General features: G+C 43.9%; 1 protein-coding gene across 1 annotated transcript; it reads left to right on the top strand.

The window, feature by feature from the left end:
* The first annotated feature begins 61,538 nt into the window (after positions 1–61,538).
* On the top strand, positions 61,539–122,703 carry LOC124619005 (caspase-1-like). Its single transcript, XM_047145392.1, has 4 exons — positions 61,539–62,098; positions 74,381–74,559; positions 107,310–107,427; positions 120,710–122,703. The coding sequence occupies exons 1-4, from the start codon at positions 61,888–61,890 to the stop codon at positions 120,937–120,939; spliced, it is 738 nt and encodes a 245-aa protein (XP_047001348.1). The 5' UTR covers positions 61,539–61,887; the 3' UTR covers positions 120,940–122,703.
* The last annotated feature ends 21,476 nt before the right edge of the window (positions 122,704–144,179 follow it).

The raw sequence follows: 144,179 nt of genomic DNA, 5'->3' as shown, positions 1-144,179 counted from the left end.
ATTTCTCCTCCTTACACGAGGCATCACAACAACGTTTCACCCGGCAATGCCGGGCAACTGCTGTTTGTGTATGAGAAATCGGTTGGAAACTTTCCTCATGTCAGCGCGTTGTATGTGTCGCCACCGGCGCCAACCTTGTGTGAATGCTCTGAAAAGCAAATCATTTGCATATGACAGCATCTTCTTCCTGTCGGTTAAATTTCGCGTCTGGAGCTCGTCATCTTCGTGGTGTAGCAATTTTAATGGCCAGTAGTGTAAAAAACTCGGAGTCATTACTTTTCAGCACGTTCACGTAGTAGTGCTAATGCAGAGTATCCCAGGAGGAGTGGCCAGTATTTAGATATACGACATGAATTTCAATTGAACCAAAAAAAGTGTACAAAACATGGGCTCCAAAGGACGTATCTCAAGAGCTGTGAACGCTTGTTCAGCAGAAGAGTCGTGTTTGACAGTACGAAGATGATAAGGTGCTCACAGCTTTTAAGGTATGCACTTGAGAGCCCATGTTTACAGGATATTTTTTTCTTGATTTGGTCCGTATTATCACCTCTCAAATACGAAAAGCAAGGAGATTGCAGTAGAAGAGATTTATTTCACATTGTCGAAGACGGAGAAGTGCTCATAATTCATCAGGTATGGACTTTAGAGCCCCTGTTTCTAAACTTCTTTACTCCGAATTATTGTTCATGTCATACTCCTGCATACTGACCAGTTCTCCTGGGACACATTGTATAGGAGCAGTCATCTACTTCGCTAGTTTCGCCAGCTGGAGTGGCCGAGCGGTTTTAGGCGCTACAGTCTGAAACCGCGCGACCGCTACGGTCGCAGGTTCGAATCCTGCCTCTGGCATGGATGTGTGTGATGTCCTTAGGTTAGTTAGGTTTATGTAGTTCTAAGTTCTAGGGGACTGATGACCTCAGCAGTTAAGTCCCATAGTGCTCAGAGCCATTTTTTTAGCTAGTTTCCTACTACGAATAACAAAAAAAAAGACAGAAATGTTATATTAAGCGAAACTTCAAAATTGTTTCGGTATAAATTACTACTTTTGCAGTTTTAAGTTTCTTTCTAACAAGAGAAAATATAATTCTTCAAAATCATTTTTATCACTCAATTTCTATTATTCCTCAACGCTTTATTATCAGAGGTCACGGTAAAAGAAATTACATCTTTCCGAACTTCTATGGGCTCTGACGATGGCAGGGCAAATATGATATTTGAAAATGTCCTTCCCGCCTCCAACTTCAGGTGCTCAGGCAGCGAACATAGGCAGTAGTTTAATGTTATTTTTGAAAATATGCCAAATGCTTCTTATACAGGGTGGTCCATTGATAGTGACAGGGCCAAATATCTCACGAAATAAGCATCAAACGAAAAAACTGCAAAGAACGAAACTCGTCTAGCTTGAAGGGAGAAACCAGATGGCGCTATGATTGGCCCGCTAGATGGCGCTGCCATAGATCAGACGGATATCAACTGCGTTTTTTAAAAATAGGAACCCCCATTTTTTATTACATATTCGTGTAGAACGTAAAGAAATATGTACGTTTTAGTTGGACCACTTTTTCGCTTTGTGATAGATGGCGCTGTAATAGTCACAAACGGATAAGAATGTTTTACCACGTAACATTCGGCCAGTGCGGACGGTATCTGCTTCGTGATACATTATCCGTGTTAAAATAAACCGCTTATCAGTTGCGGAAAAGGTCGATATCGTGTTGATGTATGGCTACTGTGATCAAAATGCCCAACGGGCGTGTACTATGTATGCTGCTCGGTATCCTGGATGACATCATCCAAGTGTCCGGACCGTTCGCCGGATAGTTACGTTATTTAAGGGAACAGGAAGTGTTCAGCCCCATGTGAAACGTCAACCACGGCCTGCAACAAATGACGTAGCCAAAGTAGGTGTTTTGGCTGCCGTCGTGGCTAATCCGCACATCAGTAGCAGACAAACTGCGCGTGAATCGGGAATCTCAAAAACGTCGGTCTTGAGAATGCTACATCAACATCGATTGCACCCGTACCATATTTCTATGCACCAGGAATTTGAATGTCGTGTACAGATCTGCCACTGGGCACAAGAGAAATTACGGGACGATGACAGATTATTTGCACGCGTTCTATTTAGCGACGAAGCGTCATTCACCAACAGCGGTAACGTAAACCGGCATAATATGCACTATTGGGAAACGGAAAATCCACGATGGCTGCGACAAGTGGAACATCAGCGACCTTGGCGTGTTAATGTATGGTGCGGCATTATGGGAGGAAGGATAATTGGCCCCCATTTTATCGATGGCAATCTAAATGGTGAAATGTATGCTGATTTCCTAAGTAATGCTCTACTGATGTTACTACAAGATGTTTCAGTGCATGACAGAATGGCGATGTACTTCCATCATGATGGATGTCCGGCACATAGCTCGCGTGCGGTTGAAGCGGTATTGGATAGCATATTCCGTGACAAGTGGATTGGTCGTTGAAGCACCATACCATGGCCCGCACGTTCACCGGATCTGACGTCCCCGGATTTCTTTATGTGGGAAAGGTTGAAGGATATTTGCTATCGTGAACGCCTGACAACGTGCGTTAGCGCATTGTCAATGCATGTGCGAACATTACGGAAGGCGAACTACTCGCTGTTGATAGGAATGTCGTTACACGTATTGCCAAATGCATTGAGGTTGTTGGACATAATTTTGAGCATTTATTTCATTAATGTGGTATTTACAGGTAATCACGCTGTAACAGCATACGTTCTCAGAAATGATAAGTTCACAAAGGTACATGTATCACATTGGAACAACCGAAATAAAATGTTCAAACATACCTACGTTCTGTATTTTAATTTAAAAAACCTACCTGTTACCAATTGTTCGTCTAAAATTGTGAGCCATATGTTTGTGACTATTATAGCGCCATCTATCACAAAGCGAAAAACGTGGTCCAACTAAAACATTCATATTTCTTTACGTACTACACGAATATGTAATAAAAAATGGGGGTTCCTATTTTAAAAAACGCAGTTGATATCCGCTTGATCTATGGCAGAGCCATCTAGCGGGCCAACCATAGCGCAATCTGGTTTCCCCCTTCAAGCTAGACAAGTTTAGTTGTTTGTAGTTTTTTCGTTTGACGCTTATTTCGTGAGATATTTGGCCCGGTCACGATCAATGGACCACCCTGTGTAATGGAGCTGGATCGTATGTTCATCATATACATACATGTCTGAAATTTTTAAAAAATTTACACCTGCCGAAGCACGAAATTTGAACTGTCTAGAACTTGAAATTGGCTGATGACGGAAACAGTGTTACTGGTTTTTATAGACTCATAATTTTAACAAAGGCGACAATGGTGGCCTTGAATGATCACCACTTAGGCAACCTATTAGTAGTCACTAAAGCGCGTCACAACAAACTAGGAAAAAAAAACCCTAACGTTCTGCAAAGTTTGCTGTGAGTTAGCCCTTTCATCTGGTTGCACAGCCCGGTTTCTTCTTTTGTCACTTTCATGTCACATTCGTTGTGTATGAAAAAGAAGTTTTCTTGTTTTTCTCTTCGTACAATACACTAACAGATCTTGCTTCTGCCCCCGGTTTCCTCTAATTCTTCGTCTTTGTCCTATGTGGTGTCTTCTTCCTCCAGTTCATTTGCTATCTTAAATTTTCTGACATTATCGTTGTTGTCTCTCCTACATTTTTCCTCATGTCTTCTCTTTGCTGTGGTGTTATGTATGAAGAATGGTTTGGTTCAGCTCCCCACTCTAGTCTATTCTTTGAAAGCCTTTCCATCTCTGAATAACTACTGCAGTTTGCGCCCATTTGAAACTTTTTATTCTATCCAGGCCTTGGTCTCACTCTACAAATTTTTCAAACCAAGTAACTCCATTCCCAAACTTATAATTCGTTGATGCATCAGTATGTGTCCCACCAATAAATACTTTATTTTACTCAAATTGTAATATAAACTCCTTTTTTCTCCAACTGAGTTCGGTACCTCTACATTAGTTGTTTGATCCACCCATCTAATCTTCATCATTCTACTGCAGCACCACGTTTGAAAACTTCTATTCTCTTCGGCTCTAATTTATTTATGGGCGACTTTTCACTTCCATACGAGGCTACATTCCAGACAAATATCTTCAGAAAAGACCCACTAACAATTACAGCTATATTTAATGTTAACAAATTCGTCTTTTTCGGAAATGGTTGCTTTTCTTGCTATAGCTGTCTTGCATTTTATATCCTCTCTAGTTCGACCATGATCAGTTATTTTTTTATCCCAACAACAATAATACACGTCATCCACTTTTAAAATGGTTCAAATGGCTCTGAGCACTAAGCGACTCAACTGCTGAGGTCATCAGTCACCTAGAACTTAGAACTAATTAAACCTACCTAACCTAAGGACAGCACACAACACCCAGCCATCACGAGGCAGAGAAAATCCCTGACCCCGTCGGGAATCGAACCCGGGAACCCGGGCGTGGGAAGCGAGAACGCTACCGCACGACCACGAGATGCGGGCACACTTTTAATATCTTGTCTTCTAATTTAATATCCTGAGCATCACTCGATTTATTTCGACTACATTTCATTTTGGATGGTTTTTATCTTATAACCGCTATACTAACCACTGTCCATTCCGTTCAGTTCTTCTTTCAATTCCTTTGCCGTTTCTGACAGAAATATAGTGTTAACGGTTAACCTCAATAGTGTTATATTTTGTTCCTAAACTTTGATTTCCTTTCTAAATTTCTCCTTGGTTTCCTGCACAGTTTCCTCATCATCAAGACTGAAAGACTGAATAGAATCGAGGGGGGAGGGGGGGGGGTAGACTACAACTCTGTCTCATTCCCATCTCACTACTGCTTCTCTTTCGTGTTCTTCGACTGTTATCGCGGCTCTACATTTTGCTCCCTCTCTGCTGTCTTGTAAGATAAGTCGCAGTCACTATTATATTGCGTGCTCCAACATTTTTCCAGAAGCCAAACTGATCTTCCCCCGTCCGCTTCTACTAGTTTTCTTGTAAATAATTCGTGTCACTATTTTGCAGCCATGGCTTTTTAAACTGATGATTCAATAGTATTCATAACTGATAGCGCATTCTTCCATTGGAATCGTAATTATTGAGTTGTTCTTCAAGCCTGACGGTATTCCGCATTTCTCATTTACATTCCTTACCTGACGGAATAATTTCGTCGTGGTTGTCTCCCCCGAGGATCGCAGTAATGTCGTCTACTCCAAACGGCATGTTCTGACACGTCTTCAGGGCTCTATTAAATTCTCCTCATAGTATCGTACCTCTCATTTTCATCTAGTTCCTCTTCTTTTCATACAATGTTATCTCGCATATCTTATACCATTCAGTTCCTGCGTATTTGAGTGCTTGGGCTCTTACGGGTTCTTTCTTACCTCACTGTCACATTTCCTGGACTCTACGCGCATCTTGAGCAGAAGAGATTTCTGATTTCTTACAGTATCGGGTGCCCTAAGTAACTGAACTGCACGTTTTCAGTATCTGCCTTCCTGGTTAACACTTGCACCATGTTATTTATCTTTTCCACCCTTGTTTTGTTTCCATTGCGAGTATTTTTTCTGATTTGTTTCTTAAGATTGCCGGCCGGTGTGGCCGAGAGGTTCTAGGCGCTTCAGTCTGGAACCACGCGACCGCTACGGTCGCAGGTTCGAATCCCGCCTGGGGCATGGATGTGTGTGATGTCCTTAGGTTAGTTAGGTTTAAGTAGCTCTAAGTTCTAGGGGACTGATGACCTCAGATGTTAAGTCTCATAGTGCTCACAGCCATTTGAACCATTTTTCTTAAGATTGCCTCGTTCTCAATGAAATGAAATTTCTACGGCTGTAGACCTATTAGAATCATATGGAATTTTATTTAGTATGCATTTGAATGGGCTTGCTAAGTGTCTCCATCTACCTTGCCTATTGATACTAATATGACAGGTTTCGAGGCTGGTGGATGATTTTACACGTAATGTGCCTCCCAGTGTCGTTGATGGAGCCTAACGGAGAAAATTTATTTACCAAATAATCTTTTCCCGACCTATCTCTCATTTTGCTACCTGTGGATCTCTTTAGTAGGTAAACGCTTACGCATTTCGAGAAACGTTTGGACACTACTAGGACTTGGGTCACTCGACTTATAGATCTTGCTAACAATTCTAGTAGATGAATTCAGGAACCAGGCTTTAAATTGTAAGACATTTCCAGGGGCAGATGTGGACTCTGACCACAGTTATTGGTTATGAACTGTAGATTAAAACTGAAGAAACTGCGAAAAGGTGGGAGTTTGAGAAGATGGGACCTGGATAAATTGAAAGAACCAGAGGTTGTACAGAGCTTCAGGGAGAGCATTAAGGAACGATTGGCAAGAATAGGGGAAAGAAATACAGTAGAAGAAGAATGGGTAGCTTTGAGAGATGAAATAGTGAAGGTAGCACAGGATCATCATCATCATCATCATCATCATCATTTAAGACTGGTTATGCCTTTCAGCGTTCAGTCTGGAGCATAGTCCCCGTTATAAAATTCCTCCATGATCCCCTATTCAGTGCTAACATTGGTGCCACCTCTGATGTTAAGCCTATTACTTCAAAATCATTCTTAACCGAATCCAGGTACCTTCTCGTTGGTCTACCCCGACTCCTCCTACCCTCTACTGCTGAACCCATGACTCTCTTGGGTAACCTTGCTTCTCCCATGCATGTAACATGACCCCGCCATCTAAGCCTGTTCGCCCTGACTGCAACATTTATAGAGTTCATTCCCAGTTTTTCTTTGATTTCCTCATTGTGGACACCCTCCTGCCATTGTTCCCATCTACTAGTACCTGCAATCATCCTAGCTGCTTTCATATCCGTAACCTCAACCTTATTGATACGGTGAGCTGAATCCACCCAGCTTTCGCTCCCATACAACAAAGTTGGTCGAAAGATTGAACGGTGCACAGATAACTTAGTCTTGGTACTGACTTCCTTCTTTCAGAAGAGAGTGGATCGTAGCTGAGCGTTCACTGCATTAGCTTTGCTACACCTCGCTTCCAGTTCTTTCACTACGCTGCCATCCTGTGAGAATATGCATCCTAAGTACTTGAAACCGTCCACCTGTTCTAACTTTGTTCCTCCTATTTGGCACTCAGTCCGTTTATATCTCTTTCCCACTCACATTACTTTCGTTTTGAAGATGCTAATCTTCATACCATAGTCCTTACATTTCTGATCTAGCTCTGAAATATTACTTTGCAAACTTTCAATCGAATCTGCCATCACAACTAAGTCATCCGCATATGTGAGACTGCTTATTTTGTGGTCACATATCTTAATCTCACCCAGCCAGTCTATTGTTTTCAACATATGATCCATAAATAATATGAACAACAGTGGAGACAGGTTGCAGCCTTGTATTACCCCTGAAACTACTCTGAAACATGAACTCAATCTACCATCAACTCTAACTGCTGCCTGACTATCTATGTAAAGACTTTTAATTGCTTGTAAAAGTTTGCCTCCTATTCCATAATCTCATAGAACAGACAATAACTTCCTCCTAGGAACACGGTCATATGCCTTTTCTAGATCTATAAAGCATGGATACAATTCCCTGTTCCACTCGTAACACTTCTCCATTATTTGCCGTAAGCTAAAGATCTGATCCTGACAACCTCTAAGAGGCCTAAACCCACACTGATTTTCATCCAATTTGTCCTCAACTAATACTCGCACTTTCCTTTCAACAATACCTCAGAAGATTTTACCCACAACGCTGATGAAAGAGATACCTCTGTAGGTGTTACAAACTTTTCTGTTTCCATGTTTAAAGATTGGTGTGATTACTGCTTTCGTCCAGTCTGATGGAACCTGTCCCGACTCCCACGCCATTTCAATTATCCTGTGTAACCACTTAAGACCTGACATTCCACTGTATTTGATGAGTTCCGACTTAATTTCATCCACCCCAGCCGCTGTATTGCACTGCAATCTGTTGACCATTTTCTCCACTTCCTCAAATGTGATCCTAATTCCATCATCATTCCTATCCCAGTGTACATCGAAATCTGAAATATTACTGATCATATTTTCACCTACATTGAGCAACTCTTCAAAATATTCCCTCCATCTGTCCAAGGCATCAACAGGATTCACCAGTAGTTTTCCTGACCAGTCCAAAATACTTGTCATTTCCTTCTTACCTCCCTTTCGAAGACTGCTAATCACACTCCAGAATGGTTTTGCAGCAGCTTGACCCAAAGTCTCCAACCTGTTTCCTAAGTCTTCCCAAGATTTCTTCTTGGATGCTGCAATTATCTGTTTGGCTTTGTTTCTTTCTTCAACATAACTTTTTCTGTGTACCTGAGTTTTAGTATGTAGCCATTTTTGATACGCCCTCTTTTTCCTTTTACAGGCTGCCTTGACTGTGTCATTCCACCAAGCTGTTTGCTTCATCCTACCTTTATGCACTACTGTTCCAAGACATTCTTTAGCCATTTCTAGTACTGTGTCCCTGTACCTTGTCCATTCCTTTTCCAATGACTATAATTGACTACATTCAACTAACTGGTACCTTTCTGAGATCACTGTTATGTACTTGTGCCTGATATCCTTATCCTGAAGTTTCTCCACTCTTATCCTCCTACATATGGACCTGGCCTCCTGCACTTTCGGCCTCACAATACCAATTTCACTGCAGATTAAATAGTGATCAGTGTCATCAAAGAATCCCCTGAATACACGTGCGCCCCTCACAGCCTTCCTGAATTCCTGATCTGTTATTATATAGTCAATGACAGATCTGGTTCCCCTGCCTTCCCAAGTATTCCGGTGAATGATCTTATGTTTAAAAAGGAGTTTGTGATTACTAAGCCCATACTGGCACAGAAATCCAAGAGTTGTTTCCCGTTCCTATTGGCCTCCATATCCTCTCCAAATTTACCCATAACCTTTTCATACCATTCTGTTTGATTTCCAATCCTGGCATTAAAATCACCCATGAGCAGAATACTGTCCTTGTCCTTTACTCTAACAACTACATCACTGAGTGCGTCATAAAAACTATCTATCTTATCTTGATCTGTCCCTTCACAATGCGAATATACTGACACAACCCTAATTTTCTTGCTAGACACTGTCAAATCTATCCACATCAGTCGTTCGTTTACATACCTTATTGCAACTACGCTGGGTTCCATTTCTTTCCTGATGTAAAGCCCTACACCGCATTGTGCTATTCCTGCTTTGACTCCTGACAGGTAGACCTTGTATTCTACTACTTCCTCTTCTTTCTCACCTCTTGCCCGAATGTCACTAACAGCTAAAACGTCCAACCCCATCTTACTTGCAGCCTCTGCCAGCTCTACCTTCTTCCCAGAGTAGCCCCCATTGATATTAATAGCTCCCCATCTCGTTACCATTCGTTTGCCGAGTCGTATCTTAGGAGTCCCTGGTTTGTCACTTAGAGGTGGGACTCCGTCACCTCCAAAGGTCCGAGGCATTTTTCTCTGATTGTTGCCAGCATCATATTTAAAGTACCAGGGAAGCAGGTTGCTAGCCTTACTTGCCCCGGGTCCCATTGAGTTTTACCCCTAACGGATGAGGGACTAATCGGTGGGTTTGGTAGTCTTTGCCGTCTGCCCACAAAGGTGACCACGACTCAGAATATGTCCGAGATGCCCAGGCTTATTCCAAAGTAACCGGCATCCCGACTGTCAGGACCACTTACTTGGCCAGTCATGGTTCATGAACTAGGACATGACAACAGGAATCCACACCAAGAACCACCAGCAGAGGATCAAGTACGTAAAAAGATGAGGGCTAATAGAAATCCTTGGGTAACAGAAGAGATATTGAATTTAATTTATGAAAGTAGAAAATATAAAAATGCAGTAAATGAAGCAGGCAAAAAGGAATACAAACGTCTCAAAAATGAGATCGACAGGAAGTGCAAAATGGCTAAGCAGGGATGGCTAGAGGACAAATGTAGAGGCACATATCACTAGGGGTAAGCTTTTGACAATGTTGACTGGAATAATCTCTTTCAAATTCTGAAAGTGGCAGGGGTGAAATGCAGGGAGCGAAAAGCTATTTACAATTTGTACAGAAACCAGATGGCAGTTATAAGAGTCGAGAGGCATGAAAGGGAAGCAGTGCTTGGGAAGGGAGTGAGACAGGGTTGTAGCCTATCCCCGATGTTATTCAATCTGTATATTGAACAAGCAGTAAAGCAAACAAAAGAAAATTTCGGAGTTGGAATTAAAACCCATGGAGAAGAAATAAAAACTTTGAGGTTCGCCGATGACATTGTAATTCTGTCAGAGACAGCAAAGGACCTGGAAGAGCAGCTGAACGGAATGGACAGTGTCTTGAAAGGAGGATATAAGATGAACATCAACAAAAGCAAAACGAGGATAATGGAATGTAGTCGAATTAAATCAGGTGATGCTGCGGGAATTAGATTACGAAATGAGACTCTTAAAGTAATAAATGAGTTTTGCTATTTGGCAGCAAAATAATTGATGATGGCCGAAGTAGAGAGGATATAAAATGTAGACTGGCAATGGCAAGGAAAACGTTTCTGAAGAAGAGAAATTTGTTAACATCGAGCATAGAGTTGGGTGTCAGGAAGTCTTTTCTGAAAGTATTTGTATGGAGTGTATGGAAGTGAAACACGGACGATAAATAGTTTAGACAAGAAGTGAATAGAAGCTTTCGAAATGTGGTGCTACAGAAGAATGCTGAAGATTAGATGGGTAGATCACATAACTAATGAGGCTATATTGAATAGAATTGGAACGAAGAGAAATTTGTGACACAACTTGAGTAGAAGAAGGGATCGGTTGGTAGGGCACATTCTGAGGCATCAAGGGATCACAAATTTAGTATTGGAAGGCAGCGTGGAGGGTAAAAATCGTAGAGAGAGACAAAGAGATGAATACACTAAACAGATTCAGAAGGCTGTAGGTCGCAGTAGGTACCGGGAGATGAAGAACCTTGCACAGGATAGAGTAGCATGGAGAGCTGCATCAAACCAGTCTCTGGACTGAAGACAACAACAACAACAACATTTATGTAAACCATGCAACATGGGTGATCCTCTTAAGCAATGCAGAGGGGCTGCAATAAGTAAAATTTTGCACCCACCAACTCGGTGGATTAATTTATAACTGTCTGTCTTGTCCAAATAACTGTCCATTTTACTGAGTATTAATGACTCCAGTAACTCCTCTTATCTTAGTGTATAAGTGACATTTAATTAACACATATAAACAAATCATTCAGTCCCGAGGATCCCTCCCTGAACTTATTCTAATGCTAGAGTGAGTGCTTAAGGCATATCCTTGAGAACTGGGAAATGAATCAACAATAAGAATGAATTAGGACTTATATTCCTTCAAATCAAATGCAAACAACTCTTCTCCCATAGATCAGAGGAAACATTACATAAAACATAATAAATTCCGCACTCGATGCAACATTTAATAAGCGTCCTTGCCCATACAATCATTTTAAGAAAAACACTCTGTCTGAAGGCCCATTCATTTTCTATACCCCAATTAATGCTTCATGTTCAGTGGTGGGTGCTCTAGAATAACAATGTACATATGAAAATCAAAGTTTGTAAGTAATATCTCCGTTAGGTGCAACTGAAATACGGTTAACATTGTCCGTAATGTGCAGAGAGTCTGAACATTACCAACTCATACATTTGTCAAATAGACAAAACACCACACATTAACATATCATCAGAGAACATTTTCTTACGCCTACCCATGTTTTGAGATCTCTTCTCGGCTAAGTGCATGCTGCATAAAGTGCTACCTATGAGATAGGCTGGTGTATGTACTTATTGAACTGTTGTCTGTGAAACATGGTTAGTGTTCATGATGAAGACAAAGAAATATAGAAATGATCATACGTCTACTGGTAAATGCTTGGTTCCTAATATGTGTAATTTGGTATACTCTCACACTGAAAACATATAAACTATGAAAAAAACAGACTAATAACATTATATATAATAGACATTACGTAAGACATTGGCATTAAATATTTACAAAATCATCGAAACTAAAATGAGTTTGGTCCTTTAGATACATTCTTTGTTTGCAACACACGAACAGTGGGTTTACAACCATCACACGAGTGCAGTGAGGTTCACTTAAGGTACAATGTACTATGGGAGGGCAGGTAGCCATCTCGTCATCGCTAGCAGCTGGTTCAGAAAGAGGTGACTGTGTTGCTGTGCGGCATCATTACGGTTCAGGTTTTGTGGCTATCATTATTTCAGCTTAGCAGTTCCTTGCCCACTGGTGCATGACCAGGAACAAGCAGCCAGCAGTGTTGGAAAAATTCTTACAGATGTAACAGGTGCTGATTATCATTGTTAACTCTACTGTAACGCTCCTTCGTGGTGGACTGGTTGGACAAACATTTTGCTGTCCAAAGTAGTTTCAAATTCACACAGGTTATGATGATCTGGGGCGCTTGCCAAGGCAGATGGCAGGAGGAAGACCTCGTGGTGAGAGCAGAAATATTTGTTAACTGTTGCTACCTATCACAGAACTGCTTGATGGGACAGTCTGGTTAATGTACACTGCTTTACATCAGGAGAATAGGACCACGTGTGACATGGCGAAACTTACACTTTCGTTCAAGAAGTGCCTGTGTCAGGAATCTGTTAGACGTTGCGCAACACGACCTTAACCAGTTCATAATACTCTCTTAGATTATGAGAATCCCATGTCGTCATCGTTCCACTGAAGCAGAGTGGTAATTACCCTGGCTGCCGCGCCAGTCACCTGTGTGTCCTCCACTTGTGTCTTTCCACAGTGCTCCACTGAGCTCTGCAACTGCCAGCGGAGTCCAGTACCCTGCTGAAAGCTCCCCATCAGCTGGGGCCGGCGCCCTTGAGTGCTGTCAGTGACAGCTGGGACCAGCCTGCTATCTGACTGTGACTCGCCCGTTATGTCACTGCCTTGCCTCTGCATGTCTCTTGCTGCTCGGGTCTACTGTTCCGTCATGCATTATTCTTAAAGTCCATGCTAGTAACACTCATGCAGAATGGATAAAATTTAAGTATTGGCCTGTACCAACAGTTGCCATTATCCCGTAGGCCTTGCCTTAGACGCTGTGTACTCTCACAGTCTCCCGCAGACAAAAATGTCACAAACACACAAATATTTCTGCCACTAATTCTTCCCTCCCCCCCATGAACCATGGACCTTGCCGTTGGTGGGGAGGCTTGCGTGCCTCAGCGATACAGATGGCCGTATCGTAGGTGCAACCACAACGGAGGGGTATCTGTTGAGAGGCCAGACAAACATGTGGTTCCTGAAGAGGGGCAGCAGCCTTTTCAGTAGTTGCAGGGGCAACAGTCTGGATGATTGACTGATCTGGCCTTGTAACATTAACCAAAACGGCCTTGCTGTGCTGGTACTGCGAACGGCTGAAAGCAAGGGGAAACTACAGCCGTAATTTTTCCCGAGGACATGCAGCTTTACTGTATGATTAAATGATGATGGCGTCCTCTTGGGTAAAATATTCCGGAGGTAAAATAGTCCCCCATTCGGATCTCCGGGAGGGGACTACTCAAGAGGACGTCGTTATCAGGAGAAAGAAAACTGGCATTCTGCGGATCGGAGCGTGGAATGTCAGATCCCTTAATCGGGCAGGTAGGTTAGAAAATTTAAAAAGGGAAATGGATAGGTTAAAGTTAGATATAGTGGGAATTAGTGAAGTTCGGTGGCAGGAGGAACAAGACTTTTGGTCAGGTGATTACAGGGTTATAAATACAAAATCAAATAGGGGTAATGCAGGAGTAGGTTTAATAATGAATAAAAAAATAGGAGTGCGGGTAAGCTACTACAAACAGCATAGTGAACGAATTATTGTGGCCAAGATAGACACAAAGCCCATGCCTACTACAGTAGTACAAGGTTATATGCCAACTAGCTCTGCAGATGATGAAGAAATTGATGAAATGTATGACGAGATAAAAGAAATTATTCAGGTAGTGAAGGGAGACGAAAATTTAATAGTCATGGGTGACTGGAATTCGTCAGTAGGAAAATGGAGAGAAGGAAACATAGTAGGTGAATATGGATTGGGGGGAAGAAATGAAATAGGAAGCCGCCTTGTAGAATTTTGCACAGAGCATAACTTAATCACAGCTAACACTTGGCTCAAAAATCATAAAAGAAGGTTGTATACCTGGAAGAATCCTGGAGATACTAAAAGGTATCAGATAGATTATATAATGGTAAGACAGAGATTTAGGAACCAGGTTTTAAATTGTAAGACATTTCTAGGGGCAGATGTGGATTCTGACCACAATCTATTGGTTATGAACTGCAGATTGAAACTGAAGAAACTGCAAAAAGGTGGGAATTTAAGGAGATGGGACCTGGATAAACTGACTAAACCAGAGGTTGTACAGAGTTTCAGGGAGAGCATAAGGGAACAATTGACAGGAATGGGGGAAAGAAATACAGTAGAAGACGAATGGGTAGCTCTGAGGGATGAAGTAGTGAAGGCAGCAGAGGATCAAGTAGGTAAAAAGACGAGGGCTAATAGAAATCCTTGGGTAACAGAAGAAAAATTGAATTTAATTGATGAAAGGAGAAAATATAAAAATGCAGTAAATGAAGCAGGCAAAAAAGAATACAAACGTCTCAAAAATGTGATCGACAGGAAGTGCAAAATGGCTAAGCAGGGATGGCTAGAGGACAAATATAAGGATGTAGAGGCTTGTCTCACTAGGGGTAAGATAGATACTGCCTACAGGAAAATTAAAGAGACCTTTGGAGAGAAGAGAACCACTTGTATGAATATCAAGAGCTCAGATGGCAACCCAGTTCTAAGCAAAGAAGGGAAGGCAGAAAGGTGGAAGGAGTATATAGAAGGTTTATACAAGGGCGATGTACTTGAGGACAATATTATGGAAATGGAAGAGGATGTCGATGAAGATGAAATGGGAGATAAGATACTGCGTGAAGAGTTAGACAGAGCACTGAAAGACCTGAGTCGAAACAAGGCCCCGGGAGTAGACAACATTCCATTAGAACTACTGATGGCCTTGGGAGAGCCAGTCATGACAAAACTCTACCATCTGGTGAGCAAGATGTATGAGACAGGCGAAATACCCACAGACTTCAAGAAGAATATAATAATTCCAATCCCAAAGAAAGCAGGTGTTGACAGATGTGAAAATTACCGAACTATCAGTTTAATAAGTCACAGCTGCAAAATACTAACGCTAATTCTTTACAGGCGAATGGAGAACTGGTAGAAGCGGACCTCGGGGAAGATCAGTTTGGATTCCGTAGAAATGTTGGAACACGTGAGGCAATACTAACCGTACGTCTTATCTTAGAAGAAAGATTAAGAAAAGGCAAACCTACGTTTCTAGCATTTGTAGACTTAGAGAAAGCTTTTGACAATTAACTGGAATACTCTCTTTGAAATTCTGAAGGTGGCAGGGGTGAAATACAGGGAGCGAAAGGCTATTTACAATTTGTACAGAAACCAGATGGCAGTTATAAGAGTCGAGGGGCATGAAAGGGAAGCAGTGGTTGGGAAAGGAGTGAGACAGGGTTGTAGCCTCTCCCCGATGTTATTCAATCTGTATATTGAGCAAGCAGTAAAGGAAACAAAAGAAAAATTCGGAGTAGGTATTAAAATTCATGGAGAAGAAGTAAAAACTTTGAGGTTCGCCGATGACATTGTAATTCTGTCAGAGACAGCAAAGGACTTGGAAGAGCAGTTGAACGGAATGGACAGTGTCTTGAAAGGAGGATATAAGATGAACATCAACAAAAGCGAAACGAGGATAATGGAATGTAGTCAAATTAAATCTGGTGATGCTGAGGGAATTAGATTGGGAAATGAGACACTTAAAGTAGTAAAGGAGTTTTGCTATTTAGGGAGCAAAATAACTGATGATGGTCGAAGTAGAGAGGATATAAAATGTAGACTGGCAATGGCAAAGAAATCGTTTCTGAAGAAGAGAAATTTGTTAACATCGAGTATAGATTTAAGTGTCAGGAAGTCGTTTCTGAAAGTATTTGTATGGAGTGTAGCCATGTATGGAAGTGAAACATGGACGATAACCAGTTTGGACAAGAAGAGAATAGAAGCTTTCGAAATGTGGTGCTACAGAAGAATGCTGAAGATAAGGTGGGTAGATCACGTAACTATGAGGAGGTATTGAATAGGATTGGGGAGAAGAGAAGTTTGTGGCACAACTTGACTAGAAGAAGGGATCGGTTGGTAGGACATGTTTTGAGGCATCAAGGGATCACAAATTTAGCATTGGAGGGCAGCGTGGAGGGTAAAAATCGTAGAGGGAGACCAAGAGATGAATACACTAAGCAGATTCAGAGGGATGTAGGTGGCAGTAGGTACTGGGATATGAAGAAGCTTGCACAGGATAGAGTAGCATGGAGAGCTGCATCAAACCAGTCTCAGGACTGAAGACCACAACAACAATTCTTCCTTCCGATAAATTACTGCACAAAGCCAAGCTGGGATAGTTATCATGTTACCTTCAACGTCAACTTTATGTACCTTTATGCAAAACATTGGATATTGCTTTCTCTTCCGTTACTATTAGATATGTCCTGCCTTTTCGTAACCTCCTCTTTACTCTTATTGGTTATATTTTCCACTGTAGTGCTTCTCTGGTACTCTAATAAACATAAAAGCACATACTTTATATCACAATGTAACTGTAACACTAATCCTTCATTTCACCTCCATCAAATTCTTAATATCCCCATATGTCAAGCAATACATCGTTCCTCTTACCTCGTGTCAAATATTACCAAAGATACTTTCGCTACAATCATACAAGTGAACAGAAAGAAAGATTCCTGGGAATGGAGAAAGAAACATTCAAGATAAATGAGACACAGTCTACCAGTTAACATTAACTTATGATCATACACTATTCATAGCAAAAGACAAATCACCTAACATAATTTCTAATATACACGGTATCCTCAGAAATAAACCTCTTAATTTTACTCTCTATGCAGTAAATTCAATGCAGAATTCAAAAGTCACTTCCTTCTACAGTACCAATGATTAGACGAATAGTTTCTAGACCAGGCCCATAACCTCTATGTTAGCTGCTTTTCATCCTGTTCCGATTAGACTGCAGAACGTTGTGCTCATTATTACCATAATGCAATCACATAATAGCCTCGGTTATTTGTCCATTTGAGTGGTCCAACTTGCAGCTCATTTACATGCCTTCGCCTTCTCTCCTTTCTCTCTACGCATTCGATCCACCACGTATCTTCGTTGTATGTCCTACATTAATTAAAATTTTCTTTTCTTTGCCCAATCAAAGACCACCGAAGTTCCTTGTGCAGTTTGTCCTGAAACAACCAAAGGAATTGAGTAACGGAGAAGGGTTCGTCGCGGTATAAATTTTGTTTCTCTCCAATGCGGTAAGTACTCGGACCGGGTTCTCGAATCCCGTCTGGTGCAGTGCCAATAATTTTATCATCTCGTCTTTAGTACACTGACGGAAACAAAATCGCAACACAAAAATTAAATTAGAGTAATGAAATTTCGGGAATGGTTCAAATGGCTCTGAGCACTATGGGACTTAACATCTATTGTCATGAGTCCCCTAGAACTTAGAACTACTTAAACCTAACTAACTTAAGGACAACACACAACACCCAGCCATCACGAGGCAGAGAAAATCCCTGACCCCGCCGGGAATCGAAACCGGGAACCCGGGCGTGGGAAGCGAGAACGCTACCGCACGACCACGAGATACGGGCGAATTTCGGGAATACACTCCTGGAAATTGAAATAAGAACACCGTGAATTCATTGTCCCAGGAAGGGGAAACTTTATTGACACATTCCTGGGGTCAGATACATCACATGATCACACTGACAGAACCACAGGCACATAGACACAGGCAACAGAGCATGCACAATGTCGGCACTAGTACAGTGTATATCCACCTTTCGCAGCAATGCAGGCTGCTATTCTCCCAGGGAGACGATCGTAGAGATGCTGGATGTAGTCCTGTGGAACGGCTTGCCATGCCATTTCCACCTGGCGCCTCAGTTGGACCAGCGTTCGTGCTGGACGTGCAGATCGCGTGAGACGACGCTTCATCCAGTCCCAAACATGCTCAATGGGGGACAGATCCGGAGATCTTGCTGGCCAGGGTAGTTGACTTACACCTTCTAGAGCACGTTGGGTGGCACGGGATACATGCGGACGTGCATTGTACTGTTGGAACAGCAAGTTCCCTTGCCGGTCTAGGAATGGTAGAACGATGGGTTCGATGACGGTTTGGATGTACCGTGCACTATTCAGTGTCCCCTCGACGATCACCAGTGGTGTACGGCCAGTGTAGGAGATCGCTCCCCACACCATGATGCCGGGTGTTGGCCCTGTGTGCCTCGGTCGTATGCAGTCCTGATTGTGGCGCTCACCTGCACGGCGCCAAACACGCATACGACCATCATTGGCACCAAGGCAGAAGCGACTCTCATCGCTGAAGACGACACGTCTCCATTCGTCCCTCCATTCACGCCTGTCGCGACACCACTGGAGGCGGGCTGCACGATGTTGGGGCGTGAGCGGAAGACGGCCTAACGGTGTGCGGGACCGTAGCCCAACTTCATGGAGACGGTTGCGAATGGTCCTCGCTGATACCCCAGGAGCAACAGTGTCCCTAATTTGCTGGGAAGTGGCGGTGCGGTCCCCTACGGCACTGCATAGGATCCTACGGTTTTGGCGTGCATCCGTGCGTCGCTGCGGTCCGGTCCCAGGTCGACGGGCACGTGCACCTTCCGCCGACCACTGGCGACAACATCGATGTACTGTGGAGACCTCACGCCCCACGTGTTGAGCAATTCGGCGGTACGTCCACCCGGCCTCCCGCATGCCCACTATACGCCCTCGCTCAAAGTCCGTCAACTGCACATACGGTTCACGTCCACGCTGTCGCGGCATGCTACCAGTGTTAAAGACTGCGATGGAGCTCCGTATGCCACGGCAAACTGGCTGACACTGACGGCGGCGGTGCACAAATGCTGCGCAGCTAGCGCCATTCGACGGCCAACACCGCGGTTCCTGGTGTGTCCGCTGTGCCGTGCGTGTGATCATTGCTTGTACAGCCCTCTCGTAGTGTCCGGAGCAAGTATGGTGGATCTGACACACCGGTGTCAATGTGTTCTTTTTTCCATTTCCAGGAGTGTACATTTTTCTAGGTAACATATGAAACCGATTAACATTGCAAGATCAGAGGATAATGTAAGCGCGAGGTGAGCGATTGAAAACGTGAAATCCTGATACATTAGTAACCAGTGTAGCCGCCCCATTGTTGAATGCAAAAGTTCATGCATTGCGTTGCACAATTGCTGGATGTCAGTTTGTGGGATAGAGTTCAGTGCGTGTTGCACTTCGCCGGTCAATAACAGGGCCGTTTAATGGTGTCTGAGAATGACACTGGAGTTACCATCCGATGCAGATCCATATGTACTTGACTAGAGACACATCTGGTGATCGAGCGGGCCACGGTGACATGTCGACATCCTGGAGAGCATACTGTGTTACAACAACGGTATGTGGGCGAGCGTTATCCTGTTGAAAGACATTCCCTGGAATATCGTTCATAAATGACAACACAGCGGGTCTAATCATCAGATTGTTTCACAGAGCAAGACTGCACTGTAGTTCCTTCTCTAGATTGTGGCAAAGATGACAAAATGGTAGATATCGAAATAGACGACAGAGGGATAGAGAAACAATTAAAATCGCTCAAAAGAGGAAAGGCCGATGGACCTGATGGGATACTTGTTCGATTTCACACACAGTACGCGAAGGAACTCGCCCCCCGTCTTGCAGCGGTGTACCGTAGGTCTCTAGAAGAACGTAGCGTTCTAAAGGATTGGAAAAGGGCACAGGTCATCCCCGTTTTCAAGAAGGGACGTCGAACAGACGTGCAGAACTATAGACCTATATCTCTAACGTCGAATTATGTTCGAGTATAATGACTTTTCTGGAAACTAGAAATCTACTCTGTAGGAATCAGCATGGGTTTCGAAAAAGACGATCGTCCGAAACCCAGCTCGCGCTATTCGTCCATGAGACTCAGAGGGCCATAGACACGGGTTCACAGGTAGATGCCGTGTTTCTTGACTTCCGCAAGGCGTTCGATACAGTTCCCCACAGTCGTTTAATGAAGAAAGTAAGAGCATATGGACTATCAGACCAATTGTGTGATTGGATTGAAGAGTTCCTAGATAACAGAACGCAGCATGTCATTCTCAATGGAGGGAAGTCTTCCGAAGTAAGAGTGATTTCAGGTGTGCCACAGGGGAGCGTCGTAGGACCGTTGCTATTCACAATATACATAAATGACCTTGTTGATGACATCGGAAGTTCACTGAGGCTTTTTGTGGACGATGCTGTGGTATATCGAGAGGTTGTAACATTGGAAAATTGTACTGAAATGCAGGAGGATCTGCAGCGAATTGACGCATGCTGCAGGGAATGGCAATTGAATCTCAATGTAGACAAGAGTAATGTGCTGCGAATACATAGAAAGATAGAGCCCTTATCATTTACCTACAATATAGCAGGTCAGCAACTGGAAGCAGTTACTTCCATAAATTATCTGAGAGTAGGCATTAGGATTGATTTAAAATGGAATGATCATGTAAAGTTGATCGTTGGTAAAGCAGATGCTAGACTGAGATTCATTGGAAGAATCCTAAGGAAATGCAATCCGAAAACAAAAGAAGTAGTTTACAGTACGCTTGTTCGCTCACTGCCTGAATACTGCTCAGCAGTGTGGGATCCATACCAGATAGGGATGATAGAAGAGATAGAGAAGATCCAACGGAGAGCAGCGCGCTTCGTTACAGGATCATTTAGTAATCGCGAAAGCGTTACTGAGATGATAGATAAACTCCAGTGGAAGACTCTGCAAGAGAGACGCTCAGTAGCTCGGTACGGGCTTTTGTTGAAGTTTCGAGAACATACCTTCACCGAAGAGTCAAGCAGTATATTGCTCCCTCCTACGTATATCTCGCGAAGAGACATGAGGATAAAATCAGAGAGATTACAGCCCACACAGAAGCATACCGATAATCCTTCTTTCCACGAACAATACGAGACTGGAATAGAAGGGAGAACCGATAGAGGGACTCAAGGTACCCTCCGCCACACACCGTCAGGTGGCTTGCGGAGTATGGATGTAGATGTAGTAGATGTAGATTGAAGCACAGATCTGTAGTTAGGGTGTGGGATAACCACGATACTGCTTCTGCTCTCATACGAAATCGCAACCCATACCACAACTTCGGTGAGGTTCAGTGTGTCTAGCATGCAGACAGGTTGGTTGCAGGCCCTAAACTGGCCTCCTTCCAACCAAGATACTGCCGTCACTGCATCGAGGCAGAACCAGCTTTCATCAGAAAACGCAACAGGCCTCCACCCTGACGTCCAATGAGCTCTCACTTGACACCAATGAAGTCACAAATGCCTATGGTCTGGGTCCAATGGAACGTTCACTATAGGGCTTTTGTCTCTGAGCTGTCCTTGAGGTAATCAATTTATAACATTCCGTTGGGTAGGTGTGGTTCCAACTGCTGCTCAAATGGCTGCTGCAGATGCTGCTACGTTACGCCAGAGCCTTACGCCCAACACGATGGTCTCACCTCTCGGTAGTGCCATGTCGTCGACTGGAGACCAGTCTTCTTGTGAGCGTACATTTCCGTGAATCATGCACAGCGGCTGCATTCCTACCAAGTCTTTCTGCAGTATCGCAGAAAAACATCCGCTTCTCGTAACCCTGTTAGACGAACTCGATAAAACGCAGTGAAGAGTTGATAATGGTGACTTTATCGTCTTAAAGACATTACTGACTAACATCAACTCACCACGTCGAATCTCAAAAGCATGTAACGGACGCTATCATTACAGCAACAAGCCGCGAGATTGGAATAGAGTTTTGGTGTTGCGATTTTTTTCCATCAATATAGTAATCGTGTTTCGTTTGTGGCCAGAAAATCTTCAGAAATTTTTCTCGGAATCCCATAAATGACGAGCACTTCTTTATGGCTCCTAGCAGCCCATTCAGTGTGTCCAGGTCGAGGTATGTCATTATGTGCTCGAGGCATTCCCATTCTATTTTCTTGAGAAGCATTTATTAAACTGCCGTACCCGAGACACCGGATGAATTGAAGTCCCATCGACCTTAAACATTTACGGTAACGTCTACTGCACGCAGTTTTACACTTCTAGCTCTTTCGCCGTCAGTACACCACCTGCTCAGCCACGGATTGAACCAGCAAAAGCATCACATAAGTGTTCTCGATTTGATTTGCCCAAATTTAGAGATAACACTAATCAAGTCATTGCTGAGAAAATAACATTCTGTGTTCATTAAGGTGAGGTTGATCAGACGTTCTTGTCCCATTTTTAATACGCTTTGCCGCGCGGAGTGGCCGCGCGGTTTGAGGCGCCATGTCACGGATTGCGCGGTCCCTCCTGCCTGAGGTTCGAGTCCTCCCTCGAGCACGGGTGTGTGTGTTGTTCTTAGCTAAGTTAGTTTAAGTAGTGTGTAAGTATAGGGACCGATGACCTCAGGAGTTGGGTGCCTTAGGAATTCACACACATCTGAGCATCTAATACGCTTTAATGTAAAAAAAAAAAAAAAAAGTTCTACAATGCAACTGTCAATCATAAAAGATGGATAGAAGATTGTTGCTACATTTGAGAAACACGATTATAATGAATTCTCAATTAAAAGTTTGTAAAATTGCAGTTCAGTGGCTCGTGCTTTTGCTGTCAATAGCAGCAGTCACATTTATTTAGAGCAGCTCAGCTAACTACACCAGTTCGTCATCTAGGTTTTCTTCCAAATCGTCTGGGTAAGCCCTGATGTTAACTGGAGTTCTTTCAGTATCTCCTCCGCTGTTGTTGTTGTGGTCTTCAGTCCAAAGACTTGTTTGACGCAGCTCTCCATGCTGCTCTATTCTGTGCAAGCCTCTTCATCTCCGAATAACTACTGCAACTTATATCCTTCCGAATCTGCTTACTGTACCCATCTCTTGGTCTTACTCTACGATTTTTACCTGCCATACTTCCTTCCAGTAGTACTACAGTAGCGCAAGTTTATATGCCAACTAGCTCTGCAGATGACGAAGAGATTGATGAAATGTATGATGAGATAAAAGAAATTATTCAGGTAGTGAAGGGAGACGAATATTTAATAGTCATGGGTGACTGCAATTCGAGAGTAGGAAAAGGGAGAGAAGGATACATAGTAGGTGAATATGGATTGGGGCTAAGAAATGAAAGAGGAAGCCGCCTGGTAGAAGTTTGCGCAGAGCATAACTTAATCATAGCTAACACTTGGTTCAAGAATCATGAAAGAAGGTTGTATACATGGAAGAACCCTGGAGATACTAGAAGGTATCAGATAGGTCATATAATGGTAAAACAGAGATTTAGGAACCAGGTTTTAAATTGTAAGCCGGCTACGGTGGTCTAGCAGTGCTAGGCATGCAGTCCGGAACCGCGCGACTGCTACGGTCGCAGGTTCGAATCCTGCCTCGGGCATGGATGTGTGTGATGTCCTTAGGTTAGTTAGGTTTAAGCAGTTCTAAGTTCTAGGGGACTGATGACCACTGACGTTGAGTCCCATAGTGCTCAGAACCATTTGAACCATTTAAATTGTAAGACATTTCCAGGGGCAGATGTGGACTCTGACCACAATCTCTTGGTTATGAACTGTAGATTAAAACTGAAGAAACTGCAAAAAGGTGGGAATTTAAGGAGATGGGACCGGGATAAACTGAAAGAACCAGAGGTTGTACAGAGTTTCAGGGAGAGCATAAGGGAACAATTGACAGGAATGGGGGAAAGAAATACAGTTGAAGAAGAATGGGTAGCTTTGAAGGATGAAATAGTGAAGGCAGCAGAGGATCAAATAGGTAAAAAGACGAGGGCTAGTAGAAACCCTTGGGTAACAGAAGAAATATTGAATTTAACTGATGAAAGGAGAAAATATAAAAATGCAGTAAATGAAGCAGGCAAAAAGGAATACAAACGTCTCAAAAATGATATTGACAGGAAGTGCAAAATGGCTAAGCAGGGACGGCTAGAGGACAAATGTAAGGCTGTAGAGGCTTATCTCACTAGGGGTAAGATAGATACTGCCTAAAGGAAAATTAAAGAGACATTTGGAGAAAGGAGAACCACTTGCATGAATATCAAGAGCTCAGATGGAAACCCAATTCTAAGCAAAGAAGGGAAAGCAGAAAGGTGGAAGGAGTACATAGAGGGTCTACACAAGGTCGATGTACTTGAGGACAATATTATGGAAATGGAAGAGGATGTAGATGAGGATGAAATGGGAGATATGATACTGCGTGAAGAGTTTGACAGAGCACTGAAAGACCTGAGTCGAAACAAGGCCCCTGGAGTAGACAACATTCCATTAGAACTACTGATGGCCTTAGGAGAACCAGTCCTGACAAAACTCTACCATCTGGTGAGTAAGATGTATGAGACAGACGAAATACTCTCACACTTCAAGAAGAATGTAATAATTCCAATCCCAAAGAAAACAGGTGTCGACAGATGTGAAAATTAGCGAACTATCAGTTTAATGAGTCACAGCTGCAAAATACTAACGCGAATTCCTTACAGACGAATGGAAAAGCTGAAAGAAGCTGACCTCGGGGAAGATCAGTTTGGTTCCGTACAAATGCTGGAACACGTGAGGCAATACTGACCCTACGACTTATCTTAGAAGAAAGAATAAGGATAGGCAAACCTACGTTTCTAGCATTTGTAGACTTAGAGAAAGCTTTTGACAATATTGATTGGAATACTCTCTTTCAAATTCTGAAGGCGGCAGGGGTCAAATACAGGGAGCGGAAGGCTATTTACAATTTGTACAGAAAGCAGATGGCAGTTATAAGAGTCGAGGGACATGAAAGGGAAGCAGTGGTTGGGAAGGGAGTGAGACAGTGAGTTCTAAGGCCTCCGATTTTTTTCTAATTAACTACTCGCCCGAAATCGATGAAACTGGCGTTACTTCTCGACGTAATCGCCCTGCAGACGTACACATTTTTCACAACGCTGACGCCATGATTCCATGGCAGCGGCGAAGGCTTCTTTAGGAGTCTGTTTTGACCACTGGAAAATCGCTGAGGCAATAGCAGCACGTCTGGTGAATGTGCGGCCACGGAGAGTGTCTTTCATTGTTGCAAAAAGCCAAAAGTCACTAGGAGCCAGGTCAGGTGAGTAGGGAGCATGACGAATAACTTCAAAGTTGTTATCACGAAGAAACTATTGCGTAACGTTAGCTCGATGTGCGGGTGCGTTGTCTTGGTGAAACAGCACACGCGCAGCCCTACCCGGACGTTTTTGTTGCAGTGCAGGAAGGAATTTGTTCTTCAAAACATTTTCGTAGGATGCACCTGTTACCGTAGTGCCCTTTGGAACGCAATGGGTAAGGATTACGCCCTCGCTGTCGCAGAACATGGACACCATCATTTTTTCAGCACTGGCGGTTACCCGAAATGTTTTTGGTGGCGGTGAATCTGTGTGCTTCCATTGAGCTGACTGGCGCTTTGTTTCTGGATTGAAAAATGGCATCCACGTCTCATCCATTGTCACAACCGACGAAAAGAAAGTCCCATTCAAGCTGTCGTTGTGTGTCAACATTGCTTGGCAACATGCCACATGGGCAGCCATGTGGTCGTCCGTCAGCATTCGTAGCACCCACCTGGATGACACTTTTCGCATTTTCAGGTCGTCATGCAGGATTGTGTCCACAAAATCCACAGAAATGCCAACTCTGGAGGCGATCTGTTCAACAGTCATTCGGCGATCCCACAAAACAATTCTCTCCACTTTCTCGATCATGTCGTCAGACCAGCTTGTGCGAGCCCGAGGTTGTTTCGGTTTGTTGTCACACAATGTTCTGCCTTCATTAAACTGTCGCACTGACGAACGCACTTTCGACACATCCATAACTCCATCACCTCATGTCTCCTTCAACTGTCGATGTATTTCAGTTGGTTTCACACCAGGCAAATTCAGAAAACGAATGATTGCACGCTGTTCAAGTAAGGAAAACGTCGCCATTTTAAGTATTTAAAACAGTTCTCATTCTCGCCGCTGGCGGTAAAATTCCATCTGCCGTACGGTGCTACCATCTCTGGGATGTATTGCCAATGAACGCGGCCTCCTTCTAAAGCAATGCGCATGTTTCTATCTCTTTCCAGTCCGGAGAAAAAAAATCGGAGGCCTTAGAACTTGAATGCACCTCATATTGAGCAAGCAATAAAGGAAACAAAAGAAAAGTTCGGAGTAAGTATTGAAATCCATGGAGAAGAAATAAAAACTTTGAGGTTCGCCGGTGACATTGTAATTCTGTCAGAGACAGCAAAGGACTTGGAAGAGCAGTTGAACGGAATGGACAGTATCTTGAAAGGAGGGTATAAGATGAACATCAACAAAAGCAAAACGAGGGTAATGGAATGTAGTCGAATTAAGTCGGATGATGCTGAGGGAATTAGATTAGGAAATGAGATACTTAAAGTAGTAAAGAAGTTTTGCTATTTGGGGAGCAAAATAACTGATGATGGTCGAAGTATAGAGGATATAAAATGTAGAGTGGCAATGGCAAAGAAAGAGTTTCTGAAGAAGAAAAATTTGTTAACATCGAGTATAGATTTAAATGTCAGGAAGTCGTTTCTGAAAGTATTTGTATGGAGTGTAGCCATGTATGGAAGTGAAACGTGGACGATAAATAGTTTAGACAAGAAGAGAATAGAAGCTTTCGAAATGTGGTGCTACAGAAGAGTGCTGAAGATTAGATGGGTAGATCATATAACTAATGAGGAGGTATTGAATAGAATTGGTGAGAAGAGGAGCTTGTGGCACAACTTGACTAGAAGAAGGGATAGGTTGGTAGGACATGTTCTGAGACATCGAGGGATCATCAATTTAGTATTTGAGGGTAGTGTGGAGGGTAAAAATCGTATAGGGAGACCAGGAGATGAATACACTAAGCAGATTCAGAAGGATGTAGGCTGCAGTAGGTACTGGGAGATGAAGAAGCTTGCACAGGATAGAGTAGCATGGAGAGCTGCATCCAACCAGTCTCTGGACTGAAGACCACAACAACAACAAGTTCCCTCTAGTACTAAATTGGTGATTCATTGGAGTCTCAGAATGTATCCTACAAACCGATACCTTCTTTTAGTAAAGTTGTGCCACAAATTTCTTGTATCTCCAGCTCTCCTCTTTACCTCCTCATTATTTACATGATCAACCCACTTGATCTTCAACATTCTTCCATAGTACCACATTTGGAAAGCTTCTATCCTATTGTTGTGTAAACTGTTTATTGTCCATGTTTCATTTCCATTCATGGCTACACTGCGGATTTCCTAACACTTAAGTCTATATTCGATGTTAACAAATTTCTCTTCTTCAAAAACTCTCTTCTTCTGCTGTTGATTACTTAAATTGCCGAAGTATTCCAAATACATTAGTTACCTGATAATACACTTCTAAGTGTGTTGCTAATAAGAACTTCACGTTTCAGTTATGACAATAAACATTTGAGTTTCAGAATTTGGTTCAGTTGTTTGAGTTTCTCCAACTCCATAGAGTGTAGTAGAGCCGCCGAAATGGTAGAACTTTGTAAATTGTGTGCATCGTCTTGAAGTCTCTTGCTTATAGTCATCACAGCTGGTCAGCACTTTGACTCATGCTTCAACAACTGAAAATATAGACTCCACTGCTTGGACGTGCCCGTGTTGTGATTTATAAAACGAATAAGCTTACCTTATTCTTCAGGGCTTCTCGCTTTCTTATCGGCATATTTCCCAAAAAATAGATAAAATTACATAGTAACGGAAAAAATCGTAATACCAACAAGGAGTTGTACGGCATAAATGGAAATTGGTAGGCGTGATTTACCTCTGACGGATGATGTCTATTCCATTTTCACGCCATTCGCTAAGAGCGCCACTGCTAGGACGCTAATCAGGTTTGCTTTAAATACGCGTATTAATGGTCGTGAACGTTAGTTGCCTTTGAGATTGGGCTTGGCAAGTTGACGTTAGTCAAGAATGCCTCTAAGGCGTCAAGATGTGACGAAATAAATCTCGGGTGAACAGCCTGGTATGAGTGTGCATACGACACAATATTTCGGCAATCGACCACGTTGCCGTCATCAGGTGCGCTGCTGTACTGACCGGCGGACTAGATGGTCTGATGGGTACGGATACCCCCGTGGTCAAAGGTTCAGATCTACTTCTGTCATCCCTGCCTTTTGTCTGATGATAGTGGTAACGGACTGATGGGATTAAAGGGTCGTGAATGTGTGTATAACTTGGATTTCTAAGGTATGGATTGGTCTGGGAATGGGATGTAGACGGATGTCGGCGTCTTCTTGGCTTCCTGCGACCCAACGTGCCGACGACGTTGTGGCTCGGTGAACTCGCATGACCACTGGCAGAGGCCAGTGTCGTCGTTCCCGGCGTCTTGTGGTGAGAATCGGATGGCTGTTGGTTGCTGTGTAGCAGCCTTCTTCCGATTTTCATCGGAAGTCGGGGCTGCCTTCGGCTTGGTGGCTGCCTCAACCTTTTGGGAGGTGGCCAATTCAAGCAACCCTTCCAGGTCCTTGGAGATCCTCACCGCCAGCTTCTTCTTGGGTGGCGGCGGGGCTGGATCTGGCTCCTATTCCGTAGTGTGCATGTTCTCTGTGGTCTCCCGCCCCGAGGGGGGGGGGGGGGGAGCAGGTGGGGTGGGCCGCAAGGCTTTCGTGGCAGAAGCCAGTTCAGCCCGCAGCCGCTGGATTTCCCTGTGCGCCGCGGCCAGTTCGTCAAGCAGGGCGGTCCTCTCTACCGCGAATGCAGCTTTGAGGTCCGCTATTGCGTCATGTGTGGCCGCACGGAGCTTGTTGTGCGGCACAGCGTCGTCATGGCGGCGTCTATCGAGGGGCGGAGGAGCCCCCTGGTGCTGCTGCTCTGTTCCTGCCGCAGACGCTAGACCTTGGTCGGAACGGTTGCGTCGTCTCTTCTTCCTCTTCTTGTTGCCTCCGTGACCCCAGCTAGCGATGAAACTGCAGCCACGAAAACTCGCGACGTGCTTTCCTCCGCAATTTGCGCACTTTGGCGCTGCGTCACGCGGCTTTGTGCAGTCGCGTGTGTCGTGCGGCTCCGCGCACTTCATGCACACCGCTTGGTTGCGCCGGCAGTATTTAGCCACATGGCCAATCTCCTGGCGGCGGAAGCACTGTACATCTCGGCGTGGTTTGCTGCCGCCGAAACCGAGCCCCTCAGTGACGAGACGCTCTATTAAGGCGGCCACAATGCGGCGGCCCGGCCTCCCTTCTCTTCTGGGCGACATCTAGGCAGCAACAGCGACAGCAGCAACAGCAGCAAGCGCTCCGCTCTTGGCCTGGCCTGACCGGGGGTGGGCCGGCGCCTGGTATATATAGGTCAATCCCCCTCCCGCTCCGCCCTCAGGCGCTTCCTATGAGTCAGTGCGGTCCGCGCCCCGCGGGCGGTCCAGGTAAAGCGTCTGTTCTCCCCCTGTCTGGGGGCTGCGTCCTAGGTCTTCTCGTTCAGGAGGGTCTTCCGGCACCGCTCTCGTTATTCTTCCCTCCTCCCCCAAAGTCGGTACACTCTGGGAAATATCCTTTTTCTTCTTAATCCGGGTGATCCTGGGTTCCCACGCCTTGCTAAGGATGTAACCGCTGTCACGATTTAGTTGTGGCTCCCTTACTCTGATCTTTATAGCTTCTTTGATGACACAGTTCCAGTACTTGGATGTCTGTGTCAGGACTTTGGTTGGGTCATAATCCATGCTGTGGAGTTACGACAGGCAATGCTCAGCGACTGCTGACTTACTGGGCTGTTGCAGTCTACTGTGCCGTTGATGTTCTCGGCATCGGTCCTCAATGGTACGAATGGTCTGCCTTATGTATACACTACCGCTTTGGCAAGGTATCTGATAAACCCCTCATTTACCTAGACCAAGGTTATCCTTGACACTACCAAGAAGGCTCTTGGTTTTGCTTGGAGAATGGAAGATGGTTTTTGTTGTGTTGGCAGAAGAGCCAACACCGTGTTACTAGAGGAGGCCGAAATGCACGCATTTTAGCTCACGCAGGCTGGCGTGAGGAGGGAAGAACTATGCTGACGTGAGATCTGGAACATGACAAGGAATTAGAATTCAGAAAGCGGACGTAATTAGTTCGATACTTAACTTTAATCCATTAATGATGAACGTCGCTCTTGACAGTACATGATTCACAATATTAACTGTTCAGATTATAGTAACTGAATATGGCGCCTTGCTAAGTCGTAGCAAATGACGTAGCTGAAGGCTATGCTGAACTGTCGTCTCTGCAAATGAGAGCGTATGTAGTCAGTGAACCATCGCTAGCGAAGTCGGCTGTACCACTGGACGAGTGCTAGGCAGTCTCTCTATACTAGACCTGCCGTGTGGCGGCGCTCGGTCTGTAATCACTGATAGTGGCGACACGTGGGTCCACGTATACTAGCGGACCGCGGCCGATTTAAAGGCTACCACCTAGCAAGTGTGGTGTCTGGCGATGACACCACAGTTTTCACTTGGTGGTTACGCAAAATACGTCCAATTTTTCCGTGTAAGGCCCCACAAAACGGAATAATAGCCAAGGCCGCCTCCTCCTGAGGTTCATCCTCAGTTTCCGCCGGTGCTGCAGGTGTGGGATGTAGAGCCTTCCGAATTTGCCCTTCCTTGTAACCGTGGTCGATTGCCGAAATATTGTGTCCTATGCACACTCATACCAGGCTGTTCACCCGAGATTTATTTCGTCATAAAATACGCCTGGAGAAATTGAAGAATCAGGCCAAGATGTCATTATCAACACCTCACTGAGTTTGAACGAGGTCTTGTAATACGGCTACGGGAAGTTGGATGTTCCTTCTGCGATTCTGCAGAAAGGCTTGGCAGGAATGTAGCCACTGTCCATAGTTGCTTGCAGCAGTGGTCACGGTAATGTACGGTCGCAAGAAGACCAAGGTCCGGAAGGCGACGTGACACTACCGAGAGGGAAGACAATCCTGTTTCTCGTACGACTCTGACACATCATACTGTATCTGCGTCAGCAATCTGAGCAGCAGTTGGCGCCACAGCGACACAACGAACTGTTACAAATCGGTTACTTCAAGGGCAGCTCCGAGCCAGACGCCCTGTAGCGTGCATTTCACTGATCCCAAACCACCGACATTCGCGACTTCAATGGTGTCAGGCGAGAGCTTATTGGACGGCAGGGTGGAGGCCTGCTGCATTTTCTGGTGAAAGCTGTTCTGCCTCGGTGCAGGTGATGGCCATGTGATGGTTAGAATGAGGTCGGTTAAAGCCTGCTACCAACCTCCAATGTATCTGCGTGCTAGAAACACTGCACCTATACCTGGACTTACGGTGTGGGGTGGAATTTCATACGACAGCAGGAGCATTCTCATGATAATTCAACGCTCCCTGAGTGCAAATTTGTACGTCAGTCTGGTGATTCGACCTATTGAGCTGCCATTCATGAACAGCATTACAAGAGGTGTTTTCCAACAGGATAATGCTCGCTCACATACCGCTGCTGTAATCCAACAAGCTCTAAAGAGTGTCGACGTGTTGCCTTGGCTATGTCGCTCACCACATCTCGGTCCAATCCTTCACATATGGAACATCATCGGACGACAAACAGCGTTAACCGGCCCCGTATTGACTGATCAAGAGCAGCACGCATGGAATTCCGTCCCAAAAGCTGACATCCGGCTATGTAAAACATCATACATTCAACTTTCGGGAGGTTACACTGGTTATTAATGTACCAGCATTTCACATGGCTTGTCTCGCACTTACATTATCCTGGTATCTTGCAATGTTAATCACTAAAATAGACAAATATATTCCTGAAATACCGTTCTCTACACTCATTACTGCTTGGTGCTGCGATTTTGTTTCCGTCAGTGTATTTCTCTTAATATGAAGTATTGTTGTTAAATGGTAGGGATGTATCCTACTAGTCCAGAGTGACCGGAGAAGAAATAACGACACAAAAGAAACTCAGGAATCGCAAAACAACAGCTCATTATACAAGAATAGTCCATCAACAAGAAAACCTTCACTTCAGACGGCTCGTATCAAAAGTACTGTAAGGAAAATAAATACACTGTAAAAGAATGAACGATTGTATGGGAGACTTACAAAAATGAGTACGGAATCCATTAATTACTCTCTGGTTGGTAATGAACAGAACTATATTACAATTGGTCCGGTTATTACGACTCTACCTCGGACAAAGTTAGGAAGTTTACGGCAAATAATGTATGCTGTGGCCAGCGCTCACTTTTACAAATGAGCTAAAACTGTTATAACTCGTTCTGGATATGACCATTTCCATCTTCCCATTGGACTGTAGCTAGTGTACCATTCTTACCTAACCTGATGGGTATTTTAACAGCCAAACAGGGGGCCCCCCCATATGCGTGGGGCCCGTGGTATTTGCTAACACTTACTAGGTCGCTAATCCGGGACTGCACCTGCTTCACCGATCCAGTACGTAGTGATCTCTTCTGCATTCTCGAGGCTCGCACTCAATGACTGTTTCTGCGTTCCTAATTTTGGGCTCTTATTATAATCTGGTGTGTTCCGCAATCTACTTACCTTATGATGTTTGTTCAGTACCCTTCGACGCACATTTCCCTTATCTCAAGATCCCCTGTATTCTCCTGCTACGTCTCCTGCTCTTCACTCTTGGTTCTAACGACATTTTCCCTCCCATCCTTCCAATTCCGGCAGCAGCTGCACCACGTCTGTGGCAGCCAGCCGGTGTCGTCCCTGTTCTGCTCGTCGCAGTTCCGTGCTCGTGGTCCTTCATGTGGCGCAAATTTGCTATGGCCACAAGACCAGATATCTCCACTGTCTTGAACTCTTCCTTTGCCTCTGTGGCTTCTCACTGAGCCTCTTGCGCCTCACACCGCGCCTCCTGTCAAATTTTGTCAGCTCTGCCAGTTCCGTAATCCTTTTCGTCTCTTATTTTATCTACCTATTTTCATTCTGTACTCTTTTCCGCATGCCGTTACTTTTTTGTCTTTACTTCCCGCCCCATGTCCTTACTTCTTGTCTTGTCTTGTTTCCCATGTCCTCACTATCTTAATCTAGCAAGGTGGCGCAGTGGTTAGCACACTGGACTCGCATTCGGGAGGACGACGGTTCAATCCTGCGTCCGGCCATCCTGATTTAGGTCTTCCGTGATTTCCCAAAATCGCTCCAGGCAGATGCCTGGATGGATCCTTTGAAAGGGCATGGCTGACTTCCTTCCCCATCCTTCCCGATGACTTCGCTGTTTTCTCTCCTCCCCCAAACAACTCCCCAACCTTTACTTTCTTGTCTGATTGTTTCCTGTATCTTCTCTCCCATGTCTCTGTCTTCGTGTCTGATTTTTTAATTAGGATGTCATGTTTCCTATGACTTTACATTCCTTCATCAGTCCCTTTGAAAATATGTATTGTATTGGAGTTGTCATTTCCCGGTCCGGTTCAGTTGCTTTAGAGCAGGTGTCTCCAAGCATTTTAGTCCGCTGGCCACGTTGACTCCTCCACGAAGTCATAAGGGCCAAGATCTACCTAGTGGGATTAAAGCACCTTAACATTCCATGATCACCGTAATGTAAGGCTAAAGGAAAGATGAAATCGCAAAAATCTAAAGTTGTGGAAACAGCTAAAAAATATTTTATACGATTTACTTGCTATGTGCAATTTACAACATAATCAAAAGAAAGTGAAACCTCGCTTAAGAATCATCTTCCATAATGATTTATTACTCAGGCTAGTCGCCGAAGTGGTGTCCATTTGAGCGACTTGCACCAGACTCGTGAGTAGAATAAAATGCAAAGAATTTTGTTACTTAAAATGTTTTCGCCTAACTAGTCTGTTAACCGTTCTTTTTTTTCACTATCGCACGGAGAATGGTCTGTCTGTTTATTGTGGATAGCCACAAGTTTAACCATGACCTTCCGCTTTGTAAAGATAGAGCTTCGACAATGTCGCGGTGTATTGGTCGCGATAGGCCTCGAAACTCAATTGTTAGCAGGCCCTCGCGGGTCGGTTTCGGCCCGCGGGCCGTAATTTGGACACCCCTGCTTTAGAGATTATCTGAGTGGTATCTATCACTTCTTAGTTCGATCTTCTGTTCTCATCCTCCTCCGGGTTATGGACTACCACTGTTGCTTCTACATGTTGTAGTCTGCTCCCTTGTATTTCCTCTCGAATACTGTCGTTAGTTGTTGGCTTCAAATGGCTCTGAGCACTATGGGACTTAACTTCTGAGGGCATCAGTCCCCTAGAACGTAGATCTACTTAAACCTAACTAACCTAAGGACATCACACACATCCATACCCGAGGCAGGATTCGAACCTGCTACCGTAGCGGTCGCGCGGTTCCAGACTATAGCGCCTAGAACCGCTCGGTCACCCCGGCCGGCTGTCATTAGTTGTGTTGGTTTCGCTCTCTGTCCGTTACAGTGTCGTATCTGTCGTATCTGGCTTGACTGTCCCGAGGGACAAGCAACATGATCCTCTTTTGAGTCGAAACTGTGTGTGTCTGTGTGTGTTGGGGCTTATGGACACTCAACGTCGAGGTCGTCAGCGCCCTGACACACATTAAAAGAAACGAATGTGGACAAACTTAGTAAAATGGAAGCATAAACGCAAAGAAAGCGGGAAAAGTTGCAAAATGCTGTATAGGAAAATAAAACGTAAGGAAAACGAGAAAGGAGTGTCAATGATGCCATAGGAAATTGTCACTGGCTGGCCATTTACGTAAAATATGGGCGAGCCAGTCATCCTGTGAACAAATCAAGACCCTCTCCCTAAAATCTTGGTAAAAACATTGGACAAGTCACAGAACTCTAAAACTTTAGCCACATTCGTTTGAGTAGTTCCTAAAAGAGGTGGCAGATCCGCCGGAAAGTCAGCCGCGGACCGCTGGTCAGAAAATGAAACGCAATCCAATAAAACGTGGCGCACAGTGACCTGGACGCCACAAGCACGACACATTGGAGGGTCCTCTCGCCGGGGCAGGAAGCCATGCGTCATAGGACTGTGGCCTATCCGAAGCCGAGTGAGGAGAACCTCGTCCCGTCTACGTGGCTGGAAGGAAGTACACCACACACGCGCTGTGGGCTTGACTATACGGAGCTTATTGTCAGTCATTTCCAGCCATTCATCCTCCCACCGACGCATGACTCGTGCGTTCAATAGCGAGGTGAGTGCGTGCACGGGGATGGCACACTGAGATACGTGTGGGGCGAGACACGCCTCCTTGGCTGCGAGATCTGCCCTTTCGTTCCCAGCAATGCCGACTTGCCATGGAACCCACCAGAAAGCCACCTCCTTCCCCTGTCGTTGTAGTTGGAGGAGGCCATCCTGGATGTTGTGGACTATTTTATCTGCTGGATACAAACGTTGCAATGAGTGAAGGGCACTTAGTGAAACGGACCAGACAAGAAACTTAGGACGGAAAGAGCGTCTCATCTGCTCCAGTGCCCGCAAGGTCGCAGACAATTCTGCATCAAAGGCGGTAAATGCTTGAGGCAGTCGGACCTTGAGGACACGATCTGGAAAAACAACAGAGCAATCAACAGAATCCTCCTGTTTCGACCCATCCGTAAAGACAGCCACATAGTCGTGATGCTCAGATAAAATGGCAGAAAATGTTGAATTAACTAATCCCAAGATCCTTACTCTCTTCTTTACAGTCCAAAATGCCCTCCTTTTCATTAGCACTAACCTCATGCCTGAATATCCGTTCCTGCACCTTGTTTGTTTGCCGGCCGAAGTGGCCGCGCGGTTCTGGCGCTGCAGTCTGGAACCGCGAGACCGCTACGGTCGCAGGTTCGAATCCTGCCTCGGGCATGGATGTGTGTGATGTCCTTAGGTTAGTTAGGTTTAACTAGTTCTAAGTTCTAGGGGACTAATGACCTCAGCAGTTGAGTCCCATAGTGCTCAGAGCCAGCCTGCACCTTGTTTTCACTGTCTATCCTGTCGTACATTGTCTGACCTTCTCCACTGTCGGTAACGTTTCTCGCCTACTGCTTAATACTTTGAGCACATCCCTTCTCAGAGCAGTACGCGTTCCGTAACATCTGTAACTCCACCCTCGTCAGAAAGTTGCACTGCATGGCGTATGCGCAATACTCACAAATGACTTATCTGAGTATGAGGATTGCAAATTCAGTTGCTAATACGCTCAGTACTCTGTTTAGCGCTACGGTACGATATGCACGATCACAGAGATTCACTGCCTTTATTCCTTGAAATGTAATTGATCAAATGATTCCCGTTAAATTAAACGTGACACGAGAAACAAAAGTTCAGTCGTTCAGTAGCTTCCGACCGATTGCCAGTGTGTAAGTATTCAAACCTATTACTTCTTCAGCAACCCATTATGACACTGTGTAACGCCGGAAATGCATATCCTCCTATTTCCATCTATTGTACTATAATTTTTTTCCTTGTTTTGTTACCTCAATATATGACATTTCTATGTCTTTACATATTGTAATTGTTTTAGTATTTGTATACATATACACTCCTGGAAATTGAAATAAGAACACCGTGAATTCATTGTCCCAGGAAGGGGAAACTTTATTGACACATTCCTGGGGTCAGATACATCACATGATCACACTGACAGAACCACAGGCACATAGACACAGGCAACAGAGCATGCACAATGTCGGCACTAGTACAGTGTATATCCACCTTTCGCAGCAATGCAGGCTGCTATTCTCCCATGGAGACGATCGTAGAGATGCTGGATGTAGTCCTGTGGAACGGCTTGCCATGCCATTTCCACCTGGCGCCTCAGTTGGACCAGCGTTCGTGCTGGACGTGCAGACCGCGTGAGACGACGCTTCATCCAGTCCCAAACATGCTCAATGGGGACAGATCCGGAGATCTTGCTGGCCAGGGTAGTTGACGTACACCTTCTAGAGCACGTTGGGTGGCACGGGATACATGCGGACGTGCATTGTCCTGTTGGAACAGCAAGTTCCCTTGCCGGTCTAGGAATGGTAGAACGATGGGTTCGATGACGGTTTGGATGTACCGTGCACTATTCAGTGTCCCCTCGACGATCACCAGTGGTGTACGGCCAGTGTAGGAGACCGCTCCCCACACCATGATGCCGGGTGTTGGCCCTGTGTGCCTCGGTCGTATGCAGTCCTGATTGTGGCGCTCACCTGCACGGCGCCAAACACGCATACGACCATCATTGGCACCAAGGCAGAAGCGACTCTCATCGCTGAAGACGACGCGTCTCCATTCGTCCCTCCATTCACGCCTGTCGCGACACCACTGGAGGCGGGCTGCACGATGTTAGGGCGCGAGCGGAAGACGGCCTAACGGTGTGCGGGACCGTAGCCCAGCTTCATGGAGACGGTTGCGAATGGTCCTCGCCGATACCCCAGGAGCAACAGTGTCCCTAATTTGCTGGGAAGTGGCGGTGCGGTCCCCTACGGCACTGCGTAGGATCCTACGGTCTTGGCGTGCATCCGTGCGTCGCTGCGGTCCGGTCCGAGGTCGACGGGCACGTGCACCTTCCGCCGACCACTGGCGACAACATCGATGTACTGTGGAGACCTCACGCCCCACGTGTTGAGCAATTCGGCGGTACGTCCACCCGGCCTCCCGCATGCCCACTATACGCCCTCGCTCAAAGTCCATCAACTGCACATGCAGTTCACGTCCACGCTGTCGCGGCATGCTACCAGTGTTAAAGACTGCGATGGAGCTCCGTATGCCACGGCAAACTGGCTGACACTGACGGCGGCGGTGCACAAATGCTGCGCAGCTAGCACCATTCGACGGCCAACACCGCGGTTCCTGGTGTGTCCGCTGTGCCGTGCGTGTGATCATTGCTTGTACAGCCCTCTCGCAGTGTCCGGAGCAAGTATGGTGGGTCTGACACACCGGTGTCAATGTGTTCTTTTTTCCATTTCCAGGAGTGTATATTTATGCATTTATGTCGATGTATAATTGGTTTGTTTCGTAAATATTATTTGTATTTTCACGCTGGGTCTTGCCTAGGGAAAACTGCTATCGAAAGATTACATCGATAGGTCGTGTGAAGAATCAAAGTGTGTAGGATCTTTGGTAGTGTTAACTCTGCCGCGTGGAGCGCTGGCAGGGCAGTGGGAGTCTGGCTGGAGTAGTGCGGTTGAGCAGGTGTGTTGTGTGGCGCTCCCGGGAGTTGCCGCGCTTTCGGGGTTTGGCAGCATGTAATTGCGCTCGACTTGCGATGATAGTTTCTGACATGGTGTCGCGGACGGGAAGCATTAGCTGGCGCACATCAAGAGCCCGTTTCGCCTGGTGACCGTGTCGAGAAGAAGGCGCGCCAACATCCAGCTTCTGCAACAGCGACGGCCGACAATGAGTGACTGTCGCCACCTCCTCGATCGACGGCTTCAAACCTTCAATCAACCAACAAGGAAGACTAAAAGCACGTAAAGTTTCAGAACTGTGTGGCAGACCTCAGCTTTTCAAATTGTTCCATTTGCCTCGCAAAATTACAGCAACTTAGCATGAACCTTTGTTGCTCATTGTCCCAATTGCATTGCCAAGCAGGGTCCCTTCCTTTTCCGAAATGAACCCGAGTGTCGTTGAAATTCAAACGCCAGCATTAAAATAATATAATTAGATTTCACTGCTTTAATTTCAAAGCTCAGTTAAAGTATTCATAGCTGGCTACAATATTTAGATTACACAAGCACAAATTAAGAGTGCGAGTTTTGTTACCATATTTTAGCTTACCTGTGACTGCAGTTCAGCTTGGTACGTACAAAATTTTACTATTGTTAATTGTTCAGAATCATTTAATTCAAGTTCAAAGTTAAATCTCTTATTTCTAAATTGCGCAGAGTCAAGTTGCTTTTGAAATGATTGTTGAGGTAGTCCAAGACTAACCGTATTTTACTGAATCTCGATGTGCTTAAGAAAGAAAGCTTCTTATTAATTTCAGTCACTAAATTAACTTTCAGTTGTCTGGTTTTATTAATTCTTTTGCTAAATTAAGTCAGAGTGCAGCGAAAGTTATTACTTCTGACAAACTTTCAGTTTTCACACTACACGTGTCAACCTTCAGTTGCCACGCTTCTAGTGCTAATTATATGTGTAATTACCTTTCTTTTTCAGTTAGTATAGTAATTGTCCTTAGGACTGGCGACCGTAATTTCCCCCTAATCTCAAACATCTAATTACCGCTAGTTAATTGTTAGCGTAACGGCCGCACATTTACTTTCTTCATTAACTTTACCCCTTTCCAAAATTAATTTCCACCAGTTTCATTTGCGTTTTTCCTTTCATTTAGATGTAACCCTTTCCTCCCTCTTTACCGACAGATTAACTTCGGTGGCGATTGCTTTTCCCAAATTTCCATTAGGTACACGCGGTTTAATTTTTCACTGTCATTAAGGTCGATAAGTCAGGGGGAGGTTACAACTGGATAAATTTTCACACACTATGGCCGAGCTGAAGATAATTTTTTTCCAGTTTATCACAAATACAATACCCCTTATTCCTTCTGCTCGCAAAAATTCCTCTGTAAAATATTCTTACGCCAACCACAGTCATCGTCTGTCTCTAACTCGTTGCTTCTCTCAAAACACTCCTTACTTCATTCTTCCCGTGTAGAACCATGCACAGCTTCGCATTCTTGTGTTGTGTGTACGTGCTATTTACACGTTCGACAGATATGCTGTTTAACTTGAAAACAAGGCGCTCCGTGTCCAGTCAGACTGCACTGGTTACGTTTCGTGGGTCACAAATATTCTACTCCCCGTGAGCTTCCTCCGAACTGATGCAAATCCGGTTGCGTACTTTCACGAAACAAACTAACCTAGAATACGGGATGTTGTGACATCCTATTAACGCTCCCGAAAAATTTTACGCTGCCGAAACAACAAAACAATAATTTTCTACGTTCCCCACGCAACAGAACAACAAAGAAATTTTCTCGTGAGGGTTTCCATTTACACAATAAATTATTCACAAAATTCGCATATGCAACACATACAAAATTTCCGCAACGCTGGTGTTCAACTTTGGTGTATCATCAGATGTGGAACAGAATCCATAAAGCTATGAATTAGAAACTGTAGGAAGGAATGTACAAAGATTAATAATATGCTCATTCAAGTGTTAAAACTACTGTGATACAATGTTGTCTCTTACTTAGTCACCAAGAACGTCATCAATGATCAATAACAACTGAAATTAAAAATTCTAACTGAGCAGGCTCCCCGGTTTATGCGAATCCTACTACTATTTCTTCTGACAGTGTACCAGGAGATTCTGGATTCTAATCCTGGTATAGAGTTCGGCAATTTATGCAAAATCCCCACATTGTGGCTTTGTCTCCCCAATCCACAAAAGTAAATGTGGGATGACCACTTCTCTAATATCCACCCTAAGAATTTACATGTGCAAAGTCTTAAGTGGACAATGCGACGTTAGGCCCTAGACATAGGGCGTAAAGTGCGAGATTTGCATAGTAATTAGTGTGGTAGGATGATGTCCAACATAAACAATCTTCCATTTAAAAACTATTTGAAGACTTGAAATAAAAAGTAACGAATTTCAGGAACATGAGTTTTAAGTATACTACGTAATTAATGCTCGTAATTGCACTATTAATGTACTGTGTTTTACAGTAGAGAATAGTATGGATCTAGCTTTCACAGGAACTTACAAATATTATATTTCAATAGTATGAAAAACTTACTGAAAGTGTAAATGCAGTGAAAACCTCTAAGTGCGATAGTTCCTACTCACTAAAAAAGAAAATATGGGTGATGTGTGTTCTTTCGGACATGATGGGAAGCGTGCTAGGGTTGTCTGTGCAGTTGTGGTGACCACTGCGACTGGATGGCGTAATAGTCAGTGTATCTGCCAACTACGCATGAGACCCCAGTTCGAATACCAGTGCGGTACAAATTTTCAATTTGCCCCATTGATTTAAATCAGTGCCCACTGGCAGCTAATGTCTTTAATTCCTCTGTGTCAAGGTAATGAAAGGCCATTCTGCTTTCGTAAAACTGTATGTGGTCGTTATTTGTCTGGAACTGCATCATTTCTGTCAAACCTTTCTTCTCTTCTTGACATGTGTGACTTGAACCATCCAGGGTTAATAGTTGGCATTTTCTTGACGACTTCTACTCTTACAACTTTTTTAGAAATATAGATTCCTTCTCAGGCTTCCTGATCTCAAACGCATGTTGCTTATGTTTGTCAAACCACAGCCACTGTACTTTGAATATGTTTATATCTGCTGTGTTTATATTACAATCTCCTGGATTCTCGAATTCTAAGAGTCACATGCATTCGTGTTCTGGCGATAAATAGTTTTATTTGTCTTCATTGCTTTAATAAATCGGTTACATCTTTTCAAATAAAAAATTTGGTACCTTCAAAAATGGTTCAAATGGCTCTGAGCACTATGGGACTCAACTTCTGAGGTTATCAGTCCCCTAGAACTTAGAACTACTGAAACCTAACTAACCTAGGGACATCACACACATCCATGCCCGAGGCAGGATTCGAGCCTGCGACCGTAGCGGTCTCACGGCTCCAGACTGTAGCGCCTAGAATCGCATGGTTTTGGTACCTCAAAAATAAACATTCTTTCCAGTTACGGTGTAGGTTAGCGATAAGTCATGAGACTTGCCTCCTGCGTTGGACGAGCTTTTATAGGAATACATATATTACTTGAAGTTATGTATTTATTCCTTTCATGTTTCAGCTTTTTCCTCATTGCTGCCACACTACTTTGCCGTTTCTTTCCACTCAAATTGTTACAAACACCTGCATTATGTAGTAATGAAGAGTACCCTTGCGTAACATAGAGCGTTTCACGTGTTAACAGCAGTGGCTATTAAATCGCATACCATCTGTTGATTGCATCAGATGCTACATTTCATTCATTGTAGTTATTGGGTTTGCCATGTAGATCCCATTTCACACAGAACTTCAAAGTTCCCTATTATGGCACTTAGAGCTTTTAAATTTTAAGTCTTCGATTTATTTCATAAAAACATTAATTATAATATTCATAAGAAAGACACAGTTAAATGTTGATAACTTGTTTCTGTAAGAACTTTCTGATTATAGACTGTAAAGGACAAAAATATTACTCCACTACCTGCAAAAGCCGGGCCCATTTAACTCATATCCCGGTCTGAGACTCAAATTTAACCACACAAATTCCATCCGATAAACCCAGTGACTTGAAGCTTGGTGACTGAGTAAGTCAATCATGTGCTCAACACAGGAACGGTCAACGGGAGACCTGAAATTCTACAAGTCCCGAACAGAATGCACTAGGTAACCGGTGCCACCTTTTAATGATAACCATAACTTTGCCGAGCGCCGAGATGAATGGCGCTGGCGTGGACGTAGCTCTCCAGAGAAGAAGAGGGCGTGTCACCAAATATGCAACACCATCTCCAGGTCATCTGCTAAGATGATTTCCTTTCCACTGATCGACTTCCGCCCTTGAAACTCTATAGACTGCTTTTCTTTTGCTACCGCCTTTATCCCTCTTTTTGCGCAGGGCCGGCAGGGTTAAATACGGATTTGACATGGTTAATTGTAAGGGGTTGTCGGATGCCCTTTCTGCCGCCACCCATAACCCCCCGGAACGGAATTAGTGTACCCCAGCTGTCTGCGTCTAGTGCAAATCGTGAAACAGTGTGAATGTGTTTCAAATGTCTGCGAGTCGTGTAACTGAGGCGGGACGTGGGGCCCAGCCCGGTATTCACCTAGGAGGATGTGGAAAACCGCCTGAAAACCACATCCAGGCTGGCCAGCACACCTGCCGTCGTCGTAAATCCGCCGGCGGATTCGATCTGGGGCCGGCGCGCCTACCCGAGTCCAGGAAGCAGCGCGTTAGCGCTCTCGGCTAGCCTGGCGGGTAAAAACTCTATAGACTACCACCGACCGAAATCAGCCTGCTAACCTCCACAGACTGCCCGTGAATACGGATTGTTACTAATGGAGGTCCAGCCACAAATCTCCATGGATCGCCCATGAATGATAAAAATTTTAGTTTCCGTTTCTGCTCTGAACTCTTTTTTTTTGCGAACGAATAATGTCTGATGCAAAATTACAAAACACTGTGGCCCAGTATCGAGGTTTCCCTCCAACATAGAGAGTCCCTCCAAATCAGTGCATCATCTTCACATGCCAATCATATCGCACAAATCTCCCCTCCTGCTAATAAAAGTACGCTCCAGCTCTGTGCTTGTAACGTCACACTCTCGAAGACCAATCTCGCGTCTTTGCCCTGGTGGAGTTAGTCTCATATCAGAGGGCGCCTGGGATAAGGAAACACTGTTGGCAAGGCTAGTCCATTATTTTGGGCACCTCGTGTTTTCTAAAGCGGCCAGTCGCTATCTACAAAGCCACTCCGCGAAACGTGAGAAAGTATCCCTGAGCAGCGGCTCACGGTACCTCTCCCCATCTGGAAGCCCACTCACCTGCCTGAAGTTGAAAAGCAGGCAGTGCTTAGCGGCTCCCTAGGATTCTGCCACAGTCCCATTTCCAGGTCGGTTAGTTGGTTGATGCGGAGGAGGGAACCAAACAGCGAGGTCATCGGTTCCATCGGATTAGGGAAGGATGGGGAAGGAAGTCGGCCCTGCCATTTCGCAGGATCAATCCCGCCATTTACCTGAAGCGATTTAAGGAAATTACGGAAAACTGAAACCAGGATGGCTGGACGCGAGTTTGAACCGTCGTCCTCCCGAATGCGAGTCCACTGTGCTAACCACTCTCTCGGTCCCATTTCCAGAAAGTCAATGCTTGTTCCTTCGGAAAGCCTGCAAAGTACCATTCTCCACAATATCTCTACTCCATCACTTTGTGTCCTCCCACATACGCAAAAGCATTTAGAAAATAGTGAAACCTTCACCATGTTAAAGAAAGGAATTTACATTATTACATATGGTGCAATACTAGCGGTCACTCTGGTCCAAGATCATTAATAAATATTTTCTTATTGCAATCTCCAGCATTTTGTTCTCTAAATTACTAAGGCGATGTTAAAGTTAATGAAAAAGACATGAAAATTTGCCTGCTGTGTTTGAAAAGTCTTACAGTGATGGGGTGTAGATTTGTAGCATTTATGTTTCTGTTTCTCACTTGTTGCAGAGCAAACCAGTGAACACAGAAGAAACAAGGCTCGGAACCGATACAGATGGCAGATGAGCACTTTCTTGGAGGCCTCTCTGCGCCTATAGTCGTGGTGACCAAAGAACATGCTAGGCCCGAACAGTTAGTTAATTAATCTCTCTTATGATGAGGCAGCAGCTAGATTGTCTAGTGATTTTATGGTGTCCATTGTGTATTAACACTAGTTAATACTATATGTTCCATGAATCAAGTTCGTAAACTTCTAATATGGCACTGAAGTAGTCACTCATTTATATGATTACTAAAATTTTCTCTTTCAAGATGGGCCGCAGAAAAAATGTTCAGAAAAAATAGAACATCTTCAACAACTAGAGATAGGACGCTCATATTCACAGGGCATGTACATTGTATGTCCTACAGAAATGATTAGCATTTCAGTCATCTCGGTTCAGAATGTCCGCTGTTGCCTACTAGGCAAAGGGTCCGCAATGGGCCCCGATAACTTGTTCCATGTGTGATAGCATCGATGCGCATAAGACGCGAATGATGTGCTATGGCACAGCCATCCATGCTGCATTCGCCTGGTTCCAAAGTTCATCTGTGGTAGTTGGCATTGGGTCACAGCACTGCACCCATCGTTTCACCATATCTCACACATTTTCGGTTGGCGACAAGTCTGGTGATCTGGCGAGTCAGGGCAAAAGGCTGACTTCCTGCGACACCAAGAAGGCACGTGTTCGTGAAGCAACACGTAGTCGTGCATTGTCTTGTTGAAAAATGTCGTCTGTTGTGTTGCACATTTAGGGTATGGCAACAGATCGCAGGATCATTCACGTAGGCCACATTGTTCACAGTGCCCTGGACGTGCACCAACTGTGATTTGTGGTGTACCCAATAGCACTGCAGTTGGCGCTGTATGTCTGGTGCATATGCAGTCGCTGTGATACCGCTTCTGCTGTCTGCAGTGAACCAAAATGTGGCCATCATTATCGAACAAACAGAACCTCGATTCGTCCAGAAACACCATGTGAAACCATTCTTGTCCCCAGTGACGTTGTACCCTACACCATTGCCGTCAAGGATGTTTCTGCACATTCGTCAAATGTAAGCTCAGAAGTGGACGACACCACATAACCCACGCCCTAATAAACGGCGACGGAGAGTCATCCCAGATCGTGTATGATGTCTTCCACTGTTTGTGAGGTAACGGGCGAGTTGTGGCGCCCTGGAAATTCTAAGTTCGGAGTTGGCGTGGCCGCGCTGGGGCCTCTCGGCGGGCCGCGGCTTGGCGGCGGCCGCACAACGGCCGCACCACGTGATCCTTCAGCCGCATGGCTGGGAATTCCATGGTGACGCTGTGTCGAAGAAGGTGACACGCTGGGGGTGCCAAAGATGGCGGACTTTGTCAAACAATCATGGCAGTCATTTCACAGTTCATATAGAAATTAATAGTAGCCAGATATGTCATGATACCCCAAAAATAAACATGTACATTACCATTGTTTGCACGACGATTCTGATGGTGTAATTAGATTTTCAATATCTTTATTAATTTAAAGTTTAGTATCTTACTGTAAATTATACAATTACCATCCAGCAACGAATTTCCAAAATCTAAACCGTTCATCCGATTTTGTCGATCGACGTCTCTTTAGAAAGCTATTAGTGTAAACCTAAATTGGTGTAAATTACAGGCATGTAACTTGAATAGTACATGAGTTATTGGAGGTCAAAGTGGCCGATTACTATGGATAGGCCATAAGTACTCCACCGCTACACGAAAAAACGGTAGCAGCATGCTTATAAATATATTTGTTCATCTATGTCTTTGTCTATATCTGATATATACTATTCATGAAGAAAGTGGTTAAATATTTACTGTGTTTTAGAAAGCACAGAGACATTAGGCTATTGGCCTACCTTCTGTTCTGTTCCTTTGATACGTTTATTTAATTTGTTTATGTATTTAATAAGGTGTGTTAGAGCATGTTTATGGTCCACCCGTATGAACATTTATTTAATTTCAAGTTATTTAAATGTAAATCCAATATTTGGAATGTGTTTCATTATATTTGTGAATGTGCGTTGGCTTGAAGACACTGTGGGTGCGCTCTAGCCAATGACAGCGCTCGTGAATGGGGAGACAGGATGGAAGTGGGAGAAGAGTACGGCACAGGACACGGAGAGGTCCAGGAGAGCATGTCCCAGGACACGGGAGGTGCTGGACAGTACGGTGCTGGACGGAGAGTCACGGAATAGACTTGGAGTGTGGAGCAGTTTGCGCGTGGCCGCCGGAGACAGAAATATTTCGTAGTGCCGACTTGTGCACATGTGAGATTTCCGTGGCTTATGCAGTGAAGACGTAGTATGCTTTTGGTAGTGAATATCTCGCGAGCTATGTTGTTGCTCATAACTAATTACGTGAAGTAGGAATCTATTGTTTCCCTGTTATTCAACTTATATTTTATTTAATTGCTGGACCATCGACACCAATAAGTACTGCCATTTGCAATTAATTCCTCTTGCCTGAATTGCTGCTAGTTACACTTTCGCGCTCTGATTTCGAATTAACCGGCTCGCTTCCGTTTCCAGTATTACACATACTAGGTGACTGTTTTATATTCGCGAGATCTATCAATGGAGCTTGAACTTCAGGGCCAAACACTATCTCACTATTTGCGCAGGCACTTATCTGATCTGAGATGGTACCCTCTGCCATGGTGATGCCGTCGTTTGTAGTGGAAATCGACAATGAGGACTTTTAACACCATAGCTTAGACATTGAATACCTTTTATTGATTCATTTAGCTTTCTATTTTGTTCAACATCCCATCGTTGAACGTTAGTAATTAGTGTACGATTAATTCGATACTGTAATGAAGTATAACCTCTGTAATGATCTTTTGTCTTCCTCATATAATATCTTTGGTTATCTTTTAAATTAAATAATTTTATTTAAATAATTTTGTGTAGACTACCAATATTTCCAAATGTTCTGTTTTATTTAAAATGTTTGTTTGCTGTTGTGTAAACTGCTGACCTTCGCTTAGAGTTCTCAGTTGTTTTGTATGTAAAAGGTGTTGTGGTTCCCTTTGGAACGGAACTGTGTAGCGCGCGTAAATTGTGGTTGGCCTAGGTAAAAAAGGTGGAACCAAGAGTCTGTCGGGGATGAGCTACCAAACTATCAACTGCTTATTTAAAAGTTGTGTTTCGTGCTGGCTCCAAGAGAGGCTTTTCCTGACGCTTTCCAATGCCTCGGATGGATGGATAAAGAGCTGGAACTATTCTGGAATTGGTATCTATTATCGCCACAAAGAAATGACAGAGTCCAGCAATTCTACCTGCAAATTCACCTACAAATATGCAATCGCCACCACACTGCGCAATCACTGTAATGGAACACTATAGTAATGTACAGTGAAGGATCAGCTCATTGGATGTTTTAGTGCGCACAAACATAAGCTAACTTATACTCGAACTCTTATACCTACCTTGACTTTTTATCCCTAGTCACACAACCACTTAGGGCCCTTACCATGCTAAAGTGGCAATTAATATCAGTAAGATTCGAACTGATATGCTTACAAAGAGGACTGAAATAGGTTCCGCTGTGAAAGAGGAAGTTTACAAAATTTTGGGTAACCTTGAAAACGCAGTTGATGATAAATTAAAATGTGTCCGAGTGGATACGGGGATAATTGCAGATGAAGTTGTAATAGTAAAATATAAAATCGAAACAGCGGAAAAAGATCTTGGGGAAAAATGGATAAGCTACAGATTGAGCGTGGGGACAAGGGCTTGAGTGACTGTATAAAAGCGTCTCAACAGGCCACACCGGTTACAAATAGTCCCTGGGCAAATACCGAATCTATAAAATGTTATACAGTCGACGGAAGATATCACCCAGTAAATTTCTTGGCTGCGTGTAGAGACGCTTTTGTTCACGGCATGTCGGACGAAGTGAGAACATGTGACTGTTGATGGTGATCCGCCCATCGGGTGGGGATGGTAAGCTCTGCGGCCTGTTTGATGGTCTTCGAGAGGAGTAGGCCATGTGCCAGCACAAGATCTCATCCTCTCTATTCTCTCATCATCTGAACAAGACACTACGCTAAACACACACCCCTTACAATACCTGGTTTAAATACCAAACCTGTCCACTGTGTGTCTCATGAAGTGAGAGCAGTGCGGTAGCGTTCTCGCTTCCCACGCACGGGTTCCCGGGTTCGATTCCCGGCGGGGTCAGGGATTTTCTCTGCCTCGTGATGGATGGGTGTTGTGTGCTGTCCTTAGGTTAGTTAGGTTTAAGTAGTTCTAAGTTCTAGGGGTCTGATGACCATAGATGTTAAGTCCCATAGTGCTCAGAGCCAGCCAAGTGAGAGCATGTGACTGTTGATGGTCATCCATCCATTGAGTGGGGACGATAAGCTCTGCGGCATCTTTGATGCTCTTAGAGAGGAATAGGTCATGTGCTGGCACCAGATCTCATCCTCTCTATTCTCTCATCATCTGAACAAGGCACTACGCTAAACACACACCACTTACAGTCCTTGGTTTCAATACCAAACATCTCCACTGTGTCCCATGAAGTAAGAGCATGTGACTGTTGATGGTGATCCGTCCATCGGGAGGGGACGATAAGCTTTGCGGCCAGTTTGATGTTCTTCGAGAGGAGTAAACCATGTGCCGGCAGCAGATCACATTCTCTTTATTCTCTCATCATCTGAGCAAAACACTACACTACACACACACTCCTTACAGTACTTGATTTTCAATTCCAAACTTCTCCGCTGTGTCTCATGAAGTGAGAGCATGTGAGTGTTAATGGTGATCCGTCCATTGGGTGCGGAAGATAAGCTCTGCGGCCTCTTTGATGGACTTCGAGAGGAATAGGCCATGTGCCGGCACCAGATCTCATCCTCTCTATTCTCTCATCATCTGAACAAGGCACTACGCTAAACACACACCACTTACAGTCCATGGTTTAATTACCAAACCTCTCCACTGTGTCTCATGAAGTAAGAGCATTTGACTGTTGATGGTGATCCGTCCATCGGGTGTGGACGATAAGCTCTGCGGCATGTTTGATGTTCTTCGAGAGGAGTAGGCCATGTGCCGGCACCAGATCTCATCCTCTCTATTCGCTCATCATCTGAACAAGGCACTACGCTAAACACACACCACCTACAGTCCCTGGTTTAAATTCCAATCCTCTCCGCTGTGTCTCATAAAGTGAGAGCATGTGAGTGTTGATGGTGATCAGTCAATTGGGTGCGGAAGATAAGCTCTGCGGCCTCTTTGATGGACTTGGAGAGGAATACGCCATGTGCCGGCACCAGATCTCAACCTCTGTATTCTCTCATCATCTGAACAAGGCACTACGCTAAACACACACCACATACAGTCCCTGGTTTAACTACCAAACCTCTCCACTGTGTCTCATAAAGTAAGAGCATGTGACTGTTGATGGTGATCCGGCCATTGGGTGCGGACTATAAGCTCTGCGGCCTGTTTGATGTTCTTCGAGAGGAGTAGGCCATGTGCCGGCACCAGATCACATCGTCTTTATTCTCTCATCATCTGAACAAGTCACTACACTACACACACACCCCTTACAGTCCCAAATTTTAAACTCCAAACCGCTCCGCTGTGTCTCATGAAGTGACAGCATGTGAGTGTTGATGGTGATCCGTCCATTGGGTGCGGAAGATAAGCTCTGCGGCCTCTTTGATGGACTTCGAGAGGAATAGGCCATGTGCCGGTACCAGATCTCATTCTCTCTATTCTCTCATCATCTGAACAAGGCACTACGCTAAACACACACCACTTACAGTCCCTGGTTTAAATACCAAACCTCTCCACTGTGTCTCATGAAGTAAGAGCATGTGACTGTTGATGGTGATCCGTCCATCGGGTGGGGACAATATGCTCTGCGGCCTGTTTGATGTTTTTCGAAAGCGGTAGGCCATGTGCCGGCACCAGATCTCATCCTCTCTACTCTCTCATTACCTGAACAAGACACTACGCTACACACACACCCCTTACAGTCCGTGGTTTAAATACCAAACCTCTTGGCTGTATCTCATGAAGTGAGAGCATGTGACTGTTGATGGTGATCTGTCCATAGGCTGGGTACAACAAGCTGTGCGGCCTCTTTCATGCTCTTTGAGAGCTGTAGGCCATGTGCCGGCACCAGAACTCATCCTCTCAATTCTCTCATCATCTGAACAAGGCACTACGCTAAACACACACCACTTACAGTCCCTGGTTTAAATACCAAACCTGTCCACTGTGTCTCATGAAGTAAGAGCATGTGACTGTTGATGGTGATCCGTCCATCGGCTGGGGACGATAAGCTTTGCGGCCTGTTTGATGTTCCTTGAGAAGAGTAGGCCATGTGCCGGCACAAGATCTCATCCTCTCTACTCTCTCATTATCTGAACAAGACACTACGCTACACACACACACCCCCTACAGTCCGTGGTTTAAATACCAAACCTCTTGGCTGTATCTCATGAAGTGAGAGCATGTGACTGTTGATGGTGATCTGTCCATAGGGTGGGGACGACAAGCTCTGCGGCCTCTTTCATGCTCTTTGAGAGCAGTAGGCCATTTGCCGGCACAGGATGTCATCCTCTTTATTCTCTCATCATCTGAACAAGACACTACGCTACACACACAATCCTTACAGACTTCGGTTTAAATTCCGAACCTCTCCGCAGTGTTTCATGAAGTGAGAGCATGTGATTGTTTATGGTGATCTGTCCATCAGGTGGGGACTATAAGCTCTGCAGATTCATGATGCACTTCCAGAGCAGTAGGCCATGTGCTGGCACCAGATCTCATCCTCTCTATTCTCTCATCATCTGAACAAGGCACTACGCTAAACACACACCACTTACAGCCCCTGGTTTAGATACCAAACCTCTCCACTGTGTCTCATGAAGTAAGAGCATGTGACTGTTGATGGTGATCCGTCCATTGGGTGGGGACGATAAACTCTGCGGCCTGTTTGATGTTCTTCGAGAGGAGTAGGCCATGTGCCAGCACCAGATCACATCCTCTCTATTCTCTAATCATCTGAACAAGACACTACACTACACACACACCCCTTACAGTCCTTGATTTTAAATTCCAAACCGCTCTGCTGTGTCTCATGAAGTGAGAGCATGTGAGTGTTGATGGTGATCCGCCCATTGTGTGCGGAAGATAAGCTCTGCGGCCCCTTCGATGGACTTCGAGAGGAATAGGCCATGTGCCGGCACCAGATCTCATCCTCTCTATTCTCTCATCCTCTGAACAAGGCACTACGCTAAACACACACCACTTACAGTCCCTGGTTTAAATACCAAACCTCTCCAGTGTGTCTCATGAAGTAAGAGCATGTAACTGTTGATGGTGATCCGTCCATCAGGTGGGGACGATAAGCTCTGCGGCCTGTTTGATGTTCTTCGAGAGCAGTAGGCCATGTACCGGCACCAGATCTCATCCTCTCTACTCTCTGATTATCTGAACAAGACAATACGCTACACACACACCCCTTACGGTCCGTGGTTTAAATACCAAACCTCTTGGCTGTATCACATGAAGTGAGAGCATGTGAGTGTTGATGGTGATCTGTCCATAGGCTGGGTACGTCAAGCTCTGCGGCCTCTTTCATGCTCTTTGAGAGCAGTAGGCCATTTTCCGGAACAAGATCTCATCATCTTCTATTCTCTCATCATCTGAACAAGACACTACGCTACACACACAATCCTTACAGTCTCTGGTTTAAATTCCAAACCTCTCCGCTGTGTTTCATGAAGTGAGAGCATGTGATTGTTGATGGTGATCTGTCCATCAGGTGGGGACGATAAGCTATGCAGATTTTTTGATGCACTTCGAAAGCAGTAGGCCATGTGCCGGCACCAGATCTCATCCTCTCTATTCTCTCATCATCTGAACAAGGCACTACGCTAAGCACACACCACTTACAGCCCCTGGTTTAAATACCAAACCTCTCCACTGTGTCTCATGAAGTAAGAGCATGTGACTGATGATGGTGATCCGTCCATAGGGTGGGGACGATAAACTTTGCGGCCTGTTTGATGTTCCTTGAGACGAGAAAGCCATGTGCCGGCACAAGATCTCATCCTCTCTATTCTCTCATATTCTGAACAAGACACTACACTACACACACACCCCTTACCGTCCTTGATTTTAAATTCCAAACCTCTCCGTTGTGAATCTTGAAGTGAGAGAATGTGAGTGTTGATGGGGATCCATCCATTTGGTGCGGAAGATAAGCTCTGCGGCCTCATTGATGGACTTCGAGAGGAACAGGCCATGTGCCGGCACCAGATCTCATCCTCTCTATTCTCTCATCATCTGAACAAGGCACTACGTTAAACACACACCACCTACAGTCCCTATTTAAATAACAAACCTCACCACTGTGTCTCATGAAGTAAGAGCATGTGGCTGTTGATGGTGATCCGTCCATCGGGTGGGGACGATAAACTCTGCAGCCTGTTTGATGTTCTTCGAGAAGAGTAGCTCATGTGCCGGCACCAGATCACATCCTCTTTATTCTCTAATCATCTGAACAAGACACTACACTACACACACACCCCTTACAGTCCTTGATTTTAATTTCCAAACCGCTCCGCTGTGTCTCATGAAGTGAGAGCAACTGAGTGTTGATGGTGATCCGTCGATTTGGTGCTTAAGATAAGCTGTGCGGCCCCTTCGATGGACTTCGAGAGGAATAGGCCATGTGCCGGTACCAGATCTCACCCTCTCTATTCTCTCATCATCTGAACAAGGCACTACGCTAAACACACGCCACTTACAGTCCCTGGTTTAGATACCAAACCTCTCCACTGTGTTTGATGAAGTAAAAGCATGTGACTGTTGATGGTGATCAGTCCATCGGGTGGGACGATAAACTCTACGGGCTGTTTGATGTTCTTCGAGAGGAGTAGGCCATGTGCCGGCACCAGATCACATCCTCTTTATTCTCTAATCATCTGAACAAGACACTACACTACACACACACCCCTTACAGTCCTTGATTTTAAATTCCAAACCACTCCGCTGTGTCTCATGAAGTGAGAGAATGTGAGTGTTGATGGTGATCCGTCCATTGGGTGAGGAAGATAAGCTCTGCGGCCTCTTTGATGGACTTGGAGAGGAATACGCCATGTGCCGGCACCAGATCTCATCCTCTGTATTCTCTCATCATCTGAACAAGGCACTACGCTAAACACACACCACATACAGTCCCTGGTTTAAGTACCAAACCTCTCCACTGTGTCTCACGAAGTAAGAACATGTGACTGTTGATGGTTATCCGTGCATCGGGTGGGGACGATAAGCTCTGCGGCCTCTTTCATGCTCTTTGAGAGCAGTAGGCCATGTGCCGGCACCAGAACTCATCCTCTCAATTCTCTCATCATCTGAACAAGGCACTACGCTAAACACACACCACTTACAGTCCCTGGTTTAAATACCAAACCTGTCCACTGTGTCTCATGAAGTAAGAGCATGTGACTGTTGATGGTGATCCGTCCATCGGCTGGGGACGATAAGCTTTGCGGCCTGTTTGATGTTCCTTGAGAAGAGTAGGCCATGTGCCGGCACAAGATCTCATCCTCTCTACTCTCTCATTATCTGAACAAGACACTACGCTACACACACACCCCCTACAGTCCGTGGTTTAAATACCAAACCTCTTGGCTGTATCTCATGAAGTGAGAGCATGTGACTGTTGATTGTGATCTGTCCATAGGGTGGGGACGACAAGCTCTGCGGCCTCTTTCATGCTCTTTGAGAGCAGTAGGCCATTTGCCGGCACAGGATGTCATCCTCTTTATTCTCTCATCATCTGAACAAGACACTACGCTACACACACAATCCTTACAGACTTCGGTTTAAATTCCGAACCTCTCCGCAGTGTTTCATGAAGTGAGAGCATATGATTGTTTATGGTGATCTGTCCATCAGGTGGGGACTATAAGCTCTGCAGATTCATGATGCACTTCCAGAGCAGTAGGCCATGTGCTGGCACCAGATCTCATCCTCTCTATTCTCTCATCATCTGAACAAGGCACTACGCTAAACACACACCACTTACAGCCCCTGGTTTAAATACCAAACCTCTCCACTGTGTCTCATGAAGTAAGAGCATGTGACTGTTGATGGTGATCCGTCCATCAGGTGGGGACGATAAGCTCTGCGGCCTGTTTGATGTTCTTCGAGAACAGTAGGCCATGTACCGGCACCAGATCTCATCCTCTCTACTCTCTGATTATCTGAACAAGACAATACGCTACACACACACCCCTTACGGTCCGTGGTTTAAATACCAAACCTCTTGGCTGTATCTCATGAAGTGAGAGCATGTGACTGTTGATGGTGATCTGTCCATAGGCTGGGTACGTCAAGCTCTGCGGCCTCTTTCATGCTCTTTGAGAGCAGTAGGCCATTTTCCGGCACAAGATCTCATCATCTTCTATTCTCTCATCATCTGAACAAGACACTACGCTACATACACAATCCTTACAGTCTCTGGTTTAAATACCAAACCTATCCACTGTGTCTCATGAAGTAAGAGCATGTGACTGTTGATGGTCATCCGTCCATCGGGTGGGGACGATAAGCTCTGCGGCCTGTTTGATGTTCGTCGAGAGGAGTAGGCCATGTGCCGGCACCAGATCACATCCTCTTTATTCTCTCATCATCTGAACAAGACACTACACTACACACACACCCCTTACAGTCCTTGATTTTAAATTCCAAACCGCTCTGCTGTGTCTCATGAAGTGAGAGCATGTGAGTGTTGATGGTGATCCGCCCATTGTGTGCGGAAGATAAGCTCTGCGGTCCCTTCGATGGACTTCGAGAGGAATAGGCCATGTGCCGGCACCAGATCTCATCCTCTCTATTCTCTCATCCTCTGAACAAGGCACTACGCTAAACACACACCACTTACAGTCCCTGGTTTAAATACCAAACCTCTCCAGTGTGTCTCATGAAGTAAGAGCATGTGACTGTTGATGGTGATCCGTCCATCGGGTGGGGACGATAAGCTCTGCGGCCTGTTTGATGTTCTTCGAGAGGAGTAGGCCATGTGCTGGCACCAGATCTCATCCTCTTTATTCTCTAATCATCTGAACAAGACACTACACTACACACACACCCCTTACAGTCCTTGATTTTAAATTCCAAACCGCTCTGCTGTGTCTCATGAAGTGAGAGCATGTGAGTGTTGATGGTGATCCGCCCATTGTGTGCGGAAGATAAGCTCTGCGGTCCCTTCGATGGACTTCGAGAGGAATAGGCCATGTGCCGGCACCAGATCTCATCCTCTCTATTCTCTCATCCTCTGAACAAGGCACTACGCTAAACACACACCACTTACAGTCCCTATTTTAAATACCAAACCTCTCCAGTGTGTCTCATGAAGTAAGAGCATGTGACTGTTGATGGTGATCCGTCCATCGGGTGGGGACGATAAGCTCTGCGGCCTGTTTGATGTTCTTCGAGAGGAGTAGGCCATGTGCCGGCACCAGATCTCATCCTCTCTACTCTCTGATTATCTGAACAAGACAATACGCTACACACACACCCCTTACGGTCCGTGGTTTAAATACCAAACCTCTTGGCTGTATCTCATGAAGTGAGAGCATGTGACTGTTGATGGTGATCTGTCCATAGGCTGGGTACGTCAAGCTCTGCGGCCTCTTTCATGCTCTTTGAGAGCAGTAGGCCATTTTCCGGAACAAGATCTCATCATCTTCTATTCTCTCATCATCTGAACAAGACACTACGCTACACACAAAATCCTTACAGTCTCTGGTTTAAATTCCAAACCTCTCCGCTGTGTTTCATGAAGTGAGAGCATGTGATTGTTGATGGTGATCTGTCCATCAGGTGGGGACGATAAGCTATGCAGATTTTTTGATGCACTTCGAGAGCAGTAGGCCATGTGCCGGCACCAGATCTCATCCTCTCTATTCTCTCATCATCTGAACAAGGCACTACGCTAAGCACACACCACTTACAGCCCCTGGTTTAAATACCAAACCTCTCCACTGTGTCTCATGAAGTAAGAGCATGTGACTGCTGATGGTGATCCGTCCATAGGGTGGGGACGATAAGCTTTGCGGCCTGTTTGATGTTCCTTGAGACGAGAAAGCCATGTGCCGGCACAAGATCTCATCCTCTCTATTCTCTTATATTCTGAACAAGACACTACACTACACACACACCCCTTACCGTCCTTGATTTTAAATTCCAAATCTCTCCGCTGTGATTCATGAAGTGAGAGCATGTGAGTGTTGATGGTGATCCGTCCATTGGGTCCGGAAGATAAGCTCTGCGGCCTCATTGATGGACTTCGAGAGGAATAGGCCATGTGCCGGCACCAGATCTCATCCTGTCTATTCTCTCATCATCTGAACAAGGCACTACGTTAAACACACACCACCTACAGTCCCTGGTTTAGAAAACAAACCTCACCACTGTGTCTCATGAAGTAAGAGCATGTGACTGTTGATGGTGATCCGTCCATGGGGTGGGGACGATAAACTCTGCGGCCTGTTTGATGTTCTTCGAGAGGAGTAGCTCATGTGCCGGCACCAGATCACATCCTCTTTATTCTCTAATCATCTGAACAAGACACTACACTACACACACACCCCTTACAGTCCTTGATTTTAATTTGCAAACCGCTCCGCTGTGTCTCATGAAGTGAGAGCATGTGAGAGTTGATGGTGATCCGTCCATTGGGTGCGGAAGATAAGCTCTGCGGCCTCTTTGATGGACTTCGAGAGGAATAGGCCATGTGCCGGTACCAGATCTCATTCTCTCTATTCTCTCATCATCTGAACAAGGCACTACGCTAAACACACACCACTTACAGTCCCTGGTTTAAATACCAAACATCTCCACTGTGTCTCATGAAGTAAGAGCATGTGACTGTTGATGGTGATCCGTCCATCGGGTGGGGACGATAAGCTCTGCGGCCTGTTTGATGTTCTTCGAGAGGAGTAGGCCATGTGCCGGCACCAGATCACATCCTCTCTAGTCTCTCATTATCTGAACAAGACACTACGCTACACACACACCCATTCCGGTCCGTGGTTTAAATACCAAACCTCTTGGCTGTATCTCATGAAGTGAGAGTATGTCACTGTTGATGGTGATCTGTCCATGGGCTGGTGACGACAAGCTCAGCGGCCTCTTTCATGCTCTTTGAGAGCAGTAGGCGATTTGCCGGCACAAGATCTCATCCTCTCTATTCTCTCATCATCTGAACAAGACACTACGCTACACACACAATCCTTACAGTCTCTGGTTTAAATTCCAAACCACTCCGATGTGTATCATGAAGTGAGAGCATGTGATTGTTGATGGTGATCTGTCCATCAGGTGGGGACGATAAGCTATGCAGATTCTTTGATGCACTTCGAGAGCAGTAGGCCATGTGCAGGCACCAGATCTCATCCTCTCTATTCTCTCATCATCTTAACAGGGCACTACGCTAAACACACACCACTTACACTCCCTAGTTTAAATACCAAACCTCTCCACTGTGTTTCATGAAGTGAGAGCATGTGATTGTTGATGGTGATCTGTCCATCAGGTGTGGACGATATGCTCTGCAGATTCTTTGATGCACTTCGAGAGCAGTAGGCCATGTGCAGGCACCAGATCTCATCCTCTCTATTCTCTCATCATCTTAACAGGGCACTACGCTAAACACACACCACTTACACTCCCTGGTTTAAATACCAAACCTCTCCACTGTGTTTCATGAAGTGAGAGCATGTGATTGTTGATGGTGATCTGTCTATCAGGTGTGGACGATATGCTCTGCAGATTCTTTGATGCACTTCGAGAGCAGTAGGCCATGTGCCGGCACAAGATCTCATCCTCTCTATTCTCTCATCATCTGAACAAAACACTTCACTACACACACACTCCTTACAGTCCTTGATTTTAAATTCCAATCCTCTCCGCTGTGTCTCATGAAGTGAGAGCATGTGAGTGTTGATGGTGATCCGCCCATTGGGTGCGGAAGATAAGCTCTGCGGCCTCTTTGATGGACTTCAAGAGGAATAGGCCATGTGCCGGCACCAGATCTCACCCTCTCTACTCTCTCATCATCTGAACAAGGCATTACGCTAAAAACACACCACTTACAGTCCCTGGTTTAAATACCAAACCTATCCACTGTGTCTCATGAAGTAAGAGCATGTGACTGTTGATGGTCATCCGTCCATCGGGTGGGGACGATAAGCTCTGCGGCCTGTTTGATGTTCGTCGAGAGGAGTAGGCCATGTGCCAGCACCAGATCACATCCTCTTTATTCTCTCATCATCTGAACAAGACAATACGCTACACACACACCCCTTACGGTCCGTGGTTTAAATACCAAACCTCTTGGCTGTATCTCATGAAGTGAGAGCATGTGACTGTTGATGGTGATCTGTCCATAGGCTGGGTACGTCAAGCTCTGCGGCCTCTTTCATGCTCTTTGAGAGCAGTAGGCCATTTTCCGGAACAAGATCTCATCATCTTCTATTCTCTCATCATCTGAACAAGACACTACGCTACACACACAATCCTTACAGTCTCTGGTTTAAATTCCAAACCTCTCCGCTGTGTTTCATGAAGTGAGAGCATGTGATTGTTGATGGTGATCTGTCCATCAGGTGGGGACGATAAGCTATGCAGATTTTTTGATGCACTTCGAGAGCAGTAGGCCATGTGCCGGCACCAGATCTCATCCTCTCTATTCTCTCATCATCTGAACAAGGCACTACGCTAAGCAGACACCACTTACAGCCCCTGGTTTAAATACCAAACCTCTCCACTGTGTCTCATGAAGTAAGAGCATGTGACTGATGATGGTGATCCGTCCATAGGGTGGGGACGATAAGCTTTGCGGCCTGTTTGATGTTCCTTGAGACGAGAAAGCCATGTGCCGGCACAAGATCTCATCCTCTCTATTCTCTTATATTCTGAACAAGACACTACACTACACACACACCCCTTTCCGTCCTTGATTTTAAATTCCAAATCTCTCCGCTGTGATTCATGAAGTGAGAGCATGTGAGTGTTGATGGTGATCCGTCCATTGGGTCCGGAAGATAAGCTCTGCAGCCTCATTGATGGACTTCGAGAGGAATAGGCCATGTGCCGGCACCAGATCTCATCCTGTCTATTCTCTCATCATCTGAACAAGGCACTACGTTAAACACACACCACCTACAGTCCCTGGTTTAGATAACAAACCTCACCACTGTGTCTCATGAAGTAAGAGCATGTGACTGTTGATGGTGATCCGTCCATCGGGTGGGGACGATAAACTCTGCGGCCTGTTTGATGTTCTTCGAGAGGAGTAGCTCATGTGCCGGCACCAGATCACATCCTCTTTATTCTCTAATCATCTGAACAAGACACTACACTACACACACACCCCTTACAGTCCTTGATTTTAATTTCCAAACCGCTCCGCTGTGTCTCATGAAGTGAGAGCATGTGAGAGTTGATGGTGATCCGTCCATTGGGTGCGGAAGATAAGCTCTGCGGCCTCTTTGATGGACTTCGAGAGGAATAGGCCATGTGCCGGTACCAGATCTCATTCTCTCTATTCTCTCATCATCTGAACAAGGCACTACGCTAAACACACACCACTTACAGTCCCTGGTTTAAATACCAAACCTCTCCACTGTGACTCATGAAGTAAGAGCATGTGACTGTTGATGGTGATCCGTCCATCGGGTGGGGACGATAAGCTCTGCGGCCTGTTTGATGTTCTTCGAGAGGAGTAGGCCATGTGCCGGTACCAGATCACATCCTCTCTAGTCTCTCATTATCTGAACAAGACACTACGCTACACACACACCCATTCCGGTCCGTGGTTTAGATACCAAACCTCTTGGCTGTATCTCATGAAGTGAGAGTATGTGACTGTTGATGGTGATCTGTCCATAGGCTGCTGACGACAAGCTCAGCGGCCTCTTTCATGCTCTTTGAGAGCAGTAGGCGATTTGCCGGCACAAGATCTCATCCTCTCTATTCTCTCATCATCTGAACAAGACACTACGCTACACACACAATCCTTACAGTCTCTGGTTTAAATTCCAAACCACTCCGATGTGTATCATGAAGTGAGAGCATGTGATTGTTGATGGTGATCTGTCCATCAGGTGGGGACGATAAGCTATGCAGATTCTTTGATGCACTTCGAGAGCAGTAGGCCACGTGCAGGCACCAGATCTCATCCTCTCTATTCTCTCATCATCTTAACAGGGCACTACGCTAAACACACACCGCTTACACTCCCTGGTTTAAATACCAAACCTCTCCACTGTGTTTCATGAAGTGAGAGCATGTGATTGTTGATGGTGATCTGTCTATCAGGTGTGGACGATATGCTCTGCAGATTCTTTGATGCACTTCGAGAGCAGTAGGCCATGTGCCGGCACAAGATCTCATCCTCTCTATTCTCTCATCATCTGAACAAAACACTTCACTACACACACACTCCTTACAGTCCTTGATTTTAAATTCCAATCCTCTCCGCTGTGTCTCATGAAGTGAGAGCATGTGAGTGTTGATGGTGATCCGTCCATTGGGTGCGGAAGATAAGCTCTGCGGCCTCTTTGATGGACTTCGAGAGGAATAGGCCATGTGCCGGCACCAGATCTCATCCTCTCTATTCTCTCATCATCTGAACAGGGCACTACGCTAAACACACACCACTTGCAGCCCCTGGTTTAAATACCAAACCTCTCCGCTGTGTCTCATGAAGTGAGAGCATGTGACTGTTTATGGTGATCCGTCCATCGGGTGGTGACGATAATCTCCGCGGCCTCCTTGATGCTCTTTGAGAGGTGCAGGCCTTGTGCCGGCATCAGATCTCATCCTATCCATTCTCTCATCCTATCCATTCTCTCATCATCTCCATCAAAGACACTATGCTACACACACACCCCTTACAGTCATCTACACTTAAAAGATACACGTATGCACACAGATCTCTTATTTCGCGAAGGAAAAGTGCCTGCAGGCGCGAAGTTCGGGGGAACCCTTTCCAATTATGCTGCTGAACCTACCCTTCTGGGTCTCCCACCCATTCGTGCCATTCGACTTTACTTTATAAGCTGTATTCCCATTTCGGAAATTTCTGAATAACAATAACTTTTTTCTAGTTCTCGGTAAAAAAATTTTCAGGGGAGACCTTTATGTGGACATATCTTTGACATTGACTTCTGAGACTCTTTAGTATAAATTAATGAAAACGTTATACAGACTAATATTGCTTAATACCTTGCATCAAACAGAGCTGAAATAGACATTTCAGCAAAATGTTACACGAAATTCGACTAACGCTGATGCAGAGAAGAGAATCAACTTTTAACTTATGTGGCGTCTCAGGCATCAAAGATATACCACTTTCATTTTGGAGTAACATGCAACAAAGCCTCCTCTACATGATATTGTAGTAGTGAACTTGCTTTACTACTATTACTTTTACTATTTTTGACCTCTTTCTTTTAGAGTCTTCGTTTATCAAGCGAATCCGGCACCTACTGTCCATGACCTGCTAAGTTCTGGTGTCAACGATGAGGAGTACTTCATGGGACACCGAGAGCGCGGTGTGGCACTCGTCTTCAGCCACAAGAACTTCGATGTTCGGCGACACGCTGACGGAGACTACCAGCCTGCTGTGAGAGACGGCACGGAAGTCGACAGAGACGCACTCCGGAACACATTCACAACGCTCGGCTTCGAAGTTCTATGTTTCAACGATCGGTGTCATGAGGAAATAAGCAGCGAACTCAGGTATGGTAAGTGAAAAAGATATTTGCTCTCAAGCAAGGAGTTTACATCTACATCAGTGCTTGGTAAGCCACCACGTGGTTATAATACTATACCGGGCAGTTCACAGGATGGAACCATCCTCCTATAACAAAAACGGTGGATAAACACAGATTTAATGTAAAGTAGTATGAGATGGGGGAGGGAAAAACCTGTAAGGCTATGTTACCAACATGATGGCCATTTTGGAAACGGCCATCTTCGATGAAACTCATGATTTACAAAATACGTTCTGTAAACATTGTTATACAGCTTCATTGTTCGTGAAGAACGGCATCACAAAACCGCCAAAACCTGCCGTATTGTGCATTTAATTACAACCAGCTTCAGTCAAGTGACAATCTTCAAGTCCCCTACATATTTTCAAATTTTGTAAACCGCCATCCTGCATTCAACAGCTAATTTTCAAATGGAAGAGGGCTCATGTGACACACAGAGAATTATACAACAGAAACAATAGCTTGTTTCGTTTGAGCATAGTTTAATTCACTGTAGAGCTACGGCTCATTTGCAAAGAGCAACGCTGGTGACAATACATAAAAGCTACTGGAAGTACTCCACTGTTGTCCAGCACGTTATAAGGTTTTTGCTATTCGTTTCACCCATTCCTCATGAACTTCAACCAACATGGTACCGGAAAGGTAGTACAACCATCAGCAACTCACTCTCTCAGAAGAGCAAGATCTATGAACACAATTGCTTTCACATATCCTCACAGATGGAAATCTAACAGACTTAAATCAGGGAATATGACGATCACACCATTGGACCTCTGTGACCTATCCATATCCAGGTATGCTCAGAGAAATAGCCCGTAATGAGGTGGTGCACCGTCATGACGAAAGACAGATGCAAATATTCCACCTTCAGATAGCAGCGACGGAATCACATCTTCGTTTAATACCTGCTATTAGTGCACCCTGAATGAAGGAGGATCTCACAGTGCAAGAACCCTACCTTCCACACCACACCCCATCTTTTGGTGCGCCATCCAGTGAAGTTTAACGTATGACCAGTATCTATGGTTTTATTTATTTACCTATTTGCATTTTGAAAGGTTGCCAGCTTAAGTGGGGCCATTATTCCTATTGCTGCAACCTGGATTACTACTGAACAACCAGAACAGCGGTTGATGTTGCTTCATCCATAGCCGTTGATTATCGTGCAGTTTTTGGTTTATCTGTGACAATATCAGTTTCACAGAATGTCGTGGGAAATTTCGCCACCACATTGTGGGTCATGGGTGTTCTTTCCGGTAGTGTTGGTTGAAATCGTCTTTGAAAACACGGCGCTCCTCTCTCCTAATATCAGGACGAACTGATTCTGCTCGATTTCTATGAACGACATCGGCTTTAACGTCACCTGAAGGAAAGAAACATTAGTCATACTCTGAGAATGAGTAAAGGTGTTGTTACATTCTTTCTTTCTTCCTTCCTTTCTTTCACTGGTGCCATGTCCCGCACTGACGTAGTGTCGGTATTGTTAGGAACGTATTTGGCAAGGTTAGTGGAAAGCGGTGGCCGGATGCCCTTCCTGCCGCCATCCTGTACACCCCAGGATGGAATTAGTGTACCCCTACTGTCTGTGTCGAGTGTAATGAATAGAATAGTGCAAGCGTGTTCCGACGTCTGCGTGTCGTGTAACTGAGGCGAAACGCGGGGACCAGCCCGTTATTCACCTAGCGGGATGTGGAAAACCGCCTAAAAACCACATCCAGGCTGGCCAGCACACCGGTCCTCGTCTTAATCCGCCGGGAGGATTCGATCCGGGGCCGGCGCGCCTACCCGAGTCCAGGAAGCATCACGTTAGCGCTCTCGGATACCCTGGTGGGTGTGTTGTTGTGTTATATATATAAAAAAAATATATATATTTTTATTTTTAATTTATCAGGTGAATTTTTTTGTTAGATCATGATTCTTCCTACAGGGATATTATCTTTTCTTATCACTTTTACTTACGTGCATAAGTAAATATGAAATGCATTCTTGAAGGGCCGTTGTTATTCATGTACCAACTTTACATTACTAACGTGATGATTAAAATAAAGTTGCCGTTAACTGAATTGAATGTAATTTTGTTAATTTATAGTTATTGATTGCAAAGCAAGGCTCGCGAGAATTTCGATTGTTGCCGTGGAGCGGCCAAGATAAAACTTACTGAACTCATGGGATCTGTATAATTTAAAAAATGGACTTTAATGTTAATGTTCATTTTTGTTGCAACTTAGAAAGGTCGGCCGGAGTGGTCGTGCAGTTCTAGGCGCTACAGTCTGGAACCGAGCGACCACTACGGTCGCAGGCTAGAATCCTGCCTCGGGCATGGATGTATGTGATGTCCTTAAGTTAGATAGGTTTAATTAGTTCTAAGTTCTAGGCGACTGATGACCTCAGAAGTTAAGTCGCATAGTGCTCAGAGCCATTTTGAACTTAGAAAGGTTCTTACAACGAAATCTCTCGCATTTACGGTTACTGTTAACACTTTGAAAAATAAATTAATACTTCGCCGCGTAATGGCAGACCAGAGGCTGCATCGGAAGATGAGCTTTCCGCAGCGCAAATTACTGAAAAAAATGCTTATTAAAAATAATTATCCGCTGCGACCATTTAAGGTGACAACCATTACAAAGAAATTCATTTTGTGATAACAATAATTAGTTTATTTTAGCAGAATACAGAATAACTTACATAAAATATGTGTAGCCGCTCAAACAGTGTGTGTACCATAAAGTACGTCCGTCCTCCCCGCCCATACAATCGCGTCTCTTAGCGACCCTTTTTTATTTTCATAGATATGTTTTAGATAAATATACTACTTTTAAATTATCGCTGCATATCAGGATTTTTTTCAAGGACATTAACTGTATCTTTTATACTAATTACGAGTATATTCATAGAATACGTTAACTGTTTACAAATAATTTTTAGTTCATCCTTAACACTTCACAATATTGTTCATTGCTTACAACCGATAAAAATATCAATATTTATGTGACGTACCGTCACAGTGTGCTTAAAGGAAAGGCGCCATCGTTTTCCCTCTTGACTTATTTCATATGCCAAATGACTCCGTTTCCATTTGAAAATGTGTAGAGATCTTGAAGATTGTCTCATGAGTGAAACTATCGATTATATGCACAGCAATTTCTGGTGGTGTTGTGACGGCGGTCTTTAAGTACAGTAAACTGAAGCTGGGCAGTACCTTTCAAAGAAAATGTTTTTAAAATTGTGAATTGCTTCTAACATGGCGGCTTCCAAAATAGCCATCATATCTGTAACAGCCTCACTGGTTTTCCCTCTCTCCCATCTCGTACCACGTGACTTTAAATTTCTTTTTATCTACCTGTTTTCGTATTATAGTGGTGAGTCCACATCTATACACCACGCCTTATATCGATATATGTCGTCATCAGGACACCTCGTGGTGTATGGTGGAATATGGTGCAACATGACCATTATTTTCAATATATCCTTTTCCATTCAACTTGAAAATGCTGCCCAAGATGAACAACTGTAGATGTGACTTCATAAAAGAAACAAAAATTGTAATTATTCTGTGGTTGTCATTATCTGAGAGGCGTTTGGGAGGAAGCAGATATGTTTACTGATTATCATTGAAAATCAGATGTCTGTAGTGTATGCGCACGGTGATCTATATTTGAAGTTCGACTGTCTTCGTTACACTGACATCGTAAAAGACCCCAAAACTTCACCATTACATAACACTCATAGGTTGCGATTATGAAACGTGGTGCTGAGCCTCGAATTACGTATCACAACAGTCCACTTTAGACAAACATTCATCGTAGATAGAACCTTTGCACCTTACATAGTCTCAGCAGCATATAACACATAATTTTACATATATGCGGCTAGTAGTTTTATTTGTAATGTGACAGAAACTAAGTATGTCGCTGCCGTGAAGCAAACAGCACATAAAATTTGTAGCGACATGCAAGAAGACCCGCAGAGAATTGAACCTTAGTGCAGGGATTGGCAGATACCCCTCAGTATAAACAGATATATGATATTGCCTATAAATACGCAGAGAGAAATACTATCACATGATTACACGACTGACGAAGAACAACTGGAAGCAGCTAAATTCAATAAATATCTAGGAGTGTACGTAAGGGACGGTTTAAAGTGTAACGATCAAATAAAATTAGTCGTAGGTGACGCATATGTCTGACTTAGATTCACTGCAGAACCCTCAGGAATTGTAGTCCACGCATAAAGAAAATTGCTTACAAAACCTTGGTTCTAATGCTTCTTGGGTATTGATCGTCAATTTGAGACTCTTATTGTTTATAGAGGAAATAGAGAAAATCCAAAGAAGAACAGCGCGTTTCGTCACAGGTTCGTTTAATTAGTGCGAAAACGTCACGGAGATGCTCATCCAACTCTAGCAGCAGACGTTACAATAGAGGAACTGCGCTTAACGCTGCGGCTTACCGTTGAAATTCCGAGGGGCTACATTCGTAGAAGAGTTACACAGTATATTTCTACCCCTAAGACTGTGAGGTAAAACTGGAGTGATTCGAGCTTACTTGGAGGTTTATCAATAATAGTTGTCCCGACGGACCATTCACGACAGGAACAGGAAAGGCGGGGAAGGGGGCAGTTACAATGCTATTGAAAGCACCCACCGCCACACAGCATAAGGTGAATTGCACAGCACAGGTGTAGATGTCAATATGGGGAGGCAGGACTGAATGTTGTGTAGTGTTTATTTGCAACAGCAGATTTTATTGTCTTGTGCCGAAATTGGTGAGTTTGCATCTGCCCAAGGCGTGAAGAATTGGAAGTCGGGAAGGAGGGAGAGAGGGGCCAGCTGATGTGTCAGTGTGCTCACGGGCATATGGAGCTACAGGGTGGCGCAAGAAATGTGTTACCATTTTGTTTTTGAATATAAACTTAATTTCAATACAATCTGAAAGGAACATATACTACAATGAAGAGCCGTCCATGGAGATTTGTTCTAACTCAGCACATGCTCAATATGTCCACCACTTCGCTTCCTAACTTCCTTCCAACGAACACTGAAGTTAGTGATTACTCTACGGCACATGTCTTCCGTAATTTCACTGCAACTTGAAGAATAAGTCTTCTGAGCTCCATTAAATCACGTGGACGTTTCGGGAAAATTTTTTCCTTTAGGTACCCCCAAAGAAAAAAGTCACATGGATTGAGGTCTGGACTATTGGGGGGCCAATTTTGTCCGTCACTGAAGCGACCTGGAAGCCTGAGCGAAATGATCCGCATGTCGAAATGCTCGTATAAAAACTCCAACACAGTGTTTGCAGTATGTGGCCCTGCTCCAGCTTGCATGAACCACTGCGTTTTGAAGGGCAAGGCAGTAGCAAGAAGCTGTGGAATGAAGCTATTGTGAAGCATGCTCAAATAACGCTCGCTGTTCACAGTTTCTTCAAAGAAAAAGGTCCAATAAGTCCGTGACTGGAAATTGCTGCCTACGCTGTAATCCTTGGGGCATAATGTTGCCGTTCATGTAGCACTTGTGGGTTTTCAGTGGCCCAAAAGCGTACATTTTGTTTGTTAACCACACCGTCTAAATGAAAATGCGCCTCGTCAGAAAACCAAACGTTGTTGAGAGTTTCTTCCCTATCCTCCGCCCACTGAGCAAACAGTAGTCTCTGCTGCTTGTGTTCTTCAGTGAGCTCCTGTGCACAGGTCATCTTGTACATATACGCTTATAAGAATGCGTTTAACGGAGCGTCTGGATATTCCCAGTTGCACTGCTGCCTTTCTATACGTTTTCCCGGGACTTCTCTGTACAGCAACTCGTACCACTTCAATATTCTCCGGCGAACAAATAGGCTTATGCCGAGGTCGCTTCGCTTCCAATACTGTTCCTTGCTGTACAAATTTATCGTACAACCTGTGGATGGTCTTCTTGCAAGGGACCCATCGTGTGTTAAACTGTTGTCGAAAACGCCTCTGAGTCACAACAAGGCTTTTCGTTTCATGAAAAAATAACGCAATTGCCGATCGTTGCTGTGTCGTCAGTCTTCCATTGTCAGCCACTGCTGCTTACTAGTCTCCTAGCGGCAGTATCGTGAATTACACGTCATTTTGTAACTCATTTGTTTTTCCAAGCTCTGCTGGTACTGCTGTAGGGATCCCAGTGGGATATCTAACGTGCGTCGTAAATTTTTTTTATTATTATTTTGAGCTTTTCCCTTATTACAGAGTCTTACCTCCAACATAATAATTTACTTGGAAATTACAATACAAACAATAAACGTTCTTAAACTATAATCTCAAAATATTTCTCTAGGTGTTTCGATCTTGTGTGTCTTCTTCCTCTGCGCCCATTTTCCTCATTGTGTGCTGTACATTTTGGAGCCAGGTGGTCATAGGTCGTCCTCTTCTTCTTCTCCCCTCCGGTTTCCACTCCAGTATCAATTTTGGTATTCTGGTTTTCTCCATTCGTCGTACATGTCCGTACCACTGTAATTTCTTCCTATCCATTACGTCATATATTCTTTCTTTTATTTCCATTCTCCTTATTACTTCGGTGTTCCTTATCTTTTCTTTCCTGGAGATTCTTGCAGATCTTCTCCAAAAGTCCATCTCTAGAGCTTGTAATTTTTTAATGTGCTTCATGTTAATTGTCCAGGTCTCCGTTCCATACAGAACCACAGTCTCTAATATGGATTTGTATATTAACTTTTTAGTTCTGCTCATTACATTCCTGCTCCATAAGACTGAGTTAAGCATCCCAATGACCCTCCGTCCGCTACTAATTCTTTTATTGATTTCTGACTCTGATTTTCCCTCGATTTCTAAAATGGATCCCAAATAACAGAAAGTGTTTATCTTTTTGATTTTCTTTCCTTCAATGTATAGCTCATCTGAATCATTAGTCAAGTGTTCTGTTTTTTGGTAATTAATCTTCAAACCCCAAGTTTTGTATGCTACTGCTAGTTGATTGCACATATAGTTAGCATCCTCCCCATCTTGTGCTACGACTACTTGATCATCAGCAAATAATAAATGATGTAGGTAAACACCATCTCTTATTTCTAATCCCATACTATTACATTTACGAGACCATGTTCTAAGGCTAATATCTATATAGATTTTAAATAATGATGGTGACATGGGACAGCCCTGTATAAGGCCTTTGCTTGTTCTAAATTTCTGTGAAAGTTTATTACCAACTTTCACTTGGCAAATGTTATCTTTATGCATCTGTTGTATTATTTTAATCAAGGAAGGGTTTATGTTTGCCATATGTAGTACTCTCCAAAGTAATTTTCTTGGAACAGTATCATACGCTTTTTCTAGATCTATGAAAATTAATCCTATATTTTTTGATTTCTCCCTATGTTTCTCCACAATCTGTCGTAATGTGAAAATATGGTCTACACATGATCTTCCAGCCGTGAATCCACATTGTTCTTCTTGGGTTCTAAAATTTTTTTCCAGTTTGTTTTCAATTACTTTCGCAAAAATTCTCATTAATGCGTTTGTAACACAAATTCCTCGATAGTTTGAACAAATTTTGCGATCTCCTTTCTTAAATATTGTATTAATGTAACCTAGCTTCATCTCGTTGGGTATTGAATCTCCATGTATCATTTTGTTGAAGAGCTGTGTTATCAGTTTCACAATTTTGTCACCACCATATTTCAGACACTCCAGATTGATATTGTCTGGTCCCGGTGATTTACCATTCTTTCCTGCTCTCAACGCCTGAAGTATTTCACTTTCTAAAATATAGATCTCATCATCTTCATGTCCTTTATCTTCCCCTGTTTCTTCTTCTAGATATTCTTCTCTGTCCTCATTTAATAATTTTTGGAAATACTCTTCCCATTCCTTTTGTGTTGTCAGTTGCAGATTAGTTTTGCTTTTTGTATCCTGTCGAAGCCCTTTCATTACTGACCATGCTTCTTTTGCTCTCCCAAATCCTAATTTGCTATTCACCTTGGCACATGTTCTTTCCCATGCTTCATTTTTTGCCATCCTTGTTTTTTTCATCACTTCATGCTTCTTTTCCTTGGATATTGATCTTGTTTCTTCTGATTTATCATTCAACCACTGAAGGAACGCATTTCGTTTTTCTCTAACTAGGACCTCTAGTTCCTCTGACCATCACTCTGCTGCACGGTTGTGGTTGCTATCTTTTTTACCCAACACCTCTGATGCCATGATTAGCTTTTATATAGTCATATATTTCCTCTGTACTTCCTTCAAATGATTCAACCAGTTTCCTTTCCATCCTGGCCGCGAAGAGTGTTCTGGTACTTTCGTCTTGTAGGCTGTCAATATTAAAAGGTAAATTTTCATCTTTCTCAGTCTGGTTCGTTTTATTTATGTTACTTGTATCACTCCTTGCATTCTTCCATGGCCAGAAAGACTTCATTTTAACTAGACAGTGGTCTGTTCCACACTGGGCTCCTCTATAAGATCTGACGTCTACTGCTTTGAAACTACTTGTTTGCCTAATGATGATATAATCTATTATAGAACGAAGTTCTTTGGTGTTCTGTTGCCAAGTATATTTATGAATGTCCTTATGTTTGAAAAATGTGTTGGTAATTTTTAGATCAAATTGTTCGCAAATTGCAATCAATCGTTCCCCATTGTCATTATATTCGTCCTCTCCATGTTTTCCTACTATTCTACAAGATTCTCTAATTCCTACCCTTCCATTCAGATTCCCCATGATAATCAGTTCCTTTCTTCTTGGGATTTTTTCAATAGTCTCCCTGAGGGTGTCCCAAAATGTATCTTTCTCCTTATCTTTTGTGTCGTTCGTGGGTGCATATACGCCAATAATCACAACTTCCCTAGCAAATAATGTCATTTCAACAGTTATAATACGTTGATTGATGAATGTCCAATTTGTGATTCTTTCTTTCCATGATTTCTTTATCATAATGGAGACTCCTGCTCTGGCTCTTACTGCTTTTGATATCCCACTCCAGATATGTACATAATTATCAAGTTCTTCTTCTCCTTGGTCTTTCTTCTTTGTTTCAGAGAGTACGACAACATCCATGTTGAACATGTCAAGTTCTGCAGGTAGTAAATTTATTTTAGTGGAAATACCTTGCACATTCCAGCATCCAAACATAATTTTCCGTTTCTCATCGCCAGTTCATCGTCCAAAGTTCCAATTTTTCCGAGGCATATTATTAGGTTTTTTAGCATTTTTATGTTTTTATGTGAATGAGGAGCTGGCCCACTGCCAACCCCCAACCCGGAGGACCAGGTAATTTTTACTCAAGGTCGTAAATTGTGAAAGAAACAATTGGTAACACATTTCGTGCGGCACCCTGTGTAATGCGGTCAGAGTTGTCCTTATCAGGATTAGCAGGCGTGTCTTGGAGTAGGAAACGGAAGGATTGTCAGAAAGAGGTTGGTTGCTTTGGAGGAGTCGATAGTGTGGAGTGAGTCCCTGGTATGTTAACTAGATGGGAAGTCCACGGGTATTTACTTGAGTTTATTGTTCGTTTATTGTTAATGTACCATTGAGCTTGGCGCGTGTCTATCTCCTGTCTGGGAGTCATTTTGCTCTGAGTAACCTCTTGATGAGTGCCTGTAATAGCTGGCAGCGAGTTGGTGTGTTCTACTCGTGAGTGAAGGTGAAGGAACGGCAGAGATGGCAGTTATTTCAAGAGCTCGTGAAGAGAGAGGAAGTCGGATTGCATAAATGGAGCCAATAGTAGTATCTTCAGTCAATGTTTGTTGCAGGCAAATCAGTGTTTTTTATGTCTACAGGAGTTTGGAAGATGATAGAGTGGCGTCAGTTCTGGTTATGGATATACTCCCGTTTGACATTATCGTAACCTTGGACAGGTACGCTGTTCTTTATGTGCGTGTTGGATTATAGCTGTGGTGTGTGACGTAGGATTCAGATCTGGAGTGGGTCGTGACTTATTCCGATCGGATGAAAGAGCTCTGCATTTACAGATGCAAGGACGTTGCCGCATGTTATTAGTGTTATTCACGGGTAAATTCTTTATACGTCTGACTGGTAGTATTATAAATACTATGTTCAAAATTTTCATTTTTTTCTGTTTTCTACATCATGTAAATTTAAATGTTATATTATCACATGATTTAGTTTTTGCGTTGCCGAACAGAAAAGCTGAAGCATCCAGATGGGGAACAGGTAACGAAATGATGGATTGAGATGGTATGTGATGTTATTTCAGTGATTACAAATTCAAGTTTACGCGGACTTGACAGTATGAACTCACTTATCAGTATGACGTTGCACCGCATGTGGTCTCGATGTATGCACTGATTCGGTTCGGAAGGGCGTCAGAAATTCGTTGTATCCTGTCCTGAGGCAAGCTGGCCAAAAATTGTTGAAACTAGTTCATGATATATGAAGATGGTGTCTATTCTTTCAGACATGTCCGAAAGAACAGATACCATCTTCATACAGTTAACGCTAACCGGCCATTGACCTTTTTCTTCTGTGCTGGATGGTCACGGGTCTCAGCTTCACACAGACAGTTCATAGAGACGTGTCATGTGTGCACGAGCATTGTCCTGTTGAAAAACGGCACCAACATACCGTTGCATGAGAGGTAACATATGAAGCCGTAGGACGTCCGTGAGCTGCGGAGGTGTTTCCTCTAGCACAACCAACCGTGACCTGAAATCTTACTCGATCGTTCACCACACCATAGCGCCAGGAGTAACAGATCTGTGCCACTCCAGAGAACTGGAAGAATGGGACGTCTCCCCAAGTTGCGATCATCCTCACCATCAATGGTCATGTGGGGTAGTGCAGAACCGTGATTCATCATTTAAGACGACGTGTCGTCATTTATCAGCAGACCATGTCTCCTGACCATGGTACCACTCGAAGCCCAGCTGTTTTTGTTGTAGTGTTAACGGCAGCTTACTCCCAAGTCTCCAACCAATGGTGGGCCATGGTGCAGAATATTATGTAGAGGATAAGGGGTTATTTTTAGGAAATATGGTGCGAAATTGTGATTTAGTGTGTGTCAGTGCGCGATGTGCCAGCCTCACGGCAGACGGCGAACGAAGGCTGGCCGGCGCGTTATGCAGGTGACAGTTTTGCAACGAGCGTCGGTATGTGTGTACGTGCGTGGCAGTCATCAACAGCCAGAATGCAGCGTTAACAGAATTACTCAGGCGTGGGTCGCGTGTGGCGCGGTTGTGTTAGCCAACTCATTGAGAACGTTCTAATAAATAAAGCGCCGTGTAACCGGCGGATTCAGCAGCGGTCTGCACTATTTAAGGGCATCAGAGGTGGGCGTCGGCATCGGTTCGACTGATTGGGCGTTCGGTCGCCGTTACGTCGTCGTCATCAGTGACACTGTCCCCGAGGACCGGCCGGCAGAGGGCGTTGCCCACTGCTGCACCGGCGACTCCTGGCGTCGTCACGAGCCACAGCGTCTGCAAGAGGCGATCTAGGCCGGGCGTCGTGCTGCTAACCTCCTACCGCCTGCACAGCCGCTGACCGAGCACGGCGTCGCGTTCCCCGGGCTGCGCGCTTCAGCACGTCTCCACCACGACATGAGCGGTGGGACTGAGCTACCGGAAAATGTATTGGAAGAACCAACAATAAAGAGGGAGATTGCTAAAAACAGCCACCTTCTTCTACAACCCTGACCACGTCACCCGCTCCGATTACAGTGAGTCCAGTAGAGTCGAAAGACAGGGGCAGACGTGAAGGGGCTTACGATGGGCCTAGTGCACAAACGGTGTGCCTTCCTCGTAATAGTCTGGCATCCTTGAGTAAGTTGCTCCCAACTTCTGATGCAGTTCAACATCGGACTACTGTCACGTCTGAATGCCCCACAAATCTGGATACTGCACAATTAGACCACCCAGCCAGAAGGAGACCCACAAGGAGGTCCAATTCAAACTCTACCAGATGCTGATAACGCTGTTTCACACGAGTATGCAGTATCTTTGTGCCCTTCACAGTGACCATGCAACATCTGACGCCTAATGTACCCCATCAGGCTTGGTAACACTGAAAACAAGCAACAACAATACACTCTGGTAGCCGTTCTACGTCGCAGACAACTGCAACTGTAATCAGCTACATATTCACGGTGTATCAGGTTACAATGACATATGACTGTGTCTTCTCGCTGTTTCACTTACTTTTTCTGTGGCAGTGAGTACTTGGCTGTATGGGAAATTTCCCCAATCGACTAAAAAGGTTAATAAGTAAAGATATACGTTCAGTGAGCGGTTGCGAGCAATCCAAGCGAAAATATTTTGTGGTTGCAGTGGCGGAGCAGAACCACGACAGTCGCGACTGCGTTGCAGTGGCGGTGCTCTCCCACTGCGGGAGGGACGGGCAGCTGAGCGCCAGAGACCGCGAGTACCACGTCAGCGAGCTGTGGCAGCCGTTCATTCCCAGGCGCTGCCCGAGCCTCGACGGGAAACCCAAGCTCTTCTTCATACAGGTACGTCGCCCGAACAAGTCTAGGGCATTCTGTCTATACACTTAGATTTTCGAGAGTTCTTCCGAAAGTAATATCCAATCGGTTGCGAAATGGAAACTATTGTGAAAATCAAAAATGTTTTATTTGCAACAGTTAGTGACACCTTCTAGCTATTTCTCTACATAGTTGGAGCTCCTTCTTAGACATATGTCGTAGCGTTGTACCATCTTTTCGACACCCTAGTCACTGAAGGCGGCCGCTTGTGCTTTCCGCCAATTCTCTACGTTGGTCTACAGCTCGTTGTCTGTGCCATAATCTTGTCTCATAGCCAACGGTCTATTTCAGAAGAAATGAAACTCGGGGGGGGGGGGGGGGCAATTACGCGCTGTATTATGGGCGATCAAACACTCCCCACCGAAAAGGCTGCAGGAGCATTTTCGCTGCCCCTGCTGCGTGCGACTGAGAATTACCATGAAGAAGGAAACGTAAGACAGTTGTGTTATGTGGGTTGTACGACATCAGGCGAAATCCCTCATCAGGCCCTCTTACTTGGCGGGAGACACTATTTTCTGGATGTCTATTCGTGCTCATTGTCCGCCACTTAGAATGCGCAACAGGTCTACTAAAGAGACTGCTTACTCCACACTTGTCCGCCCTATTCTGGAGTATTGCTGTGCGGTGTGGGATCTGCATAAGGTGGGATTGACGGATGACATCGAAAAAGTATGAAGTAGGGCAGCTCGTTTTGCATTATCGCGAAATAGGGGAGATGGTGCCACAAACATGATACATAAATTGGAACCGCAATCATTAAACAAAAGGCGTTTTTCGTTGCGACGGGATCTTCTCATGAAATTTCAATCTCCAGTTTTATCCTCCGATTGCAAAAACATTCTGTTGGCACCCACCAACATAGGGAGAAACGACCAACACGATAAAATAAGAGAAATCAGGGCCTGCACAGAAAAATTTAAGTGCTCGATTTTCCGGCGCGGCGTCCGAGAGTGGAACGGTTGCGAGACAGCTTGAACGTGGTTCACTGAATCCCCTGCCAGGCACTTTATTGTTCAGATGTGTGTGATTTCCGAAGGGACCAAACTTCTTAGGTCATCAGTCCCTAGACTTACACACTAGTTAAACTAACTTAAACTAACTTATGCTAAGAACAATACAAACACACCCATGCCCGAGGGAGGAGTCGAACCTCCGGCGGGAGGGGTCGCGCAATCCCTGACACAGTGCCTCAAACCGCGCGGCCACTCTGCGTGGTGCACTTTATTGTGAACAGCAGAGTAATCACGTAGATTTAGATGCAGATGTAGACATGATGCTGTCGACCGGCATCCTATAGACACTGCCCAACACATCTATGCAAAGCTTCATCGGATTTTCACTGTCATTTCCATTTCGCGCCAGGTCGGACCTTATTTTCCAAATAGCACTCGACTATTCTGTGAGACTTTTTGATTCAGGGTTTTGAATTCATTCATACTCATCACAGCTTGTTTCACGGCTATGATATGACGGATTTAAGGTATTTGTGGGAAACGTAATTAATATTTCAGGAGGGAATAGGTGGCAGTTCTGACAATTTAGAAAATAAATAGTTAAAAAATTGTGTTCTATTATTCAGGTGAAATTCATAAAACATTAATTTCTCATTCGAGTACAAATATTCTGACAGATTTCTGTCGCTTTCAGTGCTGATTATTAAATATGCAAGTCTACGAGGGCAGAATGAAGTGTACCAGATGCTTCAAATAGGCTAATAATTCTCATTATTGCACAACAACACTTCATTAGTTTGCAGCTAAGCTGTTCACCTCAGATACCTTATGAACTCTTTAAGGTATCGTAATACACTCCTGGAAATGGAAAAAAGAACACATTGACACCGGTGTGTCAGACCCATCATACTTGCTCCGGACACTGCGAGAGGGCTGTACAAGCAATGAACACACGCACGGCACAGCGGACACACCAGGAACCGCGGTGTTGGCCGTCGAATGGCGCTAGCTGCGCAGCATTTGTGCACCGCCGCCGTCAGTGTCAGCCAGTTTGCCGTGGCATACGGAGCTCCATCGCAGTCTTTAACACTGGTAGCATGCCGCGACAGCGTGGACGTGAACCGTATGTGCAGTTGACGGACTTTGAGCGAGGGCGTATAGTGGGCATGCGGGAGGCCGGGTGGACGTACCGCCGAATTGCTCAACACGTGGGGCGTGAGGTCTCCACAGTACATCGATGTTGTCGCCAGTGGTCGGCGGAAGGTGCACGTGTCCGTCGACCTGGGACCGGACCGCAGCGACGCACGGATGCACGCCAAGACCGTAGGATCCTACGCAGTGCCGTAGGGGACCGCACCGTCACTTCCCAGCAAATTAGGGACACTGTTGCTCCTGGGGTATCGGCGAGGACCATTCGCAACCGTCTCCATGAAGCTGGGCTACGGTCCCGCACACCGTTAGGCCGTCTTCCGCTCACGCCCCAACATCGTGCAGCCCGCCTCCAGTGGTGTCGCGACAGGCGTGAATGGAGGGACGATTGGAGACGTGTCGTCTTCAGCGATGAGAGTCGCTTCTGCCTTGGTGCCAATGATGGTCGTATGCGTGTTTGGCGCCGTGCAGGTGAGCGCCCCAATCTGGACTGCATACGACCGAGGCACACAGGGCCAACACCCGGCATCATGGTGTGGGGAGCGATTTCCTACACTGGCCGTACACCACTGGTGATCGTCGAGGGGACACTGAATAGTGCACGGTACATCCAAACCGTCATCGAACCCATCGTGCTACCATTCCTAGACCAGCAAGGGAACTTGCTGTTCCAACAGGACAATGCACGTCCGCATGTATCCCGTGCCACCCAACGTGCTCTACAAGGTGTACGACAACTACCCTGGCCAGCAGGATCTCCGGATCTGTCCCCCATTGAGCATGTTTGGGACTGGGTGAAGCGTCGTCTCACGCGGTCTGCACGTCCAGCACGAACGCTGCTCCAACTGAGGCGCCAGGTGGAAATGGCATGGCAAGCCGTTCCACAGGACTACATCCAGCATCTCTACGATCGTCTCCATGGGAGAATAGCAGCCTGCATTGCTGCGAAAGGTGGATATACACTGTACTAGTGCCGACATTGTGCATGCTCTGTTGCCTGTGTCTATGTGCCTGTGGTTCTGTCAGTGTGATCATGTGATGTATCTGACCCCAGGAATGTGTCAATAAAGTTTCCCCTTCCTGGGACAATGAATTCACGGTGTTCTTATTTCAATTTCCAGGAGTGTACTACTTGCATCTACGAACTGTGAAAAACTACTTGAATCATGTAGAGTAATTTTTCATAGTATTATCAGTTCCAGCGATATTGGTATGATTTTCGTTTTTTCATGTGGAACTACCTAATTTCTACTGCTCTTATTAGAGTTTTCAAAGTTACGACATGAACGGCGTTTACTCTCCAAAATTTGATTAGAAGTTCTGGAAAAATTGCAGTATTTAGAGTTATGGGTATCTTTCACCCACTAAGACTTCCTAAATGAAGTAAAGATCAATCATTCGCGCACTAAAACCTTCTGTCTCCGGTGTTCCGCCTGCCCTAGCCAATGCGTATACTCAGCAGCGCAATGACGCATAGTTCTTGTATTCAACTTTCCGCGATTTGTGATGGTACCTCTATAGGGGAATAGAATTCCTTGAAGAAAAAACCTATCGTCTCGATGTCGGATCAGCACCGAGTAAGAGAATTCCACGTTTCCTTTGCAAACCTCTTGGTTAATATGCAGGTGAAGCGGCACATAACATGGATGGAAGCTGTCTGCGTGCAAAAAGCGAACAACACTGGTCTAACGTATTCCAGAGTAATTGGAGAGGAACAAGCAATTCCTCTGGGGCTAACACGTGGAAATGAGAAACAGCAGCAAGAAAATCTACACTCCTGGAAATTGAAATAAGAACACCGTGAATTCATTATCCCAGGAAGGGGAAACTTTATTGACACATTCCTGGGGTCAGATACATCACATGATCACACTGACAGAACCACAGGCACATAGACACAGGCAACAGAGCATGCACAATGTCGGCACTAGTACAGTGTATATCCACCTTTCGCAGCAATGCAGGCTGCTATTCTCCCATGGAGACGATCGTAGAGATGCTGGATGTAGTCCTGTGGAACGGCTTGCCATGCCATTTCCACCTGGCGCCTCAGTTGGAGCAGCGTTCGTGCTGGACGTGCAGACCGCGTGAGACGACGCTTCACCCAGTCCCAAACATGCTCAATGGGGGACAGATCCGGAGATCTTGCTGGCCAGGGTAGTTGACTTACACCTTCTAGAGCACGTTGGGTGGCACGGGATACATGCGGACGTGCATTGTCCTGTTGGAACAGCAAGTTCCCTTGCCGGTCTAGGAATGGTAGAACGATGGGTTCGATGACGGTTTGGATGTACCGTGCACTATTCAGTGTCCCCTCGACGATCACCAGTGGTGTACGGCCAGTGTAGGAGATCGCTCCCCACACCATGATGCCGGGTGTTGGCCCTGTGTGCCTCGGTCGTATGCAGTCCTGATTGTGGCGCTCACCTGCACGGCGCCAAACACGCATACGACCATCATTGGCACCAAGGCAGAAGCGACTCTCATCGCTGAAGACGACACGTCTCCATTCGTCCCTCCATTCACGCCTGTCGCGACACCACTGGAGGCGGGCTGCACGATGTTGGGGCGTGAGCGGAAGACGGCCTAACGGTGTGCGGGACCGCAGCCCAGCTTCATGGAGACGGTTGCGAATGGTCCTTGCCGATACCCCAGGAGCAACAGTGTCCCTAATTTGCTGGGAAGTGGCGGTGCGGTCCCCTACGGCACTGCGTGGGATCCTACGGTCTTGGCGTGCATCCGTGCGTCGCTGCGGTCCGGTCCCAGGTCGACGGGCACGTGCACCTTCCGCCGACCACTGGCGACAACATTGATGTACTGTGGAGACCTCACGCCCCACGTGTTGAGCAGTTCAGCGGTACGTCCACCCAGCCTCCCGCATGCCCACTATACGCCCTCGCTCAAAGTCCGTCAACTGCACATACGGTTCACGTCCACGCTGTCGCGGCATGCTACCAGTGTTAAAGACTGCGATGGAGCTCCGTATGCCACGGCAAACTGGCTGACACTGTCGGCGGCGGTGCACAAATGCTGCGCAGCTAGCGCCATTGGACGGCCAACACCGCGGTTCCTGGTGTGTCCGCTGTGCCGTGCGTGTGATCATTGCTTGTACAGCCCTCTCGCAGTGTCCGGAGCAAGTATGGTGGGTCTGACACACCGGTGTCAATGTGTTCTTTTTTCCATTTCCAGGAGTGTATTTCGTTCGCTCCGGTCTTAACAAGCTTGCTCTTCCCCAATGCATGGTATTCCAATACTCTTCCAATAACAATCTTTTTGCACGTTCTAGGAACAGCCATTCTTAATGGACACCGACTGTCAGGGTATCGTTCCGCGTACTACTCAGCTGTTGCCTTTGCTTTTTTCAGCATTCTCCATAAAGAAGCAGCGTGTCTTGATTTTCTTGGTTTGAGAAAACATTTATTTCTTCAAGCTAACCAGTACACGATGCAGCCCGCATTAGTTGGTATTGGTACTGACTACAAAAGCGATAAAGTGTTTAGAAAAAAACTTCGCAATTGTCTCTGATGGAAATTATTCGGCAAATCAAACTTCAACAGCTTCTGTTCGATTCCGTAGAGTATGAGCTATACAGATTACAATGAAAGAAATTCTTGTCAGGTGAAAAAAAAAAAAAAAATGTTTCAAATGGCTCTGAGCACTATGGGACTTAACTTCTGAGGACATCAGTCCCCTAGAACCTAGAACTACTTAAACCTAACTAACCTAAGGACATCACACACATCCATGCCCGAGGCAGGATTCGAACCTGCGACCGTTGCGGTTCCGGCCGGCTTGTTAGGTCACAAATAATTATTTTTTTTACATTAACAAAAATAATAACTTACATCTTTAATGTATTAGATGGATCCATTTTTAGCATGGGGGAACTTTCCACTTTTCATTTATAAAGCGTCACTCTCCATCCAGTTCATAGTGTCGTCAAAAGAACTATAAAGTTGTACAACTTTGCTTCCGCCGTTTGCCGATAGGTGGCGAAAACGGTAAGTAGCGGTCGAAAGAAACAGATCGCAGAGGTCAGGCAGTTAGCTTGGACCTCGGTCAACATAATTTCATTCAAACATTAGTCGATTTGTGTCTGCGTCATAAAGTTGTTCTTGATTGAAAATGTCAGATTACGAGCCTAATTCTCGTCACTTGCGGGAGGTGTTACTGCTTTGTTTCAATATGGATAAACAGCGACTGAATCTCATCGAATGCTCTCAAGTACGCATGGTAAGGACGCTAATAGTGAAAGAACGTGTCGTGAGTAGTTTCAACGCTTCAAGAACGGTGATTTTAACGTCGTAGACCAGCAGAGGGGTGGAAGAGAGAATATTTTCGAAGATGCAGAATTGGAGACATTGCTGAGTGAAGACTCGTGTCAAACTCAACAAGAATTGGCACGATTAGTGCGAGTGGCACAGAAGACCATTTCAAAACGTCTCAAGGCTATGGGCATGATTGAGAAAGAAAGAACTTGGGTCCCATGAGATCTGAAATCAAGAGACACTGAACGGCGTTTGTGTGTTTGTGAACAATTGCTTCAGAGGGAAAAACGGAAGGGATTTCTGCATCGCATTGTGATCGGGGACGAAAAATGGAATCATTATTATAACCCTAAACGCAAAAAATCATGGGGATATCCCGGCCATGCTTCCGGGTCAACGGTCAAACCGAATATTCGCGGCTCCAAGATCATGCTCTGCATTTGGTGGGACCAGCTCGTCGTCTTGTACCATCAGGTGTTAAAACCAAGAGAAACAATCACAGGTGCTCGTTATCGAAGGTAATTAATGCGTTTGAGTAGAGCATTAAAAGACAAGAGGCCGCAATACAGCGAGAGGCACGATAAAGTGATTTTGCAGCACGACAATGCTCGACCCCACTTTGCAAAAGAGGTCAAACCGTACTTGGGAACGTTAAAACGGGAAGTCCTACCCCACCCACCATATTCTCCACACATTGATCCCTCTGCCTATCACCTATTTAGATCAGTGGCGCATGGCCTGGCTGACCAATACTTCCGATCTCATGAAGAAGTCACAAATTAGATCGATTCGTGGATCGCTTCAAAAGATGAACCATTTTTTCGACGCATGATTCGTACAATGCCCAGAAGATGGGAGAAAGTAGTGGCCAGCGATGGAAAATACTGTGAATATTGGCCGGGCAAAAGACGGTTTTAACTTGGTGTTTCTGGCGAACAGGGTGGACGTAGCAAGTACATCAACTCTACGACAGATTCCGACGCCCACGTCTTCGTGACCGCCGGCTCGCGGGCGCGGACGGCGAAGAGAGCGGCCCGCGGGGGGAGGGGATTTAAATCGGCCGCCCGCCCTCAGGAGCTCAGTTCGTCAGGGCACCTGACGATGACGACATGTCTGATCGCCGAAATATTGTGCCCGTTGGACACTATGAACCGGCAGTATACCCGTGGACTGTTCGAGCAACAAATACGCCGGGAGAAACTGAAGAATCACATCATATACCTTTACGGGGAGGAGATGTATCGCAGCATGAGGAAACTCACAAGCTGCGCCACCGAAGATGCCGTTTGCTGAGTGCTCTTGCATTCCTGAAGAGATGTCGTACCGAGCAGATTGTGCCGAAGTTTGCTAAGGTCACGCATCACATCGATTCTGCAGCAGCCAAGAGAATTTAGAGACGGGCCAGCCTTGCTTTGGTACGTGAGAGGGTGCACTTTACTCGCCGCAGCCTTGAATACAATTCCCAGGAACTATTTAAACTTCATCTTAAACTGGCCAATCAGTTTAATTCGTGGACCTGGGACTGGTTGGATGGTGTTACCTGGACGACAAACGATTCTGCACATAAAAAGGCCACTGGACGTCAGATTTCAAAATTCTCACGTCTCTCGGATAAACCATCGCTGGAGGCACCATGTAAGACGATCATCAATCTCACTGACATGGAGCTGTCTCATGAGGCGGTTTCGGATCTGGAGAAGGGACTCAACTTTGCTCCCACCCCTAGGTTCACGCCGGTCGCGGACATCGTCAGTGCAGTGGAACAGGTTGCAGCGCGATTACCACCTGAAGCAGCAGAAGAAGTGCGTCGGGAAACCTGCCGGGCTCTGACCAGAACTAAACCTACGAAGACTAACATTACCAGTAGAGAGAGGGCGGCCATTCGGGACCTGAGAGAGCGCTCTGAAATTGTTATCTTACCTGCTGACAAAGGCAATGCCACTGTTGTTCTTTCCCGTAAGGACTACATTGAGAAGATGCAGCGCCTGCTAGATGACGACTCCTATAGGAAGATCAACGCTGACCCCACGAAGAAGGTGGAGAACAAGACCAGGGCTCTACTCAAGGACGCGGATCTACCAGAGGGGGACGCCAAGAAATTGTCACCTCAAGGACCTGTACCACCAAGAGTCTATGGACTCCCTAAGGTCCACAAAGAGGGGGTACCTATGCGCCCGATTGTCAGCAACATTAGGGCACCTACTTACTTGCTGGCAAAATACCTGGCTGAATTACTTAGCCCCTATGTAGGTAAATGCCCTCACCATATCCGTAATTCCGTGAATTTCGTGAATCGTCTCGACAACTTCAGAGTGAAAGACACTGATATCCTAGTGAGCTTCAACGTCGTTTCACTATTCAACAGGGTGCCTCTACGAGAGTCAGTCGAGCTTATTGGGCAGAAATTTGACGAGAAAACCACCGAACTCTTGAGACATGTCTTCACCTCAACGTATTTTATGTTTGATGGGGAATATTATGAGCAAACCGATGGAGTCGCAATGGGCAGCGCACTCTCGCCAGTGGTCGCGAATTTGTACCTGGAGTACTTCGAGGAGGAAGCCTTGGCGTCATCCAATTGGAAACCTACTTGATTCTTCCGTTATGTCGATGACATGTTCGTCATCTGGCCCCATGGTAGGGACAAGCTCCTGGATTTCCTTACACACCTAAACTCCAAACATCAAATTCACCATGGAGATCGAAGCAGAAGAAAGATTATCATTCCTGGATGTCATGGTCAAGAGAAGAGCTGATGGTACCCTGAGCCACGGTGTGTACAGGAAGAAAACGCACACTGACCTGTACCTGCATGCAGACAGCTGCCACCACCCTTCTCAGAGGAACGGAGTACTAAAAACACTAGTGCACAGGGTGCGCAGCATCTCAGACTCAAAGAATCTGCCTCAAAACCGTGTTCCGAGAAAACGGGTACTTGGAATGGCAGATTAGACGCCCTCTCCGTCCCACCACCACAGCACAACCTGTAGAGCCGGATGAAGTCACGGAAGAAGAGGTAGCCACTGCCTTTATCTACATCTACATCTACATCTACATCCATACTCCGCAAGCCACCAGACGGTGTGTGGCGGAGGGTACCCTGAGTACCTCTATCGATTCTCCCTTCCATTCCAGTCTCGTATTGTTCGTGGAAAGAAGGATTGTCGGTATGCTTCTGTGTGGGCACTAATCTCTCTGATTTTATCCTCATGGTCTCTTCGCGAGATATACGTAGGAGGGAGCAATATACTGCAGGACTCTTCGGTGAAGGTATGTTCTCGAAACATTAACAAAAGCCCGTACCGAGCTACTGAGCGTCCCTCCTGCAGAGTCTTCCACTGGAGTTTATCCATCATCTCCGTAACGCTTTCGTGATTACTAAATGATCCTGTAACGAAGCACGCTGCTCTCCGTTGGATCTTCTCTATCTCTTCTATCAACCCTATCTGGTACGGATCCCACACCGCTGAGCAGTATTCAAGCAGTGGGCGAACAAGCGTACTGTAACCTACTTCCTTTGTTTTCGGATTGCATTTCCTTAGGATTCTTCCAATGAATCTTAGTCTGGCATCTGCTTTACCGACGATCAACTTTATGTGATCATTCCATTTTAAATCACACCTAATGCGCACTCCCAGATAATTTATGGAATTAACTGCTTCCAGTTGCTGACCTGCTATTTTGTAGCTAAATGATAAGGGATATATCTTTCTATGTATTCGCAGCACATTACACTTGCCTACATTGAGATTCAATTGCCATTCCCTGCACCATGCGTCAATTCGCTGCAGGTCCTCCTGCATTGCAGTACAATTTTCCATTGTTACAACCTCTCGATACACCACAGCATCATCTGCAAAAAGCCTCAGTGAACTTCCGATGTCATCCACAAGGTCATTTATGTATATTGTGAATAGCAACGGTCCTACGACACTCCCCTGTGGCACACCTGAAATCACTCTTACTTCGGAAGACTTCTCTCCATTGAGAATGACATGCTGCGTTCTGTTATCTAGGAACTCCTCAATCCAATCATACAATTAGTCTGATAGTCCATATGCTCTCACTTTGTTCATTAAACGACTGTGGGGAACTGTATCGAACGCCTTGCGGAAGTCAAGAAACACGGCATCTACCTGTGAACCCGTGTCTATGGCCCTCTGAGTCTCGTGGACGAATAGCGCGAGCTGGGTTTCACACGACCGTCTTTTTCGAAATCCATGCTGATTCCTACAGAGTAGATTTCTAGACTCCAGGAAAGTCATCATGCTCGAACATAATACGTGTTCCAAAATTCCACAACTGATCGACGTTAGAGATATAGGTCTACAGTTCTGCACATCTGTTCGACGTCCCTTCTTGAAAACGGGGATGACCTGTGCCCTTTTGCAGTCCTTTGGAACGCTACGCTCTTCTAGAGACCTACGGTACACGGCTGCAAGAAGGGGGGCAAGTTCCTTCGCGTACTCTGTGTAAAATAGAACTGGTATCCCATCAGGTCGAGCGGCCTTTCCTCTTTTGAGCGATTTTAATTGTTTCTCTATCCCTCTGTCGTCTATTTCGATATCTACCATTTTGTCATCTGTGCGACAATCTAGAGAAGGAACTACAGTGCAGTCTTCCTCTGTGAAACAGCTTTGGAAAAAGACATTTAGTATTTCGGCCTTTAGTCTGTCATCCTCTGTTTCAGTACCATTTTGGTCACAGAGTGTCTGGACATTTTGTTTTGATCCACCTACCGCTTTGACATAAGACCAGAAATTCTTAGGATTTTCTGCCAAGTCAGTACATAGAACTTTACTTTCGAATTCATTGAACGCCTCTCGCATAGCCCTCCTCACACTACATTTCGCTTCGCGTAATTTTTGTTTGTCTGTAAGGCTTTGGCTATGTTTATGTTTGCTGTACAATGGCGCACTATCTTTGTTTGTCTGCAAGGCTTTGGCTATGTTTATGTTTGCTGTACAATGGCGCACTATCTTTGTTTGTCTGCAAGGCTTTGGCTATGTTTATGTTTGCTGTACAATGGCGCACTATCTTTGTTTGTCTGCAAGGCTTTGGCTATGTTTATGTTTGCTGTACAATGGCGCACTATCGGGGAAAATCGGTCGTATATTAAAGAAGCACCGAGTTAATACCGTCTTTTGCCCGTCCAATGAAACACGGGAATTACTGGGAAGTGTGAAAGATGACCTCGGTTTGAGGAAGGCCGGCATAAACCAAATTCCCTGTGAGTGTGGGAAGACTTATATCGGACAAACAGCACGCACTATCGAAGATCGTTGCCGAGAACTTCAAAGGCAAACTCGACTGAAACATCCAAATAAGTCGGCGGTAGCAGAGCACTGTTTGTCCGAGAAACACGAGATGGATTATGAGCGTACCAAGATCCTGGCTCAGACCTCTAAATATTGGGACAGCGTTGTAAGGGAGGCTATCGAAATTCGCACCAGGGAAGATCTTATCAACCGAGATTGCGGCTACAATCTCAGCAAGGCTTGGGACCCGGCATTGAATGTAATTAAGAAGACTCTCAGCAAGAAGTACGAACTGGTGACCAGGGCGGACGTAGCAAGCACATCGACGCTACGACAGATTCCTACGCCCACGTCTTCGCTACCGCGGCGCGCAGGCGCGGACGGCGAAGAGAGCGGCCTGCGGGCAGGAGGGGATTTAAATCGGCCGCCCGCCCTCAGAAGCTCAGTTCGGCAGCGTACCTGACGATGACATGTCTGATCGCCTGTGCCCGTTGGACACTATGAACCGGCAGTATACCCGTGGACTGTTCGACCATTTCCTGTTGTTTATTATGATAAAGTTCTGAGTAGATTACGATTTTTATTAAATTATTGTGAGTGTACACTCCTTATTTTACCAACCAGCAGGGTCCACCATCATTTTCTTCCATTACCTTTACGCACATAACCAGTTAGGTGGTGTGTAAGGAGGGGGTCGAGTGCATGTCCAGTTCTCATGTGAAATTCGTCCGAATTAAAGAGATACAAACTCTTCTCCACCCCAGCACCTCGCAACCTATGGTACACAACTCTACACCAATGCACCAAGTGCACAAGTCTGGAACTGCCAACATTTTCATTGTCCATGTTACGCGGTACATCTACCGTGCAAGTCTGCATCAAGGCCTCAAGGGTACGTATTCGGAACTGCAGGTTTGTTGATGTTTTTGTACAGCTGCTATTTAATCATACCGAAATTGCCGACACGTTTAGGTTTGTATTTATTATGCAGTTATTGTTATCTTGTGCAGCTAGAATGAAATACGTTATGATTATACAAAATTAGGGACTAAAGTGTACGTTTTATGTTACGCTGGTACAAGTAATTGATTACCTAGTTTTATGTTTCACATTTTGAGACATGGAGGACGCAATTATTTATATATGCAACATTTGCCATGTCACTGTTCGCCCTATGTCGTTAGGAGAAGGCTAGAACGACGACATAATGCCAAGAGTAGGCATTGGGTTCGACCCTGGCCGGAAAGAAGGAGTGGAGGCAGGTACATCAACTTCCAGTTAATGATTTAGTTGAGGCCCAAAGATCCACACAAATTTAGGAAGCTGTCGTAATGGATGTGCCTTGTTTTGATAAGGTGTTGGCAGTTGTACATGACGGGATCTCCGCAAGTGGTACTATAATGAGGGAAGGTATTTCACAATAGTGAGATCATAAAGATACAAAAGAGCTTTTAAAGTTCTCGCTGGTCGCGGCCAGCACAACTGCTCTGACTTCTGTGCCTATTCTATCATCACTATCTTTCTTTGCATGCTGAAACAAGGCATTAATGCAATCAAACTAAATACGTGCGGTACTTGCACTGATTAAGATGACGCATACACACATAGAAAGTAAAATTATGTGAACATTAATGTAAAACATACAGACTCAGAATTAAACATTTGTAGATGTACCTTATTATGGTACAGCGTATGTAGAAGATCATATAGACACCTTTCTGTTTTTTTTTCTTTTCTTTTCCTTATTGTATTTCAATGGAGATAAAAACCGTAAAAAAGTAGCGCACACAAAAAACCACATGCTGGGACAATTAAAAGAACACAAGGCACAGTATGACCGGAGCATAAAAGTATCGACGGATGGCGTAGCACATAACAAACACTGACAGTAACACTAAGTACATAGCCAGCGCACAATTAAAATCACACCTCTCGACGCATAGGAGAAACAGCACTTAAGCAAAACACTGATGTGGCACACTGACGATGATCAAGACGGAGGATCTGCCAGGTGCAAGGAGATGAGGGAGAGGGGGGGGGGGGGGGTTTGGCTGCGCCGGGGGGAGGGGGGGGGCGTGGGCGTGGGAAGGGGGGGGGGGCAAGGATGGGGTGCAGGGTCTCAGGGGGAGGGGGGGCACCTTTCTGTCCTGCATGCCAGAATAAGTACGCTTTTTGGCCTACTTTCTTCATTTTATTCAATTTCTACAATAAGAAACTATCATTAGATATACGGCTTTTCTCAGTGGCAGTACGAAAAAGAGAATTAGCATTCGTTTTATTGCTGTATTTTCAAAAAGTTAATCGCTGAAATATGTGCAGAATGTCTCACGCAGCCGGCCAGAGTGGCCGAGCGGTTCTAGGCGCTACAGTCTGGAATCGTGCGACCGCTACTGTCGCAGGTTCGAATCCGGCCTGGGGAATGGATGTGTGTCATGTCCTTAGGTTAGTTAGGTTTAAGTAGTTCTGAGTTCTAGGGGACTGATGACCTCAGAAGTTAAGTCCTATAGTGCTCAGAGCCATTTGAACCATTTTTGATCTCGCGCCACAGCCAAAACATTCTTAAACAGCTCACATATTTCTCATCTTCGCAGCTTCACCCGTTCTGCCGCTAGATGGCTGGCCGTCTGCGCCTGACTTGTACACGTCAGATGCTGTGCTAGTTTGACTGTGCCAAAACTGTTGTAGAGATGTATTCTTCAATGTCCATATTTTTGCAAGGTACCCTAACAGAGTAACCTCGCCTTTGTAAACCGAGTTCCCGTTATCACACTTCATTTGTCTAGTATTCACTGCCCATACTGTTGTGTCTCCCGCCGCTGATACCAGGAGTTCATAGTACCACATAATGAGCTAAAATATGTATAAAACAAGTGCGTATATCTCTGCATAGAAATCATCATCATATGCTATGACAAAAGTGGGTTTAGAATCATTGAATAGTGTCTTATATACGACTCTGTGCTGACCTTATGTACTCCTGCATTACATAAGCACCACATTTCGTACAGGTTAGAACGTTGTCTACTTACAGAACAAAAATCTAACCGTTACATAGGATGTTAGATCATAGAATCATGTGGAACTCAGAAAAGGAAAGTGACACAAAAAAGAAAACTTAGGACCAAAGCTGAGTGAAACATATTCTTAGAACTCGTGAGAAGGTAGAAAAACTGTCCTTGTTTCAAAACTAGCTTGGTTTACTAAAGTTAATATTTACATTATTTTGAAGATTACTAAAACCAAATCATTTTCTTAAGGCTATCTTATCATAAAATTAAAGTGGAGAAACAGTGCTGAAATGGATGGGGGACAAAATTTTTTTCTAAGTCAGCGGATGTGAGGTTTAGTTTACAATTATCATAAGAAAAACTGAAAAGGTTACAAAAAACGCAAGAGTAGCATAGTGAAGATGACTGATGTAGAAAAAAGTAAATACGGCACATTTGCAGAGTACATGAAGAACACGTACCAATGCTGGGAGAAGAACTTCAAACAGACAGTACGGGGTCATGTTAATGTGACGCATTCCAAAATGTTACTGAATGGTGTAACACGTTAGTGGCGCTAGTGGTAACATGTCGTGGCGTTAAACTCGAGAAAAAAATACGAGTTAAAATATTAGAACATCATAAAAATGGTTGTATATACAGTATACAACATCTTAAAAATAAAATGTAAAAGTCTGCTATCAAATACATAGTTCATATAACGTTGCGAAAATAACATGGTATGTAACTAGAAGTGGGGGTAGAAAAGGGAGAGGGGGAAGATGGGGAGGCGGCGAAGGTAAGTGAAGAGGGCTGAGTTTATTTGTTCACAAAGTAAGTAGAAACTAAAGAAAGAAATACATAGTGTATTTGACAATTATATGTTCAGAATGGAGTATGCAGTCGTGGTAAGACTCAAGATGGAACATCATCAAAAACAGCCCGAATATGTTTCTTGTATTTCATTTTATCTGTTTCTACTATCGTGTTATAATTTCATGTATTGACTCGTTCCATGACCATGGAGACTTCTCCTTGATTTGGTTCCACGGAACAATAAATAAATAAAATAAAGACTACATAGAAGTAACAACATAGGTTTCACATGGTTGCCTGTACAGAAATAGCAGGCTTACATAAAAATGCTACAATTTATAATATTTTATGTCGATAAGAGCACAGTATGGGGCCAGGTGTACAATCAAGCCAATAATCCTACACTGTAACATACAGAGAAGTACATAGGCAAAGCTTAAAACTTTCTACTGTGTAGAAATATGGGAAATACGTAAATCCTGACGGACAGGCGCCGACTAGGATCAAAACACGTAGCAACAGGAAAAGAAAATAAAAACTAGAAATTCTGTGCGTTTGCACAAGTGCCAGTAGTGGTGACAGTATGTAGTAATTTACATGACAAACCAGACAAGCATAACACAACGACTATGAAACCACTAAAACAGACATTTAACAAAGAACGAAAATAAGGATCAAAGCTTCAAATGCTACTTAAAAGAACTTGCCCCCATGTCGGTAAATAATTTAGGATAGCGGAGAGGGGGAGGGGGAACGGAGGGGGAGAGAATATAGGGAATTTGAGGGAATGGCGGTATGTTCCAGAAAGTGTGCTTGGACGTCATGGGGTACGCACTGATGGAGGTCAAAAAGAGTCTGAGGTTAATTTAATCCATCAGAGTTTCTCAAATTTTTCGAAGAGCCACTGGCAGGCTGCTCCTGTTTGCTTGTTAATCAATTTAGATGGGCTTTTAGAAGGATGAATATGGATTGCAGTTGCTCAAGGGCGTTCAGGTTATGTCCCTTATGTTCTATATAAAAGATTACCATTTTATCAGATGTGGCTGATATTATATGGCCTTCGTTTTTAAGATGTGTGCCAAGGGCGCTATTGTTTTTGTAACTATGTTATCTGAACCTGGTTGCGAAGTCCAATCTGCCCTACACAGACTGAATCACATAATGCGCAGCTGATTTTATAAACTCCTGGTTTTTTGAACCTGTTATTCTTATCGTTAGTGCGGTGCCGTGAGAATAATCCCAGTTTATTCAGAGTATGAAAGCCTGTTTTGACATGTGTCTTCTTGTACGCATGGCCTATTTTTTCTTTAAAGGGCACGTTTTTTTAAACATTCTTTTACTAAGAACTCTGTCATACATTGCACGAATGGTGCTTTCAGAGTCAGCATTAGAGAGTGCAACTTGATTGGTCATGTCACTTACCTTCCTGACAGCATGTCCTTAAGCTGTAACTTGGATAACCTACTAAATATGGCTGAAAAGTAAGCACTTTTGCGACCGCTAGGATAGTTTGAATTCACACCAGTAATTATATCTGTTTTTGTAGGTTTTCGATAAATCTTCGTAGTCAGTTTAGAGCCCTCTTTGGCAATTGTTAGAGCTAAAAAATTTAGGCGAAATTGGTCTTTCAGCTCAACTGTGAATTCAGCGTCCATATCAGCACTGCTTCTCCTCTTTAATCATAAAATATACGCATGTCTCTTACATGACTATGTGTGACAATAAACTGTACACATTGTGAAGAGTCAACTCATACTAATATACTGGTGTCTTTGTTTTCTTTCCTCAACATAAGTATGATAGTGCTCCAGGGGAATAGTACAATTCACTTATTATCTAATGACTGGAAGCAGTGAATTTTCTCATTCAGTTACAAATTAAAACAGCTACATTATCAGTCATTACAGCAGTTGGGGTCAGTGTTACAGTTTACAGTTTAAACAGTGCTTCATTTAAAACCACAACCTTTCTGCTTTATTTTCCTTATACCTACTAAATACGCATTTATGTACAGTAATAAATATTTGAACAGCCTAGGCAGTACAAGGTCTAGCAGGTAATGTTTCTAATTCATACGTATTCCTAGACACTGATGACTTAAAAATTTCTTCTTCAAATGAATCCCCAATTACTCGCATCATCACCCTCTCAGTATTCCGACAGTCCATACATGTCTTCCTCACATATAGCACTAATATTTCTTAGGGTAACGCTGGTTTTACCAGTGGCAGAATAGAAATATTAATTATTTCGTTTAGAAATAAAACATCAGGTTGTTGTTTGTTGTTTTGGTCTTCAGTCCAGAGACTGGTATGATGCAGCTCTCCATGCTACTATATCCAGTACAAGCTTCTTCATCTCCCTGTATCTACTGCAACCCACATCCTTCTGAATCTGCTTAGTGTATACATCTCTAGGTCTCCCTCTACGATATTTACCCTACACGCTGCCCTCCAATACTAAATTGGTGATCCCTTGATGCCTCAGAACATGTCCTACAAACCGATCCCTTCTTCTAGTCACGTTGTGCCACAAATTTCTCTTCTCCCCAATTCTATTCAATACCTCCTCATTAGTTATGTGATATGCCCATCTAATCTTCACCATTATTCTGTAGTACCACATTTTGAAAGCTTCTATTCTCTTCCTGTCCAAACTATTTATCGTCCATGATTCATTTACACACATGGCTACACTCCGTACAAATACTTTCAGAAACGCCTTCCTGACACTTAGATCTATATTCGATGTTAACCAATTTCTCTTCTTCAGAAACGCTTTCCTTGTCATTGCCAGTCTACGTTTAATATCCTCTCTTCCTCTCTGCTTCGACCACTATTAGTTATTTTGCTTCCCAAATAGCAAAACTCATCTACTACTTTAAGTGTCTCATTTCCTAATCTACAGTAATTCCCTCAGCATCGTCCGAATTAATTCGTCTACATTCCATTATCCTCCTTTCAAGACACTGTCCAACTGCTCTTCCAAGTCCTTTGCTGTCTCTGACAGAATTACAATGTCATCGGCGAACCTCAAAGTTTTTATTTCTTCTCCATGGATTTTAATACCTACTCCGAATTTTTATTTTGTTGCCTTTACTGCTTGCTCAATATACAGATCGAATAACATCGGGGAGAGGCTACAACAGTGTCTCACTCCCTTCCCAACCACTGCTTCCCTTTCATGCCCCTCGACTCTTATAACTGCCATATGGTTTCTGTACAAATTGTAAATAGCCTTTCGTTCCCTGTATTTTACCTCTGCCACCTTCAGAATTTCCCATTTCATCTTCATCTACATCCTCTTCCATTTCCATAATATTGTCCTCAAGTACATCGCTCTTTATGGACCGTGTATATACTCCTCCCACCTTTCTGCTTTCCGTTCTTTGCTTAGAACTGGGTTCCCATCTGAGCTCTTGATATTCATACAAGTGGTTCTCTTTTCTCCAAAGGTCTGTTTAATTTTTCTATAGGCAATATCTATTTTAACCCTAGTGATACATGCCTTTACATCCTTACATTTGTCCTCTAGCCATCCCTGCTCACCCATTTTGCACTTCCTGTCTATCTCATTTTTGAGACGTTTGTATTCCTTTTGGCCTGCTTCATTTACTGCATTTTTATATTTTCTCCTTTCATCAATTAAATTCAATATTTCTTCTGTTACCCAAGGATTTCTACTAGCCCTCATCTTTTTACCTACTTGCTCCTCTGCGGTCTTCACTGTTTCATTCCTCAAAGCTACCCATACTACTCCTACTGTATCTCTTTCCCCCATTCCTGTCAATCGTTCCGTAATGCTCTCCCTGAAACTCTCTACAACCTCTGGTTTAGTCAGTTTATCCAGGTCCCATTTCCTTAAGTTCCCACCTTTTTGCAGTTTCTTCAATTTTAATCTACAGTTCATAACCAATAGATTGTGGTCAGAGTCCACATCTGCCCCTGGAAATGTCTTACAATTTAGAACCTGGTTCCTAAATCTCTGTCTTACCATTATATAATCTATCTGATACCTTCTAGTATCTCCAGGATTTTCCATGTATACAACCTTCTTTCATGATTCTTGAACCAAGTGTTAGCTATGATTAAGTTATGCTCTGTACAAAATTCTACCGGGCGGCTTCCTCTTTCAATTCTTACCACCATTCCATATTCACCTGCTACGTTTCCTTCTCTTCTTTTTATTACTATCTAATTCCAGTCACCCACGAATATTAAATTTTCGTCTCCCTTGACTATCTGATAATTTCTTTTATCTCATCATACAGTTTACCAATCTCTTCGTCATCTGCGGGGCTAGCTGGCAGATAAACTTGTACTACTGTGGTAGGCGTGCGATTCTTGTCTATCTTGGCCGCAATAATGCGTTCACTATGCTGTTTGTAGTAGCTTACCCGCACTGCTATTTTTGGATTCATTATTAAACCTACTCCTGCATTAGGCTATTTCATTTTGTATTTATGACCCTGTATTCACCTGAGCAGAAGTCGTGTTCCTCCTGCCACCAAACTTCACTAATTCCCACTACATCTAATTTTAAGTTATCTATTTCCCTTTTTAAATTTTTTATCCTACCTGCCCGATTAAGGGATATGACATTCCATGCTCCGACCTGTAGAACGCTAGTTTTCTTTCTCCTGATAACAACATGCTCCTTTTAATAGTAAATCTTTTAATTCTGCTTGTTGCAGTGCATCAATAGTAGTATATCCGTCTACTGTATTCTACTTATCACCAGATTTTCAGTACCTTCGAACAGACTACAGTGTGAGGGTGTGCTAATGGTATATGGTGTCCTTGTTTTCAGAATTGTACTCTCAAGCTCTGGCAGTAGTACCATCCTCTAATTTTGTTTTTATTAAATCTGCTTCAGCCATCTAGCTATTGGCGTTTAAAAAACATTTACCTGACGAGAAGTACTTACTGCGTCCTACTCTTGTAAGTAATCAGTGCCAAGAATGCACTAACTGACAATCCATTTCTAATTAGGAGTGGACATTTCATCACTGCAATCACTACTTTAACCCCTATATAAGTTTGCGTCTTTCTATTACGTGATTTAACACCACCTGCTCCGACGATTCTACAGTTCTCTACAGGATATGTGGGTACTTTGTGACATCAAAAATTATATTGAACAAATTAAATGATATAACGCTCATCATAGCACCCGTGTCTAATACAGCCATAGTCAGTATCTTTCCCACTACTACATGTATTGTGGCTTGTACAGTTTTTCGCTCTGAACACAGCATTTAAAATAGTCTTTAGTTAGTTCCTCTCTGATGTCCACGTCATCACTGTAACGTAATAAATATACTGTATTGTCCCAGCCCTTGGCCAACATTCGAGAGTGCAATGTGCCTGGACGTAGATTTTTGACTCCTATTAGTGGGCTGCAGCTCTTCCACAAGCTCAATGACGTTTACTGTGGAGTTCTGTGTCCTCTGGTCACCTTCAGTTGTGTGGTTCTGTAGAGGAACCTTCTGCATATTATTACTGTTATGGGTAGGAGTTGGCTCTGATTTACTCTCTAGGCAATTCCATCTCTTGCTGGAGGTGAACCCGACGTAATTCATGCAGCTCTCTCTTCTGCCACTGGAATTATACCTCTGAGTGCGCTGCGTAGATGATTATGCCGTACTGTTATTGTTATGATTATTTAATTTAACATATTCAAGAAAGCAGGTGTTGACAGATGTGGAAATTACCGAACTATCAGTTTAATAACTCACGGCTGCAAAATACTAACGCGAATTCTTTACAGACGAATGGAAAAACTGGTAGAAGCCGACCTCGGGGAAGATCAGTTTGGATTTCGTAGAAATGTTGAAACACGTGAGGCAATACTGACCCTACGGATTATCTTAGAAGCTAAATTAAGGAAAGGCAAACCTACGTTTCTAGCATTTGTAGACTTGGCGAAAGCTTTTGACAATGTTGACTGGAATACTCTCTTTCAAATTCTAAAAGTTGGATGGCTAAAATACAGGGAGCGAAAGGCTATTTACAATTTTTACAGTCGAGGGGCATGAAAGGGAAGCAGTGAGACAGGGGTATAGCCTCTCCCCGATGTTATTCAATCTGTATATTGAGCAAGCAGTAAAGGAAATAAAAGAAAAATTCGGAGTAGCAATTAAAATCCATGGAGAACAAATAAAAACTTTAAGGTTCGCCGATGACATTGTAACTCTGTCAGAGACAGCAAAGGACTTGGAAGAGCAGTTGACCGGAATGGAGAGTGTCTTGAAAGGAGGATATGAGATGAACATCAACAAAAGCAAAACGAGGACAATGGAATGTAGTCGAATTAACTCGGGTAATCCTGAGGGAATTAGATTAGGAAATGAGACACTTAAAGTAGGAAAGGAGTTTTGCTATTTGGGGAGCAAAATAACTGATGATGGTCGAAGTAGAGAGGATATAAAATGTAGACTGGCAATGGCAAGAAAAGCGTTTCTGAAGAAGAATAATTTGTTAACATCGAGTATAGATTTAAGTGTCAGGAAGTTGTTTCTGCAAGTATTTGTATGGAGTGTAGCCATGTATGGAAGTGAATCATGGACGAAAAATAGTTTAGATCAGAAGAGAATAGAAGCTTTCAAAATTTGGTGCTACAGAAGAATGCTGAAGATTAGATGGTTGGATCACATAACTAATGAGGAGGTATTGAATAGAATTGGGGTGAAGAGGAGTTTGTGGCACAACTTGACTAGAAGAAGGGATCGGTTGGTAGGACATGTTCTGAGGTATCAAGGGATCACCAATTTGGTACTGGAGGGCAGCGTGGAGGGTAAAAATCGTAGAGGGAGACCAAGAGATGAATACACTAAACAGATTCAGAAGGATGTAGGTTGCAGTAGGTACTGGGAGAGGAAGAAGCTCACACAGGATAGAGTAGCATGGAGATCTGCATCAAACCAGTCTCAGGATTGATGACCACAACAACAACAACATTCTTGTATGAGATCAGGTGAGTCCAACACAGACGTAAAGTGTTCCAGATCGTTTTCAGGCATGTGGACCTATTTTTCCATAATATTCAACGTTTGTTTGGATTCTAATATTCTCAGAATGTCCTGATTAGGTAGATTTTTATTTTATTTCTTTTTCGAAAGCGTTTATGTTATAAATTAATAAATAAATGACTTACTGCTGAATTTCATATTCTTTTCGCATTCGCCTCTTGTCAGCTGCCTCAGATCGTTCACATGCCCTTCGCTCTTTTTAATGTATTTGGTCATCGGTTCTATAAAAGAATCCTTGCCGTCCCTTCAACTATTAGTTATCTTCTTTAATAGTAATGGTATTTAAAACATTAGCACGCGGTACGCCAAAAATGTCTTTAAGTGTTTGAAGAAAATCTGCCTCTTCGCGAGTGAACGTCCGACGACTTTCTGGCATGTTTTTGTAATTACCTTCAGTGTTCATAACTTTTAATTTCAACACACAGTGACTCACACTGTGCATGGTAATTTGTGCTTTTCCCAATAAATCACCACTTTCCGCACAGCTTGTGTGGCAATGTGGCGCACGGTTATTTGTGCACCCATAACTGTAAAGTAAAACCCTTCACTTTGGTTTGACAGACGGCAGTTTCCTTCCAGTTGTTTCATGTCAATAGTACCCGAGTTAATAAATTTTCTCTGTTAAACGAACTGAAGATGAACCTTCTGTCCTTGATACTACAGCTATCTTGCTTCGGAAGGGAACGGCTATCGGGATGGTGCGGATTGTGTCGCAATACAGCGTGGCTCGGCTGGCTCTTGACTCTGCCTATCTGTTTTGGTGTCACTGAACCGCCACAATGCGCAACCAGTACGGTCTGTCCCTTGGGAACACAGTCACGTAGGAAGACTGAAGTAAACAAACTACATTTGGAATTGTATGAATTTGTCTTGTAGATGTAATATGTTGTAAAATGAACGGTTTAATTTTTATGCATTTTCCGATTTTCAAGGCCCAGGATCACCTTTTTCCTTATCCTACCGAGTCCAAATCATCATCATCATCTTGGACAGTTTCCAGCCACTGGCTGGGTCTGTCGGGAACACAAGCCTCTCCATCGTGTTCTGTCTTTCCACCATTCCCCCTCTTCCACCTTCGTCCAGTTCTCTCCTCTTCTCATCACACATTCCTTCACCCCCTTCACCCATCTATCTCTTGGTCTTCCTCTGGGCCTCTTCCCCTCCAGTTGCAGATCAAACATCCTCTTTGGAATTCTTCCCTCATCCATTCTCTTCATGTGTCCATACCACTGCAGTCTTGATTTTTCTATCCTGTCCTGTACTGGTTCCTCCTTTAGTCTTTCCCTCACATACACATTTCGCAATCTGTCTCGTCTTGTTACACCCAACCTGCTCCTCTGGAACTTCATTTCACTAGCCTGTATTCTACTTTTGTCGCTTTTGTGCATTACCCATGTCTCACTTCCGTATGCCAATGTGGGGACAAAGTAGGTTTGGTATATAATTCCCTTGGATTTCTGTGGCACCTCCTTGCTCCAAATAAGCCCCCTAATGCATTTGTAGAACTGCCCTGCTTTTCTGCACCTTTCATTTATTTCCATTGCGTTTCCCCCCTTACTTTCAGTCACGCTTCCCAGCTACTTGAAGTTCTCTACCACTTGTAGTTTTTCCCCTCCACAAGTTATATCCACATTTGGCCTATTATTCTTCCTTGTTGTGACAATTATTTCACTTTTCTTTGCAGAGAAATGCATTCCATATTGTGCTGCCGTTGCCTCCCATGCATCTAACTGCTCTTGCACCTCCTTCTCGCAATTTCCCCATAACATCAGGTCATCGGCAAAAAGCACTGCTTTCATTTTATGATCTCCAATTGCATCTGATACTTGCTGTAGGATTTCATCCATAACAATAATAAACAATAAAGGCGAAAGTGCACTTCCCTGTCGCAGCCCATTTTCCAGCTTGAACCATGCAGTACGTTCCCTCCCCACTTTCACACAACTCTCACTTCCCTCAAACATTTTTCTGACTTTTCGTGTTATCTCTTCATCTATCCCTTTTGCGTTCAGCACATCCCAGAGCTTGTCCCTACAGATACTGTCATACGCCTTCTCAATATCTAAAAAGGTCATGATTAAGTCCTTCCAGTACTCATAGTGCCTTTCCTGCAGTTGCCTTACCGCAAATATGAGGTCCGTTGTTGATCTTCCCGGTCTGAAACCGTACTGCTCCTCTTGCAGTCTACTTTCAATACTGCTTCTTATTCTCTTATCCAGGATCTTTTCATAGATTTTTCCACAGTGGCATAGCAGGGTGATTCCTCTGTAGTTCTCACATCTCCTTTTATCCCCTTTCTTGAAGATCGGGACTATAATTCCTTTCTTTCAATCCTCAGGAATTCTGTTCTCCTTCCACACCACCCTCAGCACTCTGTATAGCCACTGGGTTCCTACTTCTCCTGCTGCTCGTATCATATCCACTGTTACTTCGTCCCAACCTGGTGCTTTGCCCCCTTTCATCCTCTTTATGGCTTCTTCCACTTCATTCCAAGTTAGATCATCAATTTCCCCACTATTATAATCGTCTGCTGCCTTAGGCTCTCCATCGCTGTTAGTTACCCGCTTGGCGGCATTCAACAGATCTTCAAAGTACTCCTTCCAAATCTTTTTGAGCTCATGCATTTCCTCCACAACTCTTCCATTATTATCCATGATCCTCAGGCACTCGCTTCTGTCGTTCCTCTTATTTCTTACCATGGTGTAAAGTACTTTTTTTGTTCCCTTCACTGTCCTCTTCTAACATTCTTGTCCATTTTTCCATCCACTTCTTCTTCTCCGCCCTTACTATGGTCTGTGCCGCTTTCTTTTTTTTCCTTATATTTTACCCTAGCTTCCTCTGTTCGGGTCTGGAACCATTCTCTGAAGGCTTTGTTCTTTCGAAGTACTGCCTCTTTACATATGTTGTTCCACCATGGGGTTTCCCTACTTCTCCTCTTTGTGCTAGTTCTTCCGCACACAGTCTCAGCTGCCTCAACTAGAGCCCTCTTAAAATCTCCCCATTCTTCTTCCACTGTTCTCTGATCTTCCTTTGGCAGCTTCTTCCTGATCAGTGTCTGGTACTGGGTCCTCCGTTCATCCTCTTTCAGCATCCATGTCTTCAACCTTTTCTCCTGTATATCTGCTGCCCTCCTATCTTCTTTCTCTCTCAGGGTGGCTACCAACAGCCGATGGTCACTGTCTAAGGCCTCAGATGGAATGACCTTAACATCTGTGAGGCTGCTCATCATCTGCCTATCCACTAGTACATAGTCTACTACTGAAGTTTGGGACCAGTCTCCACTGTACCAAGTTATTTTGTGGCTACTTCTCTTCTTGTACCAGGAATTTGCGATCGCCAGCCCATTCCTCTTGCAGAATTCCAGCAACAATTTTCCTTCTCTATTTCGGTTCCCCCAGCCCTCTGGTCCCATTATCTCCTCGAATCCTTTCCTGTCTGTGCCAACATGTGCATTGAGGTCCCCTATTATAATCTGATTTCCTCCATTTAGCTGCTTTTGCATGTCATCTTCAAATTCCTCTTTCTCCTTTTTTGTACACCCCACCTGCGGGGCATATGCTTGGATGATATCAATGCTTTTTCCTTTCACCCGTACTCTGGCTTTTATCATTCGATCATTGATACCTTCCACCTCCTCCTGCAGACCCTCTCTGACCACTATTGCCACTCCATTTCTTCCCCTCTCATTCCCTATCCAGTACAGTTTACATCCTTTACTTAGTGGTTTTTCACCAACTCCTCTCCACCTAGTCTCAGCAAGTCCCAAGATGTCCAATTTCCTCCTTTCCATCATTTCTACAATTTCTTCTAACTTCCCAGTTAGAGTCCTTACGTTTAAGGTGCCCAGTCGTAAACCATCTCGTAATCCTTTTCCATTGCTTGGTCGGTTTCCTTTAAATCCGTTCCGTGATCCGAGGCATGTTCCCTTTTTTAAAAGCAGTTGATTTATCCACTACTGGCTTGCTAGGCCTATCGCAGCTTCACCAGAGCCCCGTTAGCCGTCACGTTTCAGGGTTCCCATAGGGCCTTCTCAGCTACCGTAGCGGTCCTGGGGCACACGAAGTCCCCGCTGTACATCGCCCCTATAGGCAGTCCCCTACTTTGTGCCGTTGCCCATCTCCCACGACTTAGACGAGGGGTTGGACTTATGGGAGACTACCGAGTCCAAATATCAGACCATTTTTACATGGAATGAAACAAAACTGGCGGTGGCTCCAAGAAATACTACAAATTTTTTAACGGTTCCCAATTAGGGCCAGCCTAGTGTACGTGTTACATGAGACGAAAAGCAAACTAAGTTTACATTTATGAAAATATTTCCCTTAGCGATTATTTCCAGCACGTATCACGTACACGATACATCGTAGAAAATGATGGGAATTAGAACTGGTTATGTACTATGACACAGATGTAAAAAAAAAGTAAGAACTGGGATTCATGGCTATTCGTGTCTGTACACTGTGATCTGAATGCAAGCCTTGTGCCAAGTGGTCACATGGTCACAGGCCCAGTTAGCAGGGGGACGGTCCTCCTCAAAGAAGTCTACAACGGATCGAAATGACTACATCTTCAGTTTTTCGGAAACAATTAGGTTGTGAGACTGACTCTTGTAAGAAGAATTTACACTACTGGCCATTAAAATTGCTACACCAAGAAGAAATGCAGATGATAAACGGGTATTCAAAAATATTCAAATGTGTGTGAAATTTTATTGGACTTAACTGCTAAGGTCATCAGTCCCTAAGCTTACACACTACTTAACCTAAATTATCCTAAGGACAAACACACACACCCATGCCCGAGGGAGTACTCTAACCTCCGCCGGGACCAGCCGCACAGTCCATGACTGCAGCACCTTAGAGGTGCATAGATCCTGAGAAATCAGTACCCTGCCACCTGGCAGCAGTCGAACATTTTCTGTATCCAAAAGGCCCGTACAGGGCCTGCAACATGCGGTCGTGCATTATCCTGCTGAAATGTAGGGTTTCGCAGGGATCGAATGAAGGGTAGAGCCACGGGTCGTAACACATCTGAAATGTAACACCCACTGTTCAAAGTGCCGTCAATGCGAACAAGAGGTGACCAAGACGTGTAACCAATGGCACCCCATACCATCATGCCGAGTGATACGCCAGTATGGCGATGACGAATACACACTGCCAATGTGCGTTCACCGCGAAGTCGCCAAACACGGATGCGACTATCATGATTCTGTAAACAGAACATGGATTCATCCGAAAAAATGATGTTTTGTCATTGGTGTACCCAGGTTCGTCGCAGGCGCTCCTGTCTGTGATGCAGTGTCAAGGGTAACCGGAGCCATGGTCTCCGAGCTGATAGTTCATGCTGCTGCAAACGTCGTCGAACTGTTCGTGCAGATGGTTGTTGTCTTGCAAACGTCCCCAGCTGTTGACTCAGGGATCGAGACGTGGCTGCACGATCCGTTACAGCCATGCGGATAAGATGCCTGTCATCTCGACTGCTAGTGATACGAGGCCGTTGGGATCCAGAACGGCGTTCCATATTAACCTCCTGAATCAACCGATTCCATATTCTGCTAATAGTCTTTGGGTCTCGACCAACGCGAGCAGCAGTGTCGCGATACGATAAACCGCAATCGCGATAGGCTACATTCCGACCTTTATCAAAGTCGGAAACGTGATGGTACGCATTTCTTCTCCTTACACGAGGCATCACTACAACGTTTCACCAGGCAAAGCCGGTCAACTGCTGTTTGTGTATGAGAAATTGGTTGGACTCATGTCAGCACGTTGTAGGTGTCGCCACCGGCGCCAACCTTGTGTGAATGCTCTGAAAAGCTAATCATTTGCATATCACAGCATCATCTTCCTGTCGGTTAAATTTCGCGTCTGTAGCACGTCATATTCGTGGTGTAGCAATTTTAATGGCCAGTAGTGTAGTTAAAGGATCCTAGAGATTCCACCTGGTGTAAACGGAACCTGGTGTTCACTTTTATAATTTTTATTTTACTGTATTTTTTTAGTAAGGTGGTGACGTCAACGCTTTCACGGAACATAGGAGTCACTTGGGAGTGGTACCCTGTGTCCATAGTGCTAGTAAGAATGTGCTCGCGAGACCCATTGTACACAGAGAAAGAGAGAGAGAGAGAGAGAGAGAGAGAGAGATAAAACTTTTCAGTGTTGCCAGCGTGCTCTTCTCTCTGCCTCTGTTGCACATTAGAGGCTCCAACCACTGGCTACCCTAGGAATTCACTAGCGACAGGCAATGAGCCACAGTTTCTACTTCCTGGTTCTCTCCAGAAAAAAAAAATATATGCTCGGCTGTCGCTTGTTAATATAATAATTGAAGTGTCTGCCTTATGCCACTCATACAGAAACTCCACAATAGCAAAACAACCTACCCATACCTTAACCAAAACTTAATGTTAAAGATTATGCACACACCCCAAAGCACAGGCTGTAATCAGACACCGCAGAATGGCGCTATTGGCTAGTAGATCACATTGTACTCTGTCTCTTGCTGCTGCGCATGGCTTCACTACCCAGTTTTATAGGTTCCAGAATTTAATAGAAAGAGTACAGAATTGTGAACAAGAGAACAGAGTGTTAATGAAGAGTAAGCCAGGGGTGGATCGAAGCTTCGATTCTGAGGGAGCGCAAATTGTTCGTGTTTTAGGCTGATTCTCAAAATGTTTTATAATCGACATCTCTGTTGAGGTTAGATGGTGGCTGGGGGAGCGGAATGAAAGTAGTGCCTACACCTCCTTCAGTTCTTTTTTACAGTATGTAGCTTAGTTTATTTGTAGAGCTCCTCCCCGAAGCTCTGCAAACTCGGTGGGTCGGAGAGTGCATCATGTCATTATTTGACAACAAAAGAAAGAAAAACAGCTGTCCACACGTTGATGGTGTAGATAGTCACGCCCTTTTCTTTCTTTGTACGCGTCCTTTGTAAAGTTTCCAGATTTCATGAAGCACGGAAGGCAGTCTCAGTATTAGGCCATCTTTGAATCGGAATAAGAATCAACATAATTTAGTAGCCATTTTTTTTTTGAGTCATCAGTGTTCTGACTGGTATGATGTGCTACCAATTACTCATCTGTGCCAACCTTTTCGTCTCACAGTAGCACTTGCATCCTACGTCTTTAATTGTTTGCTGGGTTTATTCCATTCTCTGCCTTACTCTATAGTTTTTACCCTCCACAGCTCCGTCTAGTACCGTGGAAATTATTCCCTGACGTCTTCACATGTCCTATCATGCTGATCCCTCTCCTTGTCAGTGTTTCGCGTATATTCCTTTCCTCGCTGATTCTGCGGTGAACCTCCTCTTCAGTCCACCTAATTTTTAGCATTATTCTGTAGCACCACATCACAAATGCTTCGATTCTCTCCTGTGCAGGTATCCCCACAGTCCACGTTTCACTACGATACAATGCTGTGCTTTAAACATAAATTCTCCGACATTTGTTCCATCATTGATCACTTGAAATAATAAATGAAGCTCGATTCTGTATTGGAGCATACCAGTACAGCTGCATCGACAGATTTCTCGAGGTCAGGTATTGGGTAAAAGGAATTCCCCTGTCTTGATGTTTTGATCTCGAGTCGAAAGCCTATCCCGAAAAAATTCTTCATCTCTGAATAGCTACTGCAAGCTACATCCATCTATGCAACTTTACTGTTGTCAGGCCATGGTTTCTCCCCTTCAATTTTCTCCTACAGTTCCCTCCATTCGAAATTAACTGCTCCTTAATCTCAAAGAATATGCTCCGTTAACTTTTCAATTCCTTTAGAGAAGTTGTGCCACATTTCTTCCCAGTGCAGTTCAGTATCTGCTTATTAGTTATCGGACCTACCCATAGGAACTACACCATCTTGATCGCTTATTACCACTTAATGTTGGAGCAAACCAAGCGCTGTGTCTTGTGTGAGACACAGAGGCGAGCGAGTGCGCCGCGACTTACCCCAGTTCACTGCTAGTAGCGCCACGTCACCTTAACGAGTCTGCATGTAGCGCACAACAATTTAGTATGAAATTAAAAATCAAAATTTATGTTTAAAACTTCGTTAAATTATAGTTTAGTGTAATAATGTTGCAAATACCAAGTCTTGATGTTCTAAACTTAATAGTTTAAGGAAAAATACCGTTTTAAGAGAAAAATCAGAGGCCCTAAATAATGACGCTAGGAAGCCAGAATTGAGTCAAAAGGTGCAGTTAGAAGTTATAAATAAGTGATGCTGGTTTCCAAAACCATAAAACAAAAATTAACGCCAGAATTCACGTTTTTAGGAAAAATCAGAGGCGCTAAATAATGGACTTAGAAACTTGAAAATTTGTTTTATGCTTCAGTACACCCCAAAAATAATAACAGAGAGTCCACGTTAATCTACCTCTTATAGTTTTTGAGTAATTAAATAAAAACTAATTTTGTAACTAAAATGTACCTAAGTGTTGTAGATTAAGTACTTGAAATTTTAATGACAGAGGATTTTGGTTAAACCAGATGATTCAAAAAAATGGTTCAAATGGCTCTGAGCACTATGGGACTCAACTACTGAGGTCATAAGTCCCCTAGAACTTAGAACTACTTAAACCTAACTAACCTAAGGATAGCACACACATCCATGCCCAAGGCAGGAATCGAACCTACGACCGCAGCGGCCGGGCGGTTCCAGACTGTAGCGCCCAGAACCGCTCGGCCACCCCGGCCGGCTAACCAGATGATCAAATATATTAAATAATAGAGCTACACCAAGTTTAAGACTTGTAACATAAATAGCAACTGATATGTCTTAGCAAACGTATGGTTCAGAGGTAACAATCTACTGTTAGTTCCACTAAATAAATTCTATTAAGCAAAGTTTTCATTCTAGCGAGCTGAAACTTTCTACGTGCTTTCAAACTGCTTATCTGCATACCAGCAAAAATTAAGAAGTTTCTGAAGTAATGGGTAACTATATTATTGAAGATTATGTGCCTAGATAGCAGTCGTTTGTAGACTGCTGCCGTATGCAAGTAGAGACAACAGATGTTTTCTCGGCAGTCCACACCGGCACCTTATAAATACAGCCCCTGAAGCAGTAGGAAGGTTCACTTCGCTCTCAAACACTGTGAGGTGTACGCCAGTTAAACGTCTGGTCGCTCTCTGCCTCGGATGACGTCAGAGCCGAGCTGTGATAAGCGCGTATTTGGCAGTGGAAACGGATAGTGAACTCGCGAGGACTGTACACCGTCCTGGGTCGTTTAGAATTCGGTAAAATAACTGTTAGTGTGCCGTCCGTGTGAAATTCAATTCCGCGTGGTAAGTGATGAATTTATTTCCACTTTTATGGCGCGCATGAATTTTTGAACATTTATTGCGAACTTTCAATTGAGTAATGTTAGTGAGGGCGGAAAACAATCTGGTAGGAAGTTACCGCAGAGGTCGCCTCTGAACTGCTAAAGGTGCTGTTAGATTAGATTGAACATTTATTGCGAACTTTCAATTGAGTGATGTTAGTGAGGGCGAAAAACAATCTGGTAGGAAGTTACCGTAGAGGTCGCCTCTGAACTGCTAAAGGTGCTGTTAGATTAGAAAGACTTGTTTTCAATGGAACATAACGCAATTTTAAGTGTTGTTTGTGAGAAACTTTAATTAAATTAAATCTTGATTGGAACTTTAAACTTTTACTAAAGTCATAGTCCTGTTCCCGCAAAGAAATGGGAAATAGACAGTTTTCTTTCAGTGGGCTGGACCGGAATGTGGCCGTGCAGACTGGAAACTAAGGTCAGTATGTTTCCCTTCGCTTTCTGGCTGCCCACCAAATTAGTTGCCAGGCTCACGTGATTAAAGACGCCATCAAAACTTTAAACCAGTGAAGTAACGTAAGCCGGCCGAAGTGGCCGTGCGGTTAAAGGCGCTGCAGTCTGGAACCGCAAGACCGCTACGGTCGCAGGTTCGAATCCTGCCTCGGGCATGGATGTTTGTGATGTCCTTAGGTTAGTTAGGTTTAACTAGTTCTAAGTTCTAGGGGACTAATGACCTCAGCAGTTGAGTCCCATAGTGCTCCGAGCCATTTGAACCATTTGAAGTAACGTACTCGCCACCCCACAATGTGACTGGACAGTATTCCATTACTTGTGATTTGCTATTGTTGACGTTCATCTTGTAACCTCTTTCCAAGACACTATCCATTCCATTCAAATGATCTTCCAACACCTTCGATGTCTCTGAAAGAGCTATAATATTATCTGTTTATGCTGTGAATCTTTCCTGGGGAATCATTTTTTGGTTGCAGGCAAGTAGAGGACGCGGCCTCAATCTCGATGTGAATATCAGCAACATCGTCAGCGACACCTCGGACGAGGGGCGTGATTCCTACGCCGACATCCTAGTCTCGTATTCTGCATTCGAAGGTATGTATGTCATGAATTGGACTGAAAAGCTCCCTGCTAACTAGAGTGTTCGCTGGTTCTTAGCCACATGACAGATTAAAGTCGTGTACCAGTCTGGTAATGGAACACTCCCACACCGACTATGGTGTTCTCTGATGCTTTCTAAGCGGATGGCGGAAAGATATGTGAGGAGTCATTACACCAAGGAGGGTAAATATACTTAAATAAACTTGTGTACCCCAAACTAGATACATGAGAATACGTAAATGATTGTAATTGCGGAACTATATCTTATACTTTGCGCATGTGAACACAACACAGAGAGGCACCAAACTTTCATGGTTCAACTACGATGTGCTTCACAGGCTTAATTTTATGATCAGGTGACAATATTCTCGAGAAATCAAGGGTGTACATTATGTTTGGATATAAGAGCTTAGTATCGTATGAAGGCATCAGTTACGAGAATCAAGGTCTCTAAACGTCGTGATATTAAATTAAAGACGATCCAGATATGTTCCTGGCTATCTCCTGAGATTCGGTATTCATTAGAGTCCATAAAAAACCAGTAGTAAAAAAGAAAAAAAAAAGTGTGTGAATTCAGAAGGGACCAAACTGCTGACGTCATCGGTCCGTGGAGTTGCACACTACTTAAACTAACTTAAGGGAGGACGTTGATGAATGACCAAAAATGTCAATTATCGATTTATTTTTTTATTTGCTAGTACAACGGATGGGCAATAAGTTCCCAAAGTTTCAAGGTTTAAATCGCATCCGAAGTGCCTGAAAATTAATTAAAAGTGTGACACGGCCTCCCTGCCACGCCAAGCTCAGAGGGATAACAACCCCTACATTCACAAGGAGAGGCTTCCAAATTGTATCCTAGATCTTGTGAAGCCCACTTACAGGTTTCTGACCGATCCTGCACTTCTCAAAAAGTGTGTTCATGGCAAAACCCAAAATCCAAATGAGTCTCTTAATTCACTCATATGGAAACGATGCCCTAAAAACACATTTGCATCTGCTACAGTTGTCAGAATTGCAACTTATAATGCAGTTAGTGTATTTAATGATGGAAACGTCGGAAGGATGAAGGGATTAGAAAGAATGGGCTTCAAGATACGAAATTTTACCCAATACATCCTGAGAAAAATAGATTTACAGCGCGTCTCTGCAGCTGAAAAGTCAGTTGAATACCCGGTAAAGGAAACAAGACAGACAGCAAGAAAGCAGAAGAGAAGCCTTGAAGGGAAAGACGACCCAGAGTACAAATGTGGTGCCTTCTGAAGAAGTGACAAAAGGAAAAAAGTTAGGTTGAATTTTAAATTGCGTTTCCTCAAAAGTTTGTCTCTTAAAGTTTATGTACCTTTTCCTCAGATCCTCTCACTGCCAGAATTCTGAAATTTTGTTCACATATTTCTGTAAACCTAATAAACGTTGTCTCAAGAGAAAATTTTCAAATACTGATTGCAAGCTGAGATATGGGGCAAAGGGCTTAGAATTTTGCATGAATTTAAAATTGTACTTGAGGAATAATAATTAAAAAAATTATGAAAATTCTCCTATTTGACCTATTCCAAAAACCTCATGAGACAAGCTTACAATATAATGAGATGAAACAGAGAAATTTTTATAGAAATCTTTTGAATACTTTCTGAGAAAAAGGAACATACATTATTTTTTGAAAATAAAACTTCAAATTTCATTAAAAAAAAGTTGAATATATATAATCAAAAGATTTATATGTAAATGTGTTACTTTTATGTAAAGTGCGGTACAAAATTTCATTGCCATATCTCCAAAACTGTGTATTTGGTGCATTTTTGAAATAGTGTGTGTTTCTAATTAACGTCCCCCCATTAAAATAACTGATGCTAAGAACAAAACACACACACACACACACACACACACACACACACACACACACACACACCCATGCCCGAGAGAGGACTTGAACCTCTGGCGGAGGGGCCGCTCAATCGGTGAGATGGTGCCTTAAACATCACGGTTACTGCGCGAGGCACCAGTATCAGCTGACGGAGTTGAATTGAGTTGCCGACCAGTCATATCACAAACACGTTTTCTGGCTGCAATCCTAAGCCAATCTGAAAGGCAGGGGCTCAATGGTATCCATTTTTTTTCAAAGGAAGGTTGCACATTCATTGCCAAGTGCGCAAGGTTGTTGCCCTATGCGATTTCAGTCTTTCTCGGCGTATTCCACTGATGAATTCTTCTCGGCTTATCAGTCGAGTGGTGACGTCGTCTTGTCGCAAAGTTTCAATGAGTTCCGTACCCATCATCTTCTGGCGAAGTGTCGCGATGCTCTCTCTAACCTTTTAACTTTCCCCTCCTTGGCGAAATGTGTAGAGGAGTTTTTAGCTGTTGGTTTTTACTCTACAATGTGTGTTGTGAGTGTGTGATTGTCTTCGACTATTTTGGCTGCCTGTGTGTTGTGTTGGTGTTCTGGTGGCGTCTAGTACTTGCCTGAGGTTGGTGAGATGTTGGATATTTTAAGGATTAAGGATTGGTGTTAGGATTTGGAGATTTTTGGGATTTTGTTTTCGACTTAGTCGTTGAAGATCCTCATGGGGCGTTTGTGCTTGTCGAAGGACGTGACATACCGACCTAAGGTTTGGATAAGGTTATTTCCAGATCTGGAAGAGCTGTCATAGAAAGCCCTTGCCAGTGTGATTTCAACAGCGGCGTGCAGATCGTCAGTGGGGAATCCCATGGGTAGATGCAGTGCCCTGCTGAGTGGGCGGTTCTGCAGTGTCTGGAGTTTGTCCAGGTGCTGCTTTGCCGCGTATCCCCAGAGAGGGCACGTTGTAACCTCCCCACAATAAAAAATAATATAAATAATATTCACATTTAGTGTAACCTCCCAACAGAAAAATTCCTAAACCTCTCAACAGTAAAAAATATAATTATGTCGTTCACATTCAGTATAACCTACCAATAGAAAAATTGCGTAACCTATCATTAATAAAATGTGACTAATCTCTCAATAATAAAAAATGTGACTCACTTATAACCTTTCAATAATTGACTGTCAATTTAACCTGGCCAATTTTGGACGTCAGCAGTGCTGCGTCATGGCCCTGAAAGATCATACTGAATAAATTGAAAATTCTTACCTCAGTCTAGTCGCCGGATAACGCATATATATCTGCTCCTATATGAAACTAAACTTTTCTGGCACAGCCCAGTGCAATACTGGCCGATAGATTTGTCATCTATAAAAAGAAACAACTGGTTTTTCTTTACATTAATCGGGATGACCATGGATTGGAGAAATTAGTGAATTCTTTAAACTGAGATGAAGGATTGTCAAAAGTTAGTTTTTATGAGAAAGATTATTATTAACAGATTTTTTTAAAAACATTTACATGGGACTTGATACAACAATACTACATACGCGCGACGCTGCTTTTACTTTATACTACAAAGCTCAGGCTCCGCCATCGCTCCACACGACCGGCCCAGCCAACTTCACACACCAGACTGCTAGCTACTGCTTACTCCTACTACCACACAGTTCCTACTGCAGTCAACACTGCTCTTTGGCCTGAGATTCTCTTATCGCTTACATATCGCAGGCAGCGCGTGAGCAATCCATCGAAATTACATTGCTCGAGTGCGCTAGCAACAAATTCCTTAATCATGGACCTCTTACAACGTATACTCCATTACTGGCCGTATGAGGGCCTGATAGACGTTTAGTCCTTAGGTCGGTATGACATGTCCTGCGACAAGCACAAACGCCCCATGACGATCTTCCACGACAAAGTCGAAGAGAAAAATCCCAAAAATCTCCAAATCCTAACACCAATCCTTAATCCTTAAAATATCCAACATCTCACCAACCTCAGGGAAGTACTAGACACCACCAGAACACCAACACAACACACAGGCAGCCAAAACAGTCGAAGACAATCACACACTCACAACACACATTGTAGAGTAAAGACCAACAGGCTACCAACTTCTCTATACACTTCCCCAAGGAGGGGAAAGTTAAAAGGTGAGAGAGACCATCCCGACACTTCACGACGCAGGCACGCACTCCGCTGCTCCACTCGCTGCGGCTCACTTCGTTACCGTCGCTTGTGTACGCCATGTCCGGACGCGGAAAGGGAGGCAAGCTGGCTGCTGTGGCCAAACTCCTGCTCACGCCGGTGGGAGATGGCCGGGGCAGCAAGAAGAAGCATAGCAGGCCGCTGCACGAGAGGCAGTGTTACCGCTGCCAGAAGGCCGGGCACGTCGCCAGGACGTGCAGCGGCGCAGTCGCGTGTTTGAAGTGTGCCAAGGCGCATGACACACGAGACTGTGACAAACCGCGACACATCGCGCCCACGTGCGTGAACTGCGGTGGCGCGCACGCTGCAGACTCTCGCAGCTGCGCGTACTCGAAGCAGCAGACATCCACCGCCACAAGGGAGCAAGCGGTACACGGAGGAGAGGTTGCGGCCCCGTCATCCCACTCCATAGGGGGAAACGGACCGCGCCACCGAGAAGACGGCGAGGCTCAAGTTTCGCCCATCGCCGCAGTGGCTGCTCTCAAAGCCGCAATGGAGGCAGAGAGGGCAGCCATGCATAAGGAGCTCGTCGGTGTTCACCGGCAGCTGCAACAGCTGCAGGTAGAACTTAGGTTGGTGCAGAAGAAAACCGCCCCGCCTCTACGGCGGGACGACGCGCAGGGGTGGCTGTGGCGACGCAAACGGTCGTCCCTCCGGAATCTGTAGCAATACAGACGCCCATGGACCTACTGCCGTCTGCTCCTTCCCCACCTCGCGCTGGGGAGATCAAGCAGCACGGGAAACAAGAAGAAGAGACCGGCAAGCCACAGGGGAAACAAGAAATGGTGTCCATTCCGACACCATACCGTTTCCAGACAGTATCAACATGCCGCAGGTTACTGCAGTTCCTTCTCTAAATCCTCGCACAAACGAAAAAATGGCTGACGTCGAAATAAGTGTCCAAGGAATAGAAAAGCAACTGGAATCACTCAACAGAGGAAAGTCCACTGGACCTGACGGGATTCCAATTCGATTCTACACAGAGTACGCGAAACAACTTGCCCCCCTTCTAACAGCCGTGTACCGCAAGTCTCTAGAGGAACGGAAGGTTCCAAATGATTGGAAAAGAGCACAGGTAGTTCCAGTTTTCAAGAAGGGTCGTCGAGCAGACGCGCAAAACTAAAGGCCTATATCTCTGACATCGCTCTGTTGTAGAATTTTAGAACATGTTTTTTGTTCGCATATCGTGTCATTTCTGGAAACCCAGAATCTACTCTGTAGGAATCAACATGGATTCCGGAAACAGCGATCGTGTGAGACCCAACTTGCTTTATTTGTTCACGAGACCCAGAAAATATTAGATACAGGTTCCCAGGTAGATGCCATTTTCCTTGGCTTCCGGAAGGCGTTCGATACAGTTCCGTAGTGTCGCCTGATAAACAGAGTAAGAGCCTACGGAATATCAGACCAGCTGTGTGGCTGGATTGAAGATTTTTCTGGCAAACAGAACACAGCATGTTGTTCTCAATGGAGAGACGTCTACAGACGCTAAAGTAACCTCTGGCGTGCCACAGGGGAGTGTTATGGGGCCGTTCCTCTTCACAATATATTTAAATGACCTAGTAGCTAGTGTTGAAAGTTCCATGCGGCTTTTCGCGGATGATGCTGTAGTATACAGAGAAGTAGCAGCATTAGAAAATTGCAGTGAAATGCAGGAAGATCTGCAGCGGATAAGCATTTGGTGCTGGGAGTGGCAACTGACCCTTAACATAGACAAATGTAATGTATTGCGAATACATAGAAAGAACGATCCTTTATTGTATGATTATATGATAGCGGAACAAACACTGGTAGCAGTTACTTCTGTAAAATATCTGGGAGTATGCGTGCGGAGCGATTTCAAGTGGAATGATCATATAAAATTAATTGTTGGTAAGGCGGGTACCAGGTTGAGATTCATTGGGAGAGTCCTTAGAAAATGTAGTCCATCAACAAAGGAGGTGGCTTACAAAACACTCGTTCGACAAAGGAGATAGGGAAGATCCAAAGAAGAGCGACGCGTTTCGTCACAGGTTTATTTGATAAGCGTGATAGCGTTACGGAGATATTTAGCAAACTCAAGTGGCAGACTCTGCAAGAGAGGCGCTCTGCATCGCGGTGTAGCTTGGTGTCCAGGTTTCGAGAGGGTGCGTTTCTGGATGAGGTATCGAATGTATTGCTTCCCCCTACTTATACCTCCCAAGAAGGTCACGAATGTAAAATTAGAGAGATTCGGGCGCGCACGGAGGCTTTCCGGCAGTCGTTCTTCCCGCGAACCATACGCGACTGGAACCGGAAAGGGAGGTAATGACAGTGGCACGTAAAGTGCCCTCCGCCACACACCGTTGGGTGGCATGCGGAGTATGAATGTAGATGTAGATGTACGAAGAAGATTGCCGTCATGTTGCGGGAAGGGTGCAACAACGCCCACAATCACCCCTACCTCTTCGCGCTAGTCGAAGGTAAAAGGAAGCCAACAGTTCCGCACAGGCCGTACGAACTGCGTGTCGGGTATCGAGCAATCATGCTCGAATTCGTCAGCAAAAAGCACCTGCACACCAAGAACAGAACCCTGTCTTCACGCTGTGCGACTGGGACTTCATCCTGGAGGACGCAGTCGCCCGGTTACGGAAGGAGGTCCGCGATGGAGAGCGGAAGCTGTCAGCGGAGCTGGAGACCGCGCTAAACTACATCATGCGCTACGGAAAGAAGAGTCAAAAGGTCAACTCCCACCGCTAGCATGCCTGCATGCTGGCAAATAGGAACGACCACCAGTACAAGCGAGGACAAACCACAACGCGAGGCATCATCAACTCAACCCGCAAGGAACTAACAAGGGAACCTCCCCTTCGCAGCCCCCTCAGATTTAGTTATAAGTTGGCACAGTGGATACGCCTTGAAAAACTGAACACAGATCAATCGAGAAAACAGGAAGAAGTTGTATGGAACTACGAAAAAAATAAGCAAAATACACAAACTGAGTAGTCCATGTGCAACAAAGGCAACATCAAGCATAATGTATACTCGGGAGCGCCGTGTTCCCGTGGTTAGCGTGAGCAGCTGCGGAACGAGAGGTCCTTGGTCCAAGTCTTCCCTCCAGTGAAAAGTTTAATTTTTTATTTTCAGACAATATTAAGAAAGTTCAGGCACTCATTCATAATCAACTTCGCTCTCCAAAATTCCAGGACATGTTCAGATTTGCTTGTACATATGCGGGATTTGACGGTCTACACAGAGAAAAATTTGAAAACGTTAAAAATCATATGTTTTGACAGAGCACAGGGAAAACTGTGTGACTGTGAAACTGTTGCATTCATTTGTTGCAGTTTATGTGACAAACTCTTATGTTTTCATCACTTTTTTGGGAGCGATTATCACATCCACAAGAAAACCTAAATCGGGCAAGGTAGAAGAATCTTTTCACCCATTCGCCAAGTGTACAAGTTAGGTGGGTCGACAACATATTCCTGTCATGTGACGCACATGCCGTCACCAGGGTCGTATATTATATACCAGACGTGTTTTCCTATGGAGGAATCGGTTGACCTATGCCCTTGCGATCAAATGTTTTCGGTTCCCATTGGAGAGGCACGTCCTTTCGTGTACTAATCGCACGGTTTTGAGGTGCGGTCGTAATACACATACACTAAACTTATTACAGTGAACAGAGACGTCAATGAACGAACGGACAGATCATAACTTTGCGAAGATAAAGAAAGTAAACTTTTCACCCGAGGGAAGACTTCAACCAAGGACCTCGCGTTTCACAGCTGCTCGCGCTAACCACGGGACCACGGCGCTCCAGAGCTCACACTATCCTTGATGTTGCCTATCTTGCGCATGGACTACTCAGTTTGTATATTTTGCTTATTTTTTTCATAGTTCCACACAACTTCTTCCTGTTATCTCGACTGATCTGTGTTCAATTTTTCAAGGCCTATCCACTGTGTCAATTTATAAATAAATCTGAGGGGGGTGCGATGGGGATGTTCCCTTGTAAGGAGGAACAGCTGTTAAGCTTAAACTCCCACACCTCGGGCCAAGGTAAAGGCCCGTCTGTGTCAGCGTCAGTATCATCCCGACACTTCGCCAGAAGATGATGGGTACGAAACTCATTGAAACGTTGCGCCAAGACGACGCCACCACTCGGCTGATAACCCGAGAAGAATTCAACAGGGTGTTGCCCTGCTGAAGAACAGCAAGTTGTATAGCTAGGAGGGGTAGTACCACTCGCTCTAAAACCTCGTCGATTAAGTACTTGCTGTCCGTATCGCCGTCAATGTACATGATTCAAAATCGCATTTTGTATACAGTGTGGCACTCGAAGTAACCAGACATGGAGTAACCAATAAGCCCCTCAGCATTTCAGGCGGCCAAATTCCGGTCACCGAGACAGCTGTCAGCCATCACTGTAAAACAGGTTCCATTGTGCCTTGTCCAAAACCCTCTGGACGTTAGCAGACGCGCTCACGTGACAGTTGCAGTATGACGCATTTTGGCTTCCAGATTGTGGAAGCCAATATAAATAGCACGCTTATAGTCAGTTCAATCTGCATTTGACAGCGTCGCACCATCCGTGCTGAACTGTCGACATTCGCTGTACGTCTCCAGAGTTTTGTCGGCGCTATGAACCACAGTGTGCCGCTTGTGATATTCATATAGGATTAGATGATGTTGTCTTTTGGTCACATTGAGTGATCCAGTATCAACTCTTCATTGCATGTGAAGCTACAGATTCTACTCGTCCTTCGCTATTGGAAGAGCTTGCTTCATGCACATGAAATATCACAGGATGACGAACAGATTTCCCACAGACTGTTCATTATGCTCCTTTTTGGCGCATTCAGATGCTGATACTGAGGTTGTCGTTCTTGACATCGTCCAGACATATTGGTTGAAGCTGGCTTTTCAATTTTCACTTGGTCTGAAGTCTCTTTTTTTCTGAATGAGACGACGGTAGCCACTGCAGTCAAACAAGATGTGCATTGCTAGGCCGATGACGATGCGGACATTCACAGCAATAACTACTTTGCAGATAAACATCGCGTACATATCTTCATTTATGCGCGATAATAATTACGTTGTTACTAAAATTTAAGGGATGGTGTCAGTATTATGACTTTCGTCTGTTTCTGTTACATGACACAGATTGTAAGGATTGTTTAAGTTTCCAGTCACTGTTATTACCCACTTGGAACGGAGCCGCACTATACTGGTTTCAATTCCTAGTGTTCTGGTAAGGGTAGATTCGTCGTTAACTTTTGGAAGAACAAACGATGGCGACGTGCCGTTCTTCCTGGTGTTGCGCAACTTTTAGACGTGCATCCTATTTTCATCGCACCAGCAGCTACCTTATGTCTCTGCCATTCCTGCTTTGTTTGCAGTAAGAGATATTAAACTACCGAAAGCAGTAAAAGGCGACGTGAAGCTTGTCCTACGATATTCCATCCACTGGATTTTACGTCTCATTACATGATTCCTTTTTCTGTATCACAAACGACATAATGTATGGTATAAAATCAGCCAATCAGTCAATGTTCCTCTTAAATATACGAGGGCCGTTCAGAAAGTAACCTCCGGTTGATTTAAAAAAATACACCAAGTTAAATAAAAATATTTTAATATATACATCTTACAACTACATCTTTGCACTATTTTTCTACATAGTCTCCATAGCGATTAAGGCACTTATCGTATCTCTTCACAAGCTTTGAAATTCCTTCTGCATAAAAATCACCCGCTTGTGCCTGGAGCCAGCCTGTGACCGCATCTTTGAGCTCTTCGTCGTCATCAAACCGCTGTGACCCGAGCCATTTCTTCAAATGCATGAAGAGGTGATAATCACTTGGCGCCAGGTCTGGGCTGTAAGGTGGATGGTTGATAACGTCCCACTTGAAGGACTCAAGAAGGGCCGTTGTTCTGCGAGCAGAGTGAGGACGGGCGTTATCGTGCAAAAAAACGATACCGGAAGTCAGCATACCACGGCGTTTGTTCTGTATAGCCCGTCGTAACTTTTTTATTGTTTCACAGTATACGTCTTGATTAATGGTCGTACCACGTTCCATGAATTCAACCAACAACACCCCTTTGGCATCCCAAAACACCGTTGCCATCAGTTTTCTGGCAGAAAAATCTTGCGCGGCTTTTCTTGGTTTGGTAGGCGAAATTGAATGTGCCCACATCTTTGATTGTTCTTTTGTCTCAGGATTCACGTACTTAATCCAGGTTTCGTCACCGGTCACGATTCTGTTTTACAATGGTTCTCCTTCGTCCTCATAACGTGACAGAAAGTCTAATGCAGAGGCCATTCTTTGAGTTTTGTGGTCGTCGGTAAGAATTTTGGGCACCCATCGTGCACAGAACTTACGGTAACCCAATCTTGCTGTCACTATCTCGTACAAGAGAGTCTTAGAAATCTGTGGAAAACCAGTAGACAACTCAGACATTGAGAAACGTCGATTTTCACGAACTTTTGCATCAACTGTCTGAACGAGTTCGTCAGTCACTAATGATGGTCTACCACTCCTCTCTTCATCATGAACGTTTTCTCGTCCACTTTTAAATAAACGTACCCATTCACGGACAACTCCTTCACTCATAACTCTTGGTCCGTACACGGCACAAAGCTCACGATGAATAGCTGCTGCAGAATATCCTTTGGCTGTAAAAAACCTTATGACAGCACGCACTTCACATTTGGCGGGGTTTTCGATTGCAGCACACATTTCAAACTGCCACAAAAACTAAACTAGCGCAGGTACGACGTTCACTCGACCACGGCTTGATGCCGACTGACCTGCTGAGTGCGTGAACGCACAGATTGCGTCGCTACTCCCCCCACAATCCGCACTGTGACCAATCGGAGGTTACTTTCTGAACCGCCCTCGTATCTACAAGTACACAATGCAACGCTCAATACATTGAGACATGTAGCCTGTTAGCATTAATAAACATTATGGAAATAAAAATTGTGCGCGGCTCGGTGGCCAAATGCACCTCTTTCGATTGGACGAAAGTTCGGTGACTTGTGTGACCTTTATCGCATTTGTCCAACAGGGGAAAGGGCAGCTACAGTTTAACGTGGAATACGAACCACGTGTCACACCTCGTGACTCCTCACATAGTTGGGAGGTGAAGGTTGGCTTACAAGCAGACTCAAAATTTCCGTGGTCCTGGCGGTTTCCAGGAATACTCTTTACCGCTAAAACATGAGTCCTAACAACATTGTGGGGAATTTTCGCACACTTTATAAACGAACAATACCATAAACCTTTAGCAGTATGCAAATTGTGACAACTTGCAACACGACTTCGTATTACACTACCGGCCACTAAAATTGCTACACCACGAAAACGACGTGCTACAGACGCGAAATTTAACCGACAGGAAGAAGGTGCTGTCATATGCAAATGCTTAGCTTTTCAGAGTATTCACACAAGGTTGGCGCCGGTGGCGACACCTACAACGTGCTGACATGAGGAAAGTTTCCAACCGATGTCTCATACACAAACAGCAGCTGACCGGCGTTGCCTGGTGAAACGTTGTTGTGATGCCTCGTGTAAGGAGGAGAAATGCGTATCACGTTTCCGAATTTGATAAAGGTCGGATTGTGGCCTATCGCGATTGCGGTTTATCGTATCGCGACATTTGTGTTCGCGTTGGTCGAGATCCAATGACTGTTAGCAGAATACGGAATTGGTGGGTTCAGCAGGGTAATACGGAACGCCGTGCTAGATCCCAACGGCCTCGTATAACTAGCAGTCGACATGACAGGCATCTTATCCGCATGGCTGTAACGGATCGTGCAGCCACGTCTCGATCCCTGAGTCAACAGATGGGGACGTTTGCAAGACAACAACCATCTGCACGAACAGTTCGACCACGTTTGCAGCATCATGGACTATCACCACGGAGACCATGGCTGCGGTTACCCTTGACGCTGCATCACAGACAGGAGTGCCTGCGATGGTGTACTCAACGACAAACCTGGGTGCACGAATGGCAAAACGTCATTTTTTCGAATGAATCCAGGTTCTGTTTACAGCATCATGATGGTCGCATCCGTGTTTGGCGACTTCGCGGTGAACGCACATTGGCAGTGTGTATTCGTCATCGCCATACTGGCGTATCACCTGGCGTGATTTTATGGGGTGCCATTGGTTACACGTCTCGGTCACTTCTTGTTCGCATTGACGGCACTTTGAACAGTGGACGTTACATTTCAGATGTGTTACGACCCGTGGCTCTACCCTTCATTCGATTCCTGCGATACCCTACATTTCAGCAGGACAATGCACGACCGCGTGTTGCAGGTCCTGTATGGGCCTTTCTGGATACAGAAAATGTTCGACTGCTGCCCTGGCCAACACATTCTCCTGATCTCTCTCTTACCAATTGAAAACGTCTGGTCAATGGTGGCCGAGCAACTGGCTCGTCACAATACGCCAGTCACTACTCTTGATGAACTGTGGTATCGTGTTGAAGCTGCTCGGGCAGCTGTACCTGTACACGCTATCCAAGCTCTGTGTGACTCAATGCCCAGGCGTATCAAGGCCATTATTACGGCCAGAGGTGGTTGTTCTGGGTACTGATTTCTCAGGATCTATGCACCCAAATTGCGTGAAAATGTAATAATGTGTCAGTTCGAGTATAATGTATTTGTCCAATGAATACCCATTTATCATCTGCATTTCGTCTTGGTGCAGCAATTTTAATGGCCAGTAGTGTACTTCCCAGTATTCTACAAACGATCCGCATTAAATAGGTTTCATAATTATCACTGAAGTTTGTAACTTAACGAACTGTATTACGTAAATGAAAGGCTGTGTTGTATTAAAGTATGATCATGGTCAGCATCTATGTTCTTTATCGAATGGAATGCAGATGGAAATCCAGGAGAGGGTCAGTGATACCTTCAGAGTTATGTCCTACTGAACACGTTAAAGTGGTTTGGAAAATACCAGTATCCGTGATTGTGGATGCAGGTAAACGGACTTCTCGATACGGGACTGAGAGTGTAGTGTGAATGCAGATCTCATTTCTCTTACCCACAACAACTTCTACATATGACTATATTATCTTAATATCTTATAAATACGCTTAGCTTAAATTGATTCGGGCCCAATGGCTCGAGACCTTCTTTTATTGAATTTTAGCAGTGAGGATATCCATGATATACAATGTGTTACTGTAGCAGCAGAGTCTATTGACTTCCTGGAAATATTCTGAGTCTTTCAATTATGTTACAGGAGTCACACCCACCCGTGACACACAAAATGCCTCGCGGTTTGTGCAGACTCTGCACGACGAACTGGTAGCTCATAGGGGAGTCAAGGACCTGGTATCGTTGCTCACAGACGTGAACCGCACCGTGGCTCAGCAAGTACGCTTACGCACCGACAGAGAGCGCCTGTTACACGGCGGGCTGCTTCAACCCTGCTTCACCTCAACCTTGATGCGGCGTGTCTACTTCCGCTAGATCAATCCAATGCACTCACCTGGCCCCCGGCAGTGACACCCTACGTGTAGCCGCTAGGACCTGGCAACAATGCATCCACCTCAGCCCCAGAAACTTCGACTTCTGCAAGCAGTCAAACGGCTGCAATCTTCCTCCACTCTATGTTGCTGCAATGAGACACATTCTCGTTTTGATCGTCACAGTTCAACTGATTTACAGTAACTCATTTAGAAGATGTATCATAATGCTGTATTATTAATTTGTGTATACTTATAAATTAGATATGACTGCATGCTCACTCGAGACAGATGTATAACAGAGATATCAAAGGATGCACACTACAAAAATTGTTGATACTGAAGTGGAATGTTGGAAACCCATTCACTTCCTCTTGTCTGTTGCTCTTGGTAGGGGAGTAGAAACAAAATCACCAACATATCAACGAAATGAAGGAAACTTCCATATTATGGATTTGGATTATACATTCTACACACGTTTCTTTTAAAAAACACTGTAAACTACAATGATGCAATCTTGTGTAAATTCTATGAGACATGAAACAGCCTCTTTTTCCTTTAATGTTTCCACAACTCTTCATAAATAATAATATGCACATTGTTTCTTTTAACACATGCTGTGTGGACTTACTCAGAGTAATGCAGTACGGTGATTTCTGATATTCATTTCAACACAGACCAACAAAGCCCTGCAGGCTTAGTGTAGGTTATAACATAGATATTATGATGTCCCTGTGTCTCCTGCAAGTGTCTCATTTTTGATTATTAGTATTCCACTCTGTTCCACTGGAGATTTCTTACGCTATAGGCAACATGAGTTTGTTGTAACCTCGAATACATCTAATCTTGACATATCAGCAGTACTGATATTATGCTTTACTCTTGTATTTAGATTTACGATACAACTTCAGAAATTAAGTTAGTAAACTGTAATCTGAGAATCAGTTCTGATTGAATGTTAAATTTTGAAAAACAGATTCACTGAGAAAAAAATATTAACCGATTCCATGTGATGCCTGGGATACAGATAGACAATACCTCTGAAACTTTCTTAATTCCGTCTTTCCTTTCCCCCTAGCAAATATTTGCTATTCGTTGCAAATGTATAAAATAATGCAGAGGCTCTGGCACTGGATTAGCACTCAAAAGGTGCAGGGTTCAAAGCCCCATCTAGATTTAAATTTTCCGAGATTTCGGTAGAGTGTTTAAGGCAAATTATAGATGATTTTCTTTAGGTGTCACTGCTGAATTCTATTCTCACCTTTGTCCAACTTAATCTTGGTCTCCACCAAGAATCACAATTTTGATGCAAGTATTTTAGTATGAAAACATTCTTATTTTGTTGTCTTATTACAAAAATGTAAATTTATTCCTGTATCTTTACGCATTTTAAATATCTGTTTATACTTTATTAAGAGCATCTCTAATGCTTATAAATATATATTTTCATTGTATATCTATCAAGGTTTATCTGTTAGTTTATTTTGAAATATGTCTGTTGCAATAACAATTTATTGTCGCATAAAGTTGCTTTCTGCTATTCTGCAAAACGTAAGTCAATCTTGTATTCATATATAGACACTAAAATTACTATATTTCAGTCTTAAAAATTAGGAACATTGCATATTAACCTTATACTTGTGCGTCTGTAGGCAATTTCGGTTTCCAGTCAAATTTATTTTAGTTGTATTTTGTTAATATACTATTTTTCCTTCCTTTACTAATAAAAGACGATTTGTTTTGCTAATAAACGACATAGTGCTGCTAATATTTTAAATTTTTATTTCTGAGATCTATTTCAGATTGGTGTAATTTTTTATGTCTTAATAAAGAATTTTGGTTCAGACCTCCTTATTATTACTTTTACATTCAAATATCACGGATGTACTTTTTCTATGAAGTTGTGTTATTAGTCACATAGAAAATACTTGCCCTCTCAGTTTCAACAGTCATTTATCGGAACATCCACCACAGAATGTAGATATTATAAACAATTTACGGGTGGTATTAAAATAATTTATTTCGGTTTTATTAACATCTGTCTCCCATCTTATTAGTAGTGTATGTAGTGCATCTGATGTATGTATATTACTGGAACAAATGTTGACCAAAATGCTTATACCCATCTTTTCTGTCCTCAGGAAAGAGCTTAAAACAAAACAATACTGATAAACAGAAACACAGAGTGGAATTCAGAGTTGTATTAAAAAGTATCAGTTCATAAGGCATAGTTATCGATATCTCAGGTATTACAGTTCTTCATCTATATCATATTCCGCAAGCCACCTAATGGTGTGTGGCGGAGAGTACTTTTGTATCAATAACTGAGCCCTCCAACCCTGTTCCACTCGCGAGTAGCGCGTGGGAAGACTGATTGTCGGCAATCCTCTGTAGTGGTTCTAATTTCTCGAATTTTCTCCTCATAGTCATTACGCGAGACGTATTAGGGGGAAGCAATATGTTGTCTGACTCTTCCCAGAAAGTGCTGTCTCGAAATTTCAATAGCAAATCTCTCCGTGATGCACAACGACTCTCTTGTAACGTCTGCCAATGGGGTTTGTTGAGCATCTCCGCAACGCTCTCCTAACTACTAAACGATCCCGTGACGAAACGTGCCGCTCTCCGTTGGATCTTCCCACTCACTTCCGTCAGTTTTATCTGGTAGCGATCCCAGATGGATGAACAAAGCTCTAGAATGGATCGAACAAGCGCCTTGTCAGCCACTTCCTTCGTGGATGAGTTACATTTGCTTAAAATTATTCATACGAATCTGAGTCTGGCATCTGCTTTTCCCACTATTTGTTTTATATGGTCATTCCACTTAAGGTCGCTTCGAATAGTTACTCATAGATATTTTGAGGCAGATACTGTTTCCAGTAGTTTGTTATGAATAGTGTAGCTGTACAGTAGTAGATTTCCTTTCCTATGTATGCACAATACGTTACATTTACTTACGTTCAAGGTCAACTGCCAGAGCCTGCACCATTCAGCAATTCTCTGGAGGCCATTCTGCAAATTGTTACTATCTTCTGGCGTAACTCCTTTGTTACAGACAACCGCATTATCTGCGAGCAGCCTTAGAGAGTACCCGACGCTTTCTACTAGATCATTTGTATATACTGTAAACCGTAACGGACCTATCACACTTCCTTGTGATACATTGGAAATTACCTTTACATCTGTCGATATTGTTTCGTTAACAGCGACATGTTGAGCTCTGTCTGCAGGAATGTCTTGAATCCAGTCGCGAATCTGCTCCGATACTCGATAAATTCGTACTTTTTTCACTAAACGGCAGTGAAGGACGGTGTCAAATACCTTCCTAGAGTCAAGAAACACGGCATCAACCTGAGCGCCATCGTCTACGGCACTGTGGTTCTCATGGAGGAACAGAGTGAAATGTTTTTCGCAGGAACTCTATTTGCGGAATCCATGTTGGTTTTTATAGAGGAGACATTCCTTCTCCAAGAATGCCATAATTCTTCAGCATTAAACGTGTTCCATAATTCTACATCAGACTGACGTCAACGGTATAGGTCTATAATTGTGTGCATCTGTCCTACGGCAATTTTTAGAAACGGAAATGATCTGCGCTTTCTTCCAGTCGCTAGGTACCCTTTGTTGCTCAAGTCATCTATGATACATTACTGCTAGAAGGGGAGCCAGTTCTTTCCTATAATCTTTGTAGGATCTTATAGGTGTCTCATTTTATCCTGGCGCCTTTCCACTACTAAGTTGCTGTAGTTGTTTTTCTATTCCGCTATCGGTTATCTCAATATCTACCATTTTGACGTCCGTACGGCGAACGACAGCAGTTATCCGTGGACGGACAAAACAAGAAGAGGTGCAGATACGGAAAGGTGTCCGACAAGGTTGCGCACTATCCCCTGTTATCTTTAACGTATACATTGAAGAGGCGCTGAAAAAAGTAAGGGAAAATTCACAGACAGGTGTAGTAATTCATGGCCAACGAATAGATATAAGATATGCCGATGATATAGCTGTCCTGGCTGAAAGTGAAGAAGATGTTGTAGTCCTACTGAATAGAATGGATAAAGTTATGGGTGAAGAATATAATATGAGAATTAATAAAGCAAAAACAAAAGTAATGGCATGCGACAAAGAAGATCAAGTGAAAGTCCAAGTTCATGTAGGCAATGAACTGCTTGAACAAGTTGATAAATTTACTTATCTGGGCAGTAATATTACCAGGGATGGAAGGAGCAAGGCAGAAGTGAGACGCAGAATAGCTCAAGCAAAGGCTCCTTTTAACAAGAAGAAAAACATATTAACATCTAAGAGCATCAGCCTTGAAATCAGGAAAAGATTTTTGAAATCATATGTGTGGAGTGTGGCATGCTATGGGTGTGAAACATGGGCTCTTGGGACGGAGGAAGACCAGAAGTTAAATTCTTTTGAAACGTGGTGCTATAGACGCATGCTCAAAATAAAAAGGATCGACAAGGTCACAAACGAAGTGGTTCTGGAAAGAGCAGGTGAGAAGAGAAGCTTCTGGAGATTCATTGTTAACAGAAGAGTGCAATTTACAGGCCATCTATTAAGACATAAAGGACTCCTGAACACAATCAAAGAGGGATATGTTGAGGGAAAAAGACCAAGAGGAAGACCACGACTGAGGTACATGGATCAAATCGTGAAAGATGTGGGATCTAACACCTATAAAGAAATGAAGAGAAAAGCTGAAAGACGCACAGAATGGAGAAAAGCTGCCATTGTAGCTGTTGCAAACCAATCCCTAGATTGACCACTACAGAAGAAGAAGAAGAGACGGCGATCGAATGGAGGGGCACGATATTCCGCAGCGAAATAATTTTGGAAGACAGAATTTAGTTTCGGCTTTCTCTCTGTCATCTACCGTTTTGTGCCATAGTGGTCGCCGAGTTAATAAATAGCTGATTTTGACCCACTTACTGATTTCACATACGACCAAAATCTCTTACGTTCTTTACTCAGATCAGTTGACGAAGCTTTACTTTCGAAATCATAGAACATTGCCCTCTTTACGCTCATCTTCACATCGTTCAGCTTTTGTTTCTCAGCTAGATATTTACTTCTCTTGAATCTGAGGTGAAGTTCTCTTTGCTTACCTAGCAGTTTTCTAACACAGTTATTAGACCATGGTGGTTCTTTCCCGCCCTTAACATCTTACTCCGAACATACACTACTGGCCACTAAAATTGCTACACCACGAAGATGACGTGCTACAGACGCGAAATTTAACCGACAGGAATAAAATGCTGTCATATGCAAATGATTAGCTTTTCAGAGCATTCACACAAGGTTGGCGCCGGTGGCGACACCTAGAACGTGCTGACTTGAGGAAAGTTTCCAACCGATTTCTCATACACAAACAGCAGCTGACCGGCGTTGCCTGGTGAAACGTTGTTATGATGCCTCGTGTAAGGAGGAGAAATGCGTACCATCACGTTTCCGACTTTGATAAAGGTCGGATTGTGGCCTATCGCGATTGCGGTTTATCGTATAGCGACATTGCTGCTCGCGTTGGTCGAGATCCAATGACTGTTAGCAAAATATGGAATCGGTGGGTTCAGGAGGGTAATAGGGAACGCCGTGCTGGATCCCAACGGCCTCGTATCACTAGCAGTCGAGATGACAGGCATCTTATCCGCATGGCTGTAACGGATCGTGCAGCCACGTCTCGATCCCTGAGTCAACAGATGGGGACGTTTGCAAGACAACAACCATCTGCACGAACAGTTCGTCGACGTTTGCAGCATCATGGACTATCATCTCGGAGACCATGGCTGCGGTTACCCTTGTCGCTGCATCACGGACAGGAGCGTCTGTGATGATGTACTCAACGACGAACCTGGCTGCACGAACAGCAAAACGTCATTTTTTCGGATGAATCCAGGTTCTGTTTACAGAATCATGATGGTCGCATCCGTCTTTGGCGACATCGCTGTGAACGCAAACTGGAAGCGTGTATTCGTATCGCCATACTGGCGTATCACCTGGCGTGATGGTATGGGGTGCCATTGGTTACACGTCTCGGTCACGTCTTGTTCGCATTGACGGCACTTTGAACAGTGGACGTTACATTTGAGATGTGTTACTACCCGTGGCTCTACCCTCCATTCGATCCCTGCGAAACCCTACATTTTAGCAGGATAATGCACTTCCGCATATTGCAGGTCCTGTACGGGTCTATCTGGATACAGAAAATGTTCGACTGCTGCCCTGGCCAGCACATTCTCCAGATCTCTCACCAATTGAAAACGTCTTTTCAATGGTGGCCGAGCAACTGGCTCGTCACAACACGCCAGTCACTACTCTCGATAAACTGTGGTATCGTGTTGAAGCTGCATTGGCAGCTGTACCTCTACACGCCATCCAAGCTCTTTTTGACTCAATGCCTAGGCATATCAAGGCCGTTATTACGGCCAGAGGTGGTTGTTCTGGGTACTGATTTCTCAGGATCTACGCACCCAAAATGCGTGAAAATGTAATCACATGTTAGTTCTAGTATAATATATTTGTCCAATGAATACTCGTTTATCATCTGCATTTCTTCTTAGTGTAGTAATTTTAATGGCCAGTAGTGTATGTCAATGCAACCTGCCACTGATGATGCCTTGCAGAAAATAAAAGCGAAACGCGTATGGCACTAAAATTGTTTTTTATTCAGTTGCTCTCAGACGGTCTATAAGTAAAAATTATCAATATATTTTAATATTAAGGGGAAGCCTGCAATTCTGTATCCGACAGCAGAGGTCGATAAATTTGCATCCGATATGGTCGCAGAGTCGTCTGAGCCTCTGGTTTACACCTTCCACTGTGCTCCAAACCAGAGGACCGAGATCAAGCCTGTGAACGACGCTGCAAACAGGCAGCACAGCCTGCACCCGCTTGCGATGCTAGTTGCCTTCACCAAATCAGCCAGCCGCCGAAAGGAACCGAGGATGGCCTCAGAGCCCGAGTGGCAGGCGTCATTTGTGCCGAAATGTCGACATGTGCCACTACATGCAGCCGGTTGCACCCAGTGCACTCGATATCTGCCGGCAGGGCCTATTCCACATCACGGACGAGATCCCCCGGCAAACATACCGAGTGCGCGCTGGCACTCTTTCCCGCCTTGCGTTCTATTTCCCTGAGGGGCACCATCACCAGCCTAACATTGGACCTCCCAATGACAGGCATACCCACCATCTACGATTGTCCAGACTGGGCAGGTAAATCGACCGCTCGCCCATCAGGAGAGGCAACTCGTGTTGACCCAGAGTTATTATCAGCAGTGGATAGCACCTCATACCTGCTACTAAGGCGTAGGGAATCCACCGCACGACCTGCTCCCTCTCTCGCTTTCCGCCCAGTGAAACGCGAACCCACCACTGTCTGCCACCCGCTCTCGAGTGAGGATGGTCTGGTCAGATGTTGCGAAACACAAGGTGCAGTGACATCCGGGTTACCAGGCGTTTCCAAAGACACGAAAGGTGTCGCAGACCTCGTCCCCAGCTCCACGAACCCCGCAACTTTGAACATTAGCCAGAAGCATGTCGACGGTAGCCAACGCTGCTTCCAGCTCATAACGGTCAGCAGCCAATTCTCCTTGTGTCCGCTCACAACAAACAAAGTTCCTAGTCATACCGCACTGTGTAAAAATAGGTATAAAATCTCAAATGGCTTTACTGAGCTTGAAATGCACGTAAAATATAACGAGGAGAATAAAGACACACTAAAAACTGCTCTGCAGATTTCTCACTATGCGCTGAGACGGAAAACTCTTAAATAGAAATAAATTTCTCTACTGAGGTGGATGTATCTACAGTTACCTGTTACTCTGCTTATCCGGAAGCTACTGACGAGATAAGTATGCAAACTAGAATGCACTGTACTAAACTACAAACATCGAAAAATGTTTTGCATCACCTCGGGTCCGAGAGTTCTGCAACCTGTACAGAAAATTGGAATAGAGGTCAACATAAACATCATTTCCGCCCTTTATATTGCTCATGAAAACCTCACATTGCATGCTGTACCACCATACAGCGAGACTTTCAGAGGTGGTGCTCCAGATTGCTGTACTCACTGGTACTGCAACATGCGCTAATGCACGCGATACTCTTTAAAGCCTGTACTATGGTAAGTTGACGGGCTTCACCTTAAGAGAAAGGATTTTTGTATAGATTTTGACCGCGTGTACCTGAATGGAGGCAGATCAGACGTACACCAACTCAATGATACGTCAAGCAATTCCGGAGTGCAACCACACGTTAGAACGGACAAGAAACAACACAGCAGATGCTACCAAATTGTTAATAATACGGTCGCCAGCCTAATTAGGCATTAACTGTACAAGTTGATGTACGTTCAGACAAAACAATACGTAATAACACTGCATAATATGGTAAATTTTAAAATCTACTGAACTAATAATTTCACTTTCTGTACCAATATGGACAAGCCATAAATACACAACAATACACTATAATGTTTACTACAAACTTCGTACTGTCTATTGATCTGATTAAAATCGGGCATAGGTTACCCTAGAAATAGCACTTTCGAAACACACATACAATGTCAATTTTGAAAAAGGTAAAACACTGATAAATCTTGGTTTTATATTGACTTTAACTTTGCTGGTCAAATCAGTTCAGTACACTTCAGAATTCAAATGAATAGAAAAGAAAAAGGGGGGGGGGGACCCTGAAACTGTTATGATCACTGTACTGAAAATTTTGATTATTGAAATCATTAAGCACTCATGATTTCCAATATATGAGTTACTACTCTTTTTACCTTATTTACTGCTCATTTAATTACCATTATATCTGCCTCAAAATAATTAAACTTCATTACTAAACCAATTTCAACACGTCCTCTTGCACTGATGCATGCCTGTATTCGCCATGGCATACTATCCACAAGTTCATTAAGGTACTGTTGGTCCAGATTGTCCCACTCCTCAACGGCGATTAGGCGTAGATCCCTCAGAGTGATTGGTGGGTCACACTGCCCATAAACAGCCCTTTTCAATCTATCCCAGGCATGTTCGATAGGGTTCATGCCTGGAGAACATGCTGGTCAATCTAGGCGAGCGATGTCGTTATGCCGGCCGGTGTGGCCGTGCGGTTCTAGGCGCTTCAGTCTGGAACCGCGTGACCGCTACGGTCGCAGGTTCAAATCCTGCCTCGGGCATGGATGTGAGTGCTGTCGTTAGGCTAGTTAGGTTTAAGTAATTCTAAGTTCTAGGGGACTGATGACCACAGATGTTAAGTCCCATACTACTCAGAGCCATTTGAACCATTTTGATGTCGTTGTCCTGAAGGAAGTAATTCACAAGATGTAGACGATGGGGGCGCGAATTGTCGTCCATGAAGACGAAGCCTCGGCAATATGCTGCCGATATGGTTGCACTATCGGTCGGAGGATGGAATTCACGTATCGTACAGCCGTTATGGTACCTTCCATGACCACCAGCGGCGTACATCGGCCCCACATAATGCCACCCCAAAACATCAGCGGAACCTCCACCTTGCTGCATTCGCCGGACAGTTTGTCTAAGGCGTTCAGCCTGACTGGGTTGCCTCTAAACATGTCTCGGACGATTGTCTGGTTGAAGGTATATGCGACACTCACTGGTGAAGAGAATGTGATGCCAATCCTGAGCGATCCATTCGGCATGTTGTTGGGTCCATCTGTATCGCGCTGCATGGTGACGTGGTTGCAAGGATGGACCTCGCCATGGACGTCGGGATTGAAGTTGCGCATCATGGAGCCTATTGCACACAGTTTGAGCCATAACACGACGTCTTGTGGCTGCAAGAAAAGCTTTATTCGACATGGTGGGGCTGCTGTCAGGGTTCCTCCGAGCCATAATCCATAGGTAGCGGTCATCCACTGCAGTAGTAGCCCTTGGGCGGTCTGAGCGAGCCATGTCATGGATAGTTCCTGTCTCTCTATATCACCTCCATGTCCGAACAACATCACTTCCGTCCCCGAGATGCCTGGACACTTCCCTTGTTGAGATCCCTTCCTGGCACAAAGTACACTGAGTGCACTATCCGAAAATCACCTCGAGCAATTAAACAGAGAAGCGACTCGTGGAGATAACGTCTTGGACCTACTGATAACAATCAGACCCGAACTTTTCGACTCTGTAAGTGCAGAACAGGGAATCAGTGATCATAAGGCCGTTGCAGCATCCCTGAATATGGAAGTTAATAGGAATATGAAAAAAGGCAGGAAGGTTTACCTGTTCAGAAAGAGTAATAGAAGGCAGGTTTCAGACTACCTAACAGATCAAAACGAAAATTTCTGTTCCGGCACTGACAATGTTGAGCGTTTATGGAAAAAGTTTATCGCAATTGTAAAATGCGTTTTAGACAGGTACGTGCCGAGTAAAACTGTGAGGGACGGGAAAAACCCACCGTGGTTCAACAACAAAGTTAGGAAACTACTGCGAAAGCAAACAGAGCTTCACTCCAAGTTTAAACGCAGCCAAAACCTCTCAGACAAACAGAAGCTAAACGATGTCAAAGTTAGCGTAAGGAGGGCTATGCGTGAAGCGTTCAGTGAATTCGAAAGTAAAATTCTATGTACCGACTTGACAGAAAATCCTAGGAAGTTCTGGTCTTACGTTAAATCAGTAAGTGGCTCGAAAGAGCATATCCAGACACTCCGGGATGATGATGGCATTGAAACAGAGGATGACACGCTTAAAGCTGAAACACTGAACACCTTTTTCCAAAGCTGTTTCACACAGGAAGACCGCACTGCAGTTCCTTATCTAAATCCTCACACAAACGAAAAAATGGCTGACATCGAAATAAGTGTCCAAGGAATAGAAAAGCAACTGGAATCACTCAACAGAGGAAAGTCCTCTGGACCTGGCGGGATACCAATTCGATTTTACGCAGAGTACGCGAAAGAACTTGCCCCCCTTCTAACAGCCGTGTACCGCAAGTCTCTAGAGGAACGGAAGGATCCAAATGATTGGAAAAGAGCACAGGTAGTTCCAGTCTTCAAGAAGGGTCGTCGAGCAGATGCGCAAAACTATAGACCTATATCTCTGACATCGATCTGTTGTAGAATTTTAGAACATCTTTTTTGCTCGAGTATTATGTCGTTTTCGGAAACCCAGAATCTACGCTGTAGGAATCAACATGGATTCCGGAAACAGCGATCGTGTGAGACCCAACTCGCTTTATTTGTTCATGAAACCCAGAAAATATTAGATATAGGCTCCCAGGTAGATGCCATTTTCCTTGACTTCCGGAAGGCGTTCGATACAGTTCCCCACTGTCGCCTGATAAACAAAGTAAGAGCCTACGGAATATCAGACCAGCTGTGTGGCTAGATTGAAGAGTTTTTAGCAAACAGAACACAGCATGTTGTTATCAATGGAGAGACGTCTACAGACGGTAAAGTAACCTCTGGCGTGCCACAGAGGAGTGTTATGGGACCACAGCTTTTCACAGTATATGTAAATGACCTAGTAGATAGTGTCGGAAGTTCCATGCGGCTTTTCGCGGATGATGCTGTAGTATACAGAGAAGTTGCAGCATTAGAAAATTGTAGCGAAATGCAGGAAGATCTGCAGCGGATAGGCACATAGACAAATTTAATGTATTGCGAATACATACAAAGAAGGATCCTTTATTGTATGATTATATGATAGCGAAACAAACACTGGTAGCAGTTACTTCTGTAAAGTATCTGGGAGTATGCCTGCGGAACGATTTGAAGTGGAATGATCATATAAAATTAATTGTTGGCAAGGCGGGTACCAGGTTCAGATTCATTGGGAGAGTCCTGGGAAAATGTAGTCCATCAACAAAGGAGGTGGCTTACAAAACACTCGTTCGATCTATACTTGAGTATTGCTCATCAGTGTGGGATCCGTACCAGATCGGGTTGACGGAGGAGATAGAGAAGATCCAAAGAAGAGCGGCGCGTTTCGTCATAGGGTTATTTGGTAACCGTGATAGCGTTACAGAGATGTTTAGCAAACTCAAGTGGCTGACTCTGCAAGAGAGGCGCTCTGCATCGCGGTGTAGCTTGCTGTCCAGGTTTCGAGAGGGTGCGTTTCTGGACGAGGTATCGAATATATTGCTTCCCCCTACTTATACCTCCCGAGGAGATCACGAATGTAAAATCAGAGAGATTCGAGCGCGCGGAGGCTTTCAGACAGTCGTTCTTCCCGGGAACCATACGCGACTGGAACAGAAAAGGGAGGTAATGACAGTGGCACGTAAAGTGCCCTCCGCCACACACCGTTGGGTGGCTTGCGGAGCATAGATGTAGATGTAGATGTAACAATGAAGGCGCGATCGAAACGCAGTATTGACCTTCTAGGCATGGTTCAACTACAGACAATAGGAGCCATGTACCTCTTTCCTGGTGGAATGACTGGAACTGATCGGATGTCGGACCCCTCTGTCTAATACGCGCTGCTCATGCATGGTTGTTTACATCTTTGGGCGAGTTTAGTGACATCTGTGAATATCAAAGGGACAGGGTCTGTGATACAATATCCACAGTCAACGTCTGTCTTCAGGAGTCTGGAAACTGGGGTGATGCAAAACTTTTTTTGTGTGTGTATGTGCTATAAACGAGCATGAGATTTAAACTTAGTGGCGTGCCGTGGCGGTATGTTGGCGGGAAAATTTCGCTAGGGTGCCGCCTTACACGAGGATACGCAGCAAAAACAAAAACTTACAGTAATTTCCTAACCACTAGCCTACGCAGTAAAATACACAAATACAGTTCACTCCTTTCCAGCAACAGGTGAAAAAAAAAGAAACAGAAAGTAGGCTACATTATTATGTCATAGGCAAATGCTGCTGCTGCTGCCGCTGCTGGCGCGTCCGCTCGGCTTGGCGTCTGTCGATACTTGATGAAATATGTGTCCAGATGAACAGATATGGGACGGTGATTTTGATACAACCACTTCAGTGATTTAGGTAAACAAATGAAATCTATAATCAGGATAAACTCATACCATTATCCGTCCAGAATGTCCCTGCATAGTTAGTTTCGTATTCTGTGGATCATTTGTACGATCAATCATAAGAGGTGGAACAAGTCATTTTACATTCATATTACACATTATTCTGTAAAGATAGCTAGATGCTGATCATCTACAACTATCTTAGTGCTGTTGTGAGTTAATAATTTCTAAACGTCACCTTTTACGCATTAAAAACTTAGAAATTCTTCTATGGAATAGAAAGAGTTGTCAAGGAGAAAAATTTAACAGTTTGTTTTCAAATTTAACTTCCTTGTCTGTCAGACTATATAATAAGGTAGGTTATCAGAAATTTCTGTGGCAGGATTTTTCATCCTTTTTTGTGCTAAAGACAACCTTGATCTGAAGTAATGAGTGGAATTTTTAGTTCTGCTATTGTAATTATGTACATCATTATTGCTTTTGAACTGCAGTTGATTATTCACAATAAACTTCATGAGGGAACAAATATACTTTCAAGCAGTAGTAAAAATCATTAACTACAGAAGCAGATGTCTACAAGGTGATTCTGGGTGATCATCATATACTATTATTACAGCATGACTTTAAGCAATGAACACTTTCTGTCTTAAAGTTGAGGTACCACAGAGCATTATTCTGCATCACATTGTTGAATGAAAATACGAAAAATATGTCAAGTTGTAAATTCGTCTCTTCCCAAGATTTGCATTGATTCAGAGTGCATATTTGACTGAACTAAGTTATTGTAGATATTCCAAAATCTGTTTTTTTTTTTTTCAGCTTAAATTCTCATCAATATGGATACCTATATTTTTTTTTTGCTTTAACGCACTAGTTATTATATTGCCATTTCTTACCCTTGTAAGTGGCGTGCCGTGGCGGTATGTTGGCGGGAAAATTTCGCTAGGGTGCCGCCTTACACGAGGATACGCAGCAAAAACAAAAACTTACAGTAATTTCCTAACCACTAGCCTACGCAGTAAAATACACAACCTGTAGATGTTCAGAACTGAATGTGTTGTATCTCTTTGAAGTTGAAAGAAAGATTTTACATAGAAAACCTCTCAATAATAGCTTTAAGAACATTATTTTCCATTTCTTCTATTGCTGTGTGCATCTTTGGATTGATTAAAATACTAGTATCATATACAATAGGAACTAATTTTGTTCGTTATATGTTAGATGGAGGGTAATTTACACAGTGACAAAAAAAATATCTAAACACCAAAAAATAATTAATGTAGAGTAATGAAATCTCGAGGATACATTTGTCTTGGTAAAATATGTAAGTGATTAACATTGCAAGATCACAGGTTAATGTAAGCACGAGGTAAGCTACTGCAAATGTTAAATGCTGATACACTAATAACTGCTCTAACTGGAAAACTGTTGCATGTATTATGGAATGAGATTTTCATTCTGCAGTGTAGGTATGCTGAAATTAAACTTCCTGGCAGATTAAAACTGTGTGCCGGGCCGAGACTGGAACTCGGGACCTTTGCCTTTCGCGGGCAAGTGCTCTACCATCTGAGCTAGCCAAGCACGTCTTACGACCCATCCTTACAGCTTCAATTCTGCCAGTACCTCGTCTCCTATCTTCCAAACTTCACAGAAGCTCTTCTGCAAACCTAGCACAACTAGCACTCCTGGAAGAAAGGATATAGCGGAGACATGACTTCACTACAGCCTGGGAGATGTTTCCAGAATGAGATTTTCACTTTGCAGCGGAGTGTGCGCTAATATGAAACTTACTGGCAGAAGAGCTTTTGTGAAGTTTGGAAGGTAGGAGACGAGGTACTGGCAGAATTGAAGCTGTGAGGACGGCTCGTGAGTCGTGCTTGGGTAGCTCAGATGATGGAGCACTTGGCCACGGAAGGCAGAGGTCCCGAGTTCGAGTCTCAGTCTGGCATACAGTTTTAATCTGCCAGGAAGTTTCGTGCATGTATTGTGTTGTACAGGTGCCTACGTCCGTTTGTGGGAACAAGTTCGACGTCTGTGCACTTCATCAGTCAATTCAGGGATGGTTGATGCTGGTTGTGGAAGAAGTTGGAGTTGTCGTGTGATGATGCCTTATGTATGTTCCACTGGAGATGGGTCTGTTGATCAAGAAGGCCAAAACAAGATTTCCACGCTCTGAAGAGCATGTTGGATTACAGCAATTGTATGTGAGCGAGAGTTATCGTGCTGGAAAACACCCTTTGGAATGCTGCTCATGACTGGCAGCACATCAGGTCGAATCGCAACACTGACGTACAGATGCAGTCAGGGTGCATGGGATAACCAGTAGAGTGCTCGTGCTGTCCATACGAAATTGCCCCCAACACCACAGCTCGAGGTGTAGGTCCAGTGTGTCTAGCACACTGATAGGTTGGTTGCAGGCTCTCAACTGGCGTCAACTTTCATCTGAAAACACAACAGACTTCCACTTTGTCGTCTAACGAGCTCTTTCTTAATACCACTGAGGTCGCAAATGGCACTGGTTTGGGGTCGATTGAAAGCACGCTACTGGGCGTGTGGCTCAGAGATGTCCTTGAAGTAGCCGATTTGTAATAGCTTGTTGTGACACTGTGATGTCATCTGCTATTCAGATTGCTGCTGCAGATAAAGTATGAAGAGCCAGGGCCATATGCCAAACAGATGGTCTTCCTTCTTTTTAGTGCCATGTGGCCATGTGACCTGTTTTAGTGATGCAATACATACTTGAGAAAAGACAATGCTTGTTGTATGGGAACATATAAAAATTCATTGTTAAAAATATTTTGTACTCTGTTGGAAAGCTCATCAAATCCAGATGAGCTTTTCTCGTGTTAAGGGACCACACTGGATACTGCTAATGTGTAACTTCATGCAGAAGCACCACTAGCCTTGATTAACACAATGATAATTTAACTTTCTTTATAGATATAAAAATATACTGCAACTTCTGCATTGCATGTTTACTATTTTGGCGTGTCTTGTATATTTAAGTGTATTGTGTCTGTCAATAATTAATCAAGAATGCAAGTGTGCTGTTGATTGATATATTTGTCTCATAAATCTACTGAAGTCATGTATGTGACCAGGGATCAAATGTTTCCTGAAACTTCCTGGCAGATTAAAACTGTGCGCTGGACCGAGACTCGAACTCGGGACCTATGCCTTTCGCAGGCAAGAACTCTACCAACTGAGCTATCCAAGCACGACTCACGCCCCGTCCTCACAGCTTTACTTTCGTCAGTACCTCGTCTCGGTCCGGCACACAGTTTTAATCTGCCAAGAAGTTTCATATCAGCACACACTCCGCTGCAGATTGAAAATCTCAACGTGGAAATGTTTTCTGTTAGGTGATGTAGACAATATTTATGTTAGAGCTTTATTGTTATTATCGGGTCAAGGAGCTTGTATTACCTTGACTACTGCTACTACCACTACTACTACTATTACTACTACTGACACTCCTAGTAGTAATAATTATTATTATTATTATACTAGTTGAACCAGTCCCTCAGTTTCTGTAATTAGGCCAGCTGAAGGAAATGGATGAATGGACCCCAAAATAAATAAAAAGGAAACGAAAATGGCGTTAAGTATTTTCCTTAAATTAAATAGGGTTTTATAATCCATTGGGGATTTGATTTCTCTTTATCTCTGTCATTCTTTCCTTTCAGTAAACAGGAATGTAGGTTACATAAAACAAGGTTACATTAAAACATTTAATCTAATCTTAGCAAACACTAATACTAATAATCATCTTGATGTTGAAGCTCTTTTGTCTGTGTTTGCTTTAACAATAACGTATGTTTTTGAGTGGGGTCCGCCTTTAGCAAAACACAATTTTGTTTTTGTCCCAGACATGTTTCACTGCAATTGCAGCATCATCAGTGGGCTTTTTTTTATTATTGCAGCTGTTAAACATGAGGAATGTTTTTTACTGTTAAAATACAAACAAATATTAGTTTCTAAATCGTAATTACCGGTTTTTGAGGGGCACCTGAAACTGTGTATTCATACATTCTTACCACATGATGTGGTTTTCCTGCCATATTACGTTTTTATAGCGTCTGTTTTTCTTTACAGTTTTTCTTTATAGTTTGTCACCTGCAACTACGTACAACTTAATGTAGACAAAACTGTTGTGGCTATGCCTGAGATTAATTTTATGTGCTCCTCAAAAACCTGTAATTAAGATTTAGAAGCTAATATTTGTATGTATTTAATCAGTAAAGAACATTCCTTATGTTTAAGAGCCATGACAATAAAAAAAAACACTGATGATGCTGCAACTGAGGTGGAACATGTTTGGGACAAAAAAATAAAATCGTGCTTTGCTAAAGGCGGAACCGTCTCAAAAACATATGTTGTTAAAGCAAACACAACAAAAGAGCTTCATCATCAAGATGATTATCTCGACGCCCTGCCAGGCATTTCCAAGCAAGCTCTACAACAAATTCCGGAACACCACAGCAAAGTTATATGAAACTATTTTAAATATAAAGTTCGCCAGAGTCTGTCTTTCACATAATGTAATATCTAACTGTATAAATGTAAATGTAAACAGTATGTCACCTACAGCCCTACGTGCCAAACAAAAAGCTGAAATTGAGTGGCTCAAGCAAGAAATTAGATACCTACATACAAAAAATGCAGGAACTCAATGTTGAACTATTCAGAATTCACCTGGAACTAGGAAATCACATAAAAATCTTTGAAATATTTAATGATATCATGAATACAGTCAAACAAAACACAGAAACACAAATAAAAACTAAATGGAATGACCAACAACAAAAAATAAATGAAATCATTACACTTAAAAATAGAAAGTAAACAAACCACACATTCCACAATAGTCTGGCCAACCTTACTGACATACAACTGTCTAACCAAGAAATAAATTTTCTAGAAAAAGGCCCAAAATACAATGTCAACACATACATTACACGCAAGACAGTGGAGAATCTCATCACAGAAAGTGAATAGAACATAAAACAACAAGATAGAAACAGTAACCCAAACTTCAATGCAGGTCTGCCAAGAGAGCTAGTTGCAGAGGAAATAAGATACATAATAAAAGAAAACAAGAACAACATATTGACAGGAACAAAAAATTGAAGAAGAAAAAAACATACAGGAAAATAAAAAAACAAACTTAAAAACAATGAGGCACTCATTACAACAGCAGACAATGGCAGTACCATGATAATTACAAAACAGGATGAGTACAAAGATAAAACCTTAAAATTTCTGGAAGACAACACAATAACAAAGCTAACCAGTGACCCAGCACAAAGATACCAGAAAAACACACAAACACTTCTAAAAAATGTCTCACACATATTCACAAACAGAAGGCGAAATGGCTAAAACAAAAGAACCCTCAAGCACCCACACTGAACAGCCTACTAAAGCTCCACAAGGAGGGCATGTCAATACGCCCCATTGTCAACTTGAGAAGTGCACCCACATACCACTTAGCCTGAGAAATGCACAACACAAAAGAATTGATACAAAAAATTAAAGACATCAAGGTACCTACTACAGCCACAGTCAGATCATTTGACATCACATCCATGTACACCAATATCCCCACCACAGAAACCATCAGCATCATCAAACAACAATTAGAAGAACAGGTAGAAATAAACCCCACATAAAAGAAATAGCTAGAAACTAATCACAGAGCAAAATTATTTCTCGTTTGACAATAAGTTCTACTCACAAGACGACGGACTTCCAATGGGGCCATCAGTCAGTGAACTTCTCGCCAACATTTTTCTTAATCACATTGAAAATAAAATTTTTGAAACAGTAGTAGGACCCAAACAATGCTAGCTAATATATCGCTGCCGTTATGTAGACGATATCATGTGCCTTCTAAATGAAGCATGGCATCCAACAACTCCATAGTGATATGAACAAAGTCCACCCAAAAATAAAATTCACCTTAGAAACAGTAAACAACAAAATGTAAATTTCCTTGACATCACAATATACAGAGACAACAACCAACACCAATTCTCCATATTCAGAAAAGTAACCACCACCAGTATAGCCATTCACAAACATTGCAATCATCTGACTACACACATACTAGCCGGTTTCCAATACATCCTACACAGACTGAACAAAACTCCACTCACTGAAAGCAACTAAAACAGTGAATTACAGACAATCAGACAAATAGGTGTAGAGAATGGATATGACACAAACACTATAGATAAACCGAATGACAAAATTAAAATCAAAGTAAAAAAGACACACAACACACAAAATCCTTCTCACTAACTTACAAATATGTAGAACATACAAATGAGCACACATGAACAAGAAACACCCACAACAATGACCAAGTGGTTCACTCTCACCTCCAACAGCAAAGATGCCCACAGAATAGGCAACATACTCAAAAAACAAGGGCTAAAAATAGCCTACTAGACAGACAACTCAACAGAGAGGAAACTAAGGACAACCAACACAAGCACAGACAAACACAACACATCTGGTATTTACCAACTAACGTGTCAGGACTGCAAATCAGTTTAATAGGACAGACAAGCAGAAACTTTAATACCAGATACACAGAACACAGGAGAGCATTAAAAAGTAACAGCTGTCACTCCACGTTTGCTGAACACCTTATGAACAATAAACAGACATCAACACTGATTTGAAAATTCTCAAATACAGCAACAACCCCCCACAAAAACTAATAACTGAAGAAAATTATAAAATACAAAAAGCCACAGTTTAAGGAAAGCAAGTAATAAATGAATACACAGCTCTCTGCAGTGGAACTCTGTTCTCTGCCCTCAAAGAATTAGTAGATAATACCAACCTATAGGACTCCTCCCCCCCCCCCCCCACATGCACACACAGACACATACATCCATACACACACATAAAACTATATATAAAGATAAATCGTCAAACTTACTTTCTACCTCCCTCTCTCTCTTTCTCTCTCTCTCTCTCTCTCTCTCTCTCTCCCTTTCCCTCTTTCTTTACACACACACACACACACACACACACACATACACACACAAAACCTTTCACATATTATTAATCTCAGGCATAGTTCGGAAATGGTAGTTTTTGCGCAAATGTTTTGCCTACATTAAGCTTATATAGTTGCAGGTGACAAACTGTAAAGAAAAACAGACACTATAAAAACGTAAAACAGCAGGAAAACCACACCATGTGGTAAGAAGGTATGAATACACAATTTTATGTGCTCCTCAGAAACCTGTAATTACGATTTGGAAACTAATATTTGTGTGTATTTAAACAGTAGAAAACATGCCTTATGTTTAATAGCCCTAACAATTAAAAAAAAAACCACTGATGATGCTGCAACTGCAGTGAAACTTGTCTGGGGCAAAAACAAAATCGTGTTTTGCTAAAGGCGGACTCCACTCAAAAACTAATACTAATACTAACACTACATGCTCTCCCATGATGCCATTTAACATCCTGTTTTCCACATCACTGCCCTATGATTTTAAGAGTGAGTTAAACCTATTACCTTTTGTAGTGGTTTTGCTGAGCATTCGATACTGTAGATGGCGACATCGCTTTTAGCGATGTATTGGCTATCATAACAAAATCGAATGGTAACGTCTGAATTCTATGTAAACGACATATTTAAAAAGTCGCTTAGTACTTCATCTCTCACTGTGACCTATCGCCTGAAACGACATAGGTGAGAGAGGAGCAAGTTGAAACAGGGGTAAACTGCAACATCTGCATTTTTACATGAAGTATCCTATCACGTGCTGCCATCGTCCGGATGTACCTTCAACTGCGTGGTACCTTCACTCTGATGGTCGGAGTTGGCACTGTGTCCTCAATCTTTGGTCGAAATCGTCATTGGTGAGTAGCTATCCATTGTTTTAAAAACGTTGTTTATATATTAACATGTTCATTGAAATAGATTAAATTTCACTAGGTGAAGGTTCCATTCCGTAGCTGACAATGTAATAAATGACTTTAATGTGATAGTCCTGAAATGTATCTAACCGAGTGAGATGACACAGTGGTTAGCACATTGGACTCACATTTGGGAGGACAACAGTTCAAATCCGAGTACAGCTATTCTAATTTAGGTTTCTCGTTATTTCCCTAAATCGCTTCAAGCAAATGCGGGGATGGTTCCTTTAAAAGGGCACGGTCGACTTCCTTACCCATACTTCCCTTGTCGGATTGGACTTATGACCTCGCTGTTTAGTCCCCTTCCCCCAAATCAACCAACCGAGCTTCTTGTGTTTCATATGGTGGTGCGAAGAGGGCATGTTGCAACACAAAGTTACAACGTTCTCCACTCATGGTTAGGTAGACCTTTTACGCTTGTTGGATAATGTAATGCCTTTATTTTCTTTCTTCTTGTATTTTACTTCCACTTTGTTTAGATTTTTACTTTCAGATAAACAAAATACGTCATTGCAAACGCAAAACAAAAACAAGTTTGACACCTTTATATGTGATGCAGAGAACAGCCACTTTGGTTCTGAAAAATGGAGGAAGGGGCTATTACGCTATCAGAAAAATTACAAAAGAATGTAATATTTGTTACTATGCCCTCTCTTGATTCATCAAAAATAAAAAGAAAACAGACAAAAAAGTTACTTGCGGGTACTCTAAACACATTAAAATATTTTCAGAGTGTCAGGAAATAATACTTAGGGGTTATATCGTGAGATCGAGCGAAATTATGTTTAGGTTGACCAAAGAAGAAGTACGAAAAATGGGGTATATTTACGTGAATACTGTAACTTGAAAATACCATCATTCTGGCACAAAAGGAAATAGCTGGAGCTTTTGATTTTCAGTATGTTTGGAGAGAAAAGGTGATGTTTCCATCAGACAGCCCGAAAGCACAAGTCTGGAAAGAACACTAGCATTTAATAAAAATAAAATAAAAAAGTTAGGGAATTTTTCCAAAAGTTAAGAGATGTTTATTCTTTTCAACCTCTCCCTCCTTCGAGAATCTGGAACGTGGATCAAACGGTTATAACTACAGTCTTAAAGCCAGACAGGATAGTTGTGCTTAAAAGTGTGAGACAAACTGGAATTGTTAGCTATGCTGACTGGAGAGAGTAACAGTAACAGCTACTATATGTGCTCAAGGGATCTTCATAGCACTAATGACAGTTTTTCCAGGGAAAAATTTTAAACATTTTCTCTGTGACAGGCCCACCGGAGGCATCGGTGCTGCCACACGTTCTGTATGGAAGGAGGGTCAATCATTTTTAACATTTCTCGATCATTTTATTAGGCAAATCAGACCAACAAAAGATCTTGTCCTAATACGTCGGTGTAGTACTTTGTAACGCCGGGAATGCATATCCTCCTATTTCCATCTATTGTACTATTATTTTTTTTCCTTGTTTTGTTACCTCAAGATATGACATTTCTGTCTCTTTATATATTGTAATTGTTTTACTGTTTGTATATATATATTTATGCACTCATGTCGATGTATAATTGGTTTGTTTCGTAAATATTATTTGTATTTTTACGCTGGGTCTTGCCTAGGGAAAACTGCTATCGAACGATTACATCGATGGGTCGTGTGAAGAATCAAAGTGTGTAGGATCTTTGGTAGTGTTAACTCTGCCGCGTGGAGCGCGGGCAGAGCAGAGTGAGAGTCTGGCTGGAGTAGCGAGTGGAGCAGGTGTCGTGTGACGCTCCCGCGAGTTGCCGCGCTTTCGGGGTTTGGCAGCAAGTAATTGCGCTCGACTCGCGATGATAGTTTCTGACATGGTGTCGCGGACGGGAAGCATTAGCTGGCGCACATCAAGAGCCCGTTTCGCCTGGTGACCGTGTCGAGAAGAAGGCGCGCCAACATCCAGCTTCTGCAACAGCGACGGCCGACAATGAGTGACTGTCGCCACCTCCTCGATCGACGGCTTCAAACCTTCAATCAACCAACAAGGAAGACTAAAAGCACGTAAAGTTTCAGAACTGTATGGCAGACCTCAGCTTTTCAAATTGTTCCATTTGTCTCGCAAAATTACAGCAACTTAGCATGAACCTTTGTTGCTCATTGTCCCAATTGCATTGCCAAGCAGGGTCCCTTCCTTTTCCGAAATGAACCCGAGTGTCGTTGAAATTCAAACGCCAGCAATAAAATAATATAATTAGATTTCACTGCTTTAATTTCAAAGTTCAATTCAAGCATTAGCTGGCTACAATAGTTAGATTACACAAGCACAAATTAAGAGTGCGAGTTTTGTTACCGTATTTTAGCTTACCTGTGACTGCAGCTCAGCTTGGTACGTACTAAATTTTAC

The sequence above is a fragment of the Schistocerca americana genome, chromosome 1 (assembly GCF_021461395.2).
Source record: "Schistocerca americana isolate TAMUIC-IGC-003095 chromosome 1, iqSchAmer2.1, whole genome shotgun sequence".
In the NCBI taxonomy this organism is placed as follows: domain Eukaryota; kingdom Metazoa; phylum Arthropoda; class Insecta; order Orthoptera; family Acrididae; genus Schistocerca; species Schistocerca americana.
The sequence above is the reverse complement of the archived record's forward strand: the minus strand, read 5'-3'. Positions and strand labels throughout refer to the sequence as shown.

Bases quoted from the DNA above. Each gene is read 5' to 3' on its own strand.
- LOC124619005 (XM_047145392.1), top strand. From the start codon at position 61,888: ATGGGACACCGAGAGCGCGGTGTGGCACTCGTCTTCAGCCACAAGAAC. The intron at 74,560-107,309 runs GTACGTCGCCCG...TTTTGGTTGCAG, and splicing joins CCAAGCTCTTCTTCATACAG to GCAAGTAGAGGACGCGGCCT. The intron at 107,428-120,709 runs GTATGTATGTCA...ATTATGTTACAG, and splicing joins CTCGTATTCTGCATTCGAAG to GAGTCACACCCACCCGTGAC.